This window comes from Lethenteron reissneri, chromosome 44 (assembly GCF_015708825.2).
Source record: "Lethenteron reissneri isolate LAM-NWPU_2019-01 chromosome 44, ASM1570882v1, whole genome shotgun sequence".
In the NCBI taxonomy this organism is placed as follows: domain Eukaryota; kingdom Metazoa; phylum Chordata; class Hyperoartia; order Petromyzontiformes; family Petromyzontidae; genus Lethenteron; species Lethenteron reissneri.
This window is the reverse complement of record NC_083822.1, coordinates 12,399,619-12,543,797: the sequence shown is the minus strand read 5'-3', so window position 1 is coordinate 12,543,797 and position 144,179 is coordinate 12,399,619. Positions and strand designations below refer to the sequence as shown.

Below are 144,179 nucleotides of genomic sequence, written 5' to 3'. Positions count from 1 at the left end.
AACTCTTTATTTAAGATTTTTGCAAGGATACGCTATTTCAATGTTAAGAATTTGTATGTGTCATCAGAAACATCTGTTTTTGTTGAACTCTTTACCAAAATGTCTCGGCTCTCCAATGTGTTTTCGTAAGCATTCCTGAATAAGCTTCCAGAATTTGGAGTTAAACGTCGAACATCGAACTGAAGAACATGCGGTACGACGTGACAGCACATCAGAGAGTCATGCAGCAAGACCGTGAAACCCCATATCATTGTAGTATTGGCAACGTGTCTTTTAATGTTAAAATACACGTGTCTATCTCATATGCATTAACACATTGATGACACATTATGACGCCTTTTTGTTCCCATGCACACTGGCATGACCACTTTTAAGACGTGAATTGCAACGCGTGACTGTGCATACATTTTCTGGGCCTGAGCATTTCGCTTTTTTTATGGTGTTCTAGTGCCAGATGGCACGTGGTCAGAGATTGATTCCAACCTCCGTGTCCCTCCCCACAGGGCTCTGGACAAAATAGGGCAGTTACCGTCCTTGGAGTAATTGTGCCGAATCGTTTAGCGGTGTGCTTAATGCATGACGCGACATCCACGTTGTTGCATCAGGTAAAAGTGGCACTGCTGTAAGAATTACCAACAGCTGAAGCCATGGACAAAAATTGTGATATGGCGTCCTCCAATTGAAAATGTTATCGGCTTAAATTGTTGCTTAACCTCAAATTATTTTTCTCCGCACATTAAAGCCTAAAATATTTTCAAACCTTATGGCCATTAATTAATTAGTCCTCCAATTGAAAATGTTATCGGCTTAAATTTTTGCTTAACCTCAAATGATTTTTCTCCGCACATGAAAGCCTAAAATATTTTACAACCTTACGGCCATTAATTAATCCCCAAAAATAGATTACAACAATTATATGTGTTGATTCCAGAACCAAGGTGTGTATGTATGGGTGATGTTGCACAGTCTGTTAAAGCTATACAGGGGATCTTTTTTTTCCTTTTATGTTTCACCCCAGCTGTGCTTTGTTTTCCCTGACATTTCAAATTAAATTAGTTCATTAATGGAACACAACAAATAATAAATAATTGTGGTGTTTTTTTCCAGCTAACTTTATCAGCCTATGCTGCCAACCTTTGAATTTAAAAGACAATAGTGTGTACCTTTGGATGTCACAGGTTTTCACATTTAGCCACAAGTCTGTGTTCTGCATCTAACGTGTTTTTCTTTTCGCTCACGCTCGTGTGCCAACTCTTGCACTTACCTCTCCTAACAACGTCTCTCTCTCTTTCCTTGCCATACCAACATGCTCTCACATTCCATTCTCCGCAGCCTGCCCTATTGAAAAGGTGGAACTTTGTTGTTTTTCAAACCTCCCCCCCCCCACCACGTCTTTTCTGCTGTAACAAAGTACGAAAAATACCGTTCAGATTTTTTTTTAGGGGTCCGTAAAACAAATGAGAAACATCATTTACTTTTTCAGTGAACTGGTTGGAGTCGCGGGTGCAGTTAAAGCACGTTCAACATATCCCCGAACAGTCAGATGCGCATTAGCACTGGAGGTGAGATACCCCATGTTGTAATATAGTGTTCCAGGTTAGAATCCAGCCTGGGAAATGTTTATAAGTTGTTTAGTAAAATCAGAAAACATACAGAATTATCATAATTAGTGCAGATCGATATCTTGATCGGTTGGAGCCATGGTGCGAGACGCCAGCACATTTGCTATAAGCGGTCGGGCCCGCTTTGAGAGCCATAGCCACAATAAATGAAATGAATAGCTCCTGATATCTGCAAGGGCCCAGTGTTCGACCAGTCCCTGTAAAAACCCGTCACTGGAAGAACACAGTCGGAAGTATGCTCCACACTCCGACACGCGACAGACAGTCTTCCCTAGCGGTGGCGTTGACAAACGTCGTGTAATTTTACGTATCATTCCTCACGTGTTTAAAGCCTGAAGTGATCCTGAGCACGAATAGTTTACATGAAAAAGAGCTGTAATTTTACGATTATTTTTTGCATAACTTGATTCACGTGTTTAAAAAAAATTCTGAGCACATACGATGCAAATATGAAATTCATTATGAATGCCTTACCAGGTGTCCGAACCAGTTGAGGTGGTTCGAGCACCTGGTACCCCCCCCGTCGACTCCCCCTGCAACTCTGCCGGGCAGCAGCAGCAGCACGTGCCACTGGGCCAAGAGCCTGGGGGCCGGCCCAGGACACGCTGTTGCTGGCAGGACGATGTCACTCGGCTGGCCTGGGAACGCCTGGGAATTCCCCCCAGCCAGAGCTCGAGTCTGTGTATAGTAGTGGATAGTGGTGTATACTCTTTGGTTCTTTCGGTAAAGTCACGTAGGTATAAAATAAAATAAATCACAACGTTTCGATCCCAACACAAGCGGTCGTCCTCAGGCGGAAAAACATATATCATCCAGCAGTGGAACTGCTAAACCAGCGAGAGAGCTGTTACAACAAGAGGTTATTTACGTGGCGATGGGCAAGCAAGCGGGGTCTGAGCTGGAAAGGAATTCCATCCACGGACCCAAGCACGTCAGTTGTGTTAATGGGGGAGATTGGGTAGAGAGGGATTAGGGAGGAAGATTAGCATGAATGAGCTTCCGTTGCCGTATAAGAGTATCATGCCCGCATATGCACACAACAGCAGTGTTAATGAGAGATTAGCACCATGAAAGTGCAATCCAAAGGACGTGAGCATGAGAGTGCAATCGAAAGGTCATGTGAGCATGAGAGTTCAATCCAAAGGACATGTGAGCATGAGAGTGCAATCGAAAGGCCATGTGAGAGATCTAAGAGAGAGGCATAGAGAGAGAGAGACACAGAGAGTTGGGCGACAGCCAAAGTTGTGGCGGTCTCGTTTCCTCCCATTTATATATCCCTCAAGGCCCATTCTCAAAGGTTCCTTGACCCACTTTCCCTCCAGCCAATCACCTTCCACTTTTCCCAACGGATTCCAACTGTCCACCCTGTCAATCATCCTCGCTTCCCACCCTTTTAATTTAGTTTTTCTCCTGCAATCCCCTTCATTTTGCCTGCCTCTAGCCAATCCCCTTTCAGGTCCGTTAAGTACCAATCAGAGGGCTTGTTTTGACTTCCTGATAATTATCCGTGTCACCTGGTGGTGTCCAACCACTACAGGTGAGTATCGTTGGTAGTGGTATACTGTAATCTCTACACCTGCCCAACCAAAACACCCGTTTGAGTCGCAGTTCATTGTGATCCACAAGGCAAACTCCATGGCCACACGTGGATATGTGGGTGAAAATTGCTTCCAAATAAATAATAATCCCTCTTTCACTGCTTTAATTGGCTACCTCTTCCAGTATTGTGCCAATTAATGCACATGGCATTTGTTAAAAAAAATATCTTAGTAAGGTAAGTGAAATGTGGCCGTGAAAAATGTATGAATTCATACTGGACATTAATGGAGTCAACCTATAAAGATTTTATAAAGCCACCCTCTTGTTCTGTAGTTGTGTTTTTTTTTCCATTGCATGTGATGCAATCTCTTAACTGGTTACAACATTAGGTTTTTCGATTAATTTGGCTAAATTATAGCCCTGAGGATTGCATACACAGGCATATACCCCGGTTTAAGTCCGGTATGCGTTCCTGAAAACCATAAAATAAATTGAAAGTGCTTACACTGAAGCAAAGAGATGGGATGGTGGATCGTACCGTGGTACAGAACCTATGACTACTACTAGTGGGTACTACTACTATCAGTAGTAGGCACTAGTAGTAGAACTTCTACTAGAAATGGGATAGTGGATCGTACCGTGGTACAGAACCTAAACAGAGGATGCTCAGTAACCCATTGCGCATCTATTACTGCACAACCATCGGTGTGAACAGTAAGTGCACATTGTTGATGTGTTAAGTTGTATCACCTTGTTTGTAATACTATTAGTTGTTTATCATATGAACATTTTTCTTACGCTTCTTTAAACATAGTCGCCATTAATAAATATTAAGGGTACGTGTACACATGCAAGAGAATATAGCCAGTCAGAGACGCTCACACTTGGGTGAATGTTCACTGTACAACGTAAAATAACTTTGTATCTTGATGGTAAAGTTAGTAAATCTCGAATGCGTTAATGACGAGGTACCACGGTCCGTCAAACGGGACTGGGTATCGATAAGTTGAGTTCGTTCGAGTGAAAGTACATAACGTGGGAGGACGTGAATCGGGGTGTTTGCTGCATGTATTTTTTACTGTCGTGCTACAATATCATAGTAGAGTGCGTGGTAAAGTTCGCCCCCTACTGTGTAAAGGATTTAAAGGGAGGGCCGGAACGGTTATTCCGAATTCCTGTGAAAGTAATCTCCCGCGACCGCTTTCTGTCAGAGGGGCTGCATTGGCCCTGTGAGATTTCCAAATGAAATCTTTGTTTCATAACGTGACACCGATATTTCAATTGCGAACGAATTTTGGGGGGGGACGCGCAAAAATATATCTGAATGATTGCGCAGCTTTGCTTAGCCGATGGTTTTTTGAAAGCATCAATGAGAAGAGGTAATGAATTATTTATATTTTAGCTTGCGCTGCCAGATTTACTGATTTCCACTTTTTTTGGGGGGCGGGAGGGGGAATTGAAATGCAGCTGACTTCTTCTTTATACAGCAGGAAACACATTTGTGAGCCTGACAGCTGTATCTAATCTCGGCCATGGTATTATTTTACAGTCTTTATTTATTGGAAAGCTTTCAACCAGCTCAAATATCACAATACCGTAGGTATAAGATGCATACAGTGCTAGAGTATAAATAGAAATATGTGCGCATACACGTGTTTACACGTGCAAGAACTTGTTTGCTTTATCCCTGCACACGTACAGAACATGCACATGTAACTACCAGTGGCTTCTTTACAATTTGGGGGATGCCATCCTCCCAATGAAGACCACCCTCCCCTCCGCCAGCTTCCTCTCCCATGACTCCTCGTCGTCAACACAGTGCGAGTGAGGATTTGTTTCATGTTGCGCATCGGTGTGTTTTTTTTGGTCACCGCAACGTGGTGCCGACGTTCCCCGTGCACGTCTATTTGTCTTCTTCCCTGCACGGTATCCGTGCCGCAGCCTGCACCCAGAGGGCCATGCCCCATGGGTTGAAAGCCTACACTATTGTCATGCTCTGAAAACCTGCAAATCGTACGATAAATGATCACAAATAATTTAGCGTCAGTTCATGCTACGTTTATCAACTCTGCGTGTGGGCTGGCTTGTGGATTGCAAGGCGACTGCGTGCAGCAATGGACTTTCTGGCACTGTGTGGAATGTGTGCAGGAGACAAAGATTGTTAGCTGACCAGTCTCTACCGCGTTTTATTAGGATCGCTTACAACAACCAAGTAATGCCGATCTGCAGGCCGCGTGTGGTCGGTGAAAGTGTGGGTGCTCACATCAATTCCGAAGATGTCTCGCCGGTGTAGAAGAGTAGGCCAAAATGTCCTCTTGGACAACCTCTCTGAAGCTCTAGTGGAGGCAACCTCCTGCTAGCAGTGAGATGAGTAAGCAATTGCAGGGTATGCACCTTTACTTTAGAGTTTAGAGAAATCATCATGCGAACTCCGGTCATCCTCTCAGCAGCGGCTTTTGGCTGGTCGTCGAACAAAGATTGTCACCGCATCGCGCGCTTTCAGGTGCGCTTCTGCGGCCGTCTGGAACGCTCTTCCTTCCGATATTCGGAAGCCACTGGAGTTGTGCACTTTTAAATCTAGATTTAGTTTAGTTTGTTGTCTTTCCTCCGCACCTCAGATTGGCACAGTTGACTTCGTACAGTGCAAAGGAATTTCAACATACAAACACAATCAGTGGCTATTCCTTCTCATTTTAATAGAACATTGGCTTCCTAAAAAGGAACCCATGAGCAGGGTTAAAGTTTCTCCAACTATATTTGTAGTATTCTTGGTTCTTTCGATAAAGTCACGTAGATAGAAAATAGAATTAAAATATATAATTAAAAAAATCTTAAAAATTAAAATAAGAAATTGAAAATATTGTTTTCAAATTGTATTTCATTTAATTTAATTATTTTAATTTTATTTTCTATCTACGTGACTTCACCGAAAGAACCAAGAATATGAATTCCTGCAGTCACGAAAGTTTTAAAATCTATTTGTAGTAAACAATGCCATCGTCATCTTGATACTGGCAAAAACATTACCCAGTAGATAATGCCACGAGACGTAGAGCAACAGGCACCCAATTACACCCCAGTGGCGCTCAATCCCATGTGCACCTGGTCTCGTGGACACGAAACTGAACATTTTGCCAGCACAATATCACAGTAACCTCTTAGCCTTTGCTAAAGAAGTTAAACGTACGTGCTGCGCTTGCATTTACTCGTCCGTATTGGAAACTTTCCATTGCACGCATTGTGTGTGTGTGTGTTTTAGATCGCTCGCTCTGTTGGCATGTCTGCCGGATGATCCATGCTGGCACCCCGTAGCCCCTGGTCCTGTTTGAACGTTCCCGTCGCATGAGCCCCGGATCACGGAAGGCGCCGTGCTTGAACCCTTTGTTTTAGAGGTTGCAACAAACCTCTGGCCGGTCACTCACATTCGCAGGAGTAGACCACGGCGTCGCGTATCTGACCAGCACATATCCGCACTGACCAATCAGCTGCCCATAACCACCAGACCTCGTGCAGTATCTGTGAATGGAGTCACTGGTAGTTTTACGTAGAGAATAAAAACAGTTATTTTCTTTCACAATCTGTCTGCACCACCACGGCCCTTTTCAACGTCCACCATTTCAGCAGCTTTCATCGAGTACCGGTTTCGACATGCAGCATCTCATCGGCAGAGCAGCGGTTTCGACATGCACTGTCTCATCGGCAGAGTCGAGCTTATCTGAATCAATGCTGGTGAACTGCCAGACGTTATAGGCAAGGCCCCTCTCTTTAAGATATTTTGACAAAAAACAAAACAGGATCAATATATAACACGAAAACATCGTTGTGGAGAATATAAGCAACGAGATATCAATACAGACTATCCACATCTTCATGTTTCTGTCTGCAAAAATAAAACAATTTGTGTCTGCATCCCGTCGACTCAATGGCCCAACATGGAATGGGTTCAAGCAAGCCTGACTGCTGATGAGACACTGTACGTCGAACCAAATCCAAATTTTCTTCTTGTATTTGAATAATTTTGTGGAAACTATGCACATATTTCCGAGTCTTCACGTAAAAAAAAACTGCGTTTACAAGTTATAGTATTTTTTTGCACGTAGTTATTATAACCTCACAAAAGTAATTAAATGTAATGCAGCGCACCGATGGTAAAACCCGCATCTTCTCATATTCTTAGGGTTTTTTCGGTAAAGTCACGTAGGTAAAAAATTTAAATTAATAAAAGTAAAATAAAACTAAATAAAAAATTCACGATGTTTCGGAAGCAACACAAGCCTCCGTCTTCAGGTGGAACCGTCACAGCCACGACAGCTGTATCAAGTAAATGAGAGATCACAAGAAATACCACCCCGTATATATAATGGTTGAGGGGGGAAGGGCCAGGAACGGCAAACTTTTTGTATTAATATGGTAAGGTGAGGCTTAAGACTAAGAATAGACTGCATAACAAAGGACTGAGCCTTTGTTATGGAGAGGTGCAGTTTGTAACTAACATCTAGCATACATAACAAAAGTGTGAAAAAAGAAAGCAAGTCAAAACTAAAACTGGTAAAACAACAAACTGGCTGTCTGTCAATAACCTGTAATAGTTGTCTGTCAAATAAGATGGTCCAAATAAGTGTAGTTACATCTTTTTTGCATGGTTAATCACATCTTTCCAATGATTACTCAGTTTGTAACCCTCATCACGGTTGACATTATGTCTGTGTTTCTTCTCGTCTTTGGTGCGACTCGCAGGCAACGGCGCCTCGCCGATTACGGACAGATTTATCGTTTAAACATTGACAGGTGCGCCACATTTAATGCTTTGATTGGGAAGATTCTAAGACGTACACGTTATTTCGAGAGTGTATTTTCTCCGCGGGGGGGGGGGGGGTATAATGTGAAAATGATTACCACTGGGCATGCAAAGCCACGTCATGCCGATCACGATGTTTGCGGGGGGTGTCTGAAACCACGCTGAGGTTCAGACACCTCCCATTGCAACAGCGCACTGTGGAGGGGAGAGACCCGCCTGTGAGCTTTGCTTTATTGCTCTGACTTTTATTATCCCACCAAAGATGTTGGGGGGTAACCTCATGAGATGGTGTCGCGTCCCCGTTCAGGGCTGGTACCGTGCAGGCAGACGTCACGTGACTGACTTCTGAGATCTCAAGCGACTAATGCTCAGTCGTGTTTAAAAGGATAACAGTGGACGCACAAGTGTCGAGTGAACATTGGTAAAAGCTGGCGCCGTCCAGTAGGCGAAAGGAAATGCAATGAATGCATCGTGAGATAATTGCAATTTCCTAAAATGAAATAAAGCAGTCGATTCAATAAGTCATAATCAAGCCGTGATCAATCCGCTGCCTTCCCGAGCCATCGTCATCTCTAGCAGTTCTCCGGTGCAGCAGTCCGTGTAGCATTTTGCAGAGTTTGGAGGTACATATTGTTGTTTATGTATTTTATTGTGAAAATTCGGTAACAGTTCCTATGACCACTGTTTCATTGCTTTCATGGCTTTATTGTGGTGATTTTCAAAAAAAATTTGGTTTGGCCATGTTTGTTTGTTGTAGTACAGAGTTAGACTGATGGCCTTAATCTAAGTTGTCTTGTGGTTGTTGTTGTTGTTTGACTTGCATCCCACTGGGATTTTTGAACAGGGTTGGTGTACGGTGATTTTTTTTCTGCAATATTTTGCTGTCTTTTCTTGGATTTTCTGTTCGCACATAGTCACTTTAAGATTTTTTCTTGTTCATGTTTTTTGTTTGTTGCTATTGCACCCGATTCAAGAGCCGAATGGCTCACGGGGCTATACCTAATAAATGAACTTGAACAGGACACACTGCACTCGTCGCTGCTGATCCACGTGGTGATTCTTCCTCCTCCTCCTCGAAGCCTTCACCCGAGGCAATATCAAAACAAACCCATTACAGGACAGCACTTCTCTGTAAGTGATGTTAAACTCATTAGGCAGAAAAGTCCGTGCAGACCTAACACAAAAAGATTCGTAATATATGCAGCCCTGTTTTCTATTAACAAATCACATTTTTAACCGTATAATTTTGTCTGCCTGAAAATATACATAATAAATGAACTTTGAAACTTTGAACTTTGAGAGTCGCGACTCCATCGCCCCGTCTGCGTGGCGGCCGTGAGTCACGTTGGGCCACATTCCCTCCCGGGTGAAGGAAAGTCGACGGCTCGCCGGTTCCTGGGGGCACGCGACCGGGCAGAGTAGGCGAGAGGGCTGCGGAGTAGCAGGCCTCTCGGTCGCATCGTCGAGGCGGAGGTGGCGGGGAGGGATTGAGAATTGGATTTGTACAAAAGACAAGTCGAGACTTGGACGCTGCCTCGCATGCAATCGGTGGCTGTTTGTCTGCCTGCGTACTGTAGACCACTTTTCGGCCTTCATCGGTGCTCGCTAACAGCACTTGCCCCTACAGTCCGTTAAGGCTATACGGGGGAGCTTTGTCTTTGCAGACCACCTTACAGAGGACATTGTTTTTTGGAAGTTCTCAAATGTTGTCTTCCCGAGGTGATAGCTCAAACCGATTCTGACACGGATCCGACATCGATACAATACATACCATCTTTATGGTCACTACAACGGAATATAACCATAGCAAAGCAAAACAAGATGACTTAGCAGAATGACACTGGTTTAAAGTAAATTCATTTTTACACTGATGTTTTTATATGAAATGCATTCATGTATTTTTCAACTTAATTTTGTAATTACTGTTGTGCATGAAATGATGAAATGCTATTCAATCGCTTTTCTCTAATATTTCTAATTGGTGCGGTTGTAAACATAACCTCGGTAATTATCTTGTTCCTATTATCTGGGTAATTTATCAAGATAATTTCGAGCTTTCTGATGCTGGCTTTGAAGTCTGTCTTTGATGTCACACTGACATCCAACTCGACACATATTTTGGGAGGACATTGCAGTCACAAAATGTGGCGGCCGTATTACAATATTACAATTACAAATCCCAAGAGTTGAATAACACCTTTAAATCTTCTACCTGGACATGTTATGAAGGAGGCATGGTGGAACGAATCTGGGGAATTGTAATTCACTTTCAGCACGTGTTTAAACTATCATGTAAATGCTTGTGAAATGCAAATCCTGAATTCAAGAATGCATTTTCATTGCATTATCATATCTGTTTGCGTGCGTTTATCTTTCAAATTCACGTCACTAATTGACATATGGTACACAAGAAAAAATAATTGCATAATCGGCCGAATGCCTGGTTATTCTTGCTGGATTATATTTTAATCTATGCACCACGATATTTTAGACTATAATTGCATATTACATCTCTTGGGAACATTTAAAAATCATGCTTTCATATAATTACATTTAAGGAAAACCAACCTCAAGTGTATCACATTATCAATATAAAAATAATATATAAGCCATTACGAAGTATGAAAAAATCAATACAAATAGTAAAAAAATGTGTACATTAGTGTGCTCAGTTCTGTTCGTTTTATTCGATGCAATCCAGCGGTGTCAGGTTCCGTCTCTGCCACTAAATCAGCTGCCAATAATTCATTAGATCATTTCAACACGTAATCCTCCCAGCACAGGACTCACGGATCTGCCAAGTGTTAATGTATTCCATGACATTTTTCATATTTCTTGCAAGAAAATTGATTCCCACCCCTCCCTTCCACCCCCCCTCTTATTTTAATAAACATTTCATTTCAACGTACGGCTTCAAAGGCGACATATATGGGTGAGTATGGCACCGGTTTCGGCATCACGTGATGACAGAGTTCAACGTGGCACCGTCACAGCCACGGGTGGCTTGTCTGGGGTTTCGGCTGCACATTTTGTCCTTGCAATTCCAACCTGGGTCGCCGTGCTTGTTGTCCCGGTACAAACCGCAGGTGTCAACAACTCACGAGGCCTTTAGCAGCACGTGGGAGCGTCTTAACCACTCCAGTGCAATTGATCACAAGGGAGGCCGTTTTACTTCTTGCTCTGGGGACCGCGCCAGCCATCAGGTACGTAAGTCAATATCAATCGATTGCATCAAACACCCATTCATCTTCTCTGCCAGACTGAGAAAGGTGTTCTTTGAAAAACTCATGATGGAGCTCTTCCATTGGAATACCGCTGATATTTTCTAGAGGCTCTATCGGCTTCTGCTTATTGTCATACGGAAAAAAAATGTAATACGACTTCCCAGAATGTAATCTTGTTGGTTTGACTCAATGTAGCGCCATGGGGTTGTTGTTGTTGTTTTTTTGCTTTAAAAAAAGCGTGGCGTTAAGCCGATTAAACTTCTTCCGAACGCATTTCATATGTCTAAATGAAATCCTATGCGAGCAGTGCTTCAGATTGTGGTAATGCGCTGCAAATCTGAACATGAATGAAAGAATGGAGAGAAGAGTTTGGAGAAGGTGACATTAAAAGTGCGCACATTGCTCACTGACATTTATTTTCAAAAGTAATAACCTTACACACACACACAATAACACTTTTTTTTCCCTTTGGCGTAGTACATACACAGACGCTTCTGAATGATCTAAACATTACTTAAATGCGACATTTTTGTGACGCAATTCACGTAACTTTAATTTTTGGATAGTAAAAATTATCAGTTTCTGCTTGACTAGATACACGCATAAGTCACTGTCTACCTTGGTAAACATGTAACATCAACACTATGCAGGTAAAAACCTATATTTAGTTTAAATTGATAAGCCGTGCTAATGTAATCTTTAAATAGGAACGGTTTGGAATATATTTTCGTTCATGTATAAATACAGCACACATGCATGGTTATGAAATGTATATTTAATTTGTTTAATATATCTCGCGATTAAAGGGTAATTAATATTGGGTCTCATTGTAACGGAATAATAACGAGACATTTGATGAGCATGCATTGATACAACAATATATTAATTACAAATTTAAAAGGCTGTTTCCAAAAGAATGGACGGAAATTACGTTACATAACATTAAATAAAACATCAGGACACAGTGGAGCTCTTTAGATATTTCTCTCGTGCAGCATTGCATCCTGCCAAGAGCATTTCCACGTCTTTCTGTCAATTTAGTTCAGTGAATACATTTAATAATTAATGGAGTGACATCTTTTTTTCATTTAAATATGTATTATGTGTGTGGATTGTCGCATTACTCATTCCATGGAGGAATCGTACAACAATTGGGCAACAAAAGCATTCAATAAATTATTCCTGCCGTCGGCTTGTGGAGATGCAATTGCAATCTGGAGGTCTCCGCACTGATCTCCAACAGGAGTTTATTTTATTTGTGACTTATTAAAATTTAATTTTATTTCTACATACGTGACTTCACCGAAAGAACCACTGAGAACAGGAGTCGAGTTTCTTAATCCCCCCTGCCTTTGTCGCAGTACAAACGGGCACACCGCAGGCTGGTTGCGGTGTGGTGGGGTAGAGTGTGGTTACTCCGAGCTCCTCCAATGCGTCTGGCCAACGTGGAAAAGGAGGCCAACATTGCCCCAAAGATGAAAATCTCCCTCCAGCTGTCTCGTCGAGGCCCCACAGCCAGCAGCGGAGCGAGCGCGCAAATTCAAGACATCCTTAAATTCACATTCAGTACGTATCCACATACATTCGCAGTTCCTTACTCAACAACATTTAAGTCGATATAATGGTATAATGAAAACATCCACATTAATTGAGCGATATGATTGTGGAGGGCACCAGGACTAGCGCAACTGAACTATGAACCTGGCCACCTGAGTTGGATTCCTGGCCACAGCTAATTCGTTGTCTATGTTGTGAGTGATGTCTGAACCTGCCCTGGGCACCTCCCTTCATTAACCCACAGTAGCCAGCGTGGTGAAGTATGGTCAAACAACTGCTATGGGTGAACACAGTGTGGGTAAGGCTTCGCCTTCATGCAGCAGTGGATTGACAAATGGCTTGCGTCTTCACTATGTTTCAGTGTGAAACAGCAGACAGCTGTTTGACAAGGTTTAGAACAATCTTTTTCAGAAAGTCCTTGAGACTCACATTGTATTTTGGACGCGCAGTACAGCACAAAAATAATCGCCAAAATCGTACATAATACGTTTCCAACGGTGCAATAAAGTTGCAGGCTCCAATAAATCATATTTGCCTCATTGTTTTGAGTGATGCGTTCCAAAACGGAATATTCATTGGTACGGCTCACCGATTGTTCAGCAGCAACTGAATTGAAAACGGTGAGTTTCAAGATCATATCTTTGAATTTAGATTTAAAGCTTTCGTGACTGCAGGGATTCATCTTCTTGGTTCTTTCGGTAAAGTCACGTAGAAGGGAAGTAATAAAATAATAAAAATAAAACATAATAAAAATAAAACATAATGAAATAATATAATAATATAATATATAATATTTTATATTACTTTATTATATTATTTTATTATGTTTTATTTTTATTATTTTATTACTTCCCCTCTACGTGACTTTACCGAAAGAACCAAGAAGATCATATCTTTGGTCTATCTTTTTTTTTCTGGATGAAGGTCTCCAATGCTCCGTGTGAGCCATTGGTACTATTTAATGTGAGCCGTTGACTGCGTTAAATGTGGAGTGGCTCGTGCCGCCACTACCTGGCGACGTGGGTTCCGATTCTTAGCTGCAGGATGACATCAGTGGCGAGTCGGAGAGGAAGAGGTGCTGGCTGCCAGCTGGCACTGAGCAGCATGGTTAAAGTCTTGTCGAATGAGTGCCCATGACCTACACAGCATGGAGAGTTCTTGGGTGCTTCTGCCCAGCAGTGGCTTGACTGCTGATCCACATTCAGAAGGTGTCTTGTAAGTGCCCAGTGCTAACTCATACTCTTTGGTTCTTTCGGTAAAGTCACGTAGGTATAAAATAAATTAAATTAAATCACGACGTTTCGGGCGCAACACAAGCGTCCGTCATCAGGTGGGACAACCACAGCAAGAAACAATTGCTGAAGTGGGCACAAGGGCTGCTGTAACAAGAGGCTATATATGTAGATTTGCCCAGTGCTTCTTCGTCCGCACCCCACCTGCTCCAGTACAATCCCAACGGACGTCGTGGTCGGTGGCGACCCAGAGTTGCTTGGAGACTGAGTGCCGTCGCTTAGTTGGCGTCAGTCATGGGTGGCATGCGTCAAACAGCAGAATGGGAATAGAGTTTAATAAAAACACTGTAGCAGAATAATAGTGCGGGCTGCGGAAGCGATACGTTTCCAACATATTAATGTGGATGATGATCAAAGACAACTTGACCATAATGCACCTCTGTAGGAAATGCTCATTGTGTTTTGCACAACGCACAAATGGCCGTGTGCTTTTTGTTACACATTTTTGCGTCTGAATTTTATTTGGAACGCTTTTTGTGTCCTATTTTGAAACTCGGGGCAGGGTTATTGACCACACTCTGTTTGCGGTTGGTGAAGGGGATACGTTAGTTTGTCTCGACTTCTGCTGCGCACCTGACGAGTGCGGGTGTTCTCATCCAGTCTAGTTACTCAAGTCTACACAGCACTCAAGCCCAGAGGTCGCAAACGGGTTTTGATTCCTTACCCGTACCCGGCCGCACTAGGGTCGCAAATGGGTACCCTACCCGTACCCGTATCCTACCCGAAATGAGTGACAAACGGTGACTCACCAGTGACTCACGGCCTACCCGTACCCGGCCGGGTACGGGTAGCCGGGTATCGGGTAGGGTACGGGTATCGGGTACCCGGTTGCGACCTCTGCTCAAGCCTCCTCAGCCACTTGAAAAGCGATGGTCCTTTGAGGAGAAGTGTGCAGACAGCAGGCTCTCGATTATGCAACAAATCAATGCAACTAAAGGAAACAAATATACTGTTAAATGAAACATATTCAGCGATTTTGGAGACCGTAGACATCTTCCAGTGTTATTTTACTTGTATACTACTTGTATACCCATCTTTATTGCAACTCGTTAACCATAAATGTAAAGGCATTATGACACAACTGTAAATCTGCATTGGCCAGGCATCGGGCTCAGATAATTTACACATTTCCACGGCTAACCAGGAGCCGGTACGAATGCATTGTTGGTAATTTAACATCTGCTGCAACCGGCGAATGCGTACGCCTATAAAATGTGTTAAGGCATAGAATGCACTCTTAATTGTTGCTGTTCTAAACTAATGTGTGGACGTTGTAAATTTAAATATATTATCGCAACTTTTCCCCCAATTTAAAACGCATTTATATGGCTGCTGGCCTGTGGCTTTTCATGTCTTTATAATGAGCACACGGACGAGTCTGAGTAACTGTGCAGCCCTTCTTCACGTTGCAGCAATGGGAGAACATTCAACAGCTTACACACCGCAAGAAGCATTGGCATCTTTGTTTATCTAACGATGCAATTATTGGCTATAAGTTGAAAAATGTTAAATACTTTTAAACACTTCATTGAAAACATATATGACAATTCAATTTAATCTTGACAAAAAGCTTTCGTGACTGCATATTATTTGGGTCTTTCGGTAATGTCACGTAGATAGGTTGAAATAAAATAAGAAAAATTAAGAAAAACGAGGTTCTAAAGTCTACCTAGTTGCTCTGATTAGACGAGGTTGTCAAGGCAACCTAGTTGCTCTGATTAGACGAGGTTGTCAAGGTTACCAAGTTGCTCTGATTAGTCGAGGTTTCCAAGGCTACTTAGTTGCTCTGATTAGACGAGGTTTTCAAGGCAACCTAGTTGCTCTGATTAGACGAGGTTTTCAAGGCAACCTAGTTGCTCTGATTAGACGAGGTTTTCAAGGCTACTTAGTTGACGGTGCCCGTCTCTTCACCAATGGACGCACAAAAAACGAAACATCGCGTGAACATTTATTCGTTACTTTCATTGGCGCCATTTCACCTCCGAGGATGAAACAAGTCGGTGTTGTTGCCATGCAACGGACAAGCTCTGCGAATCAGCTACTGAGAGGCGCTCGAGTCGATGTAGTTGTGTGACATCACCTGTCGGAGCCCCATCTCTGACAAGGTGATGCACTGCTCGCTGTAACAGTTCTCACAAGACGTATCCGTCTCGTGAAACGAATGTTCCGAAGGAAAGGAGAAAACAAATCTATAAAGAATGACGGAACAATGTGCAATAAGAAACACATTCCTGCGGAGGGAGCTGGTAGGAACGTTGGGTTGCTCGGTCAATGGCCAGGGTCAATGGCGGCGTGGTGTATTCCGCAAATATGCCCGACTGTGAGGGCGGGCACAAGCCGGCGGGAGTAGGTTAAACGTTGAGTTTTATAAGGGCATCACAGGGTGACCAGCCCCACCCCTCCTACCCCCACCCTCCCCACCCAGCCCCTCCCTGAAGGACGGACGGACGGACACAATAATCCCCTGTGGGCTGGTGTAACCAGGAGGTTCCAACCACCTTAATATTCCAACCACCTTAATATTGAATTTTTTTTTAGAAATTCATCAAAGTTACAGATAGTTATGCATTTATATGATACGGTTGAAATGATCAGCCTATCTGTGTTTGTGACTCCAGCTTAACTGCATGGCACTGTTCCTTGTAACTGAACGTGTTGAAACACGGTATTTATGTTACGAGTTTTTTGTCCTTTGGATGGACTTGTCCAAGCCATAGCAATGAGGAACTCCCACCTCTGGATTGGGGCTGTATACTGACAATTAGTACTGCCTCAATTCTCATTTTTTTTGCAGGAAATGACTTGGACTTGTTTTTGAGTTGCATCCAAGGTTGCCACATGTAGTTTTTCTTATCCCGGCATGTTTTGGCACAACATCTAAAAAGAACAGGTAGCAAGGAAGCATGCTCGAAACTACACCGAGAAAAAAAAACATGGAGCAAACACTTAAATAAACAAACAAACAAAAATCCCAGACATTGCAATTGTTATTAAAATAAAAAATAAAGTTGTTTTGGGAATAGTACTTGTTCATGGCAAAGACATCCAATGAATGGCCAAAAGTAGTGATGGAGCAGTCGCTAAGAGGGGGGACACACATGAAGGAATGACGAAAAATGAGACCGTGAAATTAAATCCGACTTATGTGAAAGATTTACTTCAGCTACACAGGATCAGACATTAGAAAGGCAAGGGTTCTTCCAGCACTGCGTTGAGAGCGGCTATAATGATTGCGGTGATGAATTTTGGAGATGGCATTTATTTACATTTGTAAAGTGTCCTAGATGCCTTTGTAATAACAAAGACAATTTATGTTCAACTTTGCTGCTCACTTATTGCAACAGTTTACGATTGGCTTCCTCTAGTGGACTCGTTGTTGAGAGGCTAAGAATGTGTGCGCAGTCGGGTGGGAGATTGGATGTTGCCACCATTGGTGCGTAAAGGACACATGGCTACGTACAGTGGAAAAGAAGTTCAACATACATGCACATAAACTAGAGTGGGAATGGGCAGGACACGTCGCTAGATGGAAGGAAGGTTGGTGGCCAAGACGAACGATGGGGGGAAAGGCAAAGAAGGAAAACGACCAGGGTCGTCCATCGCGGAGATGGAGCGATGAAATGAGCTCGATGTGATGATAATAATATAATAAAAACCTCTATTTTATTAAGCGCCTTTCACATTGAGGTATCTCAAAGCGCTGTAACATAAAAATGAAACTACACTCATAAATATCGATAAAATCTAAGCGAAATTGAAAGCTGATGATGATAATATCAATGCCTACTGTAGAAATTACAATCAAATTAATTATGATGAAAGCGAATAATAATTGCAGAGTAATCCACATGAAGCAAAGGTTATTGAAATGGAATTGGACAAAGATCTCAATGTAGGTGCCGCACATAAGAGGGATTTGATATATATTCAACTGTAGCTTTTCTGGATAAATATTTTATTAATCATAATACTGGCCACAAAAAAACGTGACACACGTCTTGTCGAAATTTCCTTGAAATATATTACATTGACGCTTGCAGTATAATGCACTAAAATTATACCGGTTTATCAAACCAAAAAAAAGTAGCGGTTATAGAGCTTTTTCTTTGTGGTACAAAAAAACACTTCCTGAGTCTTGGGTTTGTCCCCGGCTTGTGCTGTGGGCAACAAACCTTGATTTTTTTTCTCCCTCTCAGCTGCGCTGCAGACACGCTTCATAATAGAAGTTTTTTTGTATTAAATCGCGTGGATCATATTAGTCGCAAAAGCCCACGTGTTACACATATTAAACACTTGATTAAAATGTTTCAAAGTTATCCGCATTACGCAATAAATCAATTTAACACAATCTGTTTTTTTTGCACAATGACGCAGTGAGCAAAGCGTCCGTCTTTTTTGATTGGACCTTTATTACAACAACAAAAAACTCCTTTTTTATTGTGACACTCGAGATACTTAGTCGTCAAAGAGGTAGTACCATTTTAAATAAGACATCGTTGGGGAGCCATTGCTTTAATACGCGTGCAATTGGTGGACGTCGAGCAACAGAAGCCAGCTACTTTTTATCCACGTGGCATCTCGCAGAGATGAAGGGCATATTGGGCGTCACGTGCTCATGCCCGAACAGTGGCCAATTGCTACTACTAGTGTCATGTAATATTTTATGTCCACACACACATGCACTTAGGTCAACCCCTTGCAAAAGGACAGTGTATTTATTTAGTAATGCTCACATGCGGAGCTGGAGGGAGGTTATACATCACGTATCACGTCTGGGGCATCCTTTCAGTGGAGCCAGTCAACCGCTCATTCACTCCGATGATAAAAGTCACATTTAATTCTATTAAACCAATTTAGTTTCACATTATGTCAATGGTAAAAAAAAATGTGGCATATAGCCATGCTGAATTCATTTTAATTGCAAATCAATCTATGCTGTGCATTTTTAAATGACATTTTAATGACGTTAATGCTGGAAAGACCCACGATTGGAATTACACTGAGACGGAGAGAAACTCGCGTGGATCACGGCACGATTACAAATCAGACATCATCACTGACTGATGTGAAAAGTAAGTGGATTTTGGAAGGACACGCCGTGGCTTATAAGGGGGAGATGGGTGACAGAATGGCAGACAGGGATGTTCACGTGTTCAAGAGGCCGTCACTGTGGAGATGGAGCAATGAGATGATTGCACGTGCGGGAGCGAGATCGATGATCTCATCTAGCAGCGGATAGATAATGGCTGACGATATCCTGCTGCTGCGCTGTGTGCAAATGAGCAGCCCGATATGTATTCGCTGCATTTGTGTAAACGGGGAGATATACTGCACGCAGTAAAACTAAAACAATGCAACGCGCTAAATCTAATTATGAACTCGGCGGGCATGGCTGGATACAGTGCCCGCGTGCCTAACGTCCCGTCAAGAAATACGGCACTCCTTGAGACGCCGCACACGCCGTTCAGTGTTGGGAGCGGCATGGAAGCGAACGAGAGTTATAGTACATGTGCTCTGCCCACAAGCCATGCGCACGCTTTTCAGACAGCAAATGGCCTTGCCGCCACCTGTAATTATTTATAGAAAGACGGCTGCTGAGGCTTGTGGTGGGAAGCTGTTCGCAAAAAATATATATATTACGCCTGTCTGGCAGAGCTGTTTTTCGCATGACTGGTGAGTAATGGCTTCGTACATTAAATACCTTCAGCGAATTTGGGCTTTAAATGAAATAAACGACGTTCTCGATTTGTAGAAGTATTGGAGTAAGTATCATCTCATTAATCACTCAATTCTCAGCCACCGCCATGTCGTACAATCTTTAAATCATATTTCGCTAGCCGTCACCAAATTAAGTGTCAACGTTTAAGACTGCTTAGCAAAACTGTTTTTTTTTCTAAATCGATAGCATTTTTTATCGCTGTTAGTGCAATTTAAATTAAACTACTGTACTGTACTTCCCATGATATTAGGAATTCTCGCACGATTTGCACGCGATACGCGATGTTTGTATCTATTATAATACAAATAAGTTCATGCGTACATTTTTGACCTTTGAATTAGGATTGTACGTAACTAAATATCCATTCATGGGTTAACTGTTCACGTTACAATTTAATACTGCTCATGTAGAAACATTCTTGAAATGACCCTTATGGCCGAGGCAATTAAATATTTTATTTCTGGGACACTATTTTTTCCAGGGGTGTACTTCACTCCGCGACTGGGGTACCAATCAATCCGAAATCAGTGCCACTCCGTGATGTCAAAACGCCAAACATCAGCATAACAAAATCCGTTATCGAAAAATTCAACTTTGAATTGTGCATCGTGTAACAGCTCGTCGCGAGATGAGTCGATTGCCGCATCGCCGACCAATAACAGACTAAAAACTACTGCATCACGGGCATTGTGCGAGGGCCGGGGTAATATGGGTTTACTACTATAATCAGCCAAGAATGTCTGTTTGTGTGTAACGCGCGTGACGTCACTCCACATAGACGAAAGAGCAAGACAGATGCACGGCTCATCTGACCATGCATACATTTGTGTCCAGTTCATAGCCACTGCCTTGTTTGTTATATTAAGGACCGCTGTTAATTTAACGATTTGTGTTTTGGTATAAAATGGCTTGTCAGGTAGAGATTTAATTGGGAGTGAAATCGTAATTGTTACTAAATATTTAATCTTTGAGAAATGCGGCGGGGTTTATGTTGTGTACGAGGGTGCACGTCTGCATTTGGAGTGGGGGGGAAGCCACCACCGAAACATAAATCCAACATGTAGCCATTTCCCACAGGGGCATTCTTAATCGAGCCAAGAAGGAAATGTTCAAACGCTCAAGACGTATGGAAGGCCTGAAGCAAATTAACACAATCTTAGCTGTGGTGTGCACAGAAGAGTAACGTTAGTTGCGATGGTATCGGCAGTAACTATAATAAACAATGCGGTGCATTGTCTCATTTACTGCTATATTTACCCAGAAATGTCAGTGTGTAACGCGCGTGACGTCACTCCACTCAGCCCCCCTCATTAATAATCATGAGCCGGTGACGTCACTCCACATGGGGGGGGGCAGGAGCCTCCTCCCCCCTCCTCGGCGTCAACTCACAACCCTCACTACAAAGGCAGAACCCTCACGTCACGTGATCTCCGTCACGCTGTTGAGACATAGAAGTAAAAAGGACGTCCTTACAAACTGCACACGCATTGATGCTATGAATATATCACGTGGCGCTCTGCTTTTCGCTTGCAAGTTTCAGATTTACTGCAATACACCCGTCCTTGGACGGGCAAAAGGCTCGTAGTCATTTATATCTGACAGTCACATATCGCTGTGACCTTTTAACTGGTCACACAATTCAGCGATGTGTTTGAGAATGGCGTATCTCGCTTGTAGATATGTTAACACATCCGGTTTGTCACATAACCGTCCCCCGAGAGTCGGATATGTGACGTTGTACTATATAGCAATACATTCCAAATATAGCTATTGCTCATGAATAATTAGTGCAATCTCTACTTTTTTCCCCCAGTATTCTGCGAAATATAAAATGCGAGAATGATAAAGGGATGTTTAAAGGTGATTTGATAACTGTTTAAGTGAAAACGGAAACATATCCATTTGACGTTACGCACTGTAATGTTACCATATGTTCGAGCAAATGCATCGGGTAGATTACTTTCTACCAAATTCAAATTATTTAGTTTCATTTTGCGCACATGACGTTGAATATTGCATTTCATTTGCATTATCGTCTTGAAAATAAGGTAACAATCTTTCATTGTTTTGGTCCTCCGAAATGTAAAACAAATTACGATTACCCAAACCATAATTGTGTTTATTAATTATTATATTTATCTACTTGTATTCACTGCATGAAACACAAAAATATATATTTGAAGAACCAAACAGGATATTTGCGTTTAAAGTACAGTACACAATATTGCATGAGATGAAATGCATCTGCGTGTGGGTGTATGTGTGTATATCTGTGTGTGTATATGTGTGTGTGTGTATATATGTGTGTATATGTGTGTGTGTATATGTGTGTGTGTATATGTGTGTGTGTGTATATGTGTGTATATGTGTGTGTGTATGTGTGTGTTGTATATATGTGTGAATGGGGAGCGGTAGTGTAGCGGTTAGCGCGCTGCGCTATGAACCTGGCGACCCGGGTTCGAATCCTGCTCACGGCCAACACCAGTGACGATTATCTGAACCGGTCCAGGGCCTCCTCTATGTCGACTCAGCCTCAAATGAGTACCTGGTGCGGTGTGTAGTAAACATCGCCACTGGAGAGAGAAAGGCGGGCGGGCGTGGTGTTGGCCACCCACCCCCTCGTGCGCCACAGTGCCGGTAGCCTTCATAGGTGCTGATCGCTAACAGCACTTGCCCCAACATTCTGTGACGGGCTATATGGGAGGTCTTTGTCTCTCTTCTAAAGAGCAACATTATTACATCGTGTTTCTTCTGACTTTCTCCCACACCTCACTTGGGAGGCTCGTGGGATCGCAACCCCCCCCCCCCACTCAGGCTCAGATACGCCGTGACCACATTAGTTTGTGGTCACGCTGGATCCTGCACTTTGTCTCGGGCTGTGTGATTGTTCAAGTCGTGGATACTTTTAAGGGCTAACAGTTAAAAGGTTGACATTACGGAAGAGTAGATTCGTCTTTGCTCTGCCTCTCTCGATGCCCTTTAGACTGATGTAATTTTGAAAAGTGCGAATTCACATTTTAGGGCAAGCTTTCGAGACGCCATTCAGCATTGGCAGTTTTGCGTTTTTTCGGTAAAGTCACGTAGGTGAAAAAAAATGAAAATAAAAATATAAAATGAAATAAAGTTAGTTATTTTTATTTTATCATTTTTTCTCACCTACGTGACTTTACCGAAAGAATCAAACAGTATGTGTCCTTGCAGTCACGAAAACTTCAAATCTAGAATGAGTTTTGCGTTTGCTTAATCAACGCACACCAATGGAACTTGCGAGAGAGAAAAAAAATCCGAGGTCAATTAATCAGGGGTGAATGCCGTTAATGTAATAGTCGTAGCGATGTTGTGCCGGAATATAAGGACGTGCCTGTATCCTTCCATAACCACAGTTTGTTTGGTGTGGTTTCGTCTGGGCCCACAGCTTGGAACACCGCCCGCTCTATTATTGAAGGTTTGAACGTTGCCCCATTTGCAATTAGGGCCAGACGGCCTTGAGACGCGAAGAGCCTAGGAAACTGTCTTGCTGGTGGGATAAAAACGCCAACGCCGTGAAACGATTGACAGTGGCGTGAAAGTAAAAGTTCAAAATGAATACAACGTGTGAGAAAGGCCACAACGACGGCGAGATGCCAAAGTCCCCTCTCGAGAAGGGTCATTGCCCCCGAGCTGGACATTTGCTGAAAAGTAATTTCGACAAGATTTGACGTGCGGAATCGGCGGCTGCCCTCGTCCTGATCGAGAAGCCACGGCCAACCACGAGTGACGTGAAAGAGCAGAGACAAGAAGGCTCACCAAGCCTACGGAGCGTGCCCACCAATCCGACTCCGTGCATCAAAGACAAAGATCCCCCATACAGCCTGCAACAGACTGTTGGTCCAAGTGCTGTTAGCGAGTAGCACACGAGGGGGTGGATGGCCAGCACCGCGCCCGAACGCCTTTGTCTCCCCAGCGACGAGGAGTACACACCGCATGAGGTACTCAGTTAAGGCCGAGTCGACCTAGGGGAGGCCCAGGACCGATTCAGATAATGTTCGCTGGTGTTGGCCGTTAGCGGGAATCGGGTCGCCGGGTTCGTAGCGCAACTCGCTAGCAAGCCAACACACACACACTAACGTGTTAGTGTGTGTGTGCGTGTGTTAGAGTGTGTGTACGTGTCGTGTCAGTCATCTCAGTCAGTCGACCCGTGGCACCTGGGTCTGCCCCGTGACCTCCTGCCAGCGGGCGTTCGACAATTCACGTGGCCTCAAGGTGCACATGGCCTGGCACAAGCGTCGTGGTGACATCACCGCCACTTAGTGGCGAATGACGGTTGTTGTTGTTGTGTACGTGTGTTAGAGTGTGTGAGTGTGTAGTGTGTGAGTGTTTAGTGTGTGAGTGTGTGTACGTGTGTGTGAGCGTCACTCCACCCTCCAACGTGGCACGGGAATTGCAGCGCGAAGCGAATCGTGTTTTGGTGTCACCTGACACTCGTTTGTGATCATTTTGATTCAAGAAGAAGAAGACGACGGAGATAGAGTCCCACAAAACATGGAAAGAATTTGGACCACAATTGGGCCACCGGTTTCAACCACATGCCAAATAATTCTAGATTTGAAGCTTTCGTGACTGCAAAGATTCATACTCTTTGGTTTTTTCGGTAAAGTCACGTAGGTAAAAAATTAAATAAATGAAAACAACTAAATTAAATCACGACGTTTCGGGCGCAACACAAGCGTCCTTCTTCAGGTGGGGACAACGTAGCGAAAGCTATTATCGAAACCACCCCCCTAACGGAGTAGAGCATACAGCATACGCCGAGAGGTACAGGTTCAATGTTAATCAGCCTCTAATTGAACTAATGCGTGAATGAATTAGCCTTTTAAAAAAATGACTGCAAATCAGATAAGATATTGGAATCCGAAATGTATCACTGCAGGAGGATAACTGCGCCTAAACAGGATCCAAAGGGTAACTAACGTAGACGTAAGAAAAAAGGTTTCACATAGAAGAAGAAGACTTGATGTTGAGAAGGAGACTGGCATGATTTGGACACATGTAGGATGGGCAACAACGGAAAAATTAAAAGCGGGTTGTTGGGAAATAAGTAATATTTCAAAATACTTGTTTTTAAACACGCTTTAACGAAATGTACCCTTCTCGTAATGGCAGAACTCCACGATTCCAGGAAGTGGCCGCAAAGCTTGCCATAACGTAAGGGGCCGTGGTGAATTACAGCCAACGTCAGTTGACCATGGACAATTAGACCCAAGCCGAAACATAACATATAAAAATTTGTGTTTAAAAATACTTTATTTAATTTTTATAGAATATAGTATTGTCATCAGTATGACATAAGTATACTAAGTTTGCGGTCGATGCCACATTGGGAAGTGGGTTAAAACTGAGTTACAAAATGTCAGGATACGACAACAACAGACAGTGAGTTCATAGAAAGCGTGTAAAAAGATCGTTGAAAATGTTTTATTTTATTTGTTATGATAGAATATAATATTGTCATCAGTATGACATAAGTATACCAAGTTTGCAGTCGATACCACATTGGGAAGTGGGTTAAAATTGAGTTACAAGATTTGAGGATACGACAACAACAAACAGAGTGAGTTAAATAAAAGCGTGTAATATGGAAGGAATCGGAAAGAGAGGAAGACCGATCAGAGAAAGGCCTGACGACGACATCGTAAGAGATTGGTGCCAGAAAGATGTGGCCACGACTTTGAGCACATTGGCACGAGAAGACAGAAGAGGAAAGTGGCAACAAATGACGAAATGTTGCAGTGGACACCTACGGGGCTATCTGCCCATGGACCGTGATGACGATGTAGATGATGATGATGAAATACGCTGATGGGTGAGGTCGATCCACGGTATCGCCCCAGAACAGGACACACTGCACTCGTCGCTGCTGATCCACGTGGTGATTCTTCCTCCTTCTCGAAGCCTTCACCCGAGGCAATATCAAAACAAAACCATTACAGGACAGCACTTCTCTGTCAGTGATGTTAAACTCATTAGGCAGAACAGTCCGTGCAGGCCTAACATAAAAAGATGCATAATATATGCAGCCCTGTTTTCTATTAACAACTCACATTTCTAACCGTATAATTTTTTGTCTGCCTGAAAATTACTTTTTTGCACGTATTCATGCGCCTACCACTATTAGCCGTTTTTATCATTTTGCATTCATCATACCAAGTGCAATTTCTTGAATTATTATCGTTGTTGAAGGAATGAGGGGGAAATTAAGAGATAAATTATCTCCCAGCCCCTTTTTGCTTTCGTTTGCTGCCTGGCTCTTTGTATATCCACAATGGCATGTATGCACATGCTTCCATTTCTACTTTCAGCTTTTGAATCGAAATGTTCCACACTCGTTGCTTGCGAAGCATTTGCTGAAAATTGTGGCTGCCTTGACTTGATTATAAACTCACCCATGCAGTGCTACAGTAATTAAGACTTACTTGCACGTTCGGTTAAATATGAAAACTAAACGAGGTGACACACCCAAAAGGCCTTGACTCTTAATAAAATTAAAAAAATGTTTCATTGATAGATTCATGTTTTGGTAGTAATAGATTTCAATATCCAATCATTTATCATAGCGTCTCAATTGCAAGGTCTTCATTTCGAAATTGTTCTGAATAATAATAAAATAAACTGTTCTGTGAAATTAAAATGTGCAGAATTTGAAAGTTATCCGTAATTGAATAGTTGAATGTATTCAAAAGAATGTAATTCATTTCACAACTGCTAAATGAGTTGGCCATATGCCTTACATTTTATGATCATCGAGGTTGTGTCGAATGATTACTAATTTTCTATTTTAAAGGAACAATCTACAGAACCCCCCCTGCCTCTCATATAATGATCCATTCAGCTGGCACGTGGCTTTTTACATGAAACAAATTTAAATGATAATGTCATTCGAGAGGCCAAGAGAGGTGCTGCTGCAATGCAGTGAAGAAAAATGTCCTCTGCCCAGCACGCCGCTTGTTATGTATTCTTTCTTTTAAAAAGCCACAGTGTTATTGCCAATTTTTGTTGTTATGTGTGTATACCACTGCTAACGCAGCATCGCCAAATAGTGTCTGTGAAACAGCTCCTTCCTCAGTGATAGCCTCGGGCTATAATAACGGTTGCAAATAGGAGATGCAATGATTTGATTGAGTTAACAATCATGAATAACCTGAGCCTGTGATTACAATACATATGTTCTCGTAAAAATAAAACAAGTTCCCATTACGGATGAAGCAAAGCCATCCATTATGAATTAGAGATTGACGGTTGGGGCTGGCCATGTTTTTAATGTGCAAGGCAGGGGAATCAGAAACATAGAATAAACAGCAGACTATAAAATGGGGGCGAGGGGAGGGTGATAACAGAACAGGAGAGATAACTCTGTTCAAATAAAAATGTTAATAATTTTGGAAACCCCATCTATGCATTTTATGTATATGATTAGAGACATATACAAATCTGTGAGTGTCTCCGGATGTCAGATATATATTATTATGTAATTTTACTAAAACAGAAAACATTCCTGCTCAATGCTCTTTCAGTTTTGTTCAGCGGTTGCTTAAAACTTCACCACACGGACTCAGGGAAGACATTATTTGTGCCGAAATGTGTGCAAGCAAATTTTGCGAACGACTGATATTACTGTAAGTGCCACATATCCATATTCTTGGGTCTTTCGGTAAAGTCACGTAGATAGGTTCAAAGAAAATAATAAAAAACGACGACGTTTCGATCGCAACACAAGCAATCGTCATCAGGAGAACCATTTAGCGGGAAAGCTGCTGAAGCAGGCTGTTTTAAAGGTTTTAAATGGGTGTAGCCCAAGGGTCATAAGCGAAGTGGGCGGGGCTAGTGATGTCAAAGTGAGAAGTTTGCATGTCAATGTAAGATGGGAGAGCTACCTCCACGACGACGAAGAAATGGAGGTGGCCATTGTGTTGTGAAAGATTAGCATGTCAATGTAAGATCGCAGAGCCACCACCACATCGAGGAAAACGAGCAACGGTGGCTGTGTTAGTGAGACATTTAACCTGTTAATGTAAAACCAGAGAGTCGAAAATAACTACTAACTACACATATCCACTCGAGTACCCGCTGAACCAGTTTCTCCATCGATATCATCTCAAGGGATTGGTGGGGGAGTGGGGGACTGCATGTTGGATGTGGACTGTACTCTAAAAGTGCAGTACAACACCGCATATGCGCCCTACTAGTTCGCCATCCACACCCAGTGCACGGTGTGGATTTCATGTTCTGCAGATATTCGCAAATGGAACCTTTTCACGCAGTGACGTCGTTTTTTTTTCAATCTCGAGTCCTTTCGCCTCGATTCGGAAGCACAGTCAAGCATTTCCCCCATGTTCTAAGCAATTTCTACTCGAGTTGTATGCCCAACAATCTATTTGTGGTGGCGAACTGTCATTTTTAATAAATGATTTGATATCCAACTTTGTTACGTATCCGCCCAGACCTCACTTTCCAGGGAGTCGGGAATACTGTATTACACGTAGGACATCTTAGGTGACACAATGAACAGAAAATGTCCGGTGATCATAGCTGTCAACCCACGCGGTTTACCCCGTATTCTTGTACAGGGAAATTGAGTTTTCAGGTCCATACGGTGTACAGCCGTTTAAATACGAGCAAAACAATGTTATCTATTTGTGTGTGTTTCTCCCTTGTGATGGGACTTTGTAGGATGAACGTTGAGATGTATAAGAGGCACGGGTTGACCAATAAGGTCTGAATTGGTCTGTGATAAGGTAGGGCACTGACAAGGGGTTGACAGGTGTGGGTGACGCACACGAAAACTCGGTCTCATTTTTAATTTTCATATTTTTCCTCGTTTTTATTACAAACTTTAAAACTGAGAGAGTTGAATCGCATTGTACATCGTTGCAATGGTTTGTGCTAAACTGCATGACGACGATGCTTCTTTTTACAACATTGTGTTTATTTTATGTAAACACTGATAAAATATTCCGCTTCTATAACTTTATCTTGCAACAAGATGGGGAGAGAAGTGAATTGATCTTAAACCAGATAACAATGAAAATAAACAGAACACGTGACAAAAAGTGTCGATCCAAAGGCATGAATGTAATTGTTTCATCGATTAATCAAGAAAAAGACAAATCTGTCTACTTCACAGTGAACAGTACTTTAAGAAAGAACTATTGCAAACCAAATGTTATCACACTCATATGAAATGCACCAATAATAGCCGGCATAGTTTAAAATAAACTACGTTTATCTATGACCCCCTTATGAAGAAAAAAAATGTACAACAGTTAAATGGACATTTGCTTAACAGCTACATTATAAATTCCAGTTTTGACTGTAAGTTTTATAGCTTTATACAATGCTGATTACAAAAAGCCACACTAATTCCATAGCATCAAAAATAAAACAGGTTTTAAAATTGCCTTTTACATGCACGGCTTGCCTGCCTGTATCCCAAGCACTGCGGAACCATTTCTGTTTACGAGTTTGCGTAATTCGGGATCAAACGATAAGGTTAGTTGCACCGATAGGGTTTGTCTACGCACAGATAGGTTTGCCACCCAAGGCACAAGGCCTTCTCCATCTTGGTCACCCACAGATTCGTCGTTGTTGTTGTTGTTTTCGTTCGTTGTACTTTTATCAATTTAACATTCCTAAAAGGTAAATTGTCTTTGGAGATTAAACGACAAAAAAAAGCGTGCCATACAAGTGGGACCTTTCGTCCATCAACACACAAACAGCAGGGGTTTTTCTCCTGTTGGTGACATTCAACACATTGCCAGGCCTTGCCTTACTTTTGAATTGTTTTCTCAGTCCGGCACTGCGTGGCGCGTCACTTGCGTAGCGATGGGCCCAGGGAGTCGGCAATGGTGACACGTGTTAAGAGGTGAATTTATTGACGTCACCGTGCACAAAAGAGAGAATATTTCTGAATGCTCCTCTGACGCATGTCCTTAGCACCCATGAAGCCCCGCGTTATTTCGGAGCACCCTCGATGCTGCAAAAATGAAGAAATCCTTGGACAGAATCAATACGGCTTATATTCCCCGTCTTGTCAAGGAAATCTGGGTGCGGGGTCTTTAGGACCATGATTAATTGCTGTAATCTCCCTCCTTTGGATCCACACCTGTGCTCAGTGACGCACGCTTATTGTTTGGCATTCAGCAGGGGTCAGGCTAACGGGGCCGACTTAATGAGGCAGGCCGTACCGGGGAGGGAAAAATCTCCAATCGAAACGAAGGCACAACCTAAACTGATGCTTCACTGCGAAGGGGACAGGCGAGTGCTCAGTATTCAGTCTGCACCGGAGCGAGGCACATCAACGCCCAACTTCGTGATTTCAAACAAACGTAACGCGCCCCAACTTGTGGAGTCGTCCGTGCTGCTTTCTTTGCGAAAGCTGCCACCCGGGAAGAGCCGAAGAGAGAGAGAGCGCGCGCGCGCGCGCACCGATGCATCCCGTCCAAGAAGAACGGCCCGGTCTTCAGCACTGCTCTTCCTGCATCACCTCGGGCACTCTGTTGAGGTCGATGAAGGCAGTCGGAGCGGATATCCTGCGGCTCTGGGGGTTGGCAGCAGAGGAGGTTGGCAAGGAGATGCCGCAAGCGCCGCCCTCCACAGCGTCCGACAGGGAGATGACCGAGGGCGCCTCCTCCTGCAGCAGGCTCTGCTGCGTCTCGGGGTCGCGCACCAACAGCAGCCGCCTCCGGCAGCGGAACTCCAGCACCGTCTTGGTGTACGAGTTGAGGGTGGTCACCGAGGCTGCCATGCAGCACGTGAAGGAGCCCCACGCCAAGCTGTCGAAAGAACGCGAAGGAACGACGCAAATGAGACTCGCGATGATGATGATGATGGCGGTGATAATCAGGCAGGCTGGATTATTGCGTCGCGGGATCGTTGGGAGAGGTGCTGGCGACTTGGGGGAGGCGTTCGGACAGGAGTGGATTGACCGTGGCTGATGATGATGATGATGATTCTAAGGCTGTGATTGCTTAGACAGCTTCTGTTATGTGCTGTTGAAGATCGCTCAACAATTTTGGGTAAAAAGCTGGAATTACTCCATTGTACATGAGGGTTGTTGCCAAGGTTTTAACCACGCAATTCAAAATAATGTTTATAATTCTTGAATGAAGGATTATATCCTAAAGTAAACGCTGTCTTTTTTTACGTGGAGAGATCATAGGAGGTCTATTTACATGCTGATTTAGAAATGCCCTAGAAGCTCACATTGTGGGTACGAACACCACATTTAATCCACCACTGGAAAAATGCCTTCCATACTGCCTTGCCAGTTGTAGGGTTCGAGATGCCTGCTTGTCCTTCGCCTTGCTGGTGACTGCGAGTTGATGATGGGGACACATCAGGACTGGCTCAGATGTCACTCACCACTGATGTTAGGCCGTAGCCAGAAATCAAACTCATAGTTGCCAAATTCACGTGCAGTGAATGTAGCAACTTCGCCTCTGGCTCCACCCAAGAGTGATATATGCGCATGAACACGTGCTAATATGCACATATATGTAGTGTTAGACACATCAGGTTGGTGGTGTATTAAGTCCAATTATGTAACTTTTGGTAATTGTAAACAAAAGATAAGGAGGATGTTTATCCAAGAGATGGCAGAATTGCAAACAAGACACTGAATACAACAGTGACATTTTGCCTTTAAAAGCCATCATAGGTTGCTCTTCCTTTCCTGGGAAAAAATATATTTTCTAATTATAAAATAAATCCAAATATTATTTCGTGAAGGAAATTGAAACTCGTTGCCTTTTTATTTTTCTTTAATGTCATCTGCATCATGTCAGATGTGGTGATGACATTTAAAAGGTACAGCAAACAGTATACCAGGGGTGGGGAACGTCCGGCCCGCGGGCCGTATAAGGACCACGAAATCATTTGGTCCGGCCCTGCCAAGGTAACCGCAGGCGGGACTCGAAATTCAAAAAAATCTAGGAGCAAACCTGGAAAAGCAGTTGCGAGTAGCAACATCATCAACACCAGCTAACATCACACGCCTCGCCAAAGAGAAGCAGTTCCAGCCATCACATTAGGGGTGACTTAATTAAATGTTTGACCAAAAATAACAGGCTAATTTTTAAGTTGATAATGTTGTATGGCCCGCGAATGATGTTATAAATATCCAAATGGCCCTTGGCAGAAAAAAGGTTCCCCACCCTTGCAGTATAACATCGTGTTTCTAAAAATGGCCCAAGAGAAGACAGTGTTCCAGAGTTATTTCTTAAAAGTGTCACATAATATAGACCTCACATTAAACACAAAACAATGTAATCACTGACGATATTTTGGCGAAAATCAGTAACAAAATAAATAAGCAAACTATATGTCCTTCATATGACTCTCCCTCCATATAAAAAAATCACACTTTTAGTCAAACGCAATGCATTCTGGGAGTGCAGGACTCTGCTGATGAGACAGTGAATTTCTAAACCAGTCCAAAGTTTACTTGTGTGGAACCAATACTGATGAAATTATGCAACTCCCATATATGAACGTGACCTGACCCACACCCGAACCAAAAACCGCATCTCCGGCCCGACCTGAGACCAACCTGACCCAGTTTAGGACTCTACCCTGAAGCAGTTTGGAACAAACACGTATTGCCTCGTTAACCGTATTACAGAAACACACTCCCATAAGATTCAGTGAAACAATCGAATATATCTCGTGCAGTGACATATATTGATTGCATTAAACTTTTACCGTTTACATGCTTAAGATTAATCAATTGTTAGTGCAGGTGAAATATGCAGCATTGCATATCTACTCGAATTCTGCAATGTATACGCTTATCATGCAGTTGCCGTAAAGCATTCACTTCATTTTAAGTTTCCCTTGGAAAGCGCCTTTTCTTCCACCAGCTACGTTTATCATGCACCAGATAAAATGGCCAATTTACAGATGAAGTGTGATCCTCCCAACTGCGTGGTTGTTACAACAAGTAAAGTGACACTGAGTACGTCTGGAATGTATGTGGCAGTCAGAGGCGGATCTAGAAGCTTCTCTGGTGAACGTTGATCCAACACCAATGTCATGGCGGTCTCAAGGGTCAACCCAATCGGCCTCTCCCCACACAGATCTGCCACTGATTGCAGTGTGATACAAGTAAACATGAACACTTGGTGAATGGGGCATTGCCGTGTTTACATATATGCAGTACTTTTTTCTCTCTCTCCAGATTTTTGCCACTAAGTGGCTGGATGTATCATCTGATCCAACTACACATTAGATGAGCCACGGGCTGGTTTGTTTTCTTCCTCTGTGGGCATAAAAACAAGAGAATTGTATCAAAGTAACGAAGCTGTACTATGGCGACAACTCTTATGGACCGTGGCAATGTTTACAAATGATGGGTGGATCTGCTGGAATTAGGAGGTGAGTCATGTTTTTGGTGACTCGAGACAGCAGTTGTAGGCCAGTTGACACCTCAACTTCAGCCCATGTCACTCGTGTTAGAGAGGCTGATTTTGGGTTACAGGTCTGAAGGAATGACATATTTCAAGGTCATTGTGGTATCTACAGTATGTATGTAGGACTTATTTCACACCGCACATAGCCAACCGTGCTAATCGGAGGTGCGGTGGAAGGACAACAAACCATGGGTCTCTGTGTGAGTCTATGGGTCTCTGTATGAGTCTATGTATGTATGTTGAACTTCTTTCGCACCGTATGTATCCAACTGTGCTAATCGGAAGTGAGGGACCCGTGTAAGAACGTATTGTATGATAATCCACGGCGAGTTGAATTGCGAAAAGTGCGTAACGATTCTGTGCCAGTGCATATGAAGGGAAGTCTGGAACGCAAACGGCTATCAACCTTCTTCGTCTTGCTGGTTCATACAGACAGCGGTGAGCAGCGGTTGTAAACAAAGAGTAACGCAGGAAGAGTTGAGACACTGGAAGGCACTTATGAGGTGTGCCTGGAAAGGGAAGCTTCCATCATCTTGCAGACTCTTTCTGTTTCATTACAACGTGGGTTTTTTGCATTTAAATTGATAATTTCATCATTATGGAGAACGACAGATTGCATGTATCCCAAAGTAGAGTGCATTGTATCAAAGAAATAAAAACCTGTAAGTTCGTCCATGTAAGTGATGGCCTCTAAGATGATGTGAATGTGACCACAGGTTAGGACTGCCGGTGAGACCAAACTGGGGATTTAAATACAAAACGAGCAGGAACAGAGTTCATAGTCGATGAGAGTAAAATGTTAGAATATGATGACGATTCTCGACAATCGGTGAACATCAGCGATCCTTGTTGAGGAGGGGGATTATTTACCATCTCTCGCTCACCCATTGGGGTTATTTACCATCTCTCGCTCACCCATTGGGGTTATTTACCATCTCTCGCTCACCCATTGGGATTATTTACCATCTCTCGCTCACCCATTGGGGTTATTTAACATCTCTCGCTCACCCATTGGCTCACCCATTGGGGTTGCGAATTTCATGTTTCCTGGGACGTTTGAGATGAGAGACCCACCTTTTTACTCATCTGTGAGACCTTTTTGCCAGCGTCAAGCTATGACTGCTCTACCCGAGCTATAAGTCTTCTGATGATTGCGTTGCCTTTGTGCTACTGAGATTGACAAAATATCATCATCCCTCAATAACTTCAGATAAAGACTACGGGTCAGCCTGATGAGCCAGACCACCCAGTAGTCTCTTCCATGTCGCCTAACAATGACAATGATCCCCCGTGTAGCCTTAACAGACTGTAGGGGCAAGTGCTGTTAGCGAGCACCTATGAAGGCCGGAACGGTACACGAGGGGGTGGGTGGCCAGCACCACGCCCGACCGCCTTTGTCTCCCCAGTGGCGATGTTTACACACCGCACCAGGTACTCATTTAAGGCTGAGTCGACCTAGGGGAGGCCCAGGACCGGTTCAGATGATCGTCACTGGTGTTGGCCGTGAGCGGGAATCGAACCCGGGTCGCTGGGTTCATAGCGCAGCGCGCTAACCGCTACACTACCGCTCCCCACACTCACAGACACATACGCACACATGCGCACACATGCGCACGCAAAAACAAACATGGTTTGTTGAACTTTTAGTTTACGACTGGTGGAGAGACAAGGCTATAAAGGACGCTGTCTCTGGCTTAGGTCAATCAGTTTCAAGGACAATGCCATATATTATCAAATCATGTTTGTGTGCATGTTTTGCCACAGTAAGTGGTTAATGCACACTTGATGCCTTGCAAAAGGCATCTATTTTGGTGTTTGAAAACCTCCTGATTTATTGCCAGAAATTGTCAAACCTATTCTTTCTAGATTTAAAGCTTTCGTGACTGCAAGGATTCATGTTCTTAGGTTTTTTCGGTAAAGTCACGTAGGTAGTCTTAAGCCTCACCTTACCATATTAACAAAAAGTGTACCGTACTTGGCCCTTCCCCTCTTCAACCATTATATATACGGAGTGGTATTTCTTGTGATCTCTCATTTACTTGATACAGCTGTCGTGGCTGGTCCACCTGAAGACGGAAGCTTGTGTTGCCTCCGAAACGTCGTGATTTTTATTTTTATTTTTACTTTTATTAATTTTTTTTTACCTACGTGACTTTACCGAAAAAAACCTAAGAATATGAAACCTATTCTTATTTTTTCCCTTTGCTTTTCCTGGTATTGAATTTGTATTGGTATAGCTGGTATATCTTACACGTGTTACGTTTGTGTCCTCTCTATTTATCAAGTAACAGGCACTTCGATACACTTTGTGAATTGCACTTTTTAGAAATGAATACTGATTGATTCATAGGTTAAGAGGATAGTTTGATATTGTGCTGGCAAATTATTCAGTTGTATTCCCACGAGACCAGGTGCATATAAGATTGAGTGCCACTCGGCTGTGATTGCATGCCTGTTGCTCTGCGTCTCGTGGCATTGTCTATGAGAAAAAAATGTTTGCCAGTATCAAGATGAAGATGGCATTGTTTACCAAAACTAGAGTTGGAGGCACTTTGACCCGGCTGATGAAGTTCCTTTTTGGGAAGCCAATGTTCTGTTAAAATGAAAGGGAATATCGACTGATTGTTTTTTTTATGTATGTTCAACTTCTTTCGCACCGTACGTAGCCTAATTGGAGGTGCGGGAGAAGGACAACAAACTAAACACAAAGCAGTTCTAAAAAAATAGTTTTCATTCTAGATTTAAGAGTGCACAAGGTCCAGTGGCTTCCTTATATCAGAAAGAAGAGTGGTCCCAACGGCCGCAGAAGTGCACGTGATCCAGTGACCGTCTTCGTTCGATGGCTATAGCCAAAAGCACATTAACTGTTGATTTGTTTCATTCGTAAGAACTGTTACTGAGCATATAAGATGCGCTCAGTGTCGCGCATCGTGCCACAAACCTGTGGGTTGCAAGCTCCGTGAGCATGAGATAACGTCAATGAGTTTACTCAGCGCTTTGCATTTACTGTAGAGAGAAATTAGGAGTTGTTCACGTGTGAACTTGAGTTAAAAGCAATTATAACAGGCCCTCTTCCTGGCGCGCAACGTACGTGGCGGTCACACTCTCGCGAACATCAAGTCGGCAATCATTTCTTGTGAATTAGAATTTTTTTCTCCAAAATGTTACCGTATTTTAAAATAATGTATGCTCAACTGATTTGTACGTAATTTTTGTTCGTATGAAAACAAAATATAATTGCAAAACAAATAGTCCCATGAGAGATGGCAGGAGGTGTTTCGACTGAGTATGGAGTGACTTGTGTCGGTTTTCACAGCTGTGCTGGATGCAAGATAGCAGCAGCTGGCAACTCAATATCATCTGTGTTCGAGGGGGGGGGGGTTGGAGGGGGGGTGAAACGTGAGCTCCATCCAGTTCCTGCAGAAGCTCCCTGCACATCGGTCGAAACGTCAGACATCATGCCTAACAACACGTGGTACAACCCAGAAAGACAGCGAAGAGCTCATTGATATGATATGCTTTGCTTTCACTCGTTTTAATACTTTTTTTTAATATTTTCTGGTTTATTCCAGGATGTTTCTGTTACGCGTCGTCGCTTTGGGATGTTCTGTGTTCATGCTTTGTTTGTTGCGGTTGCACCCGACTTAAGAGCCGCATGGCTCACAGGGCTATACCTAATAAATGAAACTTGAAACTTGGCGTCTACTTTCTAATAAAGGCGCTTGACACGAAGGCTGGGGAGATGGTTGGCGCAATCAAGTAAACAATTTTTGATCACGATTCTTTTTTTTTGTCGTAGAGAATTGGGAAACATTCCACGATGTGGAATCATATGATCCGCTGATTTCTCCGACGCGAGAACGTACCCAGTCCCACGTCCTGTTCTCGTGACCGATCGTCAGCATGGTCACGGCGGGCTTGGGGGCAGAGGCGTGGGGCTTGAGCAGGGAGCGCTGAGGGTGCCGTGGCTCGCTGCACGCAAACTCATTTGCATGCTGCCACCCCCTGAATGGTAATTTGGTAGTTTGGCGAAGACAGTCCTGAGGATGGAATTTTACGTTTCTGAAGCACCCAAAAAGCACAAATTTATCATAAATGCTGAGGCTGTGTCTGCATTTATTTTCTCAGCCATTGTTTTACGTGAACATTGGGAGCAGAATAATATCACGTTTTATGATGTGTCTCCGGATGTCTTTGGTTACAAGCGATGACGTTGAATTAACAGCCATTGTGAGTTTTGGAGAATATGACATACTGTAGGATGGCTTCCACTTAGCTATGTCGGCCTGCATGTAGGACCACAGTATCATATAAGATATAGATACTAATTTTGTTTTAATGTTACTTTTTGCTAAAAATGTGACCAGTTTGGCCAGAATGACTATCTACAGTGTTTGTAAATTAAAAACAAACATAGTTTTTTTTTTTTTACAAATGATAATTAACAGCATAAAGGAAGTTTTCAATTAAATTGTTTAAACAGTAAGATACATTAGGTGACATGAATACATGGAAAAAGTTCACGTAAGGTTAAATGAAGAAGCCTGTGAAGTCAGCCTTTGACCAAAATAAGTGGCACCTAATTATCTGGAGGAAGCTAATCTATACGTGGCGGTGTCTGATTTTCTTTTTGACATGCATATAAAACAGAGGTCGCAACCGGGTACCCGATACCCGTACCCTACCCGATACCCGACCGGGTACGGATAGCCGGGTATCGGGTAGGGTACGGGTACCCGTTTGCGACCATGGTGCGGCCGGGTACGGGTAAGGAATCAAAACCCGTTTGCGACCTCTGATATAAAATCAAATGGCTATTTGTAAAAATAAAACTCTATCAGAATACAGACTACGTATTCCATAGAATGCACAAAACACGAATAGTTCTCATTTTACAGATTCCATTTAGGCACCTCAAGTGATCTTAGCCGTGGGCTCGTATCCTGCAGAGCTACTTTATGGAAATCGACCTTCATTATTTGTGAAGATGCGGTCGCCTTTAATGAAAAATAAATTGCACGTGTGGATTATGTCTAAACAGAATAATAATACGTGCAATAAGTAAAAACAAAAATCTGCCCCCTTGCCAGCTTTTCACAAAGTATTTTTTTTTCTCCCAGCTAACAGAGCCCCATTTAAAGTGCTCTGCGGTACTGATGAGAAGTTTATTTTTTCTTGAGGTCAATGCAGGGGTGATGTTCTGTCTGCCTCCGTGCATCGAAAAAATCCCCCCCCCCCCACCACGTGACTCATGAGAGTGCCTCTGTTGTGTTGATGAAATTGAAGCGCATTTAACACAACAACAAAAACATCGTGACATGGCGGCATTTTTTCACGCTACAATGGGGCATGGTAAAGTCACAGACGAGCTGTGCACCGTTTAATTAACGTTCCGTATGTAAATATATATTTTTAAGAAAATAAAATTTTAACAAGTAGTTTTGATTTAAAAAATTTGTTTTTGTGAAACATTTCCCCATGGATGAGATTCATATATTTGTGCATAACAATCGACGTCAACTAAAATATCAGAACATACACCAGTTAAAGTAACCTCGAGAAGAATATACTATTAAATGAAATGTGCAAATACTGTAGAAATCTGTTTTTAATCATAACGGGGGAAGTTACCAACATTCTTTTGTCAACTGGAGGTGTGAAGGTATTGTTTGTGATGTCATGTATGTATGTAGAACTTCTTTCGCGCCGTACATAGCTTAACGTGATAATCGGAGGTGTGGGGGAAGGATAACAAACTAAACACAAAAAGCAGTTCTGCGGAAATTAGTTTTCAAGCTGGATTTGAAAGTGCATACAGTAGCTCTAGTGGCTGCCTAATATCGAAAGGAAGAGCGTTCCAGACGGCCGCGTTGATGAATACGCCGTTTGCCATTTCATCATATGGTGAGGGCCAGGATTGCTAATAGCCACTGTAAGTGAATTCACGTTAAAGTGGTTTGGTTCGTACCAACAGAATCACCTTGTGAAGAAGGAATAGAAGAGATTTAGCGTGAAATGCAGCACAACAAGCAAGACGTCTCAAGACCTGCTCTTGGTGATGGTTTTGTTTACGGTGCAAAAGTAGAATCGGATTGGGATTTTACTGGCGTGGAGCAATGGGCAGATTTGGATTCGGAGAGGAAAATGAAAGAGGAGAAATATTGTGAAACCTTTGCTTGAGCAATAACCCCGTGACAAGAAACACTTACCCAGCAATGAAAACCTCAGAGGAAATGAACGTGGCCACCACCGGATGGGAAAACAAGATGGGGATAACAACACGATGGAAATCAAGTGCGCTGTCATGTAGATCATTTGCAGCTGATATTGGAGCAGACCATGAACTAGTTTTAGCATCAATGGGACCAACGCTGAGAGCAAATGAAAAAAGCTCCAATATGCAAAGTCCATTATGTGGACCACATAAAAGAAGAAGAAGAAAGCAGGTGGAAGTACAAAGAAAACCGAGATACAAAAAACTATCACCATAATGCTGCAAAAAGGCAAGGACGTTGAAAAGAAATAGAGTGGTCTAAAGGCTGGGATGACAAAGGCAGCTCAACAAATATCGGGATATAAAGAGAAGGTGAAAAGATACTGTGTGGATGGATTTAAGATCAATGCCTGAAATTGTGCAACGCCATTGGAAGACATTGCTAAAGAAGATGCACATTTAAAAGCCCAACAGAAGACAACTGAGCACAGAAATTAAGCAAATGGTAAAGGGAGAGACACATATGACTGATTTATCAAACAGTGCAGAGACGTGGAAGAGTGTACAACACACATCTACCCAGATATCCGAAGTGGAAAGTTCCTTTTGAAAACAGCGTTGACGAAGCAATGAAACAGAGGAATGATTGAGGAAAAAGCAGCACAAGATGAAAGGTATATACAGGACTTTGAAAATATATCCGGTGCGCAGAACCAAGTAGACGATAGAGTCTGAGAGGAAATCCTCAGAAAGAGCACGTTTGCCTGATGTGCTAGACACATAAGTCTCAAATGAGGGCCTGAAAATAATAAATACGAGTTATTTACGTTACAACAAATCTCTTAAAAGTATGCAGCCTTTTAACTGGATGACTTCATAAGCTTCAAACAGACCTTTTGGCAGCATCTGGCAGAGAGGGCTATGGCAGGTTCGGAGAATGAAGGGCAAAGCGGAGAAGTTGATCAGGTTACGAGAAAGCGTCTCCAGGCGGTCGGTGAGCGCGGTAAGAGTTGACAAAGGAGTGAACAGGATAGCTCAGGACAACCGTATGCGGTAGAACCAGTGCCGGATTAAGCTAGTGCGGGGCCTGTAGCATATGTTAAAAAGGAGCCCTAAATATACAAAAATACAGAAATATTTAAACACAAATTTTGAACTTGCATAGTAAATTGTATTTTTTAATTTGCTATACAGCCGGATAATGCGACAAATCGCTAACCTTAAACACCCAGTCGTTCATCAAAGTTGAAGGCAGTATAGTACTGTAGTAATCGAGCAAGTGCAGAATCACCGAAGCGGAATTGATAGCTTGAAAGTATTTAGCGCGGGGCCCTTGAAAGTGCGGGGCCCGTAGCTACTACATATGTCGCTACTTTTGCTACGAGGATAATCCAGCACTGGGTAGGACAGGGATGCACACGGTCACCGATCTAGATCAACGCCTTGTCAGAAGCTGCAATGACGCTAGCACGGAAACAAGGACGGCGCAGTCATGGTGCGTAGTGAAACGATCGATAGTGTTAGATTCGCTGAAGATATTGATTTTTGTAGCTGAGGCAACAGAGGACCTGCAGAGACTAACTGATAAAGAAGCTCAAAGGATGTAATAGATTTGGATTGTGCATCAACAATGGAAAGACAAAAGTCACGGCGATTGGAAGACAAGAAGCCCAATTAAAAATAAAGGTGGAAGAAAACAAGTGGGAACAAGTTGACAAATAGGTGTGCCTCGGAGGCCCAGTGACACCAAACGGAAGCTGCGCAGAAGACATCAAGAGAAGGTTTGCATTAGTTGCGACATCCTTTTGAAAGCTCGGCAAAAATACGATCACTTTGAGATGTTGTTTACACACGAGGAAAAGCCAAGGCGTGTGAAACTACAGTCGTTGCGTCAATACACACGTATGTGTGGCACATTAGGAAGGGATCACTCTTTTAATTATGTCCTTGTGTAGCAAGGGAGTAAAGTTGAAAGTCCTGATGTGCTGTGCAGTGCATCAATGCATGTGTGTACAGCAGCATGTGATGACTGAGCTGGGCTATAGGTGGCTGGCAGGGTTATTGAATGACCGCACTTGGACACCAGCCACATGGTTAATGGCGACTCGGAAGAATTGCTGTGTGTGACACGTGCTGTTGCATTTTACAGAGTGACGGTGCTGTTCTTCACAAGATTACAGATTAACCACAACAAATGTGTCTGCCCTCGATTTGGAGCGCCTGCCCACGTCCTTCATTTCGAGTGTGCAACATATGGCTCTGAATCCTGGAGAATGGGAAACTCCCATATAACAAAATCAACAACTGCAGAAATGCGCTGGGCAGAGAAGAACAGCGAGGCGTGTCTAGGCTAGAGACACAAAGACGTGAAGCCATGAGAGAATGGCTGGGACAGGATCTGACGCTGGTTTTCTAAAAGATCCAAGAGAGGCGACTCTGGTGGTTTTGTACACGTGATCGAGAATGGATCCACAAAGCATACCAATCGTGGAATTACACACACAAAGACAAAGATCCCCCGCATAGCCTGAGCAAACTAGTGGAGCAAGTGCTGTTGGCGAGTAGCACCAACAGCACTTGCTGTTGGGTGGCCAGCACCACGCCTGGCCGCCTTTTTCTCCCCTGCGGCGATGTTTACACACTGTACTAGGTACTAATTTGAGGCTGAGTCGACCTAGGGGAGGCCCAGGACCGGTTCAGATAATCGTCACTGATGTTGGCTGTGAGCGGGAATCGAACTCGTGTCGCACACAGGCACACACAACAGGGAATACAGGGACAGCACAGTTCCACTGACTGGTCGGACACATCTTCTTGGTTCTTTCGGTAAAGTCACGTAGAAGGGAAAAAAAAAACATAATAAAATAATTCTCACGACGTTTTGGCCACAACGCAAGCAGCCGTCCTCAGGTGAAGAACAGGTCTGTCGGAAAGACAGCGTCTGAATGGGCACCACCAGGCTTGGCAGCGTATATTTAAGCTGGGTTAGAGGGGAAAGGGGCGCCTTGACAAAGGAATTTGCATATCAATAAGAATTTAGCATATTTATGGGAAATGCAGATACGGGATTAGTCACTACTTGTGGAATGCGTAGGAGGTGGGGGGGGGTTCAAAGCCATATTATGCCCGTGCATAATGCAATATGTAGGATTAGCAGCATCAAAGGGAGGGAGTAGGGTTAGCAATAATAAAGGGAAGGAATTTTAATAGTATGGAGCTGCAGCAGCTAAAACCACCACGTAAAAAACTAAAATATAAACTACATCAGTATCATCAATATACTAAATATACTCTCCAATAAGCTGAGCTACTAACAGTAAGTCATACATTACAATGGTCGGACACAGTGAAACTTTATCTCGAAATAAAAAAAAAGGCGGCAGTTGAAGTAAGCCGTGAGGCTGGCACGACACAGGAACAGGTGGAAAGATGTCAATCGGCCCCATCGTCTCGGCAAGAAGACAGAAGGGAACTGAAGAGAAAAGAGAGTTTGGTACAAATTGGCATTACATTTTATGAGGCACATATGTTTTGGTGAAAATATATTTATTTGTTCTTCTAATATAGTGATGGCCAGTTTCACATTAAGAAGGACACGCATGAGCAAAATTCTAAATCAAATGGACGATGTCAGATTCTGCCGTGGATTTTTGGCAAAATTTCAGCACTGAGACATCACCATGAGGATAAATTTGTGGTTATTTTCTTTCTCATAATTATATTTATTTCCACAGAAAAGTATGAGCAACCATTTCTTTGCACAAAATGTACCCTTAAGAGTCTGGAACTGAGGCATGCATCTAATTGAGCAGCAATAAACTGACTGTCATCACAAAAAGCGCAGCATTTCAAAATTGCCCTTCTAGTGCTCCAAAAGAATGCATGATAATTCACAGTGTAACAAAAAAAAGTTGTCCCTGGGTAGTAAGTGTTATTTTCTAATTGCTTATGCCTCAAAAGTACAGAAATTGGCTATCATTATTTTGTGACCAGGACACAAAAACAAAGTTAATAATCCACTCCATTAATAATACTGTGAAAATTATTTTTTTTTGTTCCTGGGTAGTAAGTGCTATTTCCTAATTGCTTATGCCTCAAAAGTACAGGAAATTGCTATTATGCTTTTGTGACCAGGACAGTGATATTTTGAAATGTACATATTTTCAATGAGAAAACGTGGTGTGCATTTGTGTCATTCCTTCACTTAAAGTCTTGGTCACAAAAGCAAAGTTTGCGGTGAATAATATCCATTCTATGTACTTTTGAGGCATAAGCAATTAGATAATAACACTTACTACCAAGGAATAAAAATCGTGTTACATAATTCAGTTATACCAATTATTGCAGTCATTGCATTCCCATTGAATTCACAAGGAGACGTTTTTGCACACATTTCTTTCTTGTAACTGTTTACACCGACCAAATATATCCTGCCTATTGAAATGAATGTACCATTTTAATCAAATATTATTGACATATTTGAAAGGGCTATCAAATGACAAAGGGGCCTTATGGATGTTTGCTGCTGCAAAATTGACCGGTTGTCTATGAATATTGGCTAGTGCACTTTGCAGTGTCTGTCACGAGGTGGTAAGAGCTTTTGTGTTAAGGCTAATATGTAATATTTCGTTGCAAATACACACTATCGGATAGACATTGCCGCCAGTACACGCCGTCATGAATGCCGGCAAGACGACGCTTTTGCACACTGCAACCTGTGCATATAATCTACTATTGGTATCTGATTAAGTGACAGCTAAGTGGAAACATGTGTGAGGCTAATTATTTTAAGGATAGCAAATCAGATCTTATTAGGCTCACTTTGAGCCCAATGAAGTATCACAATAATTGCTTGGTAAATGATAATACTTTGGCAGAGAACAATGCAGCAGACATCTCTCTGGTCAGGCCGAGTAAATATCCTCGGACGAGACGATTATTAACTCGTTTTCTCCATGCACGGTGCAATGTAACGGTACAACGTGAAGAAGCACTGTGTCTCGCGAGGAGCCTGCACCCGAAACGATGAATGGCTTCAATTCCTAATGGCTCAGACTGGCCCTGGCCAGCAATATCTCCCAACGCCGAGCAGCGAAAAACATATCGATTTCTATTCTCAGGTTTTTTCGGTAAAGTCACGTAGGTAAAACATACCATATTAATAAAAAGTGTGCTGTACTTGGCCCTTACCCCACCCCCTTCTCCAACCATTATATAAACGGAGTGGTAGCTCCTGCAATCTCTCATTTACTTGATACAGCTGTCGTGGCTGTGACGGTTCCACCTGAAGACGGAAGCTTGTGTTGCCTCCGAAACGTCGTGATTTTTATTTTATTTTACTTTTATTAATTTTAATGTTTTACCTACGTGACTTTACCGAAAAAACCTAAGAATATGAATCCTTGCAGTCACGAAAGCTTCAAATCTAGAATTAATATCGATTTCTGTGGCATTGCATAGACTATTTTTTTAATTTAATATCTACCGCCGCTCGAGCAAAATGAATTGTTTGCAGGATAAGGAAACTTAAAATTATATGTCTGCCCAGGGAAGGGGAGGAATAATCTGCGTGTGTGTGTGTGTGCATCAGTCTCAGTGGAATTTAATTAGTTTAATGACAGTGGCAACAACACTGGGTTTTAATTTATTCATACCAAATGCCAAAAAAAAATCTATTTATCACTAAAACACACTCAGAAAAGTGGATCGGTCACAACGCGTATAGTACTTCAGTTTGATAATTTTATTCGTGATTGCTTAATTTTAAGGTCTGTCAAGGAGATGTTCAATTAAACGTGTCCTGACCAAAGAATAGATGTTCCTCTTTTAATTAAGGCTACTTAAATTTGCGAAACCGCAATTTGTACGAACGTGTCATTGTTATAATTAATTGGTGATGCCACACTGACAGTAACGTGTAAATATACAACACCTCAAAACCACGTACACTAATTGTCTCCTAAGATGCTGAAGCGCAAGTGTGTTTAATGTGGCTTGCGGTTGAGAAATGTTCAAGGGACATTAGTAGTTCGTGTTGTCCAATTTTGGCCGTGTAAATATCGCTCGAGACAGTTGACAGTAATTCAATCTGATGTCTAATACTCCTCGTGTTCATTACGCAGCAAGACCTGGTCATTTCACTATTTGGCAGTCACTGAATCTACACGTTATTTTTCAAATAAATGGAGTAGATGGTGTACATATTGCGAAGACACAACTAATGCAATGTAATTCACGTTTAATTACACGGTTTTTTTTGCAAGGAAATTGCCGAGAATTTATGAAATGTGCACCAGACAATATGTGTTTTGGATATTCCACCATTAATCAATAATTACTGCAAATATTTGCAGAAATACAAAAGTGAGGTTTTCCTTTTCCACATCTGTTTTTTTACAAGCGTGTGTTTTAATTAAAGCAGTCAAGAGCCAACAGTGACATTCATTCTTATGGAGACTCCTTGTTAAGCCATTGCCAATCCCCTTAGAAGACATGGACTGCAATGACAATGAATACATGGATATCATGGCCATTAATTAGATTATATTTTTACCCTTTTGCTGTGCGTCCATGGATCTCATCATTTCATAAAGGGCAAACAAATGACTTTGCTCTTTTATGGTTGCCTACATTTTTTGGGGAATGCACTTGTTATGATATATGTAGCAATGAAACACAAATGAAAAAGTATCATAAATGATAGGCAAATGAATATTCACTAGACAGTTTATGTCATGCCTGCACATGAATTGCACACTTTGATAAATGTATTTATAGAACATTAACGGGTTGAGTTGTAATTTAAAACACAACTTTCACGAGTCAGTAAAATATGACCAAATTATATATATATATATGTCACATCCATAAATGTCGGATGCTGCCACAGTGGTGTAATGGTCAGGACACTGGACCTACAAACCAGAGGTCGCGAGTTTGATTTCCCAGCGGTGCAGTTTAACATACGTTCAGAGAAACATGTATTTCATTTCAATACTAAAACACGTTTCATTGAAACCAGCTTGATAAAAATCTTACGTTAATGTGTGTATGTACGCAAAGTGTTCTATCGTCAAAGATAATAACTACGTACGAGAAACATTCATTGGTTTACAACTTTAAGTTAGGAGAGATGCTCGATTTGACACTTTTTTTTAAAAATCGCATTCTTATTTATAAATGGTGCATTTGATGCTAGAAAAGGTCAAACAGTGTCCCTACTTGAATGAGCTGTTATAATTACAGGCATCTCCACTCCTTGGATAACTCCCAGCTATCAACAGAAGAAATTGCCCATCAGATGACCACAGCTGGCCTACCCACAAAGCAGTGCTTATCGCATCAACTTTTGAGAGATGATGTCTCTAAATTGATCCCTGGTCACGATTGTAATTTGGGATTGAGAGCCACGCGCGATAACCCCGGCACCTGGCACCACCGTCTGGGCCAGACAAACAGACGCGTGGCACTGACGTGGCCCTCTGAAGCTGGTACGTGGCCGCACGGCATCACAGAAGTCGCATCGCGGCACGGCGCGCGACGCGAGAGATGAGCGTTCATGCAAAGCACTTACCAAAACGACCAGCCGTAATCCCAGTGGTGTGGCCTCCAGTCCTCGGGACCCAAACTGGCTGTCACCTGGAACACGGTGGTATACATCATGTGGGCCACCATCCCCAGCAGACCTGAGCAACGACAACACTTTATTTTTTTAAACGCACAAGCACACACAATTCCCGCTTGGCAAGTTGCACTCCGCTAAAATCCAACTCTGTAGTGGAAGAAGTGTATTTGAATGTTTACTTAAGTGTATTTGAATTTTGACAAAAGTGTATTTGGTCAGTGAATTACAGTAAATCAATGGGTGTTTTTGTTTTTTGTCATTGCATGAGTCAAACAATCTGCTTAATTTCCTCGGAGAGTGCTGGCTGTGCTGCTGTCCGTGGAACCCCAATATGACACCAGGATTTACAAGTTGTTTTCATACATTTAGCAGCAGCGCAACCGGACTCCGCGAGGTGAGGTCATTGTCTCAAGGGGACTTCCAAGGATGGCGGACCTGTTTCGACAGCTCGCGGCCCAGAGGATACACGCGTGATTCATGCCCTGACGGCAGTACAGTGGAAGCAGGCCAAAGGATGTTCAACAGAGTAAAGGCAAAAAAAAAATGTTCACCTTACAGTGTCTGCAACAATGAATTACTGTTACACGCATGTCATAAACATTCTGTAGTTCCAGCAGCTGTGTACTTTTGAGTAGTGTATCGCTCTACTGCTTCTGCCCTCGTCCTTAAAACCTTCACCATCCTTCCCCTTCCTAACCTCGTAGCCATCCCTCTCCCTATCATCACCCTTGTTGGTGTACGGTGCTTTTTCTGCAATTTTTTGTTGTCTTTTCTTGGATTTTCTGTTTGCACATAGTCACTTTAAGATGTTTTCTTGTTCATGTTTTTGTTTTTTTGTTTGTTGCGGTTGCACCCAATTCAAGAGCCGAATGGCTCACAGGGCTATACCTAATAAATGAAACTTGAAACCCTTCCTCAACATCCTCCGCCTTCCCCTTCCGAACATCGCCCTCCCTCCTTCTCCCCACCATCACCTTTCCTTGCCATCCCTTCCCCTCCCCAGCACTCAAACCCCATCCATTGTTACCCACCCACCAATAACTAATGTACAATTTATAATTCATCTTCTTGGTTCTTTCGAAAAAGTCACGTATAAGGGAAATAATAAAATAATAAAAATAAAACGTAATAAAATAATTATCATGACGTTTCGGCCACACCGCAAGCAGCCGTCCTCAGGTGAAGAACAGGTCTGTCAGGTGAAGAACAGGTCTGTCGGGAAGACACTGTCTTCCTGACAGGCTGCTTGCGTTGTGGCCGAAACGTCGTGACAATTATTTTATTATGTTTTATTTTAATTATTTTATTATTTCCCTTCTACGTGACTTTACCGAAAGAACCAAGAAGATGAATCCCTGCAGTCACGAAAGCTTTAAATCGAATTTTTTTATTCTTGTTACAAAAGCGCTCTATAAAACCCTAGATAAGATACGGACAGGGGTGGTTTTTTCATTAGGGCGATTGGGCGACGCACCACCAATGTCATTCAACCATAGAGTCACGCTAGCCGTCACTGTGCCTCTGGATATAGTCCAATCAGCGTCATGTCACGTTCTGTGGAGTACCGCCTCTTTTTGGGCGATTTCACTCCGGCTGAGAATCGCCCAGAGTGTTCCCATAGACTTACATTCAGAGATGTTTTTTTTCGAACGGGGGGCGCTGCAATGCATTCTCTATGGCTTCCGGGAGGGCTCGCACTAACGTGCTTACGTCATCATACGTAAGCACGTTTCAGTCAACAATTTTATTTGTCGCCACCTAGTGGAATCTTTAATAAAAGAAACTTGAGTGGATTGTATTAATAGTGAGTATAGAAACAAACAAGATGTATTGTAAGAGTCACTTTATTTTTCATTAATATTAAAGAAGTGAAGTTGCCTTTACATGCTTAAGCTGTTAATTTATCCATTGCATGGGTGGACCTTATCCTTATAAATCATCCAGACATTTGCCCCCCCTGAGAGATTTTGCAGGAGCCACTACTGGATACGGATATATATTTATCATCTACATTCACACCGACACTATCACAAGCGTCTGTTTCCCAAGTATTGGTTTTCATCTACAGACATGCTTCCTGATTTGGCACTTCTGTTTTTAATGCCCAAAAGGCATTCCTTAAAACGAATTAGAGACGATGCCCCACGCCTTGGGTACTTTACCGGCACGTGATGGCCAGTTTTTGTGAACTCGTGTGCAACAGGATACTCGTGTGCATGCACGTGTCAACCCCACTGCTGGAGGAGAGCATCCCCATACCATGTGGGTGGTGGGGGATATTTCACCATATTTCAGCACGCTGGTCATTGTGGGTGAGGTGGGTAGCACAGATATAGTACAAAAGAAAGACGTGTTAAAAAATTAGAAAGTTTGTGGCCTGCCCTCTGCTGACAACGTAGCCCCGCGGCAGCCCGTAGCACCTGTTATGCATGGCGGGCACCCATCCAGGTAAGGCCCACTGCGCTACGTAGCTCTTTTTCAGAAACGACCTGGCTATCACAAATGATAGCTCAAGGAAGTGGCTTATCACGTGCAAATTGATAGCAGCCAAAACCCCTAAAAGCGTGATGTTGATTCTAAATATGGAGGGAAAAACCGGAGGACCCGGAGAAAAATCCACGCGACCACGGGGAGAACGTGCAACTCCAAATACGCAGGCGTCAGGGTCGGGATTGAACCCATGACCTCCTGTATACCAGGCGAGATAGTTAGCATCTAGCCAACAGGCCCAATCCCGATTCATACTCGTGTCACGAGGAACGCCTCGGTGAGTCTCACGACTCTTTGAGGAGGGTCCTGCTACGTTTTGTCATGTTTCTTTTTGTAATTTCAGTTGAGTAATTTTCAGCATTGGGATGTTTGGCCAATCCCAATTACAATGTATGCTTTGAATAGCTGTGTTGAGGAAACCAGAGATACCCATAGGAAACCCATGCGGAACAGCGGGAGAACATACAAACTGCCAAAGTCAGGAATCAAACCCAGGCCCTTTTTTTGCTGTAAGGCCCAAGTGTTTTATGTTACCACTATACCACCCTGCATCCAAAACAGGGTGATGTGGTCATAGGCTAGGATCAGTTTCCCCATACAAATGATCAGACTGCTTGCTCGTTTGATATCATCACAGCACATAACTAAGGTTAGATTCCAACCAGTGAACCCTAAACCCCGAGACAAGCATAGTAGTGACGAGGTTACACACAGGGTTTCCATCTGTCAGGGTTGGTCTCGGAATCGCTGGGAATTGGCATCTGTGTGCAGGAATTGATTTGTACTAAAATATGGTACCAGCATGAGTGTTGGACTTTGTTACAGGATACTGCATAGGGTGACTGAGAAATATATGCGGGTTTGGCTTACAGTGGAAAAGGTGGCAACCCCAATTTACATAGCGCTCCATAATTAAATCATAACATTCAACAATTTTATTAATAATGTGAGTGCAGTGTATCTTATACGGGAATTGCATGTAATATACCAAGCGGAGCACTGCCTATTTAAATCGATGATTTTTTTAAATTTCTTCAACCAATTCAAACAATAGATTGGATTCACCATGGCTCAAGTATAACGATGTTGATACCTTGTCTGCCGATGGCGACTGAACAAAGGTGCGACGCTGATATCATCTCAAAGGGCCTCCTCCTGCCTGAAGCAAGGTGGTGAAATGTGAGCAGGAGCGCTAATGAATTAATTGCGCCGGCTCACGGATCGTGTCCAGATGTGACCTTGCCTGGCCTGGGTTAGCGGCACGGAAAGAGAAATGTTGCTTGGGGTTGTAGAAAATCCAATAGGGCTTCGTCTTCAGAGGAGCGTGGAAACTATTGACTGTGTGTGGTGAGCCGCAGAACATTTCCCGCCTTCCTTTCCTTCCCGAAAGCTGCACAGGGCATGCCATGTGCGGCGCAAGCTCTGTGCAGAGACTTTTCGACTCGAATTTTACACCACAAATGACATTTCTGCGCAGCGCGATATTATCCAAATATGGTACAGAGCTCGGTTAAATTCCACGCAAAGCATATGTTTTTGCAAAAAAAAAAAGTTTATAACGTAATCAATGTGCCCTGTATATATATATATAAAATGTACAGTGGACATGAATGCTGATATTTTCACAATTCTAATATCAGTTATTTTTTTGTATTAATCCATTGCAGGATGAAGGCCTTCACGCTATTACAGTCTTGGGAATTGTTTGACTATTCTTCACCGTACTGGTCACGGTCAGTTGCTGAAGGGGTAGGGCAGGGCTCAGGACTGCTTCAAACATCACCACCGATGTTTGCCATGGCAGGGAATTCAACTCAGGCTGCCGGATGCATTATGCAGTGCTCTAACCACTGTGCCACGACTCCACCCTCAGTGAAATATATATTGTAATGGAGGTTTTTTTTGGGTTAGATCGCGTAAATATATAAATGTGTCGTTAAAACCTGACACCACCCAACACAGCCAACTAGTAAGGGTTGTCACGTAAACAGAACGTGCCAATTCGTCACTAGTACAGCACGCCGGTGTGTTGGAGAGCCAAGCCACAACATTGTGGCTTGTTCTGTTTACGTGACAACCCTTACTCGTTGGCTGTGTGTGGTGGTGGCAGGATTTAACGACACATTTATATATTTACGCGATCTAACTCAAAAAACCTCTTTTATGGATGATATTCGTCACGAAAGCCTACGTGTTAAACTATATATTGTACTCTAAACTGCGTTAGGTACCTGTGAACAAAACAATCTTACCTCAATCAAGGAATAAGAAAGAAAACACGTAACAAACGCGTTTTAAAATGAAGAGCATGATCATATTTAACAAGGTCACTAATTTCATTGTCGGCCCACTCTAAGGTAGGAAGCAATCTCCCTCCCTCCCCATTGCTGTTGGCAATTTATTAATTTTAATGTTTATACCTCTCAAAAGCACGCTTTGGGCAGGATAAGATGGCCCTGCACTGCGAGGAGGAGGAGGAGCCAGTTGATTATTTCTCAAGAATTAAAATCGTCTTTGGACCCTGGAATAAGAGGAAAGTCCCTCCACCCATTCCCAGCACCCACTGCGGACATCCATCACTGTCACTGGGCATGCAGAGTCAATACTCGTATTTGCTATGGGTCACTGTGATGCATGGGCCTCCGAGAGCTTGGCGGAGACATTCCACTCCTCACTCTGCTCCGTGCAACAGCTTCTATTTGAACTGAAAATTGCATGCCAACTGATTTGTGTTTTGTGACTAAGTGTTGTTCCCACCGCCCGCCCCCCCACCCCGACAAACTTTTGGTAGTAAGGTTCAACCTACATTGATCAACTGGACAGCATTTGCCTGTTGATAAGTGTTAGTTTATGAAGAAAAAAAGGCTTTTTGGCACGGAAGGGGTAATTTTTTATCAGCTTCAGCATAATTTTGTTTGACCCTTTTGTGAAATTCACATCTGCGAAGTATATTATGCCAAAACACAAACGTGTGCTGTGCCAAAATACGTTGTATTCGCCGTCTATTTGCACGCAACTATTTATTCAATTGATTAAATAAGTCTCTTTAAGAAACAAATATTCATAAAATTAGCAAATCACATTTTAAACCAACAAGCGTGGCACGCAATAATGGAGGGGATAAGTAGTAGCTGTTGGCATGGTGATCAAGGTGACGCTATTACAATGTTCACTCATCGCTGAACCTTTTCCTTCTCAACCGCCATTTATATTCGAATGTTTTGTGTAATTTGAAGCATTCAGATGCACTAGAATGAGCTTGTTACTTTAAGATTAAAGGTATTCGTAGGTCCATACATAAACAATGAGTATGCGAGTACCGCAGAGCAAAACATTGCAATTTATAACTATGAACTGGAAAACATTTATAAATTACCATACTAAGTCACACATTGCACTTAGTTAATTTTAATTTAATGAAATGTTCAACACTGAAAGTATAATTTATACAAAAAAAGTATTACAGGTTTTATTAAAACGTCTGCATGTTACTCTCCAAGTGCAACATTTGCCTTCACATACAACTGCCTACAAAATAGCGCTGTCACTGAATCTATAAGAATGTAATGGCATGGTAAGAACCACATCTCGCAATAACGAGCAGTATGTTAACTACACGCCGTGAGAAATAATCCAGACTTGGCATAGCTGCGTGCAAAAGCAGGCAGGAGTGCACACCACACAATCCGTCTGTTCACAAGTTCAGTTTAATAGTAAGTGAGAATTTGTGACATTTGGTAATCACACCGTTCTTATAAAGTGTGATGATATCACGACGGTGCTGTGCTCACCGACACCCTGCGGTAGTTTCACAGTAGGGGGCGATGCTGTTACGTGTAATCCCCGATTGAGTAATTGTGGGTAAATGTTCAAATTTGGAAAAATTAGCACCGTGACGCGGGGCAGTGTGTCACGTCCACCGTGAAGCTGACGGCGCGTAGTGTTTCATGGTTATTACACCCGGCAGTGATCTGAAACAAGCGGCGAGGGCGCCACTGCTGGAGCCGTCAATGCCCCAATTTTACTTCAGACATTAGTTACGCACTAACGCTACCAAGTTACTCTTGTGGTGCTTCAAAATCTGCGATGGGTGAAAGGCTTTCGTGTACAATTGACTGTCAAGAGGTCAGCCGGGTGGGGTCAGAGGTCAGAGCGCTGAGCCGACACTGTTGAGCTTCTGGGTTCAATCCTGGGTTTCAGCCATCCATAATTCACGATGCAACACAATTTTTGTCCCTGGGTACTAAGTGTTCTTTTTTTAATTGGGTATGCCTAAAATGATAGAAAATGGCTATTGTACCCCACAAACTTTGTTTTTGTGACCAGGACTTATGTGAACGAAAGACACAAATCCACACGTTGTCTCATTGAAAATAGGTACATTTCAAAATATCAATGTCCTGGTCACAAAAGCAAAGTTTGTGGGGAATGTACTTTTGAGGCATAAGCAATTTGGAATTAACACTTACTACCCAGGAACAAAAAGATTTTTATACACGGTGAATCAAATTGGTTTCTCAAGTGTAAGCGATTTTAAGTCCACATCCCAGTTACCAATGACTGCACACAATAGAAGAAATTTCGAATTAAATTATTTGTCCAAATTCCAGTTGAACTGGCATGCAACAAACAATATCGTAGTATGTGGAGAAGTGTGACCCCTACTGTGTAATTTTTTCGTCAAATAATTTTTGTGAAAAATTTCTTCCGCAGCCATGACATCGACAGCACGATTTCAACAAATTGTAAAAAAAAGAATAAATAACACGAAATAATTACGAGCATTGTTGTGGAGAATATAACATAATAGATAAGCAGAAAATACTTGTCGATCACATGTCTTTCTCTCCACGTCCCATCGACCTTACGGCCTCCTGGGAGTGCATCATCTCAGTGGTATAAAATCATTCAAGCTAAGCCTGGCGCTGCTGATGAGACGCTATACGTCGGATCCGACCCTGAATTCTCTTATATTTTTTTTTTGGAAACTAATGCACTCCCAGAAGGTCGTGTGGCCGATGTTTTGTGTAAAAGTTTTTAAGATGGAGAGACTGGTATATGAAGAAGACATGTCATCTGCTTATCTTTAAAATAATCAAAGCATTGGTATTCAAGGGACTTGTTAGTGTAAACGTCCCCGTGTCTTTAATGTCAACTTTACTGAATATGGCTCAGTTTGGAAGAAAATCTTGGACGACTATGATGATGAGATAAAAACCATTGACCCCACGCAAACTGACCGAGCGGCGGCGAGCATGCTAACCACGAAGCTATGCAGCCACCCAAATATATGCAGGCAGATAAAACGCACTCATCCGTGGGCCCAGACTGATTAACCATTCCATTAAGATGCGCAGAGCTTGTTTACAAGCAGGCCCAAGAAGGCGAGCAGTATTTCTTTCCCGTGTGGGGGGGAGCGTGAGTGTGCATGCATGTGCTCTTGCCCGTGCACGGCGATGTGAATGCTTATCGTGCCGTTTATTTATACAATGGATTGTGTGCGCGCGTGTCAACAATCGCAATGCTGTGTCCCGCACACAGCCTGAAAATCATGCGCTTGCATGGTCGCGCAGGTCATAGGGCACATATTAAAGAAGGCTCTGATAAAAACATGATGTGACGATAAATGGCTGTGTTGCTTCAATCGCTCCACGACATTTGTTCAGATGCTCTGGTTGTAATACATTTTTACATGAACACAAATTCGATATTACCCAGATGGACTGTGCGCTGAACCTAGGAGTAAAGGACAAACTAAGATTGTGCCAACTCGATGTGTTTTTTTTTCGCGTGTGTCGTTAAATTATATTTTATTGAGGATGACCCGATATCGTTACGAAAGAATAAATGTCATTTTCATTAAGGAGAATGCATTTCTCACTTTCACTAATTGAGGTATCTACACCTCATATTATATTTAGATAAAACCCACATTACGATGAAATTGCTCTTTGCAGTAAAACGAAATCCAAGAGCCCTTGTCACAAGTTACGTTTAAATTAACAGTAGCACAATGGATGTTGCCCGTGATGAACCAGTGAAGTCACCAAACTGGGGTTCTGAAAATTACAAGTGTAGCCTCTTATCGACAGCGCATGTCGCCTTGTATAAAGAACTCTTGTCGGCAGCTTGTTGAATAGACGTCGCTTTTTGTATGGGTACAGCTGTAATAGCCTAACATTATCTCAGCCTAATGTAAATTTGCCTTAATTCGCCATCTGGAGCGCTTCTCATTAAATTATTGTTTTAAAATTTGTTCAGTCAAAAAAAAAACCCCCGTCACCATTCAGCAACTTTGAATGAATGAGAGGTACTTTGTTGCCAGACATAAACCATCACAATTGCCATGGATTGGCAATGCATGTATGTCGAACCTCTTTCGCACCATACATAGCCAGCCATGCTAATCGGAGGTGCAGCAATGAATGTTACCACATTGTCAGTAATTTTAAGAATAGTTTAAAATGTCGTAAGAAGCCTTGTAAGTTTGTGGTGCTCGAAGAGGGAGGCAGAGCACATTGTGATCTGATTTTAAGCATTAACACATGACATACATATTTAATATATATTCTATTCTTGCGTATTGCAATATGTTCCGGTAGCTGAATGCCAATACAGTATATATGGATTCCAGCACAGCTTCAAGGACATAATCATAATTCTTACCGAGTGCTTAGAGAACAGACGCGCTGGCCAAAGAAGGTGGCCGGGCATTATAGGATAGTTATAAAGCAAGCTTCGCATTAGTCTGATCAGTGCCAATGCACAAACAGGTATTTTGTACAGCAAGAAAGTAACTTGACGATATCAGGCCATTGGTGAGTTTTTTTGCTGTATCTTTCTCCCCCCCAAATTTATCCTAATTGTGTCATCAGTTTCATGTAACGAGACGAATAATCCGTTCAAAAAGTTATCGTCAAGCAGTGCATCACCCTGTGTTCGAAAATGTCCTGTGGAAGGAGATATTACAGAACTACGTTTAACATGTGATCATCCATCGACATGAGATTGCAACGGTTCCCCACCCAGAGCGTAACACGGCTGTTGCAGGACGATGAAACGACTAGACCAGGAATTTAGCTCGGACACAATGTGACGTGCTTTATGTTTTTCTGTGCAGTCATCGGTGACTCGGCTGAGAGTCAAGACACTTGAGAAGCTGATTTAATCACAAAGTGGCTGCTTGGGATTCGAACCCGGGATGTGTCAGCGATGCCAGCTCAGAGCTGTGTGTCCTCTGAGTCACCGGCCACCAGAGGCGGCAATTACTTTATAAGAGAAAGCCATTGCGTGAAATCACAACGGCAATTATTTATTCATATCCAATTATTAAACATGCGTTTGTTTATTCTGCAACAAAAGTATTACAATTATCATTACTATTATTTGTTATTATAGAAAAAGCAATAAATGCAGGCACTTTTTATTAATAGCCATGTTTGGCCCCAAAGTGATATTCCCTATTCAATATAGACATATTTAATAGAGAATGTGCATGGATATGTCCGTTTGACTAGCTTTGAGGGCTTAAGAGTAATCTTCACCAGCCGGTCCATTAGTTTATGCAAATATCTCGTGGGTTTATGTAAAATATAGGGTGTCCATAAATAAATAACTTTAATCACACGTAATTTTGAAGCGGTGCGTTTGAAACGTTGGCAACAATTCCTTACATGTTTAACAATATTAACAGAAAAGTTTGAGTGATCTTCAGCGGCACGTGACAGAAGAAGAAAGAGATAAATAGGCTATCATTTTCATCTTCTTGGTTCTTTCGGTAAAGTCACGTAGAAGGAAAATAACAAAATAATAAAAATAAAACATAATAAAATACAATTCTCACGACGTTTCGGCCACAACGCAAGCAGCTATCATTTCCATACGACTGCACTTGTATTCGTAAGGCTTTGCCGACCTGATTCTCGAACGGTGTATTATACATTCATGGTCACAACGAATATATCTACAGCTAAGTACTGAGCCTGTGATATTCTGAGTATGATTTGAATGGTGCAGTCAAGGGATCTGGTTTCGATTATAATGGCGGTGAAAACAACAACGACGATGATGATGACGGCGAAACAATAAACGCCTCAGATTAATCAAATGATGACGCTTATATCTGTGGACCTTTTCAGAAGACATCCCAAAGCTTCCCTGCCCTAGTCCAATAATTTTTTCTCTGCGCATTTGACTGTAGCATAATTTGCAAAAAAATATTTACGTGTTAATAGTTTAAGAGATGCTACTTTTATGGAATTGTTCCCACATTGGACTGAATATCCAGAGTCACCGGTCCGATCTTCTAACTATGGTGAACCCTAGATTTGAAGCTCTCGTGACTGCAAGGATTCATTCTCTTAGTTTTTTCGGTAAAGTCACGTAGGTAAAAAATGAAATAAAAATTAATTTAAAAAAATAATAAAAATCACGACATTTCGTCCCACCTGATGACGGAGACTTGTGTTGCCTCCGAAACGTCGTGATTTTTATGATTATTTTTTTTATTAATTTTAATTTCATTTTTTACCTACGTGACTTTACCGAAAAACTAAGAGTATGGTGAACCCAGCAGCATAGATGGGTCCACCACAATTAGTCGGCCAGCAGTTTGTGTGTCGTGGGGTAAAGTGTGAGTACACCCACACACCACGCTCTCAAGGGGCTCTGTGGCGCTCCCTCTAGCGGAGCGCCTTCCACCAGTTGCAGCGTGAGGCATTGCAGCGCTCCACCTTTAACCGTTTTATCTTCCCGGTTCATTTTTCTTGGTTCTTTCGGTAAAGTCACGTAGAAGGGAAGTAATAAAATAATAAAAATAAAACATAATAAAATAATTCTCACGACGTTTCGGCTACAACGCAAGCAGCCGTCTTCAGGTGAAGAATGAGACACTACCAAGCTAAGAGCTTATATATATATAAGCTCCTAGCTTGGTAGTGTCTCATTCTTCACATTCTTCACCTGAAGACGGCTGCTTGCGTTGTAGCCGAAACGTCGTGAGAATTATTTTATTATGTTTTATTTTTATTATTGTATTACTTCCCTTCTACGTGACTTTACCGAAAGAACCAAGAAGATGAATCCCTGCAGTCACGAAAGCTTTAATTCGAAATTTCCCGGTTCATTGTTTCTAAAGCTTTGCTGTTCTTTCGTTCATTGTTGTAATTTAGTTTTCCCATAAAACGCCCTTTGTCTATGCTGTGTTGTTGTTGTTGTTGTCGTCGGAATACTAAGGAGGGCAATGATACTGGAGCCCTAAGATGTCTTGCCATCTTTGCCGCTGACCTTCAGGTTGAACTGTGCCCAGAGGGCTTTTTAAAAAGTCCCCACGCGCTCGGTAACTACTTTGCAAGAGTGATGCTCACGCATGTGCCCTGTTTAAATGAGCAAAAAACTGCCTCAAGGACCCAGATATCCAATAGTCGTGTGAAATTATTTAAAATGAATAAAAAACTCTACCATTACCATTTTTCCCCGTAGCACACGGATTAATTTTTGAGCTTTAATGCAGTACTCTTGATGACAAAAAAATACGGCTTATCAATCATTATTCTGATTGCGATGTGTTTTATTTGAAAAAGAAAGTGCCGTCAAGAATCTAAAAAGGAACGTGGTGTTTCAGAAAGGTTGCTGTACAAGATGGCGAGAGATTACGGAAACCTAAAATTACTCAGCGGCATGACACAACTGGCAGGCTTTGATTTTTTTAGAGCGAGCACCGAAAATCACGGCGAGATTAAGTGCGGTCAACATTTACTTTTACAAATGGGAAAAAATAATTGTGTTTACATGTGTTAAACCTTACATGCTTATGAACCACCTGAGAATACTGGAAATGGTAAGGTGGCATTTCTTCATAGCATATCTTTAATTCTGTTCTGCATTCCTCGATTTTCATGACTATGTTAACATGAAAAATAAATACTGATTTGTCAACAAATAAACCGACTAAATCCACGAACTTTTTAAAGCACTTAGGTGCATTTAGAGTCAATTTACTAGTTGTGTTAAATCGTGCACATAATCATTACCGACATGCTAATTTGTAACGGGACATTTTTTGTGAGGGAACGTGGAATAATTGACGCACATTTTACCCAAAAAAATATTCGACTGCAAAAGCAAAACACAAAGTGGGAGACAAACCGAACGGCAAATAATTCCCTTGAGTCGGTCGAGAGAACAACATTTACGTGTTTCACTACAATTCTTTGAAACACCAGTGGGGAAAAAAACATATTTTTAAGAATTGAAAACAAGTTTTTATCGTGATTAAAATCTCTATTTTGCGACCTTGCATTGAGTCAAAAGTATAATTTGTAACATTAAGTTGGGTTGCAAAATAGAAGCCAGAAACATGGATTTGCAAAAAAAACGGGGAAGTTTTCCAATCCATTCATTCCGGTGCCATTTTGCAGGTGGAGAGTTTTTTTTTTCCATAAACTTACCACCAGTACAATGTGAGAATTTTCACACCAGCGCTGTGCCCTGACATACGTTAAAGAATGTAACTTCGCACAATGTGACATTGCAACTGGAGCCCTCATTAAATTCATAGCCCAATTCACAGATAAAGTAGTGTGTGAGTGTGTGTGTGTGCCACCATAATAGCATGGTTTAATGACATTGCCTACTTTTGTGAGCTGCCCAGGGAAAGATTAGGCGTACGCATTGTACAATGTTCACACATATGATGAAATATATGGGGAAATAATCCAACATTTAAAATTTTCATGGCAGTGCTAACATGCCATGTAAATAGCCTAAAATGTTAACATTAAATCAATCCGTTTGTGTTTTAACGCCCAAGGTGTTAATACATTTGGTCTGCCCATTTTTCTGTTTGTCGCGTAGGGTCACAATAATTTTCGTCAAGATGATCCAATAAAAAATAACTTTTCGTATAAAGTCGGCTTATTACCAGGGACTTATTCGACAGATTAAACAGCCACATTTACGAAAAAAATGTTTCACAAACGTTTGCAATAAAAACGTTGCACTTAAACAAATAAGGCTTCTCAGCCAAGGCGATTACATCACACGCAAGGCGCAAGGTGCGCTCCTTGCTTCTCCACGATGACATTGCATGTGACGTCATGTCACGAAATCACGCGTGATTCAACTTGCGACATCGTTTCATTGTGCTGCTCGTAACGTAACATTTACTCGTAGTCGTCGTCATTGTATAAAAAAAAAGTTATGAGATAATTATCACGAATGATACGCTTATGAAGACGAGCACATATTGGAAATGGTCCCAGAGCCGCATGGGTATGCGGTGCTTTTCCTTCCTTGTTGAATCTACATTTTTTGCTAGATTTTGCTGAGCTCCAATGTTTTGTTCTTTTGCAATGCTATGCCTCAGTATTTATGCAGTTCACTCTGGGGTCATTTTCAAATGGGCGATTTGGGCAGTGAGCAAATGCCATGCGATGCATGGCATAGCTTTTATAATTGTAGCACTCTGCTGAGAAATGCCACAGGGTCATCGGTCTCTACGCTAACCGCGTGCGGCCGCGCTTTTTGATTTTTTTGTTGTTGCAACCATTACACGGTGTTGCCAACAGCGGCACAGTCAAATCCGTAGACACAAGCCGAGTGAGAAATGTGCTAAAGACTAAAGCCGTATCGGATCACCCGACAGCGACATTACTCAGAAGTAATGTGAGAAATGCGGTTAGCGACAATCGGTGTCACGGTGTGATGAATAACGTGCAAATATTTTTTACAGCAATTTAATTAAAGGTGTGTGGTGTGTTGATTTGACAACAACGTTATGACACTGCATTAGATAAAACATGCTTTCAAATGTCATGTTTCAATTTAACCAAACTATATGTGCCCTTTATTTTTTAAACGGTGACAACATATAATCATATTTGAAGCCAACGATCCTGAAAAACGAATCGTGTTTCCAGAGGTTTTAGCTTCGAAATTTTGAGAAGAAAATGATAAAAAAAATGTCCATCAGATTTTTTTTGTATCGGACCAAACGTATTATTGTATGAGTGTGTATTACTAAAGGACACAATACAAATACATTAAATGAACGTGTTTATGCCAAGAGGTGCCAAATTCTGCAATACGGCTCTGAGGCCCACATAGGTTTGTAGCAGGCAACTGTGTGAGCACATTGACTGTCCGCCCATCTACAGCAGAGTGCCACGGAATTTAAAGGCGTTGACATTATTGGAACCTCATTTGCCAGTAAAAAATATGATAATTGGTTTTTTACCCTTCCATCTGGCAACAAAACTAACTGGTCCAACCCATGTGAGACTAGGCTCTAAGGAAAGCTGTCTCGGGTGTGGACCAATCAACTTCAAGGACAGTGCACATTATCAGAGTAATGTTTTTTGTTTGCATTATGACTGCAGGTATTGTGGTCTATGCAAACATGACTCCTTGTAAAAAAGGTGTCAGTTTTGTTGCCAGATGGAAGGATAAAAAAACAATTATCGGCGTTGACATTGTTGAGCAGTCAGCCCGTTTACCACTTCTTGCAGACGTTCACGGTTCGAGCCCAGGGGACGACCTGGTTAACACCGCGGGTGATTGAATCCAACATACGCAGGCGCGTACTTCGCAGTGGCCTGTGATACTCCTCAACCACCTCCGTGGACAATTATAGTTGTTGCCCTACATCGACGGTGATAACAAACGAAAAATAATCCTGTGATGTTATTCCTTGCTTCTACCAGAAAATTACACTATTGTGAAATATTTAGTGCCTCCACAAAAAAATTACACGGATACCAAAATGTAAAACATTTATATTCATAGCGTGGTACCCAAGCTATGGAACGCTTTGTCACTTGAAATCAGGCAATCGGAATCGGTAGATATATTGAAAACTGCTTTGAAAGCCCATCTCTTTAAAGTGGCCTTCCCTCTTTAGGTTGGTCACTTGCCCTGGTTCTGACTTTGTTTCCTGCGTTTCACGAATTGTGCATTGGGATCCTCGGATGGAATTCGCATTATAAATTAGATTTATTATTTTTTAATTGTATTCAACTTTTACTTTCCCGGTTGATTTCAATCCAGGCATTAAGACAGTTCTGGATATTGAAAGCAGTGTGACACCTGGGAGATGCGGATGGCAGGATATGCGTGGCCGACTGGACAGCACATTCACCACTCAACCAGTCTGCAGTTTGAGGTACACAGCTCATCCGTAATGTATAGGTTGCCTTAAGAAGAGTGGCTTTTAGAACCCCCCTGTGACGAGCATCCCCTCTTTGTGCTGTTGCCATGGTTAAAAACAGGGGTCGAAATAAAGCAAATGAGAATAATGTATCCTACCATTTATAATGGAAGATAAACATTGTGACTCAAAAAATAGGGACATTCAATACCATAGAAACTGGATATAAAAATAGATTTTATAAGCAGAGGTCTTGTATTTATGTCCTGTGATATTTCCACCTGCAAACTCCCTTGAGATCAAATATCTGATTTGCAAGTTAATACATGGTGTCATTAGACACATAGCAACCTAATTAAGTGAGAGACATTTTCATGGGAATTTTTTACCTACATCACCGCCTTCAGAGTTCCGATATAAACAAACCATCCGCACTCTGTAGCGGTGGAAGGAAGGCAAAGGTAACTTCTGATTCAAGCAGATCTAAGCACGCATGGCCTTACTCCAAGTGGGGCGTGCTCACATGCCGCTTCTACTTTAGAAAATCGTAAAACTACGTAAACAAATACAATCAACTGAACTTGGAGCGGTGTACCTGACAGGACCGTGAAGACCGCTGCGAAGGCGTTGAGCTTAAGCCCCTCGATGATGTTGGTAGATCGACAGCGTTCCAGGCACATAAGAGCAAATCCCACAGTGAGCAGGATCAGGTACAGCGATTCTGACACCATCGACAGAAGCAGGACTCCTGCAAGACAGATCCCACGCGAGTGCATGCCTCAACCTCCAAGCACGGGGCATGACGCTCGCGCAGTACACTTTGACGTGCCATTCAATTGACGGAGAATATTAAGCGTGTCAATGTTGTGCCCAATAACGGTGTTATTTTGTTGTGCTCCACATTTGGATCAGATCTCAGGGCGCACGGTCAATTGGCAGACTATTTTGGTAACGGCGTGGACAACTGTGAACACACGCCACGCGGCATACACTCGACAGCACGGCTGTAACGTAAACATCCAATCACAATTGTGTCACAAGCGCAACCTCGAATGAAAGGTGCATTTTGACGGCGCGAGTCTCCGCGGCTGCGCCACGCAGCTCCCCTGATGCGTACTTGGGGTTGTTCCCCGCTCTGGGAGCTGAGCGACCTGACCGAAGCTCCCCAAGCACGCAGAGGGACACGTTGGGCATCGTAGCAGAGAGCGCGCGCTGCAACTCCAAATCGCGTCGAGGGGGAGACTGAATAATTAATAAAGATTTTGTTCCAGTGACCTGGCAACTCCATAGCTGATCCGGTACGTGCACAGTGAGATTTGTTTTGCGAATAATTTGCTGCCAATTTTATGACGATGTCTCAATTGCCATATCAGGAGCTTACGCAAGTGTTTATTTTTTTTAAGGATGTAAGCACTTTTTAAAGGAGTGCAGTTTTATAAGAGCACTTTGTGCAGCAGTATTGTGCTCAATAGCCAAACACGAATGCCTTGCTGCCAAAAGCTGTGAAGCTATCTCTGAATATGGCGTTCCATTTTATGCTGCAGGCCATTACAAACCTCGGCACGAGCACAGTTACTGCCAGTTCACATCCCAGTCCAGCACAAGCTCGTGCCAACGAAACAATCCGTAATTTAAAGATATGGCGACAAACACTAAACACTGTGGATGCCCTTTAACGGAAACCTTACGTAGCAAGCTTCCCAGCGTGAAATCACTTAGCGCACCCGTGGAATACACATACAGTGTGCTTTAGCTGATGTGCACGTGACAGGGCACAGCACACAAATCTTGTGTTCACGTGCCCACAGCCACATGCACACTCAAGAGGCATGTTAAACGTATCATAGCAGTGCATGGTCGTCTTTGAATGCCGTATAATAAAAACAAAATACCCACATTAATTCTAGATTTGAAGCTTTCGTGACTGCAAGGATTCATATTCTTAGGTTTTTTCGGTAAAGTCACGTAGGTAAAAAGATTAAAATTAAATTAATAAAAGTAAAATTAAATAAAAATAACAAATATTTTATTTTTATTTTACTTTTATTAATTTATTTGGTAGGGGGAGCTAAATAAAGTAAAATAAAATAAAAATTTGAATATTTTATTTAACTTTTATTAATTTTATTTTTTTACCTACGTGACTTTACCGAAAAAAACCTAAGAATATAAAAATACCCACACACATTAGTACACGATATTTAAAATTGTTTTCCCCATCATTATTATCATCATCATCACACATATTAAGCCGTAGTCAATGCACCGCTGCATGAAGCTGTCGCCCCTCGCGTGATCCCGCAAGGTGGTGGAATGATCCACCCAGCACCTGCACGCAGTCTGATTTCATCCAGTCCTACTCGATTTGGAATTAGCGCTATGCAACAAAAAGGCGTACAACAATGTTTATCATATATAATTCATGAATGCCGTGGTAATAGTCATAACACATAAATCACATTGCATTTTAAAATTACTCGACAAGATATCGTGGTCTGGCTGATATAAGCTATTTCACCGTATTATAATTTATCACCATTTTCTTTCCTTCCTGCAAATGAATTACAGGTCTCTCTCAAGGCCCTCCGGCTGAAACTATTCATAAATCTCGCCGCATTCAACCTAAAAAGAGACACGTACAGATTTGGTAGGGGGAGCTAAATAATTGCAAAAGACAATATTGAAGTTGATCTGTTAAAGCAAGTTCCGTCTCACCCTTAGGGGTGGTTCCTACAACGCAGACAGCGTTGGGGGTGATTTGCAACTGCAGGAGGTTATGTTTTATTTGCTTTGCCTTTCTCAAAAATTAAAACGCTGGGGTAGCAAGAGGACGGATTGGAGGTATCATGCAGTCGGTGCAGGCAGGTGGGCAAAGTGTTATGATTTTGATGACATACTTTACACTCGTACGATTTGGGCCCCTGTTGTTTCTGTGAATTTTAAAATACATTTCACTCATCCGCTTTTACTCTCGTGAGTCGAATTGATTTCATGCGAACGCTGGCTGTCCCTTGGCAAAGTTCTGGTCATTACTTTACATATTTATGGGGCGGGGGGGGACCCCTTAAAGAAATGTTTTACGTATAAAAAATATATAAACAAAGTATATTGACCTCCTCGTGGACTAATGCTGTTTGAGCCTTCAGCATGACAAATGACGTATTATAGTGGTGACAGCAGCAGGTACACAGTGGGAGGATTAATAACCTCTGTTCCGCTTGGCAACGTGCGTAATGCTATTCCCTCCAAGGCAAGGGCTGCCAATGCAAGTCTGTTTTTGGTAAAACTGCTGAATGGAGGTCTCCTTTGTCGAAAAAATGACCTCTGCAAGATTATCACTTCAAATTAATTCACTAGTTTGCACTTAATCACCTCTATTGTTTATATTAGGTTTTTATTTTTATTTAAAGCTTTCGTGACTGCAGGGATTCATATTCTTGGTTCTTTCGGTAAAGTCACGTAGAAGGGAAATAATACAATATAAAACAATTGTTTCATATAAAACAATTGTTTTATATTTTTACTATTTTATTATTTCCCTTCTACGTGACTTTACCGAAAGAACCAAGGATATTAGGTTTGCTGTTAAGTTTGTTAATGATTGTATTTGGGTGGTGAAAAATATTATGATAACAGTGAAACTTGACGTCTGCGTGTCAAATCAACGGTTATTTAATGAGCAGAAAATTTAGCTTCCAGTTGGATTTGGGAAAGACCTTAATTTAAAAAGTTATATATTTTACCTTGCAGCATGCTCTCTTATGATATAATGTTACTTCTTATGCTGAATCAATAATCTTGCTGCAAAACTAAGAACTGACTGAATGAATGCCAATCTCTGGATCACATCGTCTGCTGTCGGTGCTTATCCTTAAGCTATGTGTGTGTGAGTGGACCTTTATAACTGCGCATTGTTGAATTGTGCCAAGATGCCTGTTTTTGCAATTGATGTTTTGGGGGTGTTATTGGTGACCTGGTCCAGGCTGCCACACTGCTACATAAAATAACATTTTTTTCAGCGCTAAAACTTAGTAAGCATTAATACGTGTCAAAGTCCCGCAATATCAGCCTCATTCAGAAGTTGTAAAAATCTATTTTAGTTTTTGAGGGCGCCTATCATTAATTCTCGCAGACAATCCAAGCCATGTAATTTCTTCGGTATAAAAAAAAACGAATGCCTTCAATCTCCAAAATGTTGGAACATGCTTCTGTGAAAGATAGTTCTTAAACAAATTTCTACGGATTTCATGAAAATTGTCACAGAAAGACTGAATTTAAATCGGTGAATACTTCAATGCGCTTTGTAGTGTATATTCAAGGTTGAGTCGAGTCATCCACTCGTCTGTTCAGTTCAGACTGAGCCCATTTTTCCACAACATCCTGCACGTGTAGATTAATGTTAACTCTGAAACAACCTTTGAACATGTTACACCATTAGCTACTCAGTAACCTGCATAAAAAAATGTCGCTCGTTTCCTTGACATTTTAAATAACTTTAAAGCAATTTTGTGTTAATAAAACAATTGTTAATAGCATTCACACGTCAACGCATAGAAACATTTAAACGGTGGAAGCGTTAAGGGAAATAATTCAGCCTACCTTTCTCTGATGCTGGAGCCAAATCTATAAAGCTCCGACACTTTTCGCCTGCGGAAGAGAAAATAAAACGTATTTATCAGGAGTCGGGAAAGACAGAGCATCAGGCCAAGTCCGTTTCCAATGGAAAAGCTGTCATCACCATCCAGCTGAGAAATCAATCACGAATCGATAAGGTGTAACACCTGCAGCAACGACTGCAGTGCAGTCAACTGACAAGGCTGGCTCTTAGACTCTGACAAAGCGTATACGCAAAGTGAGGTGCATTTAAAAGCAAAGCGCTTACTTTAAAATCCTGTGCACGCACACATACACACACACACTTCACATCTACATGGCACAGTCGCATGAAATTGCTTTTTTGAATGATAATATTCACTATTTTTAAGTAGTATAATTATTATTTAAAAAAAATAAGCCAGGGTTAAATTGGTCACCATGGGGAACATTTTGAAGCTGCTGAGAAGTTACGTTGAATATATAAATCGTGGGTTCGTAAAATATTTTACCGAAATGATAACAATACACAGTTGTTATTTTTGTTTACAAAACATCTTGTAAAAGAAAGTTGAATACATTTTATCCGGCGATAATGTTTTTAATGTTCTTTCTTAGCCAAAAGCAACATTAATACACGGGGCGTAATTCTGTGGATACACAATATCTGACTCTAACACTGTATTTCGTCAAACATGTTTTATGGATAATGCCTTTATTTCTATGCTTGACCTTATTCCCAAAATAGCAATGCATGAATCCATTTCGTACCAATGCTGAGAAATGAATTTGTTTTTCACTTCATTCATCTTTGAAACCCATCATACTGCACATGACAACATCTTGAGTGATAGTTCATTATACAAGGCAATTACCGCACTGAATATGGAAACAGTCACTGCAACCTCTGATATCTGTGTCTTTTTATGTTATAATAAGTCGGCGATAATAAGTAAATAGATAATTTACGAAACGGCCTCTCTTTAAAAGGAGAGCCCAAATAATGGATTGTTCAAAATATATAGATTTTATTTAATCGTGGACTCCCTTCACTCTGTTGATGCATCACTGCGATTGTATCTTTTTTCCGTTTCTATTTCCTGTCGCTTAATTGAAAGACGCTCTGATTGTAACGTCAGCCAAATGAGCAGCAGTGTCCCTTCATACTTTTAAAAATGCAAAGGAAATGGCAAAAAGACCGCAGAACATTGGAAAGTACGATAACACGCAGTCGGAGACGCGGACAAATTCCGATTGTTTTTGTTGTTGATGATCATTATTATTCAGAGCCCTCGGAAATGCTATCTTGCCAAATGCCAATTTCATTGCATTGAAAAGTGTACGGCAATACCTTTTTGGTTTTCAGTGATATAAGCAGATGGTAATAGGTAGCTTTAAATGCCCAACAAGTAGATTGAAGCGTGATAGCGAGAAAAAATGGATTAAAGCTATTCATCAAACTCACTATCATTTTGTGAAAAAAGAAACAAGATCACATAATCTTTTTAGTTTGAACATTGTTCTGGAGACTTTATCAAAATGGAAATTTCAAAGCCAGTTATTCGAAGCAAACTAAACGCATACATTAAAACATCCCACATTAATCATTAAGTGATAGAAATATGAGGTGTGCAATGGTATGTTGTTGTTCATTTCAACAAATCAACTCTTATATGTACAGAAAGTGAAACACGTGGATTAGCAGATCCGCTTAGCACGGTTGGCAACGTATGGTGCTAAAGAAGTTCAACAAACATGTGTAGTGGGTTCACTTGAGAGACACACAAATTCAAGAGGCAACACTTTATTCCACGCCCACAACAGGATAACTACATAACCGGTAACCACCACGGGATAACTACATAATCGATAACCACCACGGGGTATCTATATAAACGGGTCAGGTCAGTCGGTACACTGCCTGACCCACGATGCCGAGCACGGAGACCAGAGGCCGAGAATAAGACGCAGCACGGCGGGTTCCATTCCAGCAGACATCCCCGATGGGACCCCGGGACCTTCCTTTTATGCCCCCCGCGTGGCCTGGCTCCGCCCTCGGTCACGCCCCCTTCTGGAACTTCCCAGAAGATTCTGGGCCCTACACCACGTGTCCCTTCTGTCACCTTTGGCCCACATCCTTACCCTGTCTTGTCACGTGTCATTGCCAGCACAATCGGGCTACTACGTCCTCAAATGGCCCCTACTCTGCCCGCCCCCAGAAGCATGCTCCCATAGAGACCTCTTTCATGACATCGTGTACTCTGCTGGCAGAGAGGGCTACTACACACGCAACTCCTCTCTCTGTCATTATATGTCACTACACATGCATGGAGAACAAATGCGAGACGGCATATTGTGCTTGGGACGAGATGTGTGTCGCTTAAAAAGGATAATGGCCGTGGTGATGGAGTGGCAGCCCAGGGAAGGAACATGTGCCCGAACAGGATGTCCACTGTGTAGATTGAGTCACGAGATCACCTCGTTGCAGGAGGTAGATGGAGCGTTGCATCACGGGATCTTGAGAGGATTGGCGATGGCTTTGGAAGGCCTTCATCCAACAATGGCCGATGTTGACAATTACATATTACCAAGTGGAAATGTGTTTGTTTAAAGTAATTTAACAGGTCGCATGCAGTAAATACATTACTTTAAAATCGTAGAAATGGTATTGTCTCAGGTGTTTTTTGATCATTCTGTATAGCATCTCATTAGTTTTTGAGATACTGCTATTCTCAGCATGTCTAATGTTCACTCAATGGACCTTGTATTTTAACAGACTTGAACCTATTTGCTGAAGTATATATATTTAATGTGATTCCCATTATCTGTAACAGAATCTTCAGCATTCTGTGAATTTCGTTAATAGGCACAATTAAGCATTTCAGCCTACTCTAACTTTCTTACTAATTACCCCATTCCATTAGTGTAGTTGTGTTGCAAGCGATTAATGAGTGTGAACGAATAATGTATGGTTTAGGGGATGATTGAGATTTTTAAACAATAGGCAATTTATTGTGTTTTTTTATGTTGAGATAAATATTTGTCAAATCTCTTGCAATTCTTAATGAAATTAATAGGACTTATAAAATTACTCCTTTCTGCGAATGCAAAGCAACCGTTGCCAATTGAACAAAATAGTAACTAAGGATTTAAAGCATTCAAATGCAAATCAGAGCAGTTGCAGTGATGTTTTTTTGTTGGTAATTGCAGAGTTAAATGGAGGCGGGTCACACAATCCAAGGATGCTGCTGCCATGGTGTGATGAAAAGCGACAGTGGATTTGCAAACCACTGCAAACGATAGTGCACGTTTCTTAAACCAACCCCCGCATTTCCCACCAGCCCCCGACCCAAGTCTAGCCAGGAGTATGCGTGGGTACACCAGCTCGCTCGGTCGAGAGGTCGCGTGTCGCAGGATAAAGTTTCACTATTCACAGATTTTCGAAGAATGTCTGTCCGGCGTGGTAAAAGAGTAGGACAAAATACCCTCCTTGGGGGGGGGGGGGGGGGCTCTCTGGAACTCCCTCGAGTGGGGGCCCTTCCGCCAACAGTGGCGCGAGTAATTGCAGGGCTGCACCTTTACCTTTGCCTACACTTAAGGTAACTGCACTCCAGTTCCCGGCCGTCAACATTTTCTCGTGTTGCCAACAATGGCTCTGCCCGGGCTACTTTGTAAAGAACAAGGTGACATTCTTGACATATTTTTAAACTAAAAACTCTATTCGTGATCATGAACACCGCCTTCATTATAAGCCAGCTTGAATCTGATAATATTTTTAACGCAGTACAATGAATACAAGGCAATTTGTCGTTGGCTAATGACAAATGTTGGATGCTGGTGGCGCTTATATGAAGTGTTTTTATTGGAGAAAACATTTTGTTCTTTGTACCTAATGATGAATCCACGTTTCTGGAACAACATTTCTACCCACGTTGCACATACTTTTCCGTGCACAATAATAATGGAGGATTATCAAGACGACGTTTAATGCATTCTGAATAATACATTCGGTCACACACACTCGCCAAAAAGCGCTTTCCTTTTAATTATTCATGCCGGTGAAAAGTTTACTAAATCTTTACACATTTTCAGTAGTCTCCGTGTGAATAAAAGTGCACTCGTGTTCACATCGTATACCTTAACAACAACAAAAATTGATGCTATTCCCAAACTAGAAGTTAGTATCAATGGCAATACCTTGAAACTTTAATCAATGATCTCGCAGAAAATCAAGAATGTAACTGATCTCATCAGATCCCAGAAGCTAAGCAGGTTGGCACCTGCATAGTCCCTGTAGTAGGTGGTCTCCACGTGCATAAGACAGACCAGCGTGGTGAAGTCTGATCAAATATTTATCATGGCCAGCAAATCATCGGGAGGTCCTCAACCCAGCAGTCGAACGACCACGTGGGTTGTACACGCACACAGACGTGTGAACATTCAGAATATCACTTGAGTTCAGATTTTCCTCTTTTTTTTGCCTCCCTTGTTATCGTGCTTAAAAGGCAAACACCATATTACAAGTATCGACAAGCAGAAATTGGCTTTTAAAACTAATAATCGTGGAATAACGATAAATGAGGTTGAAGAGTCATTTTATTGTGCACGTCAGCTGAAAGGATCTTTTTCAATAATTATTATCAGATTGCTTCATGCTTCTTTATTAAATTAACATTGATTTTGTCAATATTTATTGTACATGGTCTAATTATAGGGGAGTGAAATGATCCTTTAAGACCTCTTAAAGTCCATTATACTTTTTGTAATTACAATTGAAGTGGAGATTAATTTTGAAACGACAACAAAAAATCACTCTCCTCTCTGCCTGAGCAGCAATGCAGGATGCAATTTATTTTGCATGACTTTTCCTTCCATACCTACGGTGGACTAACAGGCCCAAATCCAAGCATGCCCTTGGCTTTCGAGTCGATCAAATCCTCCACAAGATTAACTCCCGCGATGATAAATTAACCCTCGTGTTCCACCGCGCTCACCAGAATATAATAAACGAGGGTGTAGCAAAAAGGCCCGAAGCCATACAAGGCAAGGTTATATGTTTCTGCCGGGGTGTAGACCTTACTCGCCCTTCTCAATCAACGTTATTCACAGACACTGTATGTCATTGCTATGAAATCCACTTTTTTCAAAAATGAAGAAGGAATTTACAAGCTTTAATGTATTTTATTTTAGATTTGTTCAGCTGTAGGTGTACGTCACACCGGTGTACTGGATATCGTAACAGATGGGAGGGCGGATAACACACATTACCTGTGCAGTTGCAGTATTTAAAAGTAAAAAATGTACACCTCAAAGGAAAGTTAATATATGCTTTCACTGACATAGCAATTAGTATTCTACCGAAGCGTTATGCATTTTTTTGTGAATGTCTTCTCAAAATTTATATTCAGGCTGTGCAGTGCCTATAATCAAATTATGAAAAAAGTACACAAGGGAGGACAGGTTTGTCCCAAGAGGGCATTGCATAGCATGCAGAGACACGTGCTGGAACTGTCGGCTTTCATTTGAACAATTAGTTTTGCAAATATGTGGGAAGAATTAACTATCCTGGAGGCATTCGTGTGGGTGTTCAACTGGAAACAGGAACAATAACGTGTCGGTTAGCTGAGGAATATATGGTTTTGCTTTGTTACTATATACCTACATTTTCTGCCACTGGAAATGTTCTATAATCAAAAAGCATGCATCGTCAGTATCATCAGCCAAGATCCAGCCACTGCTGGATGAAAGCCTCCCTCAGTCGCCACCATCCCTCACGGCCCCACGATGCAATAAAACACCCAGCAGCACCCACACACTGGCCGATCTCATCGCTCTGTCTCCAGCTGGGTCTCCTGTTGGCATGTTCCCTCCATTTGCTGCCGTTGTTGTTGTTGTTACCTGACAGCCATCATCCCTCCTAGCCATGACGTGTCCTGCCAAAGCCCCCTTTTATGTTTAGCACGGTTGGTTACGTACGACGCGAAAGAAGTTCAACGTACAAATATAGATGTGAACAGTAAAAACCGGTGTATGTAATCTATGTTCCTTTTTCGATCTCTCAATGTAATTCCAAACCGGCATCTCTCTCGATATGTCTTTGCATACTTTTCAGATTTTGTTCCATTCTTTTGGTAATCAACTACATGTCAGAGCAGACAGTACGCATTGATTTACAAAGTTCTTCTTTAAACACATCAGTGTTTCACGATAATGATACTAAGCCTTTCATTAATATTGCGCTTAAATGCCTCAGCAATTCAAACAATCACAGGGCACCCTTAGTGGTTGCTGATTCTGTGTGGCACAAGGTCACTCAGTACCAGCCTAGCAGTCGGCATTAGTCTGCTAGTAGGGGGTGATGATTACTTTGTAGAATCCCAATTGAGTGATATGCAGATATATTTTTTTACAATTTGGCAAACCTTGAAGGTGATGCCGACACACAATGGCTTATTTGTTTTTAATGGCTTCACCAGGATGTTGAATGTCCACAGTGAAGTACGCGGCGCCTCGTATCATATGGTTCATACAGCCCCAGGCATAATCGGGGCAGCCTGCTTGTCAACTTCAGTCTTCCATAGAGTGTTGAAGCACTCTCTCCCCTGCCTCTCTATTTCATAGGTACACACCTTCAGGAACACGCTTGGCAGCACTTTTCACAGTAAAACTAATAGCGACACCGAGGCTGTTAAACATCATTACACGGCTACAATAAGATGACACGATTAACCTCGTTATTAACCACTCCCTCGTGTGTTGCTACACTGCCAAGGTGACTCTTTGTGCTGTGGTTATTAATCATCATGGTTTATAGAAACACTCAATCCTGTCGGTGTAACTTTGCATACTATTCAATACAATACAGTATTATGAAACCATGCATTAGACCACGATCCATACATCTGGCTATGCTGTATACAAAGACCATATACAGACCCACACTTTACCCTACGGTATGTAGGCACGCTTTTCCCTAACACATGCAACCTGCCAATGGACTAAGGGGCCGTCCATAAATGACGTCACGCGATTTTGGACGATTTTTGACCCCACCCCCCTCGTCACACGGCGTCACAAAAAGTCAGACCCCCTCGCAAATATGACGTCACAAAGCTCTGCCCCCCCCAAAATAAAACATGCTTCAAATCGCTTTAAACTATTGTCATTGTAGTGCGTATTTAATGTGGCGCTGCACTCTGATGTTGCAGGAGAAAACATTTATTAAAAAGTCTATTTAATTAAGTAGAACGTGTCGTCTATATTTATTTAAAGTTGCGCATTTTGATGTGACGTCACATTTCTCAACCCCTCCCCCCTCGTCACACATCGTCACAAATGTCTGACCCCCCTCCCCCCCCTAGGTACGTGACGTCATTTATGGACGGCCCCTAACTGCTGTGCACCCAGTTGTTTCGCTGGGTGGACAGCGGTAGGGGTCATAATACAAACCAAAGAACATAACTCAACTTCAAGGACAGTGCACATTATCAGAGTTATGTTCTTTTGTTTGTATTATGACTGCAGGTATTGCGGTCTATGCAAACATGACTCCTTGTAAAAAGGTGTCAGTTTTGTTGCCAGATAGAAGGGTAAAGAACCAATTATCATATTTTTACTGGCAAATGAGGTTCCCATAGCGGTAGGGGTATTTAAGAAACCAGCTGATTGTTTCAACTACCGTGCTAGGAGATAGAATCAAACCAGTAATTTCTAGAATCCAAGTCCAGTGTTGCTAACCATTAATCTGAAGGGGAAAAAATATGTTTTAAGCTCATAATTTTGTGCACAAGAGGCTCAATCTTTTTTGTAAGCACAGTATTTAATTATATACATGATGTCGTCATCATCAATGCCATTGACGAGGTGATCAACGTCACTCATCGTCACCCCTTCCAGCTGGGTGGACACTGAGTCAGAATCAGAATCTTTATTTCGAGTGGACCAATCCGATGAGCTATGAATCTATTTTTCACAGATGTCCGATATGGGCGGGTCAGCAAACAATGCAAACACACGATAGGGGTGCAAAATAGAGAATAGGGGAAGCAAGTTTCTAAATTAAATAATAAATAACATTTACTAGTATAATGAGCCAAGAATGTGACGTCACTCTATGTCGACCCCCCCCTCATTAATAATAATTAGCAGCTGACGTCACTCCACATGGGGGGGCGAGGCGCCTCCTCCCCCCTCCTCAGCGTCAACAACCCTCACTACAAAGGCAGAACCCTCACGTCACGCGATCTCCGTAGCGCTGTTGAGACATCGAAGTAAAAAGGACGTCATGATGAACAAGCGATTATAGCCTTAAAATGAAATAAGTCTGTATCTGTGTCACAAATTGCACGCGAATTGATGCAATGAATATCACGTCGCGGTCTGTTTTGCGCTTGCAAGTTTCAGATCTACTGCAATACACCCGTCCTTGGACGGGCAAAAGGCGAGTTATTATATAAGTCTGATTGATCAAGTTTGGGCAAGGCAGCAAAACCAAGGACAAGAACAAAACAAACGATAACGCCGCACAGCAGTGTTATGTCACGTTCACGTTGAGTGTCCAGCATTTGGTGGCCCGATGCCCCCGTTCTGCCCTCTGGCTGTCCGTTAACGAGCAGTGACGCGACCGAGCCGGAGGGAGTCCGGCGTTTACCACTTTGTTGTTGTTGTTGCGGAGGTTTGAAATCCAATGCCCCCCACCCCCCCAAGATTAACACGGCGGTGTGTGACGACCACAACGAGACTGCTTCAAAGTGGACTCGAGAAGATCCCCGTGACGTCAATCGCCAAAGGAGGGGCTGGCCGTTTTGTGCAGGCGACATGGTCCAAATTTAGGCCATTTATTTTTAAAATTTACCCACAAATTAATTCTAGATTTGAAGCTTTCGTGACTGCAAGGATTCATATTCTTAGGTTTTTTCGGTAAAGTCACGTAGGTAAAACATCAAAATTAATAAAAATAAAATAAAGATCACGACGTTTCGGAGGCAACACAAGTCTCCGTCATCAGGTGGGACCGTCACAGCCAGATTAGCTGCATCAAGTGAGGCAATGATTCAAGATGTAATCCCTACCCACAAATTACCGCATTGGAATCTACACTGCGATCAACGTCCCTCTACTACAAAAAAACTCGGAAGGGTCCTCCCGAAAAAGAGTCCTGAGACTCGGTGAGGCTTTTCCTGGGTATACAAACGTTGTAGTTAGAATATAAATAACCGTGGTAGTAGCAATGGACGAGTGAACTGATCGCTGGTGAGCGAGTGACTGCAGGGAATCAGTCAGTGCAGTGAGATAGGAGCTGGGTGCGAAAAGGTCAAATTTGTGACCATCTATAGAAGATGACAGTTACAAACACTGCGCTGGGTGTGGGTGGTTAATTAGTCTGGGCAGATATGTTAGGTTCGGATATATGCGACATTGTACCGTAATAGAATTCCTTAATCTGAACAGTGGCCAGTCAAGCATGCACCATGCGTTTTGACATCCCTCACACATCTGGTGTCTACACTGGGAGGGTACAATAGCCAGCATTGTGTCTGAGGGACAAAGGAAAATGACGCACATGCAGCCAATTCAAGTAATTGTAGCCTGCGTTTGAAATGTTCATTCCAAAAACAATGGTAGATAGTAACCCATGGAAGTGCCCATTGCATTGAAAACATTGTACTTTCTAAAGTTTAGATGCAGAAACATACTTACATTTAAAAAAGTATCAGATTTAAACATTGAAATGTAAACTATGGTGTACGTGTTGTGTATTTATGTTACATGTTCATTTGCACTCCACTGCTGGATGAATGCCTCCAAATTCCGTACGGTTCATGGGAGTTATTTGGCTAGACTTTACCACGCTGGTCAGTGTCGATTGGTGAAGGAAGGGAGCATAGACGTTGTAGATGAGTACAGTACCACAATTCATTCTGCTGCACATACTGCTGCTCACAATGTAGCCCTGCTGTGTATGTGGACCCAAGCTTAATCATACTAATCATGATAAAAACGATTCATACTTGTATCTCCACAGCCAATATTACGAATCAAAGATTTCTTTGGCTGAGGCAATGCAATCATCGGACTAAATCTGCGTCATTATTTGACTTCCCGGATTGCAAGTTCTCTGACTCTCTGGATCCTGTCCTCGTAGGTGTTTGACGTGGCTTGAAACAAAACATTGCATATCACATCGCTGAACTTTGTCATTGAGGATCGCCCTCGACTCGACCATGAACTCAGACAACGACAATCACCGCATTGAAAGGCTTTTACCCCAAAATCAATTATGAATCAAAGCATGGTTAGGCTTTTATTTTTATTTCTGTTGACGTGGCCCAAACATGTCATCCACATGCATAGCCAGTGTATTCACCATGTAGTCTCAGTGTAGTCTCAGTTTATTCCCAAGATGAGTAATCTCTGAGCACTCCACTTTCCCCCTCACATGCAAACACTCCTTAAAATTGATTTTTCGAAATATCCATGTGCACGACCATCATGGTAACATCTTGGGAGTCTGTGAAACTCCCCTGAATCGGTAAATCATGACAATAATCATGAAAAAGTCTTCAGATTCAGCGGAGTTTTCAAGGATAAATAATCCTTGAAAACTCCGCTGAATCTGAAGACTTTTTCAGCGGAGTTTTCAAGGATAAATAATCCTTGAAAACTCCGCTGAATCTTAAAAAGTCTTCAGATTCAGCGGAGTTTTCAAGGATAAATAATCCTTGAAAACTCCGCTGAATCTTAAAAAGTCTTCAGATTCAGCGGAATGTTCAAGGATTATTTATCCTTGAAAACTCCGCTGAATCTTAAGACTTTTTCAGGAGGTTCCTGCATTATACAAATGGCCAACATCAGTGAAATCGCATGTCGTGAGCTACAGGAGGAAACCAGATAACCTACAGGAACCCATGCAGAGTGGGGGGGGGGGGGGCGGGAGGATCAAACTATTGGTGCAATTTGCTGCCCAAATTACAAATGCACTTGTAAACATGTCCAATTATATGAATTAAGTCCCTCGGTTAACAGTGACATCGGTTAACGGCTGTTAACGTTTCGCCTCAAATAGGATCCCCATGGGTTTCGACAAACGTTAAAATGTTGATGTGACGGTCACGTGTTTGCTTTATGCACGCGGGCGCCAATTTCAGCCAATCGGAGCCCTCGCTAAGCGGAAGGCTGAGCCATGCCCTCAGCCAATCAGCAATGGCCATTTATCAGCCGTTTAAACCTCGGCTACCTTTGTTATTAATGCTTTTAACACGTAATTCCTATATTCAGTTAACAGTTATTTCGGTTAACAATAGTTGTCGTTGAACAAATTAAAAGCGTTAATCGAGCGACTACTGTATATATATGACTTTAGAGAATAATATTATTCAAATTACTTATACATGGCATATCTTTCTAAGCCTCACATATACATATGATGAGAAAGCACTGGTAGGTGTTGCCGTACTGAGTTGATTTAATAAGTGTTAGTTTGGTATACTTTTTACATCACATTCAAATGAATGAGGGAAAAAAGTTGATTTACATACATTATGTAAAACAGCAGTTTGAGTTAAGCAATGCGAATCTAATTGGTACATTTCTGAAGTCGCAGTTTGGCTTATTAATTTGGTCAACATGCCATTTTCCCATTTAGTGAAATTTAAGATCCCTCTTAAATCTACTGAACCTCAGAATCGTTGTGCTTATTAAAAACAAATATTGTTCTTCCCCTCCAATTAGCACGGTTGGCTACGTACGGTGCTAAATAAGTTAAATATACACACACAAATATTAATATAAAAAAATCAAACAGTAGCTGTCATCAGGAATTAAATGCAAATGTGTCAGGTCTCCAAGTGTTCATGCTCCTCTTGGTTCTGATGACATCCTTATTGTGCTGGGGTATCATTAACCAGTGTTGCACAACATGTTCCATTAATCTCTCACCCATATTTGCACTACTCACGCTGCTTATTCACAGTGTGAATTTGAAAAAAACATAATCACGCACTACCATAAAAAAAGCAATTTACACTCGAAATCACAAAAACGATTAAGAAACTGCGATTTTAAAAATATGAAAATAATGTTAATGCCAATGCGTCTATTTCACTGAATACATACAGCAAGCGCTTAAACTGGAAAAAAACATATCGGCCGTGATTTGAACACAGCCATGAAATAAAAAAGTCACACCGCTGTAGTTTGCGCATTTCGTCCCAACCCAACCGTCCTAAAGAATGCCAGTACAAAATTAGCCAATTATAATGTGGCCGTCCCAGGCAATGCAATTTAGAGTGCGTGCAGATAATGATGGGCGGCCCTTGTTTGGCTGATGCTGCCAATTTTACTGATTTTCACATAACGGTCAGCTGATCTACGAAGTGGTTGCTTGCTCCATATGCAGGTGAGCCAGTCAGCCACGGCACAGTAAAATCCACGTGACACTTGCAATAATAGTCTCTTTCTGGGCCATTTGGACAATGCTATTTTTTTAAACCAAGGCAGTCTGTTTTGTGCAAAAAAAAAGTATTAAAATGTTCCAGCCACTTTGAATGTTCTTTTTCTTTCCCCATAATTTTGATTGGACCTTCTTAAAATGTGAAGTTGTAAGAAGATTCGATTTTCACAAGTTTTGTTTTATATAATGGTTTCTTCCTTTTTTCCCCGCTGTCCAATTTTCACATTGTACAGCGTGTTCATCCTTCAATCTCACACATGCCCATTACATTACTTAAGTTGTCCACTCTTCATATATTTAGCATGGCTCTTTATATTCCTGCATATGGAAATCCTGAGAAAAGTTCCAGTCAGCAGCAGGGAATGGTGGCTCTGAGATGATTGCATCATGTTAAAAGCTGAAGTCAATCAGGCAGGTCTGACAAAAGCACACCAACTGCCATGAGGTGGAGGTTTTAAGATGCAGAAAAGTTCATCCACAAGCGTAGATTGCGCTATTCCCTCATTCTTGAGCCTCAAATGTTTTAAATGTCTTCGCTTGGCTGAGTTTTCATAATCAACGATTGTTGGGTTTAGATCGCGTTTATTTATAAATGTGTCGTAACCCTCCACCACCCGACACGGCCAATCAGTAAAAATGTGTCACGTTGACAAAGACAAATAGTTCACTGCTTCAACACACCGGTGGGCTAAAGCAGTGAACTATTTGTCTTTGTCAACGTGACACATTTTTACTGATTGGCCGTGTCGGGTGGTGGAGGGTTACGACACATTTATAAATAAACGCGATCTAAACCCAAAAATCGTTGATTATGAATAACATTGTTCGCGAAAGCCTACGTGTTAAACTGGCTGAGTTTTACAATGAGGTGGTTGAGACGTATAATTTGCAGCAGGAGTAGTCGAGTCTGTCGCTGCGATGGCTCCATCGTATTTTGTGAATCGGGTGCTGAGGTGTGACGTGTTCCGCGGTTCTGTTCTGAGTGACCACAAGTTGCACACTGGGGAGTTCGTTTCCGTTTGCGCATCAAGTCTCTGCACCTGCTGCTGCTATGGTGTGTGCAGTGAATGCGGTTCAGGGTTGCCCGTGACGCCTTACAGGTGATTGAAGGTAGGAATCTTCTTCGTATGCTCTTTACCCACCATTAACACGTTGAGATAACTTAAACAAATTATACTGGTAGGAACCTCCTGGTTACACCAGCCCACAGGGGATTATTGTGTCCGTCCGTCCGCCGTGCAGGGAGGGGCTGGGTGGGGAGGGTGGGGAGGGGCTGGGTGGGGAGGGTGGGGAGGGGCTGGGTGGGTGGGGAGGGTGGGGAGGGGCTGGGTGGGGAGGGGAGGGAGGGGCTGGGTGGGGAGGGGCTGGTCACCCCCTGGTGCCCTTATAAAACTCAACGTTTAACCTACTCACGCCGGCTTGTGCCCGCCCTCACAGTCGGGCATATTTGCGGAATACACCACGCCGCCGTTGACCCTGCAGGCCATTGACCGAGCAACCCAACGTTCCTACCAGCTCCCTCCGCAGGAATGTGTTAAGCCACTTTGTTGAGCCATCATTTGTGGCCAGGTTGCTTCTGCAAAAGAACTGCATCGCTCAGTGGGTCTTACCTGATAAAATATAAATCGTTAAGTGTTTTGTTTAGTTTTATCATAGCTCCATGTCACACTGCTGTAATTAAACAAACACAATTGTAATGATTCCCTGAGTTGACAGTGGTGTACAAGCAATACAAACACACACTTCATGTATGTTATGTTATCCTCTTTTGAGTAGTAGTATTATTGACATTAATGTTTTTTGTTTACACTGAAAGGTAGCAGAGGCTTCCCTGAGCAACTCAACGTTCCTACCAGCTCCCTCCGCAGGAATGTGTTCCCTTCCTTCTGTAGCATGCGTTTGATGTGCTCCCATCTGGTTCTAACCGTTGATGTTTATCAAAGGCTCACATTATAATTGTCTGTACCTTGTGTTTTCAGATGAGGTCATGTCACACAGTATGAGATGGCAGGAGCGAATTCATGGTGCAGTGGTTAGCACACTGCACTGTAAGCTAGTGACAGATAATGAATTCAGATTATGCTAAGGATAAAGCAAAGTTATTCAAACATTATTACGTACGTAATTGTAAACACATTTGTATAGTTTTCTTATTTGCTTTATTGATTCACGCAGGATGTCTACGTACCTTAACCCGTTTTAGAGTGCAATACAATACAATGCATTGCACCGAGGGAGGAGTGGTGACGCAGTGGTTAGCACACTTCTAGCTGTGAACCGAGCAACTTGAGTTCCATTCTCAGCCGTGGCGAACGCCGTTGAGCAAGGGACACCTGGACTGGCTCTATTGCCCCACCACCTTGGCCAACCCAAACTCGTCATAGAAACCTCACAACTGATGCAGCGTTTGTAGACCTTGATTAAGCAAATGCTGTAAATGGTATTTTTAAATATACATTTGTATGAGTCAGCAAATTTCCAGGTGCATTTCAAGCAAGGGAACAACAGCGGCCCAGTTGCACAATTGGTTGTTTTATTTTTATTACGTGCTATATATGCAACTATCTAAATTCGCACTGAATTGTTAATTTTAAGAAGCAAGCTTTGGCATCTTGGTGTTAAAGGGACAAACTGGGGGGGGGGCGTTGAAAGCATCTATAAGATGACGTAAAAAGAGGCTTACGAAGCTTCGCACACAACGTTTAGATTACCACTGCTCACGCTAAAGCTTTCAAATTGTGTCACGTATGTAGGCACGTTGAACTTCTTGTGCAGCGTACGTAGCCAACCGTGCTAATCGGAAGTGAGGGGAAAGGACAACAACATTGAACAGTACAATCAGTTCATGTCTTCTTTTTCAATCAAACTATTCAAATGTAATTGCCGTCTGATAGCGTTAGTACCCAAAGATGTGGCAAGTAGAGTTCTGAGGTCGACGAATCACTCCTCACAGTGCAATGTCCGTTTATTTTGTTAGTATCGTTTAAATTTCGATTTAAAGCTTTCGTGACTGCAGGGATTCATCTTCTTGGTTCTTTCGGTAAAGTCACGTAGAAGGGAAGTAATACAATAATAAAAATTAAACATAATAAAATAATATAATAATATAATGTTTTATTTTTATTATTTTATTACTTTCCTTCTACGTGACTTTACCGAAAGAACCAAGAAGATAGTATCGTCTACTTTGATAATATTGTTTCATTTTGTTAATATTGTTTATTGTTGTTCTTCAAGTCAATTTTTGTTTGTCTGCGCCTCTGAAGTGTTCCATTTCATTGTTACCTGTTGCGTGGTAATCGGAGGTGCTGGGTAATAATCATAACAATGGCTTTGAGTGTAAAAGGAGTTACATGTGGTGGTCACAAAGACATTATTACTTATTACAGCCAAATCTAAGTTCAGACATATGAATTTTCGATGTAAAAAATGGAGTGTATCATTTTAGAATCAATTGTTCTGTTGCAAGACGCAATGAATGGTTGGCACACTGGACAAGCCAACCAGAGGCCACTCGGCAGTAGAAATTGTCTCCAGTTTATCTTCTTGGTTCTTTCGGTAAAGTCACGTAGAATGGAAATAATAAAATAATAATAATAAAACATAATAAAATAATTCTCACGACGTTTCGGCCACAATGCAAGCAGCCGTCCTCAGGTGGAGAACAGGTCTGTCGAGTTTCTCCAATCCCACCTCGCCTCTGTCCACTCAATTAGATAATCGGTAGGTTACATGTGGTGGGGTAAAGTGTGGCCACTTGCAACCTCTTACAATACGTCTGAACAGCGCGGTGAAGAGTGGCCCCACTGCCAACCCTCTCTGGGGCTCTCTCAAGCGGCCTGTCGTGGAGGCTCTTCTGCCAGCATGAGCATGAAATTGCAAGGGCTGCACCCATGCCCCACAGTACGCAGTATTTTCACTTCGCGTCGCGCTGTTGGTTAGATGTGACAAAAAATTAAGATGTTAAAGTTAAACTGTCATTTGCTTGCTCGTCTGTCTTCTTGACCATGACATTATCTAATTTAAGGTCTAACCAAGACAAAATGTCTATTTTGAAGATACATTTTAGAGACGAATTCATGTCACAGCGTTAACTCCAGTTCTGTTGGTACGAAAACTAAACCTGAGATATATATATATACTAACCACGACCTCTTGGGGTGAATAAATAAACCTGGTCTCCCAGATGTGAAAGGGCTCTCATAGGCAGTAACTTAAAGGTCTGAGCTTGATCACAGAAGATTGGACGAAAAAAGACTTATCCTAAATTGGTTTTTCCACTTGATTTGGTGTGCTCCGGTTGAGAGAGAGACTGAAGAAAGTGATGAAGCAAAACACTTGCTTAGTTCTGTTTCAGGATAGCTAAGGCAGCTACCCCCCCCCCTTCCTTCGTGCAAAGGAGCTCGTAAGAAGGTTAATTGACTGAGACACAGGGACAAGTCTTGGAGTGTCCAAGGCAAGTGACTGGTTGTGGCAGCACGTGCGTGTTTCTGCCTTAGCAGCAGAGGCGTTCTCCTGCAATGCAAGAGCTCTGACCATTGAATTGGCTCTGATTGTGCATCAGCATTCATTGTTAGTCTGATAGATACTGTATGTGGATAGACACGTTTTGCTAACTAATTAATGTGCGGTGTATTCGAATGACAATAGGACATTATAATAGGCCTTTGGTGATTAGTTTGGCTTGATACCTATGATAGTGTGATGCCCAAGGGGTGATCATTTCAATTAACAGGAATTTAACAAATCGCCACGGGTTTTTTTCGAGCAGCTAATCCTACTCTCTGCTTAGGCTTAGGGGATATGTATCAACAAAAGTGGCAGGTTATGTATGTTTAACAAGTGTGCTAGATATTTGAGTCAATATGTGTTAACAGTCTATGGACAACACAAGGAGAGAAACACAGATACCAAACAACTAATTTTAGCAACCATTTTAGACGTTAAATAAAATTATTGTTACATTTATTAAAATAATGTGATAGGTGAAAACAAGTATTACTGCGTAGGGAAAATAAAATGTATTACTGATACTCAAAAGACTTTGCCAAAGCATTTTCTCTCCAAGTTTCTTAAAAGTTCCCACATATATGTGAATAAACAACAGCAGACACAATGTATCTAGTTCTATAATTCCGTTTTACGAGGATGTAGGCTCATATAAATATCTGAAGTGGACTCAAGTAGCAGAGTTCATCGTAAACACCATTTCTGGATTCCGAGTGGCGTGTAAATACGCTATGGGCCTGGATGGTGTCTCATTCTAGCCTGTCAAGTGCAAAATTAATGGATCCAAATCTCTCCAAATCCCTTGTGCTTTGGCGTGCGCGGTCAGGTGTCAGCGCTATCTCAGGAGACATGCTGTGAGTGAGAGATTCACATGGCACACTTAACCCGCCCCCACTCCACTGCCTGCCACCTCAACCGGTGGTTCAGTTCTTGCTTTGTGCCTTTCAGGGCTTTTAATCACCACCGAGCTCTCAATCGGACCCTTGCCGCCGTATGGGTAATACAATTACAAGGTTCGTCTGTCCGAGACGAAACGCGCAATCGATGTCTTGGAACAACATACTGCATCCATAATAGCGGTGGGGGGGGGGGGGGTTGTAGGGTTAGATCGCGTAAATGTATAAATGTGTTGTTAAATCCACCACCACCCGACACAGCCAACTTGTCACGTAAACAGAACGTGCCAATTCGTCACTGGTACAACACACCGGTGTGTTGGAGAGCCAAGCCACAACATTTACAATCTGAGTACGACGTTTCGCCAGTAATTACAACTTACTTACTAGTTGGCTGTGTCGGGTGGGGGCGGGTTTTAACGACACATTTATATATTTACGCGATCTAACCCAAAAAACTCTATTATGGATGATATTGGTCGCGGGAGCCTGCCACGTGTTCAACTGGCACTGTGTCTGATAGCCTCGCTCCGCTGCATGTAAAGTGTACACACGTGGGCGACAGAGCAACGCACATTCACGCGGATTACACATGACTGGGAGCACTTTGCAACTCGGTTAGCATAACGCCGAATTTGCATAATAAAAGTACACATCAATTAGCTTCGTGCGTCATGCTGACACACGGTGTGCACATGTTTGTAGCGTGCTGCGATGTCCACTGTGAATCAGCATGCAGGGCCATGCAGAGGCAAGGTTTCATCCATTATCTCATTACGTGGCTGTATAATCCTATACGGTTATTTATATGCTCAGTGGCAGGTGTGCACATTAATCTGACGGAACAAGAAGAACAGGAGCGTAGGTGGGCAGGCAGGCTCCACTGAATAGGATTGGATGAGGGGCGCATTGAGCATGCTAACCATTAACGGTAATGATGAATCCATATTCGCCGGCCCGGCCCTGCAAGGCAATCAGTCTCAGTGCTCCACGTTCCTTCACCCTTAAATTAAATTCCATGGGTTCAGGGGTTTTTTTTGGTCCGAAACTCCGCGCGGACCAGAATGCAGCGACTTGTAAGGGTCATCCTCGATGCGCTGACGATTGAACTTGCGGAAAGAGAAATCTTTCGCTAGTTTGGTTTTCTCGCAGTGTTGGGCGAAAGAAAAAAATGTCAACGCCTAGATTGTCAAGTGGCGCGTCTCCCGGCCATGCATCAATCGCGTCGGAGAGCGAGTGGCAAAGTGACACCACCCCCACCGCCCCCGCCGCCGCTGCGAACGGGGATATAAAAAGAGGACTGGAAGGATTTCGTGAGAGAATTCCCACGAACAATCTGTCGCCCAGCCGCCGCTCTCCTACAGAGGGGACCGACTGTGGATTCATTGTCTCTCCACGTGGTGCCGATAGCGCAGTTGGGCTACATTGGGGTGGGGCGCGGGGAATACAAAGGGAATGATCTATTTAAGAAGAAAACCATCAAAAACATCGCGCTGGACTACCCAGATGTGTGTTGGCCCCAGAGAGAGCTCAATGGCTCAGGTTGCTCGTTCAAAGCTATCTGGTTGAGTTTTTTTTAATTCTGTACATTACCTGCTGCCTCTTAGAAGTCTAAGCCCCCGTTGTTGGAATCCCACTGCTTGAGCCATCTTTGCAATAGCTGGGGGTTGTGTGTCCGCTGTGACTGAGTGTGTGTACATGTGTGTGTGTGTACGTCATCTCGGTCATCTCAGTTAGTCGACCCGTGGCACCTGCTGGGTCTGCCCCGTGACCTCCTGCCAGCGGGCGTTCGACACTTCACGTGACTGCCTCAAGGTGCACTTGGCCTGGCACAAGCGTCGTGGTGACGTCACTGCCACTTAGTGGCGAATGGCGGTTGTTGTTGTTGTACGTGTGTGTGTACGTGTGTATGTGTGTGTATGTGTGTGTGTATGTGTGTATGTGTGCCAACTGCGTTAGTGTAGCGGTTAGCGCGCTGCGCTACGACCCTAGCGACCCTGGTTCGATTCCTACTCCGATTCCTGCTCACGGCCAACACCAGTGACGATTATCTGAACCGGTCCTGGGCCTCCTCTAGGTCGACTCAGTCTCAAATGAGTACCTGGTGCGGTGCGCAAAAATATCGCCACTAGGGCGTGGTGCTGGCCACCCACCCCCTTGTGCCGTTCTGGCCTTCATAGGTGCTCGCTAACAGCACTTGCCCCCACAGTCTGTTAAGCCTATACGGGGAATCTGTTTTTTTTTGCCAACAACTTGAATTGTGTTACTGTGGGTATACAAGCAAACAGGAGTGTCGGTCTCCTGAGCCATTCCATACTTGACAACTGCAGTACTTAACATCTGACGATTCAATAATTGAGCAAAAAAAATCTTGCGTTCATTCCTAAGTGAGATCGTCTGGTTTCTCTTAGAGACAGTGAACACAACCGAATGCATACAACTTTTCTTTAATTCGAAAAAAAATAGCACGTCATACATCACAAACCTTTATTCCGCGACCTGAAGAAATATCACTCCAAATGAGCTGCAATTTTCAGCTCCAGCTGTATTTTATGCCAGATTAAATTGTGTATGACTAGGTTGGCTTACAAAAAGAACTAAATGGTACTCATTTTCAGTTATCATTTATAATAAATAAAAAACCTTCTGTCTTTGTCTTCATACCCTATTATTTCACGACCTGAGATCAATGATGCATCGTTCAAACAGTTGATAGCCTTTGTTCGGTTGTGTGAATTATCCAAGAAGAAACCTAACCATTATGACGCTGCCGTAGTTTAAAACGCTGCCAATACAAAATTATAGGTCTTGGTTGTGAAGTATACTTTAGTAGTACGTCATTAATGTATGTTTCACCTATTTCTTTACTCCAATATAAGTGATTGAATGTGCTTACTTTGGGAATTGTATAATTGGTCATATACAAAATATTATTACTTTCTTGGCCGCTTTTCTCTCTTTTAAACTTTGCAATGATGAAAAAATTGTGTCTTTGGTAAAGGTCAGTTTGTAAAGTCATATCATTATAAATACCCGATACGTGCAGTACATTATTAAAATGCATGTATTAATATTTTTCCTACATACATAATTACACTGTACAATCGAATGATGTTTTGTATTATAAGGTAAAGGTACAGCCCTGCAATTGTTTGCTAATGCCACTGCTGGCTGAAGAGCCTCCATTCGAGATAACCTCTATAGGTTATTATAGTCCCTTTGTCGATGTGGGCCAGACGTCCTGAAAGAGCTGGCAGTACCAACACATTACCGGACAACACGTGACCTGCCAATAATTACAATATTCAAATACTGAGAAAACCCATCACAACATAAACAACTAATTAAATATAAACACAAATGTGTGCATCGCATGTATAGAGCCTTTCAGCCTTACACAAGCCACCAGCTCCAAAAAAACTGCATCAGCACGAATAATTAGCCACATCACATTGCAGTTCATTGGAGCTGATGGTCTGCATAAGAAGTTTTGTACATGCATGGCACATCATTGTGTGTCGTTAAGTCAACCTGCCATTGAACTCTTATGTACCCATTTATAATGCTGGGTAGACAGAGGAGGTGGGGGGGGGGGCAGAGATTTTAAAAAAATGTGTCCAGAGTTTCAACTGCCGCACCGGGAGATCGAAACCAACGAGTTCTGGATTGCAAGTCCAGCAAGCGGTTACACCACGGCAGAAGCCTTCACATATTTACCTTCCGTTTACCCTATTGGAAAATAATTTATAATGAGATGGATCAGGAACATAGCCGAATATGTAAAGTAATTAGTTCTTCCTCCTGCTGGGTTTTTCTTATTTTTTTTACAAATTATCCACTAATAGTGCTTTATTTTGGCAAGCAAAACAACATTCTGTTTCCAGATTGTGGACGACGTGAAAAGGAAATAACAAAACTTTGCCGCTTCAGTCTAATATCCCGCTGGCCTTGGTGAAAAGGGTCCTGTTCCTTGCGTTGTCTGTCCCTGCCACTGCACAGATGAGGGAGGGGGGTTGTTTTAATGCCTTGACTGGTCAAATGAGTGTGTCAGTTCCTTTCTGGAGGTGATTCAATGTCTTTTTTCTTCCCCTACTCACATGGAATCTTCACACAAAGCCTACCAGTTGGCAAGAAGCCAGAACATTTTAAATTCACAACACATTCCCCCCCTCCCCCTTTCTCCCCCGGTCTTCCCATCCCTGCGACAGCTACGCCGTCAGTTTAACACGTAGCAGGCTTTCCCGAACAATCTCATCCACAATAGAGGTTGTTTTGGGTTAGATCGCTTAAATATATGTGTCGTTGAAAACCCACCACCACCCGACACAGAACAACTAGTAAGGGTTGTCGCGTGAGCTGAACGTGCCAATTCGTCACTAGTACAGCACTAGTGTGTTGGAGAGCCAAGCGACGACATTTACAATCTGAGTACGACGTTTCGCCAGTAATTACGACTAGCTTCATCAGGCGACAGCCGACTACTCCATCAGTCGAGCCACTCCCGTGCCGAGCGCATTCCTGTCCCAGGAACGAAATTTGTAATCACAAGGCGTGATCGTAAAGCATTTGAATTAAACATACGGAGACGCGCGTAGCAGATGCCCACTTTAATGAATCTATATACAACACGGCAGCAAATGGGGCTTTAGCATTTATCACAGTTTTAAGATTGCACATTTTAAACCACCGTATTTATTCTTGATTTGAAGCTTTTGTTACTGCAGCAATCCATACTCTTTGGTTCTATCGGTAAATTCACGTAGGTATAAAATAAAATAAACCACGACGTTTCGATCGCAACACAAGCGGTCGTCCTCAGGCGGAAAAAAATATAATCCAGCAGTGGAACTGCTGAACCAGCGAGAGAGCTGTTACAACAAGGTTATAGCTTATAAGTCATGCTGAAAGACAAATCCATCCTCCTTGTTGCTTGGAAATAAAGTTTAACCCCCCCCCCCCCATCCGCTTCCATCTTAATGATATCGTCCATAAATCGTATGGAATTAAGCCAGTATTGTTTGTAATGCACTTACCTAGCTGGTAATGTCGAAAGTGCCCTGAAGCATCCGACTGGAATGATTCCGTGGTGGTTCCTACGGGCTGCGTTCAAATGCGTCTGGGTTTTTTTCCTCTCCATTCAAACCGTAATGATGATGATGATTATAGTAGTTTTAGGTCGGCCATTGCTGTGGTACATTTGTAAAGGCATAATGGGCCCCGGTAATGCTTTGAAGTGCTAGTCGTTGTGAAAAATATGTTGGGAGGTGTCCCATCACGTGTCTTTTCGTACGCACGAGTGCGTGTAGTAATTAGTCTATACTACAGTGTGTATATATATATGTGTACACACGGAGGGCACGAACAAAACTCACTGTGACAATCGTTTCCTCTCCGGGGCATCTGCATTTTTCCTGCTATTTCTGAAGGAAGGTTTAAAATATTTCCGTTGTTTGGTAGATAAACGGTCAACCGTGAGGAAAAACGCACACTGTTCATAGACAAGCAGGATGTGCACCAACGTGGCGTGGTGCCTCGTTGTATTGTGCAAATGTTAATTTTGAAGAGCTCATTCCCATTCGGAATGAGCAGAGATACTCGCAGAATCGAATGTCGCCATGAAATTTGCATGAATGGACCCTTGTTTACAAACACTTGTTCACTTCTCTTCGTGCTCAAATGTGAGCATTGCATGCCTCTCATTTCTGGTGGGACTCTTGAACGAGCGGTTGCGGTGCCAAGTGGCAGTGGTGGTAAACAACCCATCCACAGGATGACAAGACGATCACGTACTGTATATACATTCAGCGGCATCGACATTGCTGTGTTTCACCTGACGCGAAATACCAGGGTGGCGAATGTAAACGCACTCGGACAATAAGTCCTCTCGGTTAACATGTAGAAACTAGTTGCTACTGGCAAAGGAGGTCTCATAATGTAAATGCTTACCCCGAGCTCTCAATACTCTGATAGTGCGCTGTTTTTGAGTTGTATGCCTTTTGGCGTCATCTGGTCCAACATCAGTGGAGACTGGGCTCTAAGAAAAGCCGTCTCGGGTGTGGACCAATCAATTTCAAGGGCAGTGCATATCATTATCAGAGTTGTCTCTTTTTGTTTGCATTTTGACTCATTGTGTTGTGGTTATTGCAAACATGATCCCTTGTATAAACGTGTCAGTTTTGGTGCCAGATAAAAGGGTAAATACCTATGACTAAAATAGTTATTTTTAAGTGTTTAAATGGTAACCAGCTGATTAAGTTGAGAGGAAAACAATATCCAGTAGATGCAAATAAAAAAACACATAAATAGGCATAATGGCTGGAGTGATGGTGAAGTGTCGGCAACTATCCCAGTGACCTGGACAGACGCAGAGGTCACGATAATGAGTGCAGTCCGCGAGAGCACACAAACACGGTCCATTGAAAGAAACGCATAAGGGCACATTTCAATTATGAATTCCTAACGGTGCTTATGTTGCTTTATCTGTGACATATTTTGAGACTGCTTAATGGCAGAATTGTTTTTTCTTCTTGGTTCTTTCGGTAAAGTCACGTAGAAGGGAAGTAATAAAATAATAAAAATAAAACATAATAAAATAATTCTCACTGTGAGAATTATTTATTATGTTTTATTTGTATTATAAAACATAATTATTTTATTATGTTTTATTTTTATTATAAAACATAATAAAATAATTCTCACTGTGAGAATTATTTTATTATGTTTTATTTTTATTATTTTATTACTTCCCTTCTACGTGACTTTACCGAAAGAACCAAGAAGATGAATCCCTGCAGTCACGAAAGCTTTAAATCGAAAATGAATTGTTTTTGTCAAATACCAAAAAGGTAAAGGCGCAGTCCTTCAATTGATCGCTCATTCCACTGCTGGCGGAAAGGCATCATCCACTTGAAGGAGATCTAGAGTGCCCCACGAGAGGGTATTTGGCCTACTCTTCCACACTGGCCTGATGTCTTGGAAGAAGTGGAAGTACCCACGCTCTATATTGAAAGGTTATACAGTTATCGGATGCTATTAGCATGAATAACGCGATATAAAATGAAAGTATTATTATAAATACTTTGATCCAGCAGTGGATTGAAAAACGGTGGTACTTATTTCATTATTAAAATGTTTCTCATGCCTATTTTTTACGATAAATGTAACTATAAAAGCACTGAAGTGCTTGACAATTATGCTTTGTTAACGTTTACAAAAGTAAAAAAATAACTATGCCACAGAGTAATTAAATGCTGTTTTCTTGCGTGGAAAAATGTAATAAAATTGCTCGCTGCTGCAATTGTAATACAACACGCAGATTTCTTAACATAAATCAAATTAATGTTATAAATGCCCCCAGCCAATTAAATAAGTGCATTGCAATTCTCGTACAAATAAATCAAAGGGCACAACGTGAATTACCCTGCATTCACGACACAGCATATTTTTTCTATTGAAATTACAATCACAACTGCTCACATGCTTATAATACAATAATACAATCTTGCTTGCTACTTTTGGTTTATATAAACATTTCATTAGTATGAATTGCATTCGACAGTCTGCAAATTAATTCAAGTTTGTAATTATTTATCCAAAAGCAAATTGGTTATTCAGATTTGTGTTATCTGTAGTCTATAGGCACTAACTGAGCTGAGTTGCAACATGTGAACGAATTCAGTTTCATGGCCATATTCTTTCCACTGCAATTCTCTTTATTTTATGCAAATAAAAATGTAAAGTGAGTAGACTATGACTGACGTGATTTTCTCCCCAATTTAGCTCGGTGGGCCTCTAGCAGATACTCCATTCCCCCGCCCGTTGCAAATATACGCAACTTGCACTCACGTGCGTGCGAGCAGAAGTGCGATCAGGTGCTTCCGAGTGAGGATGCTCAAATCATTGCTCATGTCACATAAATCGCGTGCGCCTTGTGGAGAAAGAAAAAACTCCCAACGGCCGGAGTGTCTCGTGCGCTCAAACATGGCACGGTGCAGACACCTGTGTAATTTGCCTCCGCCGAAGGATTAATGCCGAGGATCCTGGCCATCTATCAAATATTAAGTCAATTTCTTATTTCGGGTTAAAAGCCCCATGTCCTTGACCCTCCTCGCCGACGTAAACATTCGTTTGACATACGCAGGGAGCGGGGGGGGGGCGGCTTGTGTCCACCCGCCGCTCTCGCCGCCCCAAAACACGTGACCCACCAAATGCCATCGTGGCCGCGTCTTAAGTCTTCCAACAATTTATGCGCTTGAGAAGCCGAATTTGAGTCTGCTACGGTATAACTTTGAAGATGACCCTTCCCCCGTAGCATTGTGGTTTGAAGGTCAAACGCCTCTGTTTATAGCCAAACCCCGCTGTGGGTTAGACGACCTGAAAGTTAAAAAGGCCACTGCAAGGAGGGATTTGACTCCTCCACACTCTGTGCGTGAAGCCTCTCTATTCACAGCAGTGACGCACAACAAGAAACATTTCTCAGTTGTCCGCGATGCTAAAATGCCCTCTCCCACAGTGCCACCGGCATCCCCTTTATCTCGGAATAAACAACTGCAGACTCGTGAGTGGCTCTGTCCTATCGCCCGGTGGCGATAATGTATTGGACAGTGAGCGCATTGCTGGGGGAGGGGGAGGGGTCCGTTGACCATCGTCAATACTGCCCTCTGTAAAAGCCTGCGCTTGTTGACTGGAGTGTGTGGTTTGGAAAGTTCAGTTGTGAAAGGCGGCGTGGAACAAGCCCCCCCCCCCCCCCCCCTTTGCTTTGTGCAATTATGTTCTCACACACGCACCAACATATCAGCATGCATTGGAATATTCTCGTATCTCGTGGGCTATGATTAAAAAATGCTCAATTCATGCAGACATCCTTTGATCTTCCTTTTTTACTGTTTAATCCCCCACCCCCAGCTAATTTTGAGATCGAGAACACTTAAATCGCTGCCCGAGTAAAAATAAAAATATTCGTGTGGTGAGCCACAACTGGAAACACGGCAGAATGTGCACGTAGGACGTAATATGTGTACGTAGGGCAGATATTGAAGGTGCATCAGAATCAAAATGATTTAATGTAGACGCAGGCAAGAGCAGGTTGGAGTGCTTTAGAAACCCTGAATTTTAAAATAAAATGAAACGTGCGAATGTGCCGAAAGAACAAGGTATTAATCTGCGTGTAGTGCCTTTCATAAAATATGGCCCAGAAAGAAATACGTTAACAAAAAAATATGGAACAAAACCAAAAGCTGTTCATGCTCTAAATCGCATTGAGAGGCATGAACAGGAACACATAAAATAACATCATTCACATGGTTAAGAATAGTAAGATGGTTTCGGCACGACACATCGCTAAAAAGTTTGATGAGTGATGGTCAAGAGTCATGATGGAGTGGCAGCCAAGGAATGGAACGCGTTTGAGAGGATGTCCAAGAAGGGGAGATGGAGCAATGGAATCGTCCCGTGTGCAGGGTGTTAGATGGATTACTGCATTGCAGGATCGTGAAATATGGAAGAGGTTTGGGGAGGCCTTCATCCAGCAGTGGATTGACTCTGGCTGATGATGAGATTGGTGCATATTTCAACAACCCTACCAAGCAATTCCAGTAAAACCCACAAAAAGGTACAAGTTGTTTTCAAGGCGGTCGTATCCTGACCTCTTGTGGAGAATTGTAACATTATGGGGACATTGTCATCACAAAATATGGAAAAAAAAAAATTTCATTTTCGCAAAATTTATTGGGAGGTCCTGTTATTCAAAAAGAAACGCGCAGCTGTGGTGGGTTGAGACCGGGGCTCGGCCTGGTGAACTTTGAACTTAAGAAAGGCGATGTTGCCCACTGCACATCAGATTTTTACGAAAGTAAAAAAATATATAAGTGGTACGTCAATGCAGATACTCCAAATGTGCCTTCATGTTTTTGAAAACAAGGAGTTATACTACTGAGTCCATTGTGTAGCTAGCTAAATTCTTAAATGTGTACAGTAATGTGATTGTCATTTTACCATCATCTGGCGTTAACTTCCAGACTTGAAAAATAACTGCACGGTTATCATTCCTCCATGCACCACAAATGTTGGAATGGATTAAGGATTGCCCTCCTAATACACACATCCGATGAGCATGGCTGGCTACGTACGGTGCAAAAGAAATTCAACACACATACAAACACTCCCCCAAATTACTTTTTGTGATGTCATACTTTTATTTGAATCCAGAGGTCGCAAATTATATCTCCCGGTGCTACAGTTGAAACAATGGACACGTTTCTTAAATCCTACAGCCTCTGTTCTGCCAGCAGTACGTGTGTACACCGCAGTTTGTTTGATCTTCGGATAGTCGTGTTGTCGGTTAAGGTGTGGGGAGCTCCGGCCTCTTTCAAGATATCTTGCCAGCGTGGAAGAGTATGCCAATTCCTCTCCAGAGGGGCCTCTCCAGAGCCTCCCCCTACGTCACGTCCTACCACCAGCAGTGCCATGAGTCAACAACGGTAGGGTTGCACTTTTAACTTTAACAAATATAGAAACGTATGTATATCAAGACAGAAAGTTATCTCCATATTGCCTACAACCTTACATAGGAATGATTCCAGTAATGAGGTGAGGGGGGGGGGGGGAGAAATACCGCAGGCTGTTGAAATGGGCAGATATTCTTGAGAAACGGCTTATCTATGCCGAGGTTGTTAGCGTTTCCTTGCAGAGCCGGGCGTTGTGTGGCTTCTCCAGATGCCTGCTTATTGCAACTTGTGCCTCCTACCTCACGGTAACTTCTTTTTTCCTTCCCTCAGATGAAAGATCACCGCTGTGGGACTCATTTATTTCCGATGCTATCAAGCAAGCTGTGCAATGGTGTGGGGTCCAAAGCAGGTGACTTATTTCATTGATCTCTCCTACTGGGCCTGCCTAGAACCCGAGTGTTTTGTACCTTGAAACTTATTTCGCACTCTACGTGGCCAACCGTAGCAATCGTACCAGTTATACAATAGCCCGCATTCTAACTCACCGATTTGACATCCCAGTTTCTTATTTTGCATAACAATGCAGTATAATGCGTTCGGCATTCGCAACTCCTGCTAACACAATGGGGCACCATTAAAGCATTGTGTTTATGCATGACATGGACGGAGCCTACCAATTATAAGCGACACTCGGTGAAGTACACTTGGATGCTGCAGTAGATAAACATTTTTTTAGAACTCTTTATGCGCCGGTGCATTAACACTCCCGCAATTATAACAGCATGCAATCAACAACAAAAAAACGATGTGATCTCCGCTGCATGGTCAACACTTAAAGAAGCGTTGCATTTTTAAACAAAAGGTTTTTTACAGCGGGGTTTTTTTTTATTCACGGCGCATTCATGGTGGCCACAGAAGACGAATCCGTGACTTCCATCAGAAAAATATATTCTTGTCACACAATCGGGGTAATAAAGTGCATTGACTTGGGCCAAATTTAAACATTTAACTGAAGGTTACTAAGCTCATTTTCTCATGCTCGCGGTCACGTGCCAGATCACATAATGCCAGGGTACATTTTTATTTTTATAATTTTATTACACAAAAAAGTGCAGATGTGTGCGGCTGATCCTCGGTGTATTAAAAGGGCATAAAAGAGATGAATGGAGGCGCGGCAGAACGTGACCAAACTTACAACAATCCAGGGAATAAATTAGGGTTCAATAATGGCTTAAAGAACTTCAATTGGAAGACATAAAACGCACATCAGAGAAATGTTGAAAGTTGTTGCAAGCGTGAACTGACGCTGCCCATGTCGCTCACCCTTGCGTGTACAATTATTCATTGATGCCTTTGCACTGATTGTTGTCAAAACACTGCGCGCGATCAAGCATTCACGACTGTAATTTGCAGGAGGGGGGGCAAAGCCTCTTCAGACGAGTTATTGAATGAGATCTGCCAGCTGTGTTCGCAGTGGTTGTTATGCGTGTGGAGGCACATGTGAAAATGCTCCTTGTGTGGGTCTATAGGAAACAAGGGTGAAAAAAGGTTTTAAATGCATTGATTTCTTGTCTGATATCATCTGCGATTCTGACAAGATAAAATAAAGCCAAATACCAATTGTCATTCCATCTCAAAATAGCGTTTTTTGGTGGTGCCAGGGTAGGCTGTATGTTTGTTGTACCACGGCCTGCGGATTGCCTTCCACATCATTATTAATGCATAATAGAAAAACCTGTTTTGTGGCTCTTACTTTACTTTCTTATATTAAGTTGAAAATGCAGAAATGAAATGCGTATGCACATACTTTAAATAACAGCTAGCCAATGTGTGCAAAACACTTCTTATGCATAGAACATAATTTTATTTTATATTAAAAATCCCCAATGGAATGTAAATATCACGAAGCTTTTCTCTCATAAATATAGCATACATGTTGTTGTTTACCACAAACCTGTTAGTACAGTCTTGACTAACGGCCAAATACAATGTCAGCAAATAAACATTAAGCACCGCAGTTTCTACATGGCTCCACAACTCTTCAATCACCACGAGCTAAGCAATCGGTCCACGTTTTAGGTCCACATTTTAGACTCGAACCGGCAAGAGTTTATCGCACTGCGTGTCGCGTTTGGGCCCACTTAGAGAACGGCGATGCCGTGGTGAGAGATGGGCAGAATGTGTATAATCAAAATGCCAGATATATTAATAAAAGTGGAACGGCACCGGTTAGTGTCCAGGGTCCCTTACCACAGATTAGTTCCCTCCCTCTCTCGGTCAAAATGTTCAGCAGTGTCACAAATAGGCCAATGGAGAAAAATGTAATTGGCCCCAGGTGGCCTATTGCTTCTACATTTCACGGTGTCCAGAATCAATACACCTTCAGCAGGGGTGTGGATGCGTACACTCGCTCAATTTTATGTTCCCGTGTTCAACAATTCCTACGATTATATAGCCTGTAATATGGGGTGTGATTCGTGTACACTAATGTGCTGGCGTTTCGGCAATGTAACACATGCCAGGCGAAATTAATGGGTTTTGCAAAAAAAATATTTTGGCATTGGTTTGTCAATAATGTTTGATGGTTTAAGTTTATTATAATTTGTTACGCGGATTTGAGGTCAACGTGCTTGCTTCATCCGGTGAAAAACTCCAGATGTCATTGGTACTCAACCTATGCACAACTATGTTAAGCTACAGTTATACATAGTAGACGCAAGTATGACGCATCGTTTTAATCAAATCTGGAGTTACAACTCAAGCAAAACCAAACCCCTCTCCCAAAATATCATTGGTGACGATGATGATTACGTGAAATGTTGATATCCAGTCAATACATTTTGGACATGCGGAGTGAATTTCAGAGTTTTTTTCCCAGACAATGAGAATGGTGGCAGCCGTTAGAGGCGATCACAGCGATAATGCGTAGAAATAAACATTTGTCAACAAAGTTTCGCAATCTGTAGGTCGATTGATTTCACTCACGGGGCAAGGGGTGAGACGACAACTCTGCATTGCTTTGAGTCGCCCGCCTCTCGTAGAGTGTGACGTTAAAGCCCTTGAAAAGAAGGTCACGCCCACTACCGTTTGCAAAATAAGTTGGAGTAATATTGTCAATAACGCCTGACTACTGATGAGAGCCTAAATATCGAAACAGGCTCATTCTTTCAACTGCTGCTGAATGAACGTTGGTTTCAAAATCTAATAAACGAACTGAAAGTGAAAAAAACGGTCCATAAAGCTATGGACATATTATTCACGCATTATAAATAACCTACAATTAAGTTTGGTAGATAAAGCCATACACCCGCAACCCTGGTAGATGGTGTGAATATTGTATTTCACGGGTTTCACCCCAATAACCCTCGGTGCACATGGCGCCTGCGACACACCTATAGCGAGCGTCTCGCCTATGATTGTTTCCAATGATTCTGTCACGCGCTGCTGTTGCAGACCACTCGAGATCTTCGGCATAATAAAACACCTTAGAAATGCAAAGGGCATGCTTCAATCCAGCAGTAGATTTATACGTGGAATGTATTGCTGATATTTCAATGGCGCAGTTCAAAAGCTATGTCTATCATTCTTCTTTAATAATGGATCACACCTTGATGGACACGCTGAATTTGTTTTGTGTGAGCGTAGAGATCTAGTTACGTATTTTTGTGTATTATTTATATCGAAACAGAAGTTCATCTTGCGAGCGTAAACATAATCAATCATAAGTACAAATGTTTCCAGGTCATTTGTTTATCCGCTGCCGCATAAAATCCTGTCCCTCATTATTTCGGTCATGGGTTTTTTTTATTTTACCATACTTCGCCAAATCGATCACTACGGTTTAGTGGTGACATAGCCCTGGGACTCGTTCTGATATTTACGCGCCAATGACGTTAGCTCTGGCTGCCAATTGAACTCCCCACAGTTGCCAAACGCATCGTACGGTTGCGCTAACTGCTGTGCCATCGCTCCAACCCTCTTGAGAGCATAACCCAGATGTGTGGTGATACTGCTGGCTATGCTGCGTATATTTACAGCGCTCAGATGTGTTATGGGTTGTACCACGTGTTGTTGTTTGGCATTACTGTCGAATTGTGTACTTCTCTGAAGAACTCAGTGGAAAAGCTCAGCGATTTGAGCTAACCGTCTGACATCAGGAATACAAAAGAAACACTAAAGAAGCTCCCAGCACGTGGAACGAAACGCCGGACACCATTATCATCATGAACGTAACAACCCGAACACACATCGGAGGGCTGCATATTCCTACGTGTGTGTGTGTACCGTGATAATGTGATGTGGGGAGCGGTGGCGCAGTGGTTAGCGCGCTGCGCTAAGACCCCAGCGACCCGAGATCGATTCCCGCTCACAGTCAACACCGGTGACGATTATCTGCACCTCCCCTAGGTCGATTCAGCCTCAAATGAGTACCTGGTGCGGTCTGTAAACATCGCCACTGGGGAAACAAAGGGGGCCAGGCGTGGTACTGGCCACCCACCCCCTCGTGTGCCGTGCCGGCCCTCATAGCGGCTCGCTAACAGCCACTTGCCCCAACAGTCTGCCCACAATGCTAAATGGGGGGGGGGGGGGCTCGCTCATTGTCTTTACATATCGCGACAAAAGGGCGAGAGAGAAACTCGTGCCACCGTGCGGTGTTGCGTGCCCACAGCTCACCCGTGCCGGTGATGTTCTGCTCGCACGAGTACCAGAGTCCGGTGTGGAAGTAGCGCAACACGAACTTGTCATCGCCGGTCTCCCAGCTGTACACGGCTCCGCCGCCGCCGCTGCGACTCCCATCAGCAGCGACACCGCCGCTGCTGTTCGCCCGCAGGCAAGCAGCCGCCGCCGCCGTCTGCGGGCCGGGCCGCGTCTTGGGACCGCACGGCGGCTTGGGCACCCTCTGCGTGCCCTCGCACCAGTAGGTGGTCACGAAAGCCGTGGAGGAGAACAGCAACGCCACGAAGTTGAGGAACACGGCGAGAGATGCGCGAAAGTGGCTCCTGGCGTTCATGCTGGCGGCGCGGGACTGCTGCGACCTGCTGCTGTTGCTGCTGCTCTCGATTGCCTCGCCGCTGTTGCTGCCAGCATCGTCGAGCGAGATGTTGCAGCAGCGGCGGCGGCGACAACATCACCGCCGACTGTTGCGCGCGTGCGGGGTCCGCTTCAGCGGGTCATCAGTGTGCGGCGCGCGTCGTTGGCCACTTGGAGTTGCGTTACATCCTCGCTCGCTCGCTCGATCTCTTGCGGCGCGCGGCCAGATAGCCAAGCGTTAGCAGCAGCGGCCGGCCATCAACGCGCCAGCCAGAGACGCGCGCGTTTCTTTCTTTTTTGCTATTTATCTCTTTCTATTTCTCCTTCGTCTGCGTTGATCGTGGCTCTTCTTTCGCCTATTCGCGAGCGACTCTGCCGAGTGTGAACGCGCGCTTCTGCGTAACTCACGGACGAGAGCTCAGTGCGATTCCAAGTGCGTTTGTAGTCCGTTCTAAGCAATCGTTGTGGACAGCGGCTCTTTTTCGTGCGTGTTATTCCTGCACGCGGATTTTTTTTGAGCGAGTCTTCTCCGCGTGCGCGCGTGCCCTCCGCGTGTTGCGTCCGCGCGTGTCTTCCTCGTGCTACCTTTGCGAGCGTGATCGCAGCTGACCGGCTAAGCCAGCTCTGCTGCCGTAAGGATAGCCCGTTGTCAGAAAACGTTGCGACGGATCTCCGGAGGGGGAGTGAAGCTGGAGAGGAATATGGATGGTGTGTGAGCGCGCGCGCGTGTGTGTGTGACTGTGTGTGTGTGACTGTGTATGTGTGACTGGGGATTGTGGGGGGGGGGGAGGAATCGGTGAGATCACGGCGTGGGAGGAGACTGGAGTCCGTTCGAGCTGTGGCGGACGTGGGGCTGGGGTCCACGGGAGAGACCCAGGGAAGTGGGATGGAGGGAGGAGGTTGTACGTGTGTGTACGTGTGTACGTGTGTACGTGTGTGTGTACGTGTGTGTACGTGTGTGTGTACGTGTGGGGAGCGGTAGCGTAACGGTCAGCGCGCCGCGCTATGAACCCGGCGACGCGAGGTCCATTCCCGCTCACGGCCAACACCAGTGACGATTATCTGAACAGGTCCTGTGCCTCCCCTAGGTCGATTCAGCCTAAAATGAGAACCTGGTGCGGTGTGTAAATATTAACACTCGGGAGACAAAGGCGGCCTGGCGTGGTGCTGGCCGCTCACCCCTCTGTGTGCCGTTCCGGGATTCATAGGTGCTACTCGCTAACAGCACTTGTCCCAACAGTCTGCTAAGGGCTGTGGGTGGGGGGGGTCTTTGTCTTTGTACGTGTGTGCGAGGGTGCGAGTGTGAAATCGTGTTGCGGAGGGCGAGCATGTTGGCCTCATAACGCGCGTGAGACGTGGGTGCTAAAATATTCATTCGCATTTAGTAGGTGGGCTGTATGGTCGACTGGCAAGACAAGTGGATTCCTTTGCGGGCACAATGATTGAGGAAAGACAACAACAAAAACGTGCACGAAGCATCGAGTGTAAAAAAAAAAAAATGTTTAGTGCGCGCAGATTGCGTGTAACCCAGATAGTGTTGGGAATACACAGCGAGCCGTCATAAACACATACGCGCGTGCGTACGTACGTACGAACCAAAACGACTGCGAAATAATGAAGTCTAACTGTGTAACCTATATGACATAAAAACAGAATTTTAATTGCAATGCACCAGACGAAGCTTGAGGCGACGTCCTCACTGCATACCAATGTGGGTGATGACTTATGTGTGAGTGAAATTTATTAAACCGGGTTAAAGAGGGTAGATAAATGAGTCAGACAGCTATGGGGTGTATTCGTAATTGTTCAACAACAACTACAACATTTATGTTAATACAACGTAGCGAATAATGGTACTAGATATTCATAATAAATTGTTTTTTTTTGGGTTAGATCGTGTAAGTATAATTGTGTCGTTAACCCGCCACCACCCGACACAGCCAATTAGTAATGTCTGTCACGTAAACAAAACGTGGCCAATTGCTTTCTACTTCAGTCCACCACCGGTGTGTTGGAGAGTAATTCCACAACATTTATAATTCGAGTGCTTTGACATTTCGCTGGTAATTACATCCAGCATCATCGGGCAGTTTTGCCAGAATTATGAAAATTGGTCGTATAGATGGTTAGTATTAGATGGTATCATTGTCGTCGTCCATGATCAATCCACCGCTGGATTGGAACCCCCACCACCCCCCTCCCCAAGCCTTTATCCTTTCTCAGGAACCTTCGTGTAATAGCCCACACGGACTGATTCCATCACTCCATCTCCTCGATGGACATGAATCTCGGATGCATTCCATCCATGTCTTGGCTGCCATGACTCTTGACTCTGGGACCTCTTCCATTCTAACGGCCGTGTCCTGCCCAACAAGGCTTTTATTACCGGTTGAAATTAAGTCATGGACCGAAAGAGATTATTCAACATTGATATTTATGTATGTGTGTATCGTACAATGTGGATTGCAATATGCAGAAACAGTACAGGTACTGCGAATGTCTACTGTCTAATATAAAAATCCAACAAATTGATAACTCAAGCCTGTCACTACAGACGACGCAGTTGACGACATCACGTGCAAGGAAATCCTCTTGACTCCCGGCTAAATATGCTAAAGCGGCGTTTGTAATGTGAAGATAATTTGCCACGCGGAGTTCTTCAGGAATACTAAATCATCACGACTACGTGTAGGCACAGACAATCCGCGGTATATGTAATGTACATTTTACACATTTGGATACTCCACAGAGTTATAATAATAGTGTGCAATTGAGTAGTATACTCTTAGTTCTTTCGGTAAAGTCACGTAGGTAAAAAAAATGAAATTTAAATTAATAAAACAATAAAATTATTTTATTGTTTTATTTTTATTAATTTTAATTTCATTTTTTTACCTACGTGACTTTACCGAAAGAACTAAGAGTATGAATCCTTGCAGTCACGAAAGCTTCAAATCTAGAATCAATTGAGTATTCCCGATTAAGCATATTTTGCTGAGCGCACTGCACTGTGAACTATATTATTGTAACGTTCCGACCCACCCCAACTGGACATCTGGTGAAAGAGCTTTATAGCTCGTCGGATTCCTCCAGTATGAATATATATTCCTCGTTCGTTCGTTTCTCAGTCCGCTTGTCCTGGTGAGGGTCGTGGCAGCAGCAGCGTGTTGAGTAGTGGCGGTCCACACCTCCCTCTCCCTGGCGACAGACTCCAGCACTACACTACTATACACTACACTATACACTACACTACAATACTATACATTACTCTACACTACACTACACACTAATATACACTACACTATACACTACACTATACACTACACTACACACCACTATACACTACACTACTACACTATACACTACACTATACACTACTACACTATACACTACTACACTATACACTACACTATACACTACACTACTACACTATACACTACACTATACACTACACACTACACTACACACTAATATACACTACACTATACACTACACTACAATACTATACATTACTCTACACTACACTACACACTAATATACACTACACTATACACTACACTATACACTACACTACTATACACTACACTATACACTACTATACACTACACTATACACTACTATACACTACACTATATACTTCTATACACTACACTATACACTACTATACTACACTATACACTACTATACACTACTATACACTACACTATACACTACACTATACACTACTATACACTACACTATACACTACTATACAGTACTACACTTAACACTACTAAACTGTACACTACTATACATTACACTACTCTACACTACTATACACTACACTATACACTACACTATACACTACACTACTATACACTATACACTACTATACACTATACACTACCATACACTATACACTACTATACACTACTATACATTATACTATACACAGCGGAGCGACATCGTCCCACTAGCAGCGCGTCCCAGGCCGGTGCCGGGGTCTTCAGCAGCCACGTGTAAGTTAGATACACTACACTATACACTACACCACTATACACTACACTATACACTAACTATACACTACACTATACACTACACTATACACTACACTACTATACATTACACTATACACTACTATACACTACACTATACACTACACTATACACTACACTACACACTAATATACACGTGTAAGTTAGATTCTTGCCACGGCTCACCTCGGTGGTAAATAATATCGGAAATGTTGCTGCACCCCCCCCCCCTTGCCCCACCAGCCCGCACTTGCTAGCGTGGTGAAGTATGGTTAACCCCCCCCCCCCCGCCAGCCCGCCATGACCTTAGTGTCAATGTGACGTCTTCATCCACCAATGGACGGTCGTCGCGTTTGCTTTCGGTGTTTCAAAAATAAATAACAACAATTCGACCTTCTTGGTTCTTTCGGTAAAGTCACGTAGAATGGAAACAATAAAAATAATAAAATAAAACATAATAAAATAATTCTCACGACGTTTCGACTACTTGCGTTATTATTTTTATTGTTTCCATTCTACGTGACTTTACAGAAAGAACCAAGAAGATGAATCCCTGCAGTCACGAAAGCTTTAAATCGAAACAATTCGACCGTTGAACACGTAGGCGTTCGCGACCAATATCCATGTTTTTATTCGTAAATATAAATGTGTTGTTAAACCCGCCACCACCCGACACAGCCAATCAGTAAAGGTTATCACGTAAACAGAACATGCCAATTCGTACAGAACCGGCCATTTCGTACAGAATATACCAATTCGTACATAATTGGCATGTTCTGTTTACGTGACGAACCTTACTAATCGTCTTTGTCGGGTGGTGTCGGGTTTAACGGCACATTTATATTTACGCGATCTAACCATAAAAAAACTATATTATGAAAAAACTGAAAAACTGGACCATTGTTCTTCACAGTGAAGATGGTACAAGTTTGAATAAGAAGGTTAACATCCCAATCGCCGCATGTATTTAAAGCACTACGATCGCAGCAATTTGACAACAGTTCACGCGCGCGGCTTGCAGACAAAAAAAACACAACAAGGCCACATGACGTATTAACGTGGGAGTCGCGTTGTCTGTGACGGCATCGCCGCACGATTCGTGTTTAAAAATAGAAGAAGGGATGAAAGTCTGAATGAATACTCGAGTTAATTGCGAATGTGCGAAACGTTGGCACACACGCGGCCCTAATTAATTGACAACGGAAGAGCCATAAATACCGGGCGTAGTCGGGGTTTGGCATGCGGTGAGCTGGGTGGAATTCACGAACAGCATTTGTGCTCTTCTTGGTTCGTTCGGTAAAGTCACGTAGAAGGGAAATAATAAAATAATATTATTTTAAAAAAAAATTGTTGTGGATTTCACACCTGATGACGATTGCTTGTGTTGCAGTCGAAATGTCGTGAGAATTTTTTATTGTTTTATATTAATATTATTTTATTATTTCCCTTTTACGTGACTTTACCAAAAAAACCAAGAATATGAATCCCTGCAGTCACGAAAGCTTTACATCAAGATTTATTGTGAATGATGTTTAAAACAACAATATTTTTTATAAAATAATTCTCACGACGTTTCGGCCACAACGCAAGCAGCCGTCGTCAGGTGAAGAACAGGTCTGTCGGAAAGACAGTGTCTGAATGGGCACCACCATGCTTGGCAGCGTATATTTAAGCTGCTGGGTTGGAGGGGGGAAGGGGCGCCTTGAAACGTCGTGAGAACTGTATTTTATTGTTTTATTTTTATTATTTTATTATTTCTCTTCTACGTGACTTTACCGAAAGAACCAAGACGATGAACCCCTGCAGTCACGAAAGCTTTAAATCGAAATTAAAAAATATTGTATTTTTTTATTTTTTTATTCTATTATTATATTAATACATTGTTTTATTATGTTTTATTTTTATTATATAATATTATTTTATTATATTATTTTATTGTATTATTTTATTATATTATTTTATTATGTTTTATTTTTATTATTTCCCTTCTACGTGACTTTACCGAAAGAACCAAGAAGATGAACCCCTGCAGTCACGAAAGCTTTAAATCGAAATTTAACCAGCTTTCGTGCTCTTCACTCGGAATAAGTCGTGCGATTGAAATCCCCGAGGACAATCACGGACATTGGGGACATTTCAGTATTGTGCGCGTTGGAGTTGAAGGGAAGAACATAGCAGTGCACCACAAAGAAAGCAATCTTTCACTTACTTTAACACGTAGGCTTTCGCGAACCAAAAACGTTTATTATGAATCTTTCATTTACTTGCAGTGAATTTTCCGCTTTAAATTGACGATGCATACGGGTGGTCGTAGTTGTAGACTGTAACTCCTTGTAAAGAACAAAGTGGAATGCCACAATGTTACGATGAGAATTATGATCGAGACTTTACAATAGTCAGATAAAGCGCACATGATAGTTTACAGGCGTATAGATTGCACACCACATTTCACGTCTACAGTATGTTATCTCTGCCCTAGTGTGTGCCGTATAATGCGATGACAACACCATGTCAATGTATATAGCTTTAAGAAAAGTGTACTTGGGCAGGACACATGGTTACAAGGGATGATGGCCGATTGTCAAATTCGATGACAGTGACTGCCAAGTCGTGTGTGTCTGTTGAATTTCTTTCGCGCCGTACGTATCCAACCGTGCCAATCGGAGGTGCGGGGGAAGGACATCAAACTAAACAGAAAAATAAGTTCTAAAGAAATTCGTTTTAAAAAGTGCTGATGTACAGAGAGCATTGGTCGTGTAGGGAGAGGAGAGAAAGACAGCCATAGTTATACGCAGAGGGGGAATTTCGTCTTGGGGCCGTCCATAAATGACGTCACGCGATTTTGGACGATTTTTGACCCCCCCTTCCTCGTCACACGGCGTCACAAAAAGTCAGACCCCCCTCAAATATGACGTCACAAAGCTCTGCCCCTCCCCCCCAAATAAAACATGCTTCAAATCGCTTTAAACTATTGTCATTGTAGTGCGTATTTAATGTGGCGCTGCAATCTGATGTTGTAGGAGAAAACATTTATTAAAAAGTCGATTTAATTAAGAAGAACGTGTTGTCTATATTTATTTAAAATTGCGTATTTTGATGTGACGTCACATTTCTCAACCCCCCCCCCTCATCACGCATCGTCACAAATGTCCGACCCCCCCCCACCCCCCTAGGTGCATGACGTCATTTATGGACGGCCCCTTGAGAGTGGACTTGCACGGGGGTTCGGAGAGTCGAAAATTCGAATGTCTGGGACGATGATGCAGTTTCCACACTTAGTTTGTCGCCCCATCGACCTGTGTGTGCGCAGAATGTGATGCCATCACAAGTTTGCGTGCAGGTTGCGTGGCGCAGCACACCAAAAGAAGCGATGGCCATGAACACAAACACGGACTGCGTTTGGGTTGATGCTCAATAAGAGTCGAGATTGTTTTTTGTCGCGCTTATTAAAGCAACTTCTAATTCTCCTCGTCAGCCGTGGCCAAACAAACGCAGGGTGAAGGCGCGCCCTATCTCTGGCGATGTTTTGTTTTTTTTTCTCATATTTATCCTAAGCCCAACGTTATTAAAGTTTAAAGTGCAATATGCAACGAGACTGTGAGGGTCGTGGGGGGGAGCGGTGGTGTAGCGGTCAGCGCTACGAACCTGGCGACCCGAGTTCAATTTGCGCTCACGGCCAACAATCAGTGACGATTACCTGAACCGGTCATGGGCCTCCCCTAGATCGACTCAGCCTCATTTGGTCATTTTGAAAAGTTTTTTGGTTTGGCCATGTTTATTTGTTGTAGTACGGAGTTAGACTGATGGCCTTAATCTAAGTTGTCTTGTGGTTGTTGTTGTTGTTTGACTTGCATCCCACTCGGATTTTTGCACAGTGTTGGTGTACGGTGCTTTTTTTCAATATTTTGCTGTCTTTTCTTGGATTTTCTGTTTGCACATAGTCACATAGTCACTTTAAGATGTTTTCTTGTTCTTGTTCATGTTTTTGTTTTTTGTTTGTTGCGGTTGCACCCGATTCAAGAGCCAAATGGCTCACAGGGCTATACCTAATAAATTAACTTGAACTTGGTGCGGTGTATAGTAAACATCGCCACTGGGGAGAGACAAAGGCGGCCGGGCGTGGTGTTGGCCACCCACCGCCTCATGTGCCGTGCCGGCCTTCACAGGTGCTACTCGCTGACAGCACTTGCCCCTACAGCCTGCTCGGGCTACACGGGGCACCTTTGTCTTTGGGGTGCACGACTGAGCCACAGACTAGATTTGAAGTTTTCGTGACTGTAAGGATTCATACTCTTAGGTTTTTTCGGTAAAGTCACGTAGGTAAAAATAAAAAATAAAAATAATAAAAATAATAATATAAATAAATCATTTTATTTTATAAATAATAAAAATAATAATAGAAATAAAATAATGTATTTTATTAATATTATTATTTCTATTCTTTTTATTATATTTCTATTCTATTATTTTTAATTTTTATAATTTTATTTCTATTATTATTTCTATCATTTTTAATTATTTATTTTTACCTACGTGACTTTACCGAAAAAACCTAAGCGTATAAGCCACAGACTTCAAGCAGCAGCCGACTCACAGTAACATTGCAGGTGAATTAAGGCAAAATATTGTCACGGGAGCAAAGAAAATTCGCGGCGTGTCAGCCAAGTGACAATCTTTATTGAAATATTAACTTTGACAAAGTCCAAGGCATTGATGGCATGTGACGTGCCTCGTCTCCTCACCACGCCGTCTTTGTCTCTCCCGCTCACGGCCAACACCATTGACAATTATCTGAACCGGTCTTGGGCCTCCCCTAGGTCTACTCAGCCTCAAATACGTAGCTGGTGCTGTGTTTAAGCATAGCAACTGGGGATACAAAGGCGGTCAGGCGTGGTGCTGCCCCACCCCCCCTGCCCCTACAGTCTGATGAACAAACTATGTTGAACTTATTCTTGGTTCTTTCGGTAAAGTCACGTAGAAGGGAAATAATAAAATATTACAAATATATTGTTTTATATATTGTTTCATATTTGTATTATTTTATTATTTCCCTTCTACGTGACTTTACCGAAATAACCAAAAATATGAATCCCTGCAGTCACGAAAGCTTTAAATCAAAATTTATGTTCAACTTCTTTCGCATGGCAACGTAGTCAACCGTGCGAATGCGGAGGGAATGAGCACAAACTAAACACACACAAAGCAGCTGTAAACAAACGTGTTTTCGACACAGATTTTATTAAAGTGCATTGCTCCAGTGGCTTCCTAATGAGAGTTGAGGCGCGTGGTTTTGACCGCTGGCTAAGGATAAAGGGGAATGTTGCCTGGACACATCGCCACTGCACACATTCTCAACAACGGTGCTGACGATTTGTTTTGTGCGTGAATATTGTTATTTGACGTCAAACTAGGAGCCACTTCTAGCAGAATGGGCCCCTTTGCCTATCACTATCTGGCAGTTCACCAGCACGTACGGTGCGAAAGAAGTTCAACATACGTACAGCCACTGCTTTAAACGAGCCAAGACTGCCCCACTCTCCCCACCCAGCCCTACCCACCCTCCCCTCCCCACCCAGCCCCTCCCCACCCTCCCCACCCAGCCCCTCCCCACCCTCCCCACCCTGCCCCTCCCCAACCAGCCCGACCGCTCCCATTTTTGGATGCACGACGGACGGACGGACACAATAATCCCCTGTGGGCTGGTGGAACCAGGTGGTTCCTACCAGTATAATGTAGGCATTTATAGCCGCTATATTCTCTAAACGCGTGTTTCTAAATGTGGAGGCGAAAAACCGGAGGACCCGGAGAAAAACCCACGCGACCACGAGGAGAACATGCAACTCCAAATATACAGCAAGCGTCGGGGTTAGGATGTAACCCACGACCTGCTGTATACCAGGCGAGGTAGTTAACATCTCACTACTGCTTGTGCCTGCAGGGTGGTGGGCAGTCTAAGCACGGCTAATGGGGAGCAATCTTGATTTGAAGCTTTCGTGACTGCATGAATCCATACTCTTTGGTACTTTCGGTAAAGTCACGTAGGTAGAAAAAATAATAGATCACGACGTTTCGATCGCAACAATGCATTATGCGTCGTCCACAGCAGTCTGATACTCTCACCTGAAGACGGTCGCTTGTTGTTGCGATCGAAACGTCGTGATCTATTATTTTTTCTACCTACGTGACTTTACCAAAAAAAAACAAAGAGTAATGGGGAGTAGTGAGACATCGAACCCTTCTGAAAGAATCAAAGGCAACACGTCTTCATCACGCAAGAAGGCCCATTACCCGAAACGTCGCCTGTTATATTTGTTTCCTCTCGAGGCACTGTGATTGACGAATCTGTTGATATGTTGTTTGTACTTGCGCACCACTGCCAATGCAGTGTCACCAAATACATTGGTTTAATCTCTGAGATAAATGCGAGCTGAATGTGACAGTTATATTGTGAAATGCACCTATTTTCAATTAGAAAACGTGTGCATTTGTGGCATTCCTTCACATAAAGTCCTGGTAACAAAAGCAAGGTTTTGTGGGGAATAATAGCTATTTTCTATACTTTTTAGGCATAAGCAATTAAATAAATAACACTTAGTGCCCAGGAACAAAAATTGTGTTACATCGTGAATTATATCCCCATTCCCATTCCCTAGATTACTCTCCGCCGTCAACACGGAGAACTCTCATTGCTTCCCAAACTCCTACCCAGCTCCAACAGAACCCACCCCTACAACAACAACTGCCTTTCACCACTAAGTGGCGGTGACGTCATCACGGCGCTTGTGCCAGGCTACGTTCACTTTGATGCGACGCGAAGTATCCAAGGCCCGCTTGCAGGTCACGGAACAGACCCAGGTGCCATGGGTTGACCGACTGAGATGATTGACATCTTCACGAACCTCCTCCACAGAGGCCGATCCTGGCACTGCGGTACTAATCATCGCAGAGTCCAATCATCCCCGCATCCTTCTGTACCGCATCAGTCCCTCTCTGCTCTCGCCGGTGCCGCGCCCGTTTATCCTCCTTTATACGGCCGAACAGAAGCTGCTTGGGCATGCGGTGGCTGGGCATGCGGGCTAACCACCCGGGGCACCCACTCCTTTCATCTGCACCTCATTTTCTTCTGTTGCATCCCCCAGTCTCGTCTCCCACCTCCCCCCACAGCCCTAAACAAGGGAGTTCCATTGGCCCCAAGATCTCCATGCACATTTCTCACCTTCTGGGTGTTTGTTTTTGCAGTTGTGCTGTATTTTCGGGTCGCACCCAGCGTTGTTTGGGCAATCCTGTCCGACGGTTCGCTCCACGTCGCAAGCTCAGTTCCAGAAGAATCTCCCAGAAACACGTTGAGCAAAAAAAAACACCGTCCATACATCAGTGCGCAACAACATGCGCCCACAACCTGAAGGACACGACAGGGAGTGTCTCCTCTTCACCCACCCACCCACACGCACGCTCGCTCACTCGCTCGCTCGGGGTGGAAGTGTGATGAGCACAGGGGGCAGGGTGGACGTGCGCAGAGGTGATAATAGCACACGAGCATCAGCAGCAGCATCAGCAGCAGCATCAGCAGCATCAGCAGCAGCATCAGCAGCAGCAGCAGCATCACAACCTCTGCGGAGTCCCCCTCTTGCAATAACTTCAGAGCTGCTGGAATTTAGGTGACGCGGGGAGAGTCAGCCAGCCAGCTTGTAATTAAGTTCGATCAATCGCCGACGTTTCCTCAGTACACAATGCAATCTCAGAGTGGCCTTTTAAGGGATTCATTTATTATTATTATTTGAGTAAAGGGTTCGTGTCTTGTAGTGGCAAATTGACAGCAAGCATCTCGTGTCCAGCATGCCCCGTAATGATGCTTCACGGCCTTGTTAAGGCTAAACCATGGCTGTGGTTGTCTCATTGCAGATACAAACTATTCTACTCTCCGATATCATTAGAATGCAGTCATGCGTTTTGGTCAATGACCAAAATACTAGCAATTTTTTTTACATCGATTTAAAATGTGATTCCTTATCTGACTTTACTTTAATATGTATTTTGTTGATTCATGAATCTAAACGTGGTTTAAAAAAATACAGTATATATAAATATATTTCATTTAGACCTCAGTTTGGGGCATGCTACGATGACTGCATCAATTTCCCAAAAAATCAATTGCCTTTTCATGGTCAACAAAGGCCCGTTACAATGATAATCCATATTCATTTGTCTTCAGAATCTACTTCATAATACGTATGTGATCTATGGTAGAGAAACCTTCCCTCAACCCAGCTCGATCATGTGGTTGGTTGGTCTGCAGATTTAAATGATGTTCCCAACGGAAATGAACGCAACATGACATTTTGTTGAACCTTAACAAGGCTGTAAAATAAATGCTTCAGATAAACATGAGCAAAAATTGTAAACAAAATCCCGGACAGCAACTTCACGAATTAATTGAAGACATCTATTGGAGGGATACAGTTGAAAACATATCAGAGTATGTGCACTAGGAGAGTAAGAAAAGACGAAATTGATACATAATAGTGGAACAGATAGCCATGCTATAAACTAGTACAGACCCCGTTGTTCTGCAAGGAAAAATAACAGACAGCTATCATTGTCGGACTTTTTTTACAATTTTATACTCATTTTTTCTGCTTTTTTACTTAATAAAATGCCAAGATAATACGTATCGTTATGTGATTTTGTAATTATTTAAGATTGAATAATATGCTGGTGAAATAATTGCATTAATAGGAGCACAAATTGTAAAGTTGAAGCAATTTTAAAACGAACCGAGTGGTCAGGCTTCTTTGTTAGTTCCTCACACCTCGTCGGTGTCGCTATCCATTGTACGTCTTCTGAACGTCATCCACCGTTTTAATGCACTATTTATTTTGTTGCACGGAAAATCCCGCGTAGCAAGTTTCCCGGTTAGTTTTTTTGTTTGTGTGTGGCAATAGCCCGTGGTCACTAGCAGTCCACTTATTGTCGGGCTGGTGAGGAGCCCAGATCAAGTGGCTACCCAACAAACTCGGGGCCGAGACTATTTATAATAATTATAGTATGAGAGATGTTTTCCCAAAACAAAATGCGCACACAACAACAAAAGTCGCATACACACACACACAGAGACACACATCGCACTGCATTCGTGCATTAAAACGTAGATCTACAACAACAACAAAAGAAAAGAATGCAACAAACTTAACAAATGCAATTAAACAAAAAAACCAGCAGCGCTGGGCGCTTATCAGCACCCTCACCCTGGGGCTAGGAGTGAAAACGAAAGCCGCAGAGAGAGAAAGCAGACTCGGTGCAATCACGGCACCGGTGAGAGGATGGTGCCCATGTGGAAGTCAATCCCCCCATGGCACGAGATATATACGTGGCGTGTCAATTTATGCGCGGTCACGGGGTGGTGGCGGCGGCGGCGGCGGGGTGATGAACGCAGCGTCTCTGCGCTCGTCACAAGGCCTCGGGCAACAGCTTCGCTTTGTATGTCCGGGCCGCCTACTGGCGGAACCGCCTCTACATCTCCCACTCGGCTGCATTTGTGTGCCCTGGCATATTTAGCCGGGTAATGAGATGATGGCAAGATGTGTGTCGGTGAATGTCACAGCAACTCGTTTTTCTCCCCTCCCACCTAACTTTTGATGGACGTGTGTTTGTTGCTGGGGTTTTTTTTTTGGTTAATAAATATACAACCGGGCTCGCATTCTCTACACAATGTTCTTGACCGCTGCGATATAATAGGTGGCTGATGCAAGCTTGCTAACTTTACGAGTGTTTGATAATGCTGGTAAAAAAATGTTGCAGTGGTTGAACGAAAGACAATCTCGTGCAGAGGTTACTGGTGTATGGCTCTGAATCATTAGACACGGAATGCCACACGCTCCCATCAAGATCCAAATGTTCAATGACATACGGCGAACATAAACAACTCTATCCACAATGCTGACTCGTTTATAACGTTCCATCTTTCAGCTGCATAATGTGCTTTAACGGCTACATGGCATGCAAGCGTGACACAGGATACATTCTCTACAACTGCACATATGTAAGAATGTTATAGGCAATGCCAGGCGTGGCATTACCTATAGCATTGTAGTGTCGAGGTAAAACGTCTGATTCACCACGTAAATAGGCTTTTGCCTCTTTATTTTTACGTTCTAATCCACAGTCCATCTCTGTGAATACAGTAATGCATGTTGTATTGAAGTGTTTTTTGTGGCTTTATAACAGAAATAATTTTATTCCGCAAACATTTTAGTCAGAGTAGGGATACTTCTGTTGTGCGATTGTCAGCACACCTGGACTTGCAATTTAAAGATTGACGGTCCGATCTCCCAGAGCGGCAGTAGAATCAGTGGTGCAGATGTCTTCCTTAAATAGGTACACACCACAATGTGTTTGTGGGGTGAGGTGTGGCTACTCCCACCTCCGCCAACCACCTGCGGAACAACGGCAGCCAAAGTCCGGACAAACAACAACAACTTTCTCGGCAAAATCTTGCCAGCTCAAACCTGACCCATCTCACACAGCAGCTGCTTATCGCCCCTCTGCCAGAGCGGGTGTCCCTCGAGTGAGGCTCCAACTGCATCCAACCAACGATTTGCCATCACAGGGACGACCCCTGCTGAGCAATATCGCCCTGCCGAAGCGTGTTGTTGTGAAGCGGTGAAGAAGACCCGCGCGGATGCAGCCGCTTGCACCTCACACCCATCACACACCCCACGTGGACTTTGCTCAACACCTCCGCGACGCCTCCGCGTGTTCCAGACGTGGCACACCGAGACTGGCCGTGTGGATTGTGAGAAATGGTCCACGCAAGACATCAAGAACCACTCCCTCGCCCTTCCGTCTATCTGGCTATCGGACACCCGCGATTTGGGTCATGGGCCCCCCTGAACAAAACAGGGTCCGTGTGCTGCCCATCTCCAACATCGACGAGGGGGTTCGGGGAGGGGCAACGTGACACCACCACGACGCACTCTGTGGATGTGCTGCTCAGCGACAGACGGGGGTTCAAAAATCGTCGACGAGTGGCCTCCTTCACCGGACCCTACGGGGGGGGAGACTCGGGTGTATCCTGCACGCTGCTGCTGATGATGAAGCAGCAGCAGCAGCTGTTGCCTGGTTAGGCAAGGCGAGCACACAACAACAACAATAAAGACCTTTTCCAAGACATCTGACCAGCGGAGAACTGTATGACATCGTATTCTCGCGAGTTCCTTCCAGTTGGGGCCCTTCCACTCACCGTGGTGTGGGGGGAAAAAATTACATTTCAGAAATGGAAACCAGGATGTGATAAGCATTGACATATTTGCATGTCATTGATAATGCACTGGATTTGGATATTGTCCTGGACTGTGCTTCATTGAAGAGGGACATTTTAACCTCATGTTTTATCCTTGCAAGGCATTAAGGAATATTTTGTACATGTTCACTGTGAGGCTCAGTAATTCATCCCATTATAGGTCTTTGTAAACAGGGACCTTTTTTGGATAATTCGACAGACAATGGAGTACAGGGACATTTGTAAAGATAGCTCATGTGCTAAAAATAATAAGCACATAAAATTATACACCTCTTGAACCACCTAAAATGTTTCATTTAATACACACAAATCGCACCTAAACTACAGAGAATTGAAATGGCAATTCACAACCCAAAAAAACACGAACGCCATGGCTGCTTCTGATTTTGTCAAACTTGCTTGGTCGTGGATATGCACGCACCGGTTGTCGCCTCGATAGAAGCATGGGATAGCCAAGATAGTGCGTGCATCATCAATATATCTCGGGAGTGTTGTGCAGCCATGAGAGTAGACTAATTACCACTCTTATTCAATCGATAATTCTACGATGCAATGCGCGATTCAGTAATTAATCCATTATCCATTCCAGACATATATTTTTGTTGTTATTGTTGCTACTGGAGAGAGAGTCATTATTTTCACAATTTCACCTCGCTGAAAGTTTTGAGCAAGAATCAATTGGTTTTTGTTTGTTTGAGCGTTTGCAGCTTTACGTGTATTGAGGTCCAGTAAGGGTCACGGGATATAAAGGAATTATGGGGGGGGGGGGGGGGGGCTTATCCTCAAATACTTATCTATCCTATCTCAAAGTTTGAGTCTTATATCTCTAGCGATTGGCAATATGTTTGAAGTTATATTTGTTGGTGTGAGAGAAAGCAGGGAATGTGATGGCAAAAATAAAATAATAATGCTAGCTATATACAGAGGCTAGGACTTGGCTACAGATATGAAATAAATCAATAAAAATACACAAAATAATCGTAATAAAAGTAGCTTTTAGGTTTTTGTTTTTCTTTCAAAAACACAGCATGCGATTTTAAGTATCGCTTTTAAATGCTGATCAGTCTCAACCGTCCTCCTCGAGGCAATCTCACCGAGAGGCAGATGCAAGATCATTTTTGGGTTTTGTTTTTGTTTTCCGTCGCAGACAGAGCCGGAGGAGAGTGACGGGAGGAGCAGGGCTTTAGACGCGATGGAGACACCCGGGCAGGAGGTAGCGAGCCGGATTGCATCACGTGCAGCGGCACAACGCATCGCCCATAACGCGGCGTGCCTGAAACACGAAACAATGTCCCTGTTCATCTTCTTGGTTCTTTCGGTAAAGTCACGTAGAATGGAAATAATAAAATAATAAAAATAAAACATAATAAAATATTTATTATTTTTATTATGTTTATTATTTTATTATTTCAATTCTATGTGACTTTACCGAAAGAACCAAGAAGATGAATCCCTGCAGTCTCGAAAGCTTTAAATCGAAATGTCCCTGTTGCCACTCCGCCGCCCTCCTCCTCCTCCGATGAATCCTGACCATATTTTCCCAACGCCGACTTTAATTCTCAAAAAGTGTGCAGGGGGGGGGTTGGTGGGGGTGGGGGGTTTGTGCTGCGGCTACGAAGTTATCACAAAGAACCGTCATGCTAATTGTTTTAATTGCTGATTCTTTCAAACTAAGGGCATTATGATGATGATGTCAGTATTTCACCCTCAATCATCATTGCTATGGACTGATATCATGAATTGTGTAAACTGTATTGGCTCATTCACTTCTCATTGGTGAGGGATTCGTATCGTCCATTGATGACATTCTCATGCATCATTCTAATTTATTTAGGTGGCACTGGTGGAAGGGGGAGATTGGTGTCACAGTGGTTAGCACGCTGAACTATGCGCCTGGTGGCCTGGTGTTGATTCATAGCCTCGGTTGACATAAGCGGCGAATGATATCTGGACCGGTGCTGGCTGTCCTCTTGACAACCTGACGAGTTTCGATGTAAAGCTTTCGTGACTGCAGGGATTCATCTTCCTGGTTCTTTCGGTAAAGTCACGTAGAAGGGAAGTAATAAAATAATAAAAATAAAACATAATAACGTTTCGATTTAAAGCTTTCGTGACTGCAGGGATTCATCTTCCTGGTTCTTTCGGTAAAGTCACGTAGAAGGGAAGTAATAAAATAATAAAAATAAAACATAACAAAAACAATTCTCACGACGTTTCGGCCACAACGCAAGCAGCCGTCCTCAGGTGAAAACCAGGTCTGTCGAAGACGCTGTCGCTTCGACAAACCTGACGAGTGTGGTGAAGTATGGTCAAACATTGACTTAGAGTATGGTCTAACAATCACAATGACCAACATAGTGTGGGGAGGCCGCCATCTTGCAGAAAATTGGCAAAGGGGCAGTACAGTAATTATATTCCCAATGGGATTCTGTAGTAAATTTGTAATATCCTCACGTTATTATTTTATTGCTCCGAGAGTTTCTATATAGTGAATTGACGGTAGTCTAGAATTCTATTCTAATTACTGCGTGAAGGAGACGGGTTGTCTGCCTCTCTATTTCGTTATTTATATTCTCCGCAACTTACGCAACAACAATAATGACAATTTGATGTTATAGAAAAAAAAAATAGAAACTTTTGTTCAATTCTTTACCCATGCACATTACAGGAAATACGTTTTAAGAGTCTGCAAAGACATGTAATTTATTCAGTATATTTGTTTAGGGATTACATTAATTTCTAGCAAGCGTTGTTTTCCTTGGGACAATGAACATCAAAACAACAGAACACAAAAGCAGCGATTCAAAACATTCCCATGCATCAAAAGCTTAATTTGCTCTCTTTGTCCAGATCACAAGGCGTATTAACTGCGACATGGGAAATTCCCCGATCTTATGTACACTTTTGTTTTACAATGAAGTGGAAGAGGTATTCATGAGGGAAAAACGCTTTCTTGTGAGCCTTGCACTTAAACATCGGGGCTGTACTGATGGTGAAAGGTTTCACTTAAAGTGTTGTTACATGTCATACATCGATCAATGTTTAATTGCTACACGGAAAGTCCCGTGTAGCGAGTTGCCCGGTGAGTTTTTCGAGGGAGATCCCCGGTGCACCAGCACAGAACAAAAAGAGCATCGGAGTGATCCGCACAGAAGGACAACGGAACGGAACACTTCAGAGGTGCAGGGAAAAGAAAAGTGCTTGAAGAACGAAAATAAACAATATGAACTAAATAAACAATATGAACAAATTTCGATTTAAAGCTTTCGTGACTGCAGGGATTCATATTCTTGGTTCTTTTGGTAAAGTCACGTAGAAGGGAAATAATAAAAGAATACAAATATAAAATAAACAATATTAACAAAATATACTTTTTTTTTACAAAATGAACAATATGAACAAAATAAACAATATTAACAAAATAAACAATTTTAACAAAATAAAAAACATTAACAAAATTTTTATATTAACAAAATAAACAATATTAACAAAATATTTTTTAACAAAATAAATAATATTAACAAAATAAACAATATTAACAAAATAAACAACATTAACAGACATTCCACTATGAGGAGTAATTCGTCCACTGCAGTCCTCTACTTAACAAATATTTGGGTACTAACGCTATCAGATAACAATTACTTTTGGATAGCTTGATTTTTTAAAATGATTGTTGCGTTTAGTTTGTTGTCCTTCCCCCGCACCTCCGATTCGCACAGTTGGCACATCTATGTAGACATACACGTACACCCAAGAACCAGATATAATGAAATATTAAATACTGTTTCCGATGTTTCTGCTTCATGGTCTATGAATGATTAACCAAATACATGCTAAAGAAACACGTGATTTTATTTTAAAGGTTATATAACTACACTTCTTTGTGTGTGTATATACTGCGTTCCAAAATATAATACATATTTTAGCACGCGTGGTTATTCCTCTCGTATTGCACATGCAATTGTAAATTGTTGTGCTTCTGCAACCATGAATATTACAATTCATGCAGACTCATCAACAATTGTTAATTTGCACACTCAAGTACCGAGAAATATATTCATTGGTGCTCATGGATGTGATTTAATTTATGGAAGCACATGGACATTGTACGGTTAGGAAACGCAGTGCTAAGATGTGCATCATCATCATCATCATCAGCCATGATCAATCCACTGCTGGATGATGGCTTCCCCAAGCCGTCACCTGCCCCCATGATTCCATGATGCAACAAATCCCCCCGGAACCTGCACCCATCCGATTCATCGACCTTTCGGATGCGTTCTGCCCCACCAGTACTTACGCCTTTTGGGGGACATCTTCAGGAAACTGGGGGTGGCCCTTCTACAACAGCAGCTTCGTATATGGGGTGGTGCCTTACCTGGCTAACAAGCGCCATGACCTCGCCAACTTCGCCTGTGCTCAGGCGAAGATGGCGGTGGACAGAACGAGGAAAAAGATGCTGGAAGGTGACACTGACGGCTGCTCTGTGCTTCCAGTGTTCAGAGGCCTGCTTAAGACGCGGCTCCGGCTGGAGCACGCGTACCACACACGTGTCGGTGATGTGCACGTCTTCTTCGAACGCTGGGGAGCCGGAAAAGCCCCTCTCTGTACCAGCGTGGACGGCAACCTCGTGTTCACCTTCTGAAGCGCTCGCTCGTCACCGTGGCGTGCGCGATGACCACCACCACCACCACGTGACTTTTCTTTCGTGTTGTGCGTGCTGCATTTAGCGCCACAGCGCGTGGATTTATAGCGTTTATTTGTGTGCTAGTGACTTTGTGTATTTCATATCGGAATCGCCTCCTGTGATGTTGCTGCTGGCGGCAATAAAAGTTGTTTAAAAGTCTATTCCTTGGCTGCCATTCCGTTCTCACCCGTTGACCATGCTTCATAATCCGTTCTCGTGACGTGTCCCGGCCCAAGGCCACTTACAAAATAGGGTGTCGCTCTGTCTCTGTCTCTCTCTGTCTCTTTGTCTTTGTGTGTCCCTGTGTCCGTCTCCGTGTCGGTGTGTGTCCACGTCTGTGCGTGCGTCTCTCCGTGTTGCTCACGTGGAGGATACAGCACAACCCACGTCTTTGAAGCACAGCGTGTGTGAGTTTGCGCTCATATGCAAACACTTTACGCTTCAAACACGTTATGCTTTGAGGAGTCCTATTAGCCGAAAGATTGTCGCAGATAAAAGGAGTTGCACGGGTAACTTCATCCTATATCCCGAGGGTTACCTGTGGATAAGAGGAATACAAATCTTGGATAACCCTGTGGATAATTTGGAACCACGAAATTCATGTCCATATCACCGTGGATAACATGGGTTGCGTAAATTACGAATACCGATAATGAACAAATATCCCAATCGTTATTCACAAAGTAAAAACTGCAACACACTACACTGTGGCTAACAAAACGTATTATTGCTGCCACATTATGCAACGCATCAAGAGGATGATGTGGGAGTTTCTAAACTTTATATTGAAATGCAATTAAAATGTGAGATATTGCAAACGTAACTTTTATCACTCGTGGTGTCGATGCACCTGTTGACGTTGGCATTAGATGGAACATTACATTGTAAATCTCCTCTTGTTGGCCTGAATTGGATATGACAGTAATGACCTGCAGAAAAAGGCGGCACATACACGTAATTTGCGAGTCAGGGGCCCTGCATCAGCATTCCAAAGATGCCTTCTTCCTAGATTCAGGTAATTGGCTTGCCACGATGGCTTGTTTAAACACATCCTTAAAGTCCTCATTGTGAAAATGGCATCTGCTGTTTAGATGTGGGATGTGGGTATGCAGTATAGTAGTAATAATATATATATATAAGTTACGTACACTTTTGGAGTATCACCAGCCACTGCTGGATGAAAGGCTCCACAAGCCACCGCCAGCTCGTACGATTGTGCGATGTAACAACAACATACTCTTTGGTTATTTCGGTAAAGTCACGTAGTTAGAAATAAAATAAAAATAACAACAACAGTCATGACAATGGAAATAAAACATTCGCTACTTTGTTATACGTTTAACGCTGCTTAATTTGGAAGGGTATTGACAAATATGACCAGTGGAGTCGCAGGAATCATCGTATTGATGGAATTATGGTCGTTTGAATTGACACTCACTCCCAGCGCTTTACGCTGGGAGTTTCCTAGAAAACTCGTCAAGCGCCTCGTGGTGACAGTTAGGCTTTGTAGATCACCGTCTGGGCTTTTTTCGCCGGTTTTTTTCTCTCAATTAAATACAATGGGACCAGACGTAAGATGGATAGGAAAGAAAAAAAATCCCAGCAGAGTGTGTTCAGAAATGATATCAGTGCCATCACCGGAATGACAATGTCACGTGAGCGTCAGACGGAGTGCTCACACGGGCGTGTAAGAAGGGGGCTCTCGTACGATCGAAACGTCGCCTTACACTTTGCATTCGATCTGAGAGCTGTCACCCACTGGATCTAAGAGAGCAACATTCGCATCTATTAACCCGAATTGAGCTTGTGAAATTTATGTATATATATATTCGCTGTGAGGAAGAGAACACTACCTTTTTTTGCACATGCTACAATAACGTATCTGAATTTTTCATTACTCATGTGGCTGTGAAGTAATAGCTGAAAAGCAATATAATAACTATGCAAATTGTGACTGGAATGGCATCTGCTTGAAATTTAACCATTACCATTTCTATTTTGCTCGTAACAAAGTGGAAAGCCGTGGTGTGTTTTTACTTTGAGGCAAAGTGTGGCCAGTGGAAAATTGGTAACTTTGCCAGCTAATTACTTTATATATGTATGTACATATGCGTGTGAGAAACTTTCCACCTTTTGGCGACTGAGAGAGCTGCAAGCTTGGTAAATATTAGCTCAGTCCGTGGAGCGTGCTTATATTATCTTCGCTGCCAATATTGTGTGGTTGGGAAGAGTCAGCTTATTGGTGTTATTGCTTGTTTGTGTTGCTGTTTAGGGTTTATTTCCTTCCAATTCTTGGTGAATGTATCTGAATAATGCATTGGCCTCGGTGTGCATTAACAATGCTTACCATACGACAATAAGATAGTCAAGCGAAAACAGTGGGTGAATAATATCACTAATATTCTTGGTGGTGTCTTGAAATGTTAAATAGTATTCCCTCACTCTTTACGTCATCACATCAATCTAAAATACTTGTACACAACGAATCACGACAGCCAACAGATCCAGATACCATTTGTATAACCTCTCTATTTCCCAAAAAAACAACCACTTTTTATACTGTCTTGATATTTACACACACAATATTGGTAAACAAACAAAAAATAACTGGCCTGGTAAAACGGCCTGGGAGGTAGGTGCTTATTGTCCAGTTGGCATCATCTTTATATCCATGCTACCATAAGGTCATCCAAGTGGTCGTTACGGTGACCCTGAGGTTAACACCCATCAAACAGGCTGTGTATTGATGCCACAAACGGCTCAAGTAATACAGAATGACCCTTTCGTGTCTTCCAGAGAATGGTGCACTACCGGTGAACACCTTTTGAGGGAGGTATCATTGTGTCTTGAGTTCCGAAGAATCGTAGCAGAACAACTGCTGTTCAATGAATGGGTCACTGGAAATGCGGTCTACATAACTACGTGTGAGGCAAACGGTAAAAAAGGTTCCTATAGCAGAAACATCTCATGACAGGATAAGATATATATATAACCACACTGCTCTGAGTAATAAAACATGTACGTCCTTGGAAAGGTAACTCGCGTTAAATTTCACTCCTGCATTACACATCCTCCGAACGAAGGTGAGACTTTGTCATCCGCAGATGCAAACTCTGCGTGAGGTTGGCATGTTATTATGGCTTATTTTTTAAAAAGCACGGAGGTTCATATAAATTGTACAGTCTGCTTGTTGTTATTCAATACGTATACCAATTTACGTGATAAATGTGTCGTTATATATTGGTATCAATGTGAGATAGTCGTATGTTATCTTTGAAATATACAATATAAATTGTAGTATGTAGCTGCACCGTATACGATCATTTTTTGTCGTTCCTTGACTGAAATATATATAAAAAGTGGAGCACATCTGTCATTTCACCAGGCATGCTGCAAGACTCTTGATCACTTCATATCCTGATATACGTATTTAAAATATTACCGGCGCCCGCAAATTCCAGATAAATCTATCTCTTGAAGAACGTGTTCATAAATTTCTCCCTCCAAAACAAAGCCACGGAGTTTGACTACTCGGGTATTTTCTTTACAGCTTCCATCCCCGTCCTGGCAGGATGAGGATGGTTTAGTTTAATTTGTTTGTTAATTGCGCGATTTGTTTATCTTTCTTGTACTTTGGTTAATTGGCGTGACGTGCTTACCCGCCGTGAGTGGAGATCTGCGGGAAAGAGCTTCATAGCTCATCGGATTCCTCCTGCAGTAGAAATACATATTACGATGCTGGTCATATACATACAACTCTGGCAAGAAAAGGGCATTAAGCCGTCATCAAATAACGGTTGTCTATGCCAGCTGCCTATTGTTGAACCTCCGAGACCTCAAAACGCTCCAATATATTTCGTTCCAATTCAGTGCACACATTGAATATCACAATTGGAGATGACGTTCGAGAGTGATTACCTGTAGCAGGTGTGGACGGACAGACTGGCATCACAATAATAGCATTAAGAGATGGATCGGAGCATTTGTAAAGAAAAAAAAACTGAGCTTAATAACTTCAAACAACATACCAGTGTAACGAAAAAACGGTGTAAGCATTGTATAGTTCATTGGATAAAATGTGGCTCAGAAACGTGGACAGTGACAAAGAGAACGGGACAAAGGTTGAAATGTATAAAAACGAGCATGGAGGTTTGCATGCTTTGGATTGCTCTGAAAGGCAGGAAGAGGAACACATGAATGACATAACACATGCCTGTTAGAAACATGATATTCACTTTTTTTCTCTTCTTGGTTCTTTCGGTAAAGTCACGTAGAAAGAACCAAGAAGATGAATTCCTGCAGTCACGAAAGCTTTAAATCGAAATGATATTCACTGTCACGAAATGGACTGGAACCTGAATACGTCTGACATGTGTTTAAGGTATGAACCCACTAAATGCCTCAGCTCCTCGGGCACTGGTCTCTGGGTTTTGCTGAAGGCCAGGACGAACACTTATGGGGAGACAGCCTTCAGCATTCTACGGCCCTCGCCTTTGGAACGGCCTGCCGGAGGATCTGAGGGCATTAGAATCCGTGAATGTTTTTAGACGGTGTCTTAAAACGTTCATTTTTAGATTAGTTTTTAATTAGGATGCCGTGATTGTGTGCTCATTATGCTTTTTAATTACACTTTTAGTTCATTATGTTACGTCTATTTTAACGTATTAATGTTATTGTTGTATAAATTGTGTCAGTCGCTTTTAATTTGTCTTGTGAAGCACTTTGTATTACAATTTATGCACGAATTTTGCTACAAAAGGAAAGTTGCATTTTATTTGATTTTGTTCATAAAGCGAAGTGGGCTTGGACAGGTTGGTGGGTCGATGTTAACAATGGATTGGGAGCCAAAGGAGAGACCACGCCTGAGAGGACATCCACAGTAGAGACCGAGTCGTGAAATCAGCTGCTGTGTAACAGTTGCATCGGAGAAGAAAAGCCGTGGCCGATGCTTATAATGATTATGGTTTAAGAAAATAAATGTATTCCGTGGCTAAACAACATGCCAATGCTCTTCTCTTTAGAAGGGAACCCATGCTGGCTTTAGACCCTGTTGGAGGATAAAGATATATATTTTTTCTTACGAATTCTCCTCTTTTTGCAAAGCATAATGTCCCCCAGAGCAATTCCTTGCATGTGGATGGGAGCTCTGGCAATGGCCACATATTTCCGAGGCCACATTTTTCTCCTTCCAACACCGCCCCCCCCCCCCCCCACCGTATACCCTTCACAAACTGCTGTGGGCGAGTGCTTATGAAGGCCGGAGACGGCACACGAGGGGTGGGTGGCCAGCACCACGCCCGGCCGCCTGCCTTTATCTCCCCAGTGGCGATGTTTAGACACCGCACCGGGTACTCATTTGAGGCTGAGTCGACCTAAGGGAGGCCCAGGACCGGTTCAGATATAATCGTCACCGGTGTTGGCCGTGATCGAGACTCTAACTCGGGTCGCCGGAGGTCCGGCAGCGCGGTGCGCTGACCGCTACACTGTCGGCTTCCCTTCCCACCACCGCACACGCACCGCACGCGTACAACAAACGGAATGCCCTTTTCACAATTGAAATCTCGCTCTCGCTTATTCCATTTTCACCTTACTTTGAGCAAACGCCTCAGCGGAGCGCCCAAGCCCTCTTGTCAAGCGACTCTGACAGCTGCCACAGAGCCACGTGGTCACATTTACAAAGAAGAAAAGTCGCCGAGCACACGGGCATCAGCAGCCGCAGACCCCAAACTTCACAGCAGCCTATTAACCATGACATTCAACAGGCAAAATAGCAGCAACGCGCGCGTTGGAGGAGAACAAGAACCCCAATGCGCACCCGCAATGGAATGCACTGAAAGGGTTCATGAACGACAGGCTAAATACTAAAAGCAAGTCACTTTCTGCAGCAGGCTGGGAAAGCGTTGAAATGCTTGTTCGAGTTCAAGGGGTCCTATATAGACGAGGCACTATCGTTGTGTGCACGGATGTCCCATGTGTCACGAAATTACAAGATCATTAATTTGCAAGGACACATTGTGCACAAATCCTGCCACGCGTTTCCTTGGGAATATAAACGGCACCACGCGGATTTTAAAACGTGATTTTAACATTTTCTTTTCATGAAATGTTCAAGAAATAAACAAAAATACGCGAATTTAGTTTGCCCTTCTGCTAAAGGAGACATCATGCAGATGTTTTATTTCCGACGTAGAATTTGCAACGACAAAAGTTTCAAGGAAAAACGATGGGGGTTTCTTGCATGGCTAGTTGAGCATTTCGCATGAGGGTGGCCGATGACATTAGAGGTGACAGCAAATTTGACAATTCTGAAGAATGAAGTTATAAATGCACAACACATCAACTGCTTCACAGCAAGACGCAGACCTCTTTATGTGCTGCTATGGTTGACTGTGCTCCTCACTTGGGGCAGCTTCAATGCGGCACAGCAGTGCCACATGTTGAGTCACACCACGAACATTTGAATGGCCTGGGGACAATCACGCTATACACAGCATCGCATGAATGGAAAACTAAATAAATGGTGTCAAATTGTCTCGTCCATTATTTGTCACGTGACTCTTTCTTCTTCCCATCCCGAACGGTTGTCTTATAGCCGGGCCCGAAAGTTGTTCAAGCAAAGCTCACACAACACAAGGAAGAAAAATCGTGCGTGTGCATGGATCATGGTGACTCTTTCCACCACGAATTTGTTCTTGGGAGGTATGTAACTCGCTGGGATCTCTCGCCGTCGAGTACGATGATCATTCATGGCCAGCGATGACGGTCAGAGTTTGTGGGTACGCAGGTAGGGCCAATCCTGAAACCACGACACATCTTGGTACGTACTAATAGGGTTTTTCCCCTTTCTTCTGTCAACAAAACTGACACCTTTTGCAAGAAATCATGCTTACATTAACCACAATACTTGCAGTCAAATGCAAACAAAAAACAATAGTCTGACAAAAAAGGGGAAAAACCCTATTAGTATATTTTGGTACTGGCAAAGGAGATCCCATGATCTTGGTACATGTTTAGTCCGTGGAGGTCGCCATGCGCTTGAGCACATTAACGTGAGGACACCATCGGTGCGCCCAGTTTCCACGCGAAGCTTAAGGGCAGGGCCTGGATCCAATGGTGTGGTGGCGGACGTGTTCCCCTCCATGGGTCCAATAAGCAACGCTTCCCTAAGCCATGACGGGACACGGCCTCAAAAAACGGCCCTGCCGAGGAGGCCTCAGGCATATCCCTTTGCATCCATTGGCCTGAATTTCAATGGGGCGATACCCGAATAGGAACGCACCACATTGAGTAATGTCTGCGGGAGTTATCATGCCCCCGTTAAACACAGACGGATGCACAGAGCAAAGGCTGATATTATATGAACCTTAATTAGAAAGCGTCACACAAATAACTCCATAATGCAGTGCTGCTCGATTGTCAATGTGAGTTGTCATATTCTTCCCTGTGTGTATATGTATATCAATAGAATGTGTATTTTAACACGTGCTCATTTTGTGTATGTAAAATTAAACATTATTGATCGACCGATCTATTTGTTTTATTGCACCAGGTGAGATCACGTTGACACGACAAGTCTTGTTTTTTAAGAGTGACCTACAAAGGAGACATTGTTCGTATATTTTCGTTAGCCTCCATTAAATGTTTGTAAAACTAAAATAAAATGACCAATATTGATCTGAAGCTTTCGTGACTGCAGGAATCCATACTTTCTGTTTTTTTCGGAAGAGTCACGTAGGTAGAAGAGGTTAAAAAAGAACACAACGTTTTGGTCGCAACACAAGCGGTACCTGATGACGGACGCTTGTGTTGCGACCGAAACGTCATGTTCTTTTTTTTACATCTACGTGACTTTTGCGAAAAAAACAGAGAGTTTAAAATGACGAATATTGACCCATCACTTTCCACGAGGAGCACCTGAAACATCGCCGTGTGAAGCAGCCACGTGTGCCTCGAAGGTAATTGCACTTCTATTGACTTTGTACACCCATGGTCTGTGCTCCAATGTTGCAGATTGCTACATTTCAACAATACATCAAAACAGTCGTGATCAATTCCTTGTTGGGGCACATCATACACTATCAATGAAAACATTGCAAGGTGCAGCAGCGTAGCGTGCTCTTTCTCTCTCTCTTTCTCTCTGAAGAAATTACATCCTGGAGAAGACAGATTTAATATTTGTGACAAATTTAAAATGGTGTGGGTGTTATAGATGACTTGCATTTTCATTGTGAAGACATATTGCTGAAGGAAAAAAAAAGATGTGAGATTGGAAACACTTTGAGAGAAAGGCTGAGCAGAAACAGCCTGTTTGGCATCTGGTGATCTTAGTATTGAATCATCTAAACAATGAAAATGCAGACCTAATTAACACAACATTTTTTCATGTATTTTTTGTGTCTACTGCAAGAACGGTGTGCCATATTGAAGCATAAGTTTCAGAAGATTTGTTTTAAATATTATTTTCAATTATTAACAGTAATTACCTAGGGTATCAGGTTGTGCAAAAAAACATATGAAGAGGCTAATGTGAATGCAATACCCAAACGGACCCGCACTCTATGTTATTAACTTTGATTTTTTTCCGTGTGTGTCTTCAAAATTTGTATGAGGTACAACACCGGCTTGAGTGACTTAATAGTTTACAATATCCTTGCTTGCACGGCCAAGACAACTCTTTTGCTGAGTGCTCTTGTGTGTGTGTGCAGACATCGATAAACCTCACTATGTTTTCTTTCGTACAATATTGAATAAGTGGCAATAACAGCTACTTGTGTCAGGACAAACTAAGCCAACTTAAAGTCTCGGGAAAAAACATCTTCCTTTATTATTGTGTACATTATAGAATCGAAAATGAGATCAATATATGATGGGTAACAAGGTTGAATTAACTGTTGTCTCCTCAAAATGACATTCTAGTACACCACGGTTGATCGGGAGGTCGTGTGTGTGGTGTGGTAATGTGTGGGTCCACCGACTTCATCCAAGATATTTGTCTGGGGTGGAAGCGTAGGCCTAAAATATCCTCTGGAAGGGCTCTCTACTGGACATCTGTGATTCCTCCAGAATCAATATATAATCTGATTCTGAGATCTCCCGCTGTTGGAGGCAGTTTTACCAGCGGTGGCATAAGCAAGACATTGCAGGGCTGAGCCTTCGCCTTTTATAAAGTCACGTACGAGACGGGATCATGATTATTATTGTGTTGTAACGTTATAAATTGCAACAACAAGCACGCTGTAGCGATGCCTGATGATTTACCCAAGAGAGCATCACAAAATCTGAAAAAAAAAATTTTCAGGGAGGAACCTGCATTGGAACATTTCGCCAAGGTCATTCGTGATTGTGTACAGCTTGTGGAGAGAATCCGATATTAAATGCCGTGATCACTTGTCGATGGATGCATAATTTCTCACGTGCAGTCAATGGACCTCGATGCCTTGCCTAGATACATCTTTTTAGCTGGACTTAGAGTTGAATTGCACACTGGTGAAGGTCATATCATTCACTGGAGACAACATGCTTGATATGAGTCATCACTTATTGGCTTTGTTGTGTGTTGTAAACTCCATCTCCGGACCTCCCGCCACAATATTTGGCACTAGACGCTGTCGCACAGACAATTTGAAAATGAAATGCTGTCTGCCCTGGCAATTAAGTGAACAATTCCTATTTGTATGGCGGAGAGCACAGCCATTCTAATCGGAGGGTAGACTCGTTACTGCTGAACGTTCTTATTTTCAATACAAAAGAGTTTCATTTTTAAAAAAGCTTTCAAAGAGTTCAAGCCATGTCAGAATTCGCACCTCTAACGATGCACTTGATGTACACAGTTTGTCAATCCACTGCTGGATCAATGCTCATGGAGGGGGGGGGGGCGATAGTGGAGTTTATACTTCACGTTGATCAGCGCAGCTCAGATATTACTCGCTTCTCTTGCCAGCCATTCCCAAGAATCGGAAGCCAAGGCAACTGCAGTGCAATAACCATTGCGCCACCACTCCTCTCCGCGGAAAGTGGAGACAATGTTGTTCAAGAGGAGGCACGGAGCAAAGAATGCATTCATTTTAAAGACTCTAACATTCTTGCCTGCCACCAGCAGCATTTGCATTCTGTGGCACAACTCTGCCTTTTCTGTTTTGATTGTAGTAAGTATTACCAATCACGTCTGCTGGCCCACACCACCCACTTGCTTGTCAGCTTTTATTAATTGCTCAACAAAAATGTAATGCCTTCAAAAACAGTGTTCTCAGTTAACAGATGTAAACCCTCCACAGATTTGGATCACTTTACACGTATGCCACAAACTGGTTCTCGTTAAAGTTTTAAAATGTATGTTTTTATATATATTCTGTAATATAGTAATTCTCACGTAGAATGATCATATAACGACCTTGTGGCCTGCTGCATGACTGAGTGATAACGCAGCTAATTCCATGTGCATGCTTTCATGATTGTTTTTCACTCCCGACGTCCAGTGATTGGTTCTGAAAGTGCGATGTGGATATTCCGCAGAAATAAATACAACTCTCTCTAAAGATTGTAAGGCGGAATCATCATCATGATCATCGACGCTGGTCTATCCACTGCTAGATGAAGGCCTCTTTGAGCCCCCGTCGTTCCTCACCACCTTGTAATGTTTCGATCCACTGCGTTGCATCGCGGATTACGGGAGAGGTCGTGAACCACCAATAATCCGCCAATAAATACGGGAGTGATCGTGAACCACTAATAACCCGCCAATAAATACGGAAGTGGTCGTGAACCACCAATAACCCGCCAATAAATACGGGAGCGGTCGTGAACCACCAATAATCCGCCAATAAATACGGGAGTGGTTGCGAACCGCCAATGATCCGCCAATAAATACGGGAGTGGTTGTGAACCACCAATTATCCGCCAATAAATACGGGAGCGGTCGTGAACCACCAATGATCCGCCAATAAATACGGGAGTGGTTGCGAACCGCCAATGATCCGCCACTAAATACGGGAGTGGTTGTGAACCACTAATGATCCGCCACTAAATACGGGAGTGGTCGTGAACCACCAATGATCCGCCACTAAATACGGGAGTGGTCGTGAACCACCAATGATCCGCCAATAAATACGGGAGTGGTTGTGAACCACCAATGATCCGCCAATAAATACGGGAGTGGTTTTGAACCACCAATGATCCGCCAATAAATACGGGAGTGGTTTTGAACCACCAATGATCCGCCAATAAATACGGGAGTGGTTTTGAACCACCAATGATCCGCCAATAAATACGGGAGTGGTTGTGAACCACCAATGATCCGCCAATAAATACGGGAGTGGTTTTGAACCACCAATGATCCGCCAATAAATACGGGAGTGGTTTTGAACCACCAATGATCCGCCAATAAATACGGGAGTGGTTGCGAACCGCCAATTATCCGCCAATAAATACGGGAGTGGTTGCGAACCACCAATGATCCGCCAATAAATACGGGAGTGGTTTTGAACCACCAATGATCCGCCAATAAATACGGGAGTGGTTTTGAACCACCAATGATCCGCCAATAAATACGGGAGTGGTTGCGAACCGCCAATTATCCGCCAATAAATACGGGAGTGGTTTTGAACCACCAATGATCCGCCAATAAATACGGGAGTGGTTGTGAACCACCAATGATCCGCCAATAAATACGGGAGTGGTTTTGAACCACCAATGATCCGCCAATAAATACGGGAGTGGTTGCGAACCGCCAATTATCCGCCAATAAATACGGGAGTGGTTGCGAACCACCAATGATCCGCCAATAAATACGGGAGTGGTTTTGAACCACCAATGATCCGCCAATAAATACGGGAGTGGTTTTGAACCACCAATGATCCGCCAATAAATACGGGAGTGGTTGCGAACCGCCAATTATCCGCCAATAAATACGGGAGTGGTTTTGAACCACCAATGATCCGCCAATAAATACGGGAGTGGTTGTGAACCACCAATGATCCGCCAATAAATACGGGAGTGGTTTTGAACCACCAATGATCCGCCAATAAATACGGGAGTGGTTTTGAACCACCAATGATCCGCCAATAAATACGGGAGTGGTTGCGAACCACCAATTATCCGCCAATAAATACGGGAGTGGTTGCGAACCACCAATGATCCGCCAATAAATACGGAAGTGGTCGTGAACCACCAATTATCCGCCACTAAATACGGGAGTGGTCGTGAACCACCAATGATCCGCCAATAAATACGGGAGTGGTTGTGAACCACCAATGATCCGCCAATAAATACGGGAGCAGTCGTGAACCACCAATGATCCGCCAATAAATACGGGAGTGGTTTTGAACCACCAATGATCCGCCAATAAATACGGGAGTGGTCGTGAACCACCAATGATCCGCCAATAAATACGGGAGTGGTCGTGAACCACCAATGATCCGCCAATAAATACGGGAGTGGTTTTGAACCACCAATGATCCGCCAATAAATACGGGAGCGGTCGTGAACCACCAATGATCCGCCAATAAATACGGGAGTGGTTTTGAACCACCAATGATCCGCCAATAAATACGGGAGTGGTCGTGAACCACCAATGATCCGCCAATAAATACGGGAGTGGTTGTGAACCACCAATGATCCGCCAATAAATACGGGAGCAGTCGTGAACCACCAATGATCCGCCAATAAATACGGGAGTGGTTTTGAACCACCAATGATCCGCCAATAAATACGGGAGCGGTCGTGAACCACCAATGATCCGCCAATAAATACGGGAGCAGTCGTGAACCGCCAATGATCCGCCAATAAATACGGGAGCAGTCGTGAACCGCCAATGATCCGCGATCTACGGGGGATATGCGAGTGAATGGAGTTCTACCGTAGTGCAGTATCATTTCGAGATGGTGGGGGATTGCTCAGACCTTCGTCCAGCAGTGGATTGACCATGGTTGATAATGACGAATAACTATGACGTCAATCTAAAGCACACACACACTACGCTTGAAATACATGGCCGATGTAGTTTTTTTTTACAAGCAATAGGTTTCATTTGTAAGTACACCTGTTTTACTTGACATGCCTGACCTACACTTGAATTCATAGCCCTTTAGTTCATGACCCCCTAATGAACCACATACCAAGCGGAAACAGCCATTCTAGTGTCTGCTAATCGCATTGCAGCCATACCCAGTGGGTGTTCGGTACCATAGTTCTTACCCTAGCACACTGTATTTGACTAGAACCTCAGCTACATGGTGAATAGCTTAACACTTACATTTTTTTCTAGCCAGTATTATGATTCTTTCGGATGAAGCCACGTAAACAATCTCTGCAAATCTGCGTCGCTAACACCCTCCACTCTCACCAACATAGCCAAACAAATTACGTCTTCGCGTGTACGTACATTTTACACGTATTTTTATTTTGGCTCCCCGTTAAGTTGAACGAACCAATTCTCACAAACAAATGTAGTAAATAGATTTACCTTCGGTTGTGAGAATTGTTATTAAATCGCACACGCGTTTTGGCTAGATGACTATGTGATCTGAATAAAAATAAACTACGAAACAGTTTTAACAGAGAGAATTATAAATATAATAACAATAATAACATGGTCTGGCCGGTTGGTGCAGCTCTAGAATTGCTTGCTCACAATGAGACTGTTGTAAGTTGAAATCTCAAGCAGGGTCAACTCGGCGCTTTGTCCCTTAACATCATCATCGTCATGTCCATCCATGGGCAGATAGCCCCGAAGGTGTTCACTGCACATTTCGTCACTTGTTTCCACTTTCCTCTCTGTCTTGTAGTGCCCAGACGCTCAAGTCGTGCTGCACAATCTTCTTCTGGCACTGATCTCTTATGCCGTCAGCAAGCCATTGTGAGGTTTTCGTCGCTTTCCGGTCCCTTCAATTATAATTTATTATTTTAATAAGTATGGGGACCACTTTTTGGTGGAGTAAAAGTTCGTGAAATGTCTCGTATGGATAGACTTTCCCCCCACTGTACGAATGTGGAATTTCCGTCACTGGCTCAGAGCTTTTCACGGAGAATGGGTCCCCATCCCACGCTCAATTTAGCTGGAAAGTTCCGTGATTTAAGTTATTTTTTTTAAATCCAGAATTGGACAAACTCCTTTATCTTCGAGTGTGGCCTAATCTGATATCAAAACAATGACATTCAGTGTTGGACTGGCACAGCACAAGACCACCAGGTTGTCGAAGGCCCTGTGTTGGCTGTTCCTTATCTGGGCCTGAACTAAAACAAATCCCGGTACCTGTCAATGGGCAATGCACCACAGGAGAGGCTGACTTTTACATTAGAACTGTCTGCCGCAGACATGAAATGTCCCTCGGGTCTCTTTGATAAAGGACATGGTCATTAACATCGGTGTTCTGGCTATAACCCACCACGAGTCAATAAAATCTTTAGCTTGGCAAAACATCCCTCCCTGGTTAATTCTCAGAAATCAAGTCTCCCCGGCGTATGCTTGGACATCTCTATAAACAAGATGCATGGTCCACAGTCAAACCATTCGGCACAAACAGCGTCAGTGCAATTGAATGAACAAAAAATAAAATATGATTAGCGACTACTCACTGTGATCGTGGGTGGTCAATTTTATTCAAATCCTGGGCACCTCGTGGAAAACGAGGTATGACGCAATTAATTTTGATCTCTAAATTATTTGCCACTCTGCCCGCGAGCTGCGGAGCTGAAGCCTAGATTGAAACTGCGATGCAGTTTTAATGAAGATTCTAGGTTTATTCGTGGACATTCTTGATTGGTGACATCGTCAAACTTACCTCGCATGGGATTCAACAGAACGAAACGAGTAATAATTCTCTCCTTCGGACGACATGCATGTCAGTCTGATATATCTACACGAGTGCCATGATGTGGCCCATGGAGGGCATTTTTCCTTGACAGTTGAATCGACAGTAAAACCACATTTTCCCAACTGATTTTCCTCGGCTCACTTCACCCATTTTTTTTATCTACCTACCTCCACCAGGACAATGGTTTATACTGTATAAGCTTACCAATGAGTTCAAATACCAATGTGCCTATGTATGTTGAACTTATTTCACACGGTTTGCAGCCAACCATGTTAATCGGAGATGTGGGGGAACGACAACAAACTAAACACTAAAATTAAGTTCAAGATCAAATTTCACATGTTCCTTAATTAACTGGTAAAGGATGTCATCATCAACATCAGCCATGGTCAATCCACTGTTAGATAAAGTCCTTCTCAAGTCACCACCACCTCTGCTGACTCCTGATCTCTGTGATGATGTTAACTACCTCGCCTGGTATGCAGGAGGTCGTGGGTTCGATCCCGACCCTGATGCCTGCTGCTGTATATTTGGAATTTGCGTGTCTCTCTCTCCCCGTGGTCGCGTGGATTTGTCTCCAGGTCCTCCGGTTCTTCCCTCCACAAGTAGAATCAGCACGCGTTTAGAGTATGCAGCTTCTATACATTTCCGCATGACAATACGCTACTTTGTTGAGCTATCATTTGTGATAGCCAGGTCCCCTTTGAAAAAGAGCTCGATAGATCAGTGGGCCTTACCTGGTAAAATAACAGCAGTTTATTTTAAATATTAAATAGTATTAATCCACCTAGCACCCGCGCCTGTGCCGGATTATCCTAGCAGCAAAAGTAGCTACGTATGTAGCTACGGGCCCCGCAGTTTCAAGGGCCTCGCGCTAAATGCTTTCAAGCTCTCAATTCGGGTTCAGTGATTCTGCGCTTGCTCTATTACTATAGCACTATACTGCCTTCAACTTTTATGAACGACTGGGTGTTTAAGGTTAGCGATTTGTCGTATTATCTGGCTGCATAGAAAATTAAAAAAGACTATTACTTTGCTATGCAAGTAAAAAAAGTGTGTGTTTAATATTTACGTGTTTTTTATTTAGAGCCCCTTTATAACATATGGTACAGGCCCCACACTCGCTTCATCCGGCACTGACCCGCACACAACCTGATTTCATAAAACCATTCTCCTTCGTGAACGTCCTGTCTGAGCCGTTCCTTTCCTTGGCTGCCAACTTCGTGATTATTCTTGACCAAGGGACAACATCTTTTTTCGTGACACGTGCTACCCAGGCTCACTTGACGGTGGCGAGATGTTAACTCCCTCGCCTCGGGTTGATCCCGACCCTGACGCCTGCTGCTGTGTATTTGGAGTTTGCACGTCTCTCTCTCTCCCCGTGGTCGTGTGGATTCTTCGCCAGGTCCTCCGGGTTTTTTCCTCCACATTTAGAATCAGCACGCCAATTTCGATTTAAAGCTTTCGTGACTGCAGGGATTCATCTTCTTGGTTCTTTCGGTAAAGTCTTTCCGACAGACCTGTTCTTCACCTGAGGACGGCTGCTTGCGTTGTGGCCGAAACGTCGTGAGAATTGTATTTTATTATGTTTTATTTTTATTATTTTATTATTTCCCTTCTACGTGACTTTACCGAAAGAACCAAGAAGATGAATCAGCACGCATTTAGAGTATTTGTCTGCAATACATTTCCACGTGATGAGCCACTTCGTTGTGCTAGCATTTGTGGCCATGTCGCTTAGAGCTACATAGCTCAGTGGGCTTTACCTAGTAAACTATAAAAAAAATAGTTTATTAATAGTTTTTCAAGTGCCAGCGGAAGACCCTCTGCTAGAGAGAGCTCTAAAGGGCCTTCTCCAGATGGTACCGTGGCCGACTCTTCCACGCTGGACAGATTTCTTCGACGAGATGGTACGAGTCCGACTTTACCCCGCCACAACGGACTTGCCACATGGCTCAGTGGGCCTTACCTGGTCAAAAAAAAATAGGCTAGTTGATCGTTTAACTTACTTTTCTGAGCCGTTGGGGTGATGTAGTCGGCTTGTGTATGTTCTCTAATCCGTGTGTTTCTCAATTCTAACAGAAGATGTAGATTTGTAATTAAACCGTCATTCAAAGAATCCAGCAGCATTAAGAAAAATGTAAACGCACGTTTAAGAAAACGGGGTGTTTATATATCGTGGCATATTATTATAAACACGGGCATATACTGAAATTATGAAATATGAGTCCACAATTGGACTGCTTACATTGCCAAAGAGTGAGAGAGAAATGATTGGCCCCATTGACTAAATGCTCAGCATGCAAGAACCTCGTGTAAGTAACGAAAAATGCATTGTGCGTGCAGTAATTAATGATGTCTAATCTAAAACACATTAATCTGAATTAGGTTTTTTCTCATTATACAAGCATGAATGCATATTATGATCTATTGATGTATGCTCCATTTGTTATACATTTGGAATTAATTTTAGTTTTCAGTTTAACAGTGATGATAATCAAGTTGTAAGGTGCAAAAAATGCACGTTCAATCATATAAATTACAAGATTTTGTTGTTGTTGCTAAGTGATTGTAATTGAACTCACCTTGGCAACAAAGCTTGCAAGGTTAATCATGTTTATGAATCTTTCTGCTTCGCCTGATTACGTTAATGCTTAACAAAAACATTTTGTTGGAAATGTAAATTGTAATCAATGAAAAGGCATTTAATAATCACTCATAACTAATTTGGGATATTGATATTTTGTGCCTAATTTTTGTTATTTTGTTATTACAAATGAACGAGGAAGAACCCCCGTGCATATGCGTGGATTCTGTAAGGATTTCCAACATTAGTTTGTCCTCGTGATAATGTAATTATCAATAAATAATAACAATGCTACGTTACAAACTGCACAACTAGGTGACGTCACAAAGCGCTTGACGAGTGACGTCACGTATTAATAAACATCGTAATAATAAAATCATAAATAAAATCATAATAAAAACAAACATCGTGAGTGGAGGGGAGATCGCTTCCCTGAGCGCTGGCTGATTTGTGACTCCTTCAGCAATGGGTTTGGGTGACCACGTGATCGTTTTGGGTGACCACGTGATCGATTTGTCCGGTTTGTTTTTTAAATCAGAATTAGAATCTTTATTTATACCGGAGGAGAAATCCGATGAGCTATGAAGCTCTTTTTTACAGATGTCCAGTTCGAGGTGGGTCAGATAAGTTCAACAACAAATCATACACAAACCCATAGGAGTGCAAAGTATAAGGAAAGGTAATCAAGAAACTAAAAATAAATAAATAAAGAGTCACCAAAACAACTCATATAAGTACAAATTGCAAAAGTAAATCAATTCCTATGGGGACCTCATTTGCCAGTAAAAATATGATAATTGGTTCTTTACCCTTCTATCTGGCAACAAAACTGACACCTTTTTGCAAGGAGTCATGTTTGCATAGACCGCAATACCTGCAGTCATAAATACAAACAAAAGACATAACTCTGATAATGTGCACTGTCCTTGAAGTTGATTGGTCCACACCCGAGACAGCTTTCCTTCGAGCCTAGTCTCATATGGGTTGGACCAGATGACGCCTTTTGGCGTCATCACGCCAAAAGGCGTCAACCCATATGAGACTAGGCTCGAAGGAAAGCTGTCTCGGGTGTGGACCAATCAACTTCAAGGACAGTGCACATTATCAGAGTTATGTCTTTTGTTTGTATTTATGACTGCAGGTATTGCGGTCTATGCAAACATGACTCCTTGCAAAAAGGTGTCAGTTTTGTTGCCAGCTAGAAGGGTAAAGAACCAATTATTAAATCAATTCCTGCCGATTTTTAAACGATAAATACAGGCTTGGGCAAGGCAGCAAAACAAAAACAGTCCCAGACCACAGCAAAACAAAAATACACAGTCGTTCAATAAATATATAATAGCAACACAACGTTTTGTTCATATTTGATATTTCTCATGAGAGCTCTTGTCGTCATCGCCCCCCCCCCTCCCCTTTTACAGACAGAGCCTGCACATTAACCCTTTCAACCTTAGTTGTAAAACCTTAAAAGTGGGGAACAAACCCATACAGGATATGATTTGGTGGATTCTTGAATTGCTAGATGGAAAATATGGGGGGGGGGGGTGGTTTGTAGTCATGTTGTATATTGTTTCATGATTCATAATTGATGCGTTGGGTCAGATCACGTGAATGAGATGTGTGTCGTAAACCCTCCTCCACCCGAAACAGCCAATGAACGAAGCACGACTGCCCGATGACGATGCTGTTGGTCAGTGGGAGCGACACGTGACACCCCCATGGACGCGTTGCGGTCACGTGACGACTTCTCTGATTGGCTCTGCCGAGTGGAGGACGGTTTTATTTCTGCGATCTGACCCCCCAAAAATAAATAAATAAATTTGTATGATCATAATATTGACTCGCGAAAGCCTGCGTGTAGAAATGTTGTATCATTTGAGTGGCTTTCAATAGATATAATAGATAAGACGTGGATATGTATGAGTGAATCGGTGTCATTTATTTTATCCGTTCGGAAATAGTGTGGAGAAGTAGTGGCTTTGTGAAAAGTATTTTTTATATAGGTCTATTATTATGATTACATTACGAGTACGGATAATTAATTTGCGTGCCCTGGCAACATCTAACATTTGTTAAGCCGTTGAATATCACTCAGCATGGACCACGTGTCATTTCCTCTGAGCTTATCGTAGAGAAAGTGTTTTTTCTTAAAAAGATATAGTCAATTATGCAGACATTGTTTCATCAATTTAAAATAACTTTTCAAGTGATTATGGAGTACATAATGTCAGTCTCCATATGTATGCAGGGTTCCGAGTATATATGCATATTCTCAAATTAAACTTTGTACATGATCGCCAGTTCTTCTGAGGATTTCCATTTTCGCCATTGGTTATGAGGTCCCCGAAGCAAACCATCTATTTTTGTTTTTCAATCGTTCACAACTACTCCCAGTACACTTAAAATGCGCGCGGATGTTCGTGCCAGGAAAATAATGCACGCTGTTGATTTAATTCTACAGATCATTTCTTTCATTTTACAAATTGTGCTTTGTGTCTGATCTTAGCTTGCCCAGAGCAAAAGATTGTGACTGCAAAAATATGAAATGGTCCATCTGCCTTGATTGGACTGCCATGGCTTACCATACAGATCATGCGGCTGAACCGTGCCAAAGAATGCCCCACTGGGAAGGAAAGGCAAACTATGATTGACATGCATACACAGCTTGGCCATCTGGCTTACACACAGGTGATGATTCAGTGTTGGGTTTTTTTTATTTAGGAGGCACCGGGGGGATGGGCAATGGTTGTTTATATGTTTTATTCATTCTTAATTTTAAATAGCACGATTTCCACATACTCTCGTGCGTCTGCAGTGTAATATACAGTGTAATCATAAACAAAAATGAATAGTTGTTCAATTGATAATGCTTTCGAAAATAATGTTTATTTTTTTTGCATTCGCTTGCCAAATGCAGGAAACAATTTGTGGAAAGCTGCACCTCAAGGGGCCGTAACAGACTTGGGGATGCCAAGTTTTTATTCTGAACATGAGACTCAAATTAATTAAAATGTAGTGCCTCTCGTGAGACAAACAATCTAATTATGCACTATTTATCAAGCTTCATGTCTTTAACGGTATTTTGCGCTTATTATCCAAATGTGTTATGGTTAAATAAATAAATATTCCCTGATTAAACCTCACAAGATTAAAATAAAACCGTGCCAATGATTACTGCGATTACATTGATATTATACTGAGGTATAACGTGATTGTTTATAACTACAAATTTATATTATACCTCCACGGCGAGCCTGACCCAAAGGAACTAATTATGAATGATAACATTGGTCGTGAAAGTCCACGAATAAAGTTGACAACGGTTACTGCCAATTAAACACACGGTCAACGTTTTGAAAAAATTATGGAGCAATCAACGACAACGATAGATTTTTACAAAAAAAATTCAAATGAAAAAAAATACGAATCGGTGTTGGAGAGTTTTGCAAAAAATAAAAAGGGGGCAGGGGGAGGAGGGGTCTAATTCATGTTGAGCCACGCGTCTGTGAAAATGAGGATGGTGTCCCATGAACTTGTGACTCACACGGCCTTGGGGACCCCTTTACCTTGCAGTCGATAGCAGAGAGCCTTGGTGGGACATGATGATGGATGAACTCATTGCACAGGGCGCACAGAGGCAGTGCATTATGGCCCCTGTGTCCGCTGTGACTGATCATGGGGCCTACAGGTTGCTCTGCCCAGCACTAGTTCAATAACCGCCTCTAGATACAACCACTTATGGGAATTTACTGCTGAATGTATTTATAAAAAAATTTGTGCGTGTGCAAATCTCCGTCTTTTTTTCCATCTTGCTAAATCATGTGTGAGTAAAGCAAAAACGCCCTCCTGTATATTTTATATTTACCCACCGACTGCAAAACGAAAAAAAAAACAGAGTTGTACGTGGCGCCTTAAAATTGGTGCTTTGTTGCCAAGGTTCCAATGCTTAGCGCGCTGGACTCGCAAACCAGAGGCAGCCGCTTCGAGCTCCCAGCACGACAATTGAAATAAAGGCAAGGGTTTATTTTATTTTGAAACCCCTCCTCCTCTGTCCACCCAGCAGTAGGAATGGTGACACCGCAGTCGATGGGGCAGGTCGTGTGTGATCGGATAAAGTCTGGCCACTCTCAGATCTTTCCCCTGCACCTCCGATTAGCGCGACTGGTTAAGTACGGTGCGAAAGTAGGTCAACGTACATACGATATGTCTGACCAGTGTGGAAGAGCAGGCCTAAACATATTCTCTATGATTTCGATTTAAAGCGTTCGTGACTGCAGGGATTCATCTCTTGGTTCTTTCGGTAAAGTCACGTAGAAGGGAAATAATAAAATAATAAAAATAAAACATAATAAAATAATTCTCACGACGTTTCGGCCACAACGCATGGACGGCTGCTTGCGTTGTGGCCGAAACGTCGTGAGAATTATTTTATTATGTTTTATTTTCATTATTTTATTATTTCCCTTCTACGTGACTTTACCGAAAGAACCAAGAAGAAGGTGGACACTATTTACACATTAGCTAATGTGCGTGTTTCTTATCCATACGTCATAGCGAGTAGTACACGTTCGTCGTAAAAAACAAATACTCATGACGACAATCTCAAGTTGAAGAGTGTGAATAATGTCATGCATATGCATGATCTTCGTCATTGTTTCATACTGTGCAGGGAAGTAATAACTTCTTCACGTGTGACACATGGAATTGTCAACCTCTTCATTTGACGGATAGTTTGATTCTGCACCAACATTTTTTGTATGATCTGTTAACTTATTGTGATGTGGAGATCTGTATAAATTCCTCCTCTATCATGTATCACGGTTCTATCGTTCCCTAAGGGCGACCATTTGGGAATTATGAATCATCAACCTCCTGTTTGCTGGTTTCACATGGTGATTTCTCACCGTGGCGTCTTCAACATCGCCTGTATTGTTTTCTTTGATTTACATCTCATTATTTTCTCAATAATTTTGCAGAATTTTGTGTTGTTCACTTCTTGAATTTCGCAATTCCATGTTGTTGTTTTTTTCACAATGTACTCTTTCTCAACGTGTTTTTTTTGTGGTTTCTGATAAGGTTGATGCACCGAAAACACAATTATATTTACTTTCACTCAGAGTGGTTGATTTTTCATCTGTCTGTAACCCATAATCTTCCACAGGGCACATCATACATTTTCCGCGAATTGTACGACAATTGCATTTTCAATTTATAAGGCATATGCCTCAGCAGCACGGGTGAAATCAAAATATATATATTATATTCAATTCCGATGAACAACACAATTGCATTTATTTGGTGGGGACAATTTCTCTCCTTGTTATGAGGCAGTCGCCTACTTTATTTTGACTCTCACACTTTATTATATCGAATTATCAGACTAAAGGTATGCCTATCGCAAAATATCAACAGAACCTCAGCTGAGAGAAAAGGCGCGCCATATCCCGCCGCACACGTGTTCGAATTCAGCTGGAGAAAGATTTTACACGGCGCGTGGCAGCGCGGCTGTGCGAGGCTCACGAGAAAAGATTTTTGCAAGAATACCCGATTTGATGGGAAGTAAAACAAGGTCACTGGGCCATGGGATGGAGCGCCGACTCTGTACAGACGTTGAGTAGCTCCTGACGTACGCACTCGGAGATGGAGGTAAGTTAGGGGCTTCCGCCAGGGTTTATTAAAGCGTATCAATACTACACAGGGTACACAACTCCCAGGGGCTAGGGGGGTCCTACTCTGAGTCCGGGTCCCTGCCGGCTAGCTCCGGTCTCTCTCTCTCTCGTGTCGGATCGTGGACTCTGCCGACTCCACCGACCGGAGAGAGAAGCACCTCTACGGCTACCACCGGCTTCTCCCCAGACTCACCACTCGATCCCTCTCTCTACCCCTGGTTCCCTCTTCACCCTGTTTACTATCCCTGTTCCTATAGTGACCTCGCTTACGTCACGGGGTCTCCCTTAAATACCCTAGGAGGCGTGACGTCACATGCACTGCCCAGCGCGCGTGCGACCCCACGTCCCGTGATGTCATCGCACCGGACAGCGCACACGACGCCACCACTCTACTCCTCTACTCCTCTACACAGACGAAGGTTGCTGGCAAAAAATCTACGGGGGTGGGGGGGGGGCGAGAGAGAGAGAGCGGAGGGAGGCAGAGTGGCACGTGAACAAATGTACTCCGCAATTAATGTCCC

General features: G+C 42.7%; 1 protein-coding gene across 1 annotated transcript; it reads right to left on the bottom strand.

Annotated features, from left to right (window-relative positions):
• Nucleotides 1-30,118: 30,118 nt before the first annotated feature.
• LOC133353522 (germ cell-specific gene 1-like protein) lies at nt 30,119-101,333 on the bottom strand. Its single transcript, XM_061569827.1, has 5 exons — nt 100,234-101,333; nt 67,265-67,312; nt 63,261-63,413; nt 46,981-47,092; nt 30,119-30,559 (listed from the first exon to the last, which is right to left on the bottom strand). Exons 1-5 carry the CDS (start codon nt 100,568-100,570, stop codon nt 30,247-30,249), a joined length of 963 nt encoding a protein of 320 aa, XP_061425811.1. The 5' UTR covers nt 100,571-101,333; the 3' UTR covers nt 30,119-30,246.
• Between the last annotated feature and the right edge of the window lie 42,846 nt (nt 101,334-144,179).

Excerpts from the sequence above, each read along its gene's own strand:
- LOC133353522 (XM_061569827.1), bottom strand. The coding sequence starts at position 100,570 with ATGAACGCCAGGAGCCACTTTCGCGCATCTCTCGCCGTGTTCCTCAAC. Across the intron at positions 67,313-100,233 it reads GCAGAACATCACCGGCACGG|GCGAAAAGTGTCGGAGCTTT; the intron begins GTGAGCTGTGGG and ends TCTCTTCCGCAG. Across the intron at positions 63,414-67,264 it reads GGCTCCAGCATCAGAGAAAG|GAGTCCTGCTTCTGTCGATG; the intron begins GTAGGCTGAATT and ends TCTGTCTTGCAG.